The 144179-nt window shown below is 46.1% G+C and overlaps 2 protein-coding genes across 18 annotated transcripts in view; both read right to left on the bottom strand.

The window, feature by feature from the left end:
- The window catches only part of CD151 (CD151 molecule (Raph blood group)), a 53321-nt gene extending 23837 nt beyond the window's left edge, over positions 1–29484 (bottom strand). Inside the window, exons 1-2 of one of the 2 annotated variants that reach the window (XM_014604243.3) lie at positions 29367–29484; positions 6079–6187 (exon numbers count right to left, since the gene is read on the bottom strand). The gene's annotated coding sequence lies outside the window, so the exon portion shown is untranslated. The remainder of the gene's footprint in view (positions 1–6078; positions 6188–29366) is intronic. The other variant, XM_006265155.4, reaches the window with a different exon arrangement.
- Positions 29485–65564: 36080 nt separating this feature from the next.
- On the bottom strand, positions 65565–143749 carry CRACR2B (calcium release activated channel regulator 2B). Of its 16 annotated transcripts, none has more exons than XM_059722542.1 (21): positions 130827–130972; positions 113777–113896; positions 108832–108980; positions 105688–105803; positions 102417–102651; positions 100773–100884; positions 95706–95877; positions 90327–90473; positions 89643–89733; positions 89174–89266; positions 86657–86844; positions 85846–85917; positions 84903–84957; positions 77062–77141; positions 73352–73637; positions 73048–73183; positions 72423–72504; positions 68823–68937; positions 68250–68357; positions 66976–67052; positions 65565–66212 (listed from the first exon to the last, which is right to left on the bottom strand). In XM_059722542.1, the coding sequence occupies exons 5-21, from the start codon at positions 102606–102608 to the stop codon at positions 66128–66130; spliced, it is 2091 nt and encodes a 696-aa protein (XP_059578525.1). In that variant the 5' UTR covers positions 102609–102651; positions 105688–105803; positions 108832–108980; positions 113777–113896; positions 130827–130972; the 3' UTR covers positions 65565–66127. The 16 variants fall into 16 exon arrangements, 15 of the variants coding, with proteins under 15 accessions (XP_059578525.1, XP_059578539.1, XP_059578528.1 ...); XM_059722556.1 differs by having other exon boundaries at positions 73352–73541; XM_059722545.1 differs by lacking the exon at positions 130827–130972 and adding an exon at positions 130399–130536.
- Positions 143750–144179: the final 430 nt, after the last annotated feature.

Here is a 144179-nt window from a genome sequence, read left to right as displayed (position 1 = left end):
ATTTGAAATCTCTGGGTTTGTCTTATGAATCATGTTTGTACACCTAACAGTGCTAGCATTGCATGGCACCCTTGGAAGGATCTCATGGCACCCTGGTTAAGGATCACTGCTTTAGATTACACACTTTCTGGGGGACAAAACACATTTACCCCTATGGGAAAAAATGGACACAGCCTCCAACCACCCACCCCCACCCCAATTTTTTCCTATTTAAACTAAGGAAATTAAATCCTACTCCTGTTCCAAGCTGCATCTTAGATTTATATTAATCTGGACCAACTTCACTGGAATGTCAGGGAATGGAGAGACATTTCATAGACATGAAGAGGCATGTCTGATGTACCCAGGAGGATTAAAATAATCTCATCCTAGCCAGCATCTAGAGGACTTGGCCCTTCCCTAAAATCCACCACCTCCAGCAGAAACTACTGTGCCAACAAAACCAAACCATATCTGCCTGTGTCCTAGTCTTCCTCTGTTTGTGTTAAGCCTTCTCATAGGAATGGATAGATCAGATCAGGTAAATCCTTTATCTTGTCCAGTTGCATTTATGGAATAACTTATCCACAGGGAAAATCCCTCCTGACCGTCATAATTTAACATAGGTTGCTTTAAGCAGATGGGTTCATAAACTTTCCAAAACTCTAGGGTATTTTTTAACCCTTAATATTTTTAACCCTTAATATTACAACTCTGAATAACTGTGTTACTCATTCAAAGACCCAGTTCTTTTCTAAATCCCTGAAAAATGATATCTTAGATCAATGAATCACAATAGCTAATTGTAGGTTCTCTTTCCAACTCTGTGCACCAACCTAGTTCTCTATAGGTCATCTAGGCCCTTTCCCCGAGCCAGCTCTGGTTCTTAGGAGTCGATCATAACCAATGCTAGGAGAGAGAGGTACATGCAAACTGGTTTCACGTTATCTACTAGCTATAAAATGCCATTAAAGACACACGTGAACTTGGAAGCATTTGCAAGTCAATAGTGGTCAAAGCTCCTGCATGGCATTGGAGATTTGGTATGCTCTTCACTGGGGACTCTGGGAGGTGAATCTGCCGCAGATTGTTGTTTAAAACAACTAAAAATGCACACCATTAAGTTAACCAATGATATATGTTCAGGTACTTATTTTTATTTGCATGTTTAAAAGGGTAAAGGCATTTTCAGTGTTATGCTAAGTTAGGAACCAGAGTCTTGTGATGTTTAAGCACTTTCTTTGTGAGCTCAGGTAAATTCTGTACGGCTTTTAAGTTTGCAAAATATTTTAAAACTCATTTAGTAATGGTTTTCTTCTCTGTACCGACTACTGAAGATTGATGTGCACTATTATGTTTCCATTTTTAAGATTGCCAGACAGCTACCAGTTATAATGGTGTGTGTGCCTCATACTGATATTCTGGTACTTAAGTAGATTTGGGTAAGATGAAGTCCATAGAGCTCTATGTTGAAAAAAAGGGGCTAGAAATAAAAGAGATTGTAAAACAGTTGAGCTGAGCTGGCTCCATTTTAACTGCTGCAGTGTTGCTACAGATCCAGGATTGGTAACACATACTCTATATCACCGATTGGTTATGGTCTTTTATAGTTCTAATCAATAAACCAATTGGGCTGTATCAGATTGGTTTTCCAGGCTTTTATTCACATAAGAAACAACTCACGGCCAACAAGGTGCGAGTCAGCCTAACTCCCCTGGGATCAACTGATGCCAACGGAGGTTCTTGCTCCATCACAAGATTCTGATCACTATCAGTTGCCCCAAATATCACCTGGAGCATTGGTATCAGCATCCCTCCTTACTTTCCCTACCAGCTTAAGGGTCCTTCCTTCATCCCCTCACAGCAAGCAAAAAGAGGTGCTGGCAGCTCACTTTCTCTCTGTCTGGTGCAGAACATATTGCACTCTGCTCAGACCAGCAAGATTTCTCCCGAACAAAGGAACAGGGAGATGGGCAACTGAAAAGTTTCCTATGGAACCCAAGTTTGGGCTTCCCCACACCCTGGAAATTTAAACCGGTGTAACCACAAGCAAGTTGAAGTCTCTTTTGAAGACACACCATGCAAGGCTTGCCACAGACTTGGACTGAGAGTGGTTGGACCAAAAAAAAAAATCCCTCAGTAGAAACAGGGCCTTAAATTAGGTCCTAGCAGTTACATATAAGAAGTATGTGCCTGCACTGGGATCTTACTGTGTCAGACAGTAGCAGTCAACTAATGCCCGGCGTAAAGGCAGCATAGCTGCATTTGCACAGAGTTAAACGTAGGCTCATTAGCACTGTAGCTATAGAACTATTTTACTTACAGTCACCTAAGAGGCAATGTAAAAGCTAGAGGTGCACCGGTATATCAGTTGCCTATCGGATTAGCACCAAAAAAAGGGAAATTATATTACTGGCTATCAGCTTTTTTTTGGCCGTTGTAGTTGATAATGCTTATTGATAATTATGCCTTCTGGCCAGAGCCCTGGACACCTGGGTTCCCTCCCCCTGTGGCGCTGGGGCCCCCAGATGCCTGGGCTCCCTCGGGAAATGGCAGGTTTTCCCTTGCAGGCAGGCAACATTCTAGCCTGCAAGAGGTCCTGCTTGGGGTTGCCAGGAGCAGGACACGGGGCCCACGTGTATGTGTGCAGCTGCATGTATGCGCATGGCCAGGTATACAGCTGGGCAGCATGAAGAGCAACTCCGTGCAGGTAAGTCTGTGGAACGGGAAAGGGCATGGGGGAAGGAAGCGGGGGGGGGGGCAGATGGAGGCCCCAATGGTGAGGGAGGGAGTGGGGCAGGGTCTGGGGCGCTTCCCAGCCAGGGTGGTGCATGGGACCCAGGGCCATGGCAAGGAGTAGTACAGAGCCATGGGCGCCTTGTCCGGGGGGGGGGGGCAGCTCCCCAACAGCTGCATGCACCCTCAAAAGGAGGCATTGCAGGGGGCATATGCCCCCACAGATTTGTGTGCAGGGTAGATGCAGACTGCTTGTTGTGGACTCAGGGCTTTCTGCTCTGCTGTCTTTCCCTCGGGAGCCCTGCACCAGCCGTGCGCCCCCTGCCCACCTATCAGCAGTGGGGGTGGGGAGTTGCGCTCCCCCACTACCAGGTGGGCAGGGGGCGCATGGCCAGCACAGAGCTTCTAGGGAAAAGACAACAGGATGGAGATTCACAAGCCCACAGTGGACAACCCACATCTGCTCCCACTCAGCACTGCTCCACTTAAAAGCATCCCTGGGCTTAAAAAATGGTGGTAGCAGCACTTGAACTAAAGCTCATTCAACAAGCTTTAGTTTAAGTACCCCCACTTCCAATTTTAAGCACTGGGATGCTGATACATGTGACGCCAGAGGCTGCTAGAGTCCACCAGGAAAAAAAGATTTATTTAGGTCACTAGTTTAAAATACCTTGCATTATTACTAAATATTGGCTAATCACATTGGCATTGGCTGATATGGTTGGTTAATAATTGGCTACTGGTATCAGCCAAGAAATCTTTATCAGTGCACCCCTAGTAAAAGCCTTCCCGCTCCACACCTTCACGCTCAGGCTGGTACGCTATGCTATACTTAGGGCTACTACTAAAATCACCATGAAACTGGTCACCCCCTAACCCAGGTGGACCCAGCAGGGCTACCTGACCCCTGCACTGGCTGCCATTCAAGGTATTGGCTGCAGTCACCATATCTGTCAGTTAGTACATGGGACACTCAATCAATGTCCTGACTGTCTCTGCATCCCTCGACTGCCCCTGCAGTCTGGCTCTCTACTGGAGGCGGGTGAGGAATGGCAGTCACCCCCTCAGATATGTAACTGCATTTTATTTACAGGGAGACAATCCCCTTTGGTTCTCTCCAGCCTACCCACACCCAAATTGAGCCAGTGCTTTAAGAAACCAGTACATCAAACCCACAGGAATGCAGGGGTGGGAATGTGCTCTATCCTAGAGCTGATCCATCCAAGCCTGTGTTTCTGCCCGGTTTCACAGGAAGACGTTTTCCTTCAGATTAGGATCCGACAGCACCACACAGAATCATTTCACTTGGGAAAGGAATAGCTCCAAGATGACAATATCTATCAAGGCAACTAACCGGGAGGCTCCTGGCTTTCATACAACTCTGCTGATGCTCCGAATAAGATTAATTACTACACTGTTGAGCAAAAGCACGGGGGAGTGGATGCTGGTGGCGCCATATGTTCTGAACAGGTTTATAATGTGCAGAGAGGTTCCCTGTTAATTTAATGCTCAGAGAAAGGAAGTCACAGCCCCTGCATCTTTGTTCTTGCATAAAAGCATAGCAACAGGACAAACTCCTATGCACTGCCCTACCCACATGCCCCAGCCCAGACCTGCAAGGGTAACACCTAGGGAATGGAAACTAATACCAATAGCGCTGATCTGCTCTGTAGACAAGGCACAGGGCAAGTGCCCTTTCCCCACTCTGAGCTTTGGGAGTAAAAGATTCCCAACAGATAGAGCAAGATGCTCCCAACCAATGCACGCAATGTAAGGCTACACACGGGAATATATATCAATGCTAAAACAATCAGGGAAAGTGAAGCAGGCCTTTCCCCTCCCATCCCAAGAGTCACTTGGCTATCTCAGGACTTGACATTACTGGGAGAGATCAGCCCAAGTAGGAAAGCGGGGAAAACACAGGGTAGCGCATAAGGTGCTGAAAGGGAATTAGAAGAGGGTATTCTCTCCTCGCCTCTGACATGACCATTCCTTTCCATAAGACCTTGGAAAAGATATGCTTAATTATTCCATTTCCTCTTCCATTCTTTGTCTTATCTGTTTAGACTATAACCCCCTTGGGACAAGGTAGGTCTCTCAGCATGTGTTTGTACAGGCCTGCAAACAATGGAGCACCATTCTTGGTGGGAGCCTCCCAATGTTATTCTAATACTAGTGATGAGAAACAAGCAAAAGCCTCCCGTTCTCTATTCATAGGATACTGCCATGGGCCAGATCTTCAGCTGATATAAAGCATTATATTTCCACTGGCCAATTCATGCCCATACATTTTGAACAATGCATCCGTTCCTCATACGGTCAGTAGGATCAGATATATATTTAACCCAGTATAGCTGGATGATGGTGCTTTCCCTTCCCCCACCCCCAGGGTTTTAATGACATCTTCACTGAAGACCAGGGAAAGTTACAGCATTAGAAAAAGCCACCCAGCAACAGCATTTCAATAGCTCCACCCTGGTGCAGAACTCCAGTTGGTATAAAGCAGCTTAGCTCCATATTGATTTACACCTCTTAACCGAGACCTGGGAGATGCCAGACTCGGCAGAATCTCACTGAGGAAGGGATGGGGGATGGAATAGACATCCTAACGTCCAAATGACCCTTGGGGAAAGGTGATATCTGGCACATCCTCTGCACCAAAACCCTCTGCCACTGCGTGAGGCCTAAAATAAGTTTTCCTCTGTTCTTACACAGAAGCCCCTGTAGAAGCCCACCTACGAGCTTTCTACACAACCCTGCAGAAGGAAGCTTTGCTTCTTGGAGGAGGGGAGCTATAACAGCACACAAAAGGCTTCTGCTCTGTTTCCAGAGAGCTGGCAGGGAACAGCTGCAGGTTTATGAAGTCCAATGATTCATGGGCTACCGCCTTTGCATGAATTACAGAGCAATCACTGCTGTTTCCTGTTTGATCTATCCCTCCTAGCTGGGAACAACGTTTATGGGACAGGCTGCCCCTGTGTGCTTAATGACTAACAGAGAAAACTATTCAGGGAAGTACATCCTTCTCTCTAGATCCATGTAGCGAATGTTTTCCCCTTACATCAGACAGGGTGGGTTTACCCCCTGCAAGAGGCCATTCAGACTGCCCTGTAGGAAGCAATGCAGGTCTTCAGATGGGAGAGAATGACAAAGGAATGATGCATTTTAATGAATATCAAGCTCATGCAGGATGTAAAGTGAAGATCCTGAGTGGTGCTAGGCACCCATATCTTTCTTCTATATCTTTGGGGTGTAGGCAGCATACTTCTTCAAACGGGACTGCTACAGATGACTCCAGATGTTCAGGCCCATACACTCCAAAGGATCCAGGCACCTCACTCCCACTGCTTGGCACCTGATTACCTTGAAAAATGAGCCTCAGGGGGGGTGCTCCTCCAATCTTCCTTGAAGGAAAAAGGAGTCCTTCTACTGACTGTTGCTCTTTGAATCGGAACTGTTTTTTAAACCCTTCCTGAAATTGGAGAAGAAGATTTAAGAACAGCAGCACTAAACTCACACAATTATATTTGATTTCAGGCACCAAGGGGGGAAAACAGAACTATAACAACTGCCTATTAAAAGAAATGTTTACAGCAGGTTCCCCTATCACACAGAGAATTATGAATGAACTAGCAAATGGCCGGAAAATAGCTAGCTATGCTGTGTGGGTGCATTTACAGGGACATAAATATATTAACTAGAGATGAGCTTCCTAATAGAAAACGTTTTGCTTCATTGATTGAAAAAATGGCTGGTGGCAGAGGCCCCTCTGGCTAAAAGCACTGCTACACTACAGATTACTTAGTCCAACAGTTTTCCCAATGAACAGCAATAAAAATCCATTCTACATCTAAAGGGGAAGAGGGGGTGATGGCGCTTATTCACACAACAAAGGCAGGTCTTGAGATAAGGAATTATTGCATTACAATAGGTGTACTAGTGGCTCTCTACCTTTTAGACTTCAAGTCACTCCTTGTTAGACTCAAGGCACCCCTCAGAAAATGCCAGCTCTTAGCCTTCACTTGTTTCTTGACTACCGAAAAATAAAGCAATTCTTTTGTCACAGATAACTCAGCAAGACCACAACAGGTCAGAGTGTTTTGGATAACATGGATCCTTGTTTGAAATCTCTGGGTTTATCTTGTGAATCATGTGCAAGGGGCCTGCACACCTAACAATACTAATATTGAGCAGCACTACTAAAAAGATCTTGTGACAGACACCTCTGGGTGCCAGAGTGCCCTGGTTAAGAGGCAGTTCTTTTAGGTGATGTACCTGCACATAGTCAGAGGCAGCCCTTGCCATAAAGAGCTTGCAGGCTTAAGTAGACATGGCTGAAAAAAGCAGCAGCAGCATCTTTGTTTCACAGACAGGAATTGAGGCACGGACAGGTTAAATGACCATTCAAGGTCCCAGAGCTGCATGCTGCTTGTGTAAAGATGGTTTGAGGGTTGAACCACAAAACAGGAATTGAAAAGACCCTTGTCCAATTCCCTGCCACTGATTCCCTTGAAAACCTAGAGCAAGTCACTTGATCTACTCAGTTTCCTATGTGTACAACACATGCACCACCCTACCTCCCTCAAGGTCTTGTACATATTAGGCTAGATCTACACTAGAAACTTTTTCCAGTACATAGTAAGGTCAGTTAAAGATTATCAGGCTTTTTTTGTGACATTTCTTTACTGGCCAAAGCCTTAGCAAAGGCACAATTAAACCAGGATAAAGGTGCCTCTGAAAGTAACAGCTTATTTTGGTCAAACTGTTGTAAGTTATATCAGCAAAAACACTTTTTGGCCTGGTATAAGTTGCATCCACATTAGGAAGGGTTGCTGGTAGACCTATCTAGGTTAGATCTGTCCCCATTACATTACACACTGGGAAGGCAGGAACCAACACATATTTGGAGTGTTTCAAATCCCAGAGTCCTTCAAAATCCTCATTCCCAACAAGCACTTCAAACTGGCTGTGAAGCCATGCAATGCCTGTGCTGTCTAGCCAAGGGGCTGGAAAGTGGGAATCGCTGCATGTCTCTTGGTCAGCCAAGGACACAGGCGAGGAGGGGATTGGGGAGCGGAGCACTGTGGAACGCTGGAGGATTGCTGGAAAGTACAGATGTTTCAGGAAATGCTTTAAAATGAAACACCTCAAAGATGTTCCCCCTTTCTTGAGGCTGCCCTCAGCAACAATCAAGATGACCACTGAAGAAATGTCTAAAATATATAGGGAAAGAAAGCCCCGTGTTGAGGTCCTCCTATAGTTATGTGACTATCTCAACCAACAGAGAGCTCCAGCGAGAAGAGCAACTTTGGATCCTGGCTTAACTCTGCTTCACAGAGGAGAATACACGTTTAAGTTGTATCACTGTTGGACAGTCCCTGGAGCAACCTGTGGGATTAAAATGATCATTCAGGGACAGATGACATGGCAATGAGTGGGAGAGCAGGAGCTGAGCTCTGCTGAGAACTCCCCTCACCACACAAATGCAGGTTGCTTCAGAATCCCTTACCCTGGGTGGCAGCACCTACAGTTTAGTTCTCAAGCCCTTGTTGAGGGATCTTACCTTACCCAGTCGGATTTTGTCTGCCAATCCAAATACAAGCACAAACATGCATACCCAGGCTACAAAAACATATGCACGTGCATTCAGAGGGCTTGTACATGCTCATCAAGTCATACTCTTTGTCAGGCACTTGCCTCTACTTGCCCAGTCACAGACTTAATTAAACAGCAGAGAAAGCCAGTCCTAGAGATACTTGTGCAGAACCTGCCCTGAAGCTACATGGAATGGATAATGACATTTTCTCAGGAACAGCATCACAGTAATTAAATAGCTCCCAGACCATAAAAGGCAACATCAGGCAAAGCTTAAACATAGCAAATTGCAGTGAGGAGATTCATGTCCAGAGTATCAGTGATGATTCTCCATCTTCTCCCCAGCTCATAAAAGTTAGAAAATAGATTCTGTAGATCTTAAGAGTCCGTAGATCCTCCCCATCAGCCAAATGTTTGGCAGAGACATTAAATTGCAGGCCCATTGCAGACTTCACATCCCGTGTTTGCTACATACAAACTAAACAATTTGAAGATTAGACACTCTTGGGGTTTAATTTACCAGTAACTTGTTGCTTAGCCTTTGACAAATCACTTATGCCTCCAGGAATCTAAAACAATGAGGGGCAATAGCAGGTGCTTGGTACTGCTGAAAACCCAACTATAACCTCTTTGCATCTGCTCCCTATTTGTAAAATGGAAATATCACTAGCAGGCCCAGATCTGGGATATGTTTAGAAAAATGCATCATGCCACTTATCACCTCAGCACAGAGAGTATTAAAACTCTGGAAAGAAGCTTTAAACCACAAAAGCACTAGAACAGCTACAAAGATAGTTTATGACTATATAGCATTTAATATACTGCAAGCCCAGTGCTATTATCTGAAGTTGGTGACCAATGAAAAAATTAAATATGCCAGGCACTAACTTAACACTAATTAAATGTGGACCCCAAAATGAGACCTTTCAGATCTCTATGAGGATTTCTCTCTTCCTCACCTTGCTCTTGTCCTCCACTGGATCTGGAAAAGGAGACAACTGAAACAGGGCAAAGAGGGAGTCAAAGCACTCTGTCCAGAAATTACTTTTATCCCCTCTGTGAAAAACCCAATGCTACACATCTCCATTAAACCTTCCCTCTTTAACTAAGCACCTGGTTTCAAACCATACCCCGCTGTATGTAGTGTGTGTGAGGAGAGAAAGGTGGGGTGGGTGAGCCCCACACAGCAGCACTGGGAGATATGATGGCACAACTACCTTCTAATGCTGGCTCCTGCAGAAAGGGATAACAAGTTTATATTTGTAGGCCAGCAGCATCCTGTAAACCCAGTTCTGTTAGAAACAGTAGCATGCCACAGCTTCACAGTGCAGTTTAACGGCTGTAAAAGAGCCCAGTGAAGTGGAAGTGGTTTGCTGAGAAAGCCCATGCAAAATGCCCCCTTATCAGTGTGGGACCCCAGCTGGCATAATGGCTCCAGGGAGGCAGGGTACATAAGCATCTTTAAAGACTAACTACGAGGAGAGAGAGGGAGAAAGAGAGAAAGAGAGAAAGAGAGAGAGAGAGAGAGAGAGAGAGAGAGAAAGCGTGCACATGAGTGAACACACAAGCTTTCATGAACCCAAGTTTGTTTCATCAGATGCTGTGAAAGGACATGCAGAAAGCTCCAAGTCACCATGGCTTCCAGTCTCAGGGATGCAGTACAAGCCTGTGTTGGACCAGGGGTGCAAGGAAATAGACCAGATGGGATAGGAAAGGGTCGTGGCTGGAGGTCACCACAATGCAACTATTCTCTGCTTCCCAGAGCTCTGAAGGATCCCTGGGAAACGGAGGATCATCTAGAGCAGTTTAGAGGGTGCTCTGACATGAGGGCCTGGCCTAGGATCCCTGTTGCTCCAGAACATGCAATGCACAAAAGTGGCTTAAAGTCATCTTTTCCCAGGTCTCCAACTCTGTTTCAAATGGAGAGGCAAGGTAACCAAGAATCAGGGCCTATGTGCCCATGCCATGCTCTGGTCCATCCCCAACTACCAGTGAGCTCCTCAGCAGAGTAATAGGGGCACTGCTGATTCAGGCCAGGATCCACCCCAACTTCCTCTGCTTAAATTTTCATACCATACTCATCACCATGATATCTTCCCACAATGGCATCCTCCTGAGCTGCAAAATCCCTCACTCACCATCAGACTAAGCTGCCCAGCCTGGAAAGGTCTCATGAGCTAGGATTTGCTTGCTATGGGCTACCCACCCTAGGTGAGGGCCCTCCTTCCCACAGAGAGAGCTTGTAGTCCCTCCTTGGGAATGGATAACACACTACAGGTCAGATTCCATTCTCTGTTGGATACTACATGGTTTGGGGCTGTCATGACCCAAAGGGTATGATTTTGTGTGTGCTTTGGCACTGCAGAATTATTTCCCGCCACATGGAGCTTTCTTTGCACAGTGCAATTCTCAGTTGCATAGAGAAAACCCCAGTGCAAAGGAGTTCCCGCCACCCGTATGTAAATTTGTTTCCCACTATTGGCTGTTTCTTAATTATTCCCACGTGGTGGCTAGCGATTGGCTTGCTAGCCGTATAAGAGGCTTGAGCAGTTTCCACCCAAGTTGGAGGAGGAGGACTTCACATCCATCTCGTGAAGAACTCTAAGCGTGCTGTGGAGCCTAACAAACTCCGCGTGTGCCTTAAAGGAGGATACAGGGGCCTGATCAACCTCTAGCCTCTCCCCGTCGCCGCAGGATCCCTCGACGTACCCTACCCTGCGCGGTCATGGAGAGTCACCTTTCGGACTCTCATTTCGGACGGTCCACAGAGCCTAGCAAACTCCGTGAGTGGTATCCAGAGCTCTGTTCGTGTTCATTTAGCGGAGTTTAGCAAACTCCGCTTTGTGTGGGGTTTTTTGTAACTGCAACTCAAAAAAGTTTTCCTGCCTGCACCACGACCACCTACATAGCAAGTAAAATAATTTTTAATCAACCTCTACACGTCCGTGCCTAATTCTAGTTCGCCGTGCCGACCCTTTCCCCGGCCCACGTGCCAGGGCTGCTGGCCATAGCCCCTCGGCCCCGATAGGGGCATCATTTCTCTACAACCCTATTTCATTTCTGTAACATTTCTCCAGATTGAATCGTACAGGGTTTTCTATAAGGACTGCATCACAAGGAGAAGGAAACCATGAAGCATTCAAGAAATTTGCCTGGTCTCTTACGGCATAAGTTCCAGACCAGAGGCTGGCAGTCCCACAGCCCCAGAACCAAAAAGTGGCCTACATGCTTCCACCTTCCTCTTTGTTATGGGAGCATCACCTGAAGAGCCTTGCAGACAGCACTAAATACTGGAATGTGAAACCTCCATGGGCTCCACCTTTGCACTGGATGATGGCCAGCTACAATTCACTGGAGACAAAAGCAGGCACAGCCTGGAGACTTTCGGCAACTTGGCACCATGATCCAGATTCTGGTGAAGTTTGGGCACTCCTCATTGTGAATCACATATGAGAAAAGGTAGGAACTGTCTTACAGCCAACTCTTATGGCTGCTGTGGCAGTGCCTCAAAGCCCACCCCCTGTGAGCAGGCCGCAAGGCTACAGACAGCCCTCTCCTCATAATCAGTCTCCCTCTCTCCACAGCAATATCAGTATATCATCTCCATGGTGAGCATGCTGCTCTTTCCTTCAGGCCCCATCTTGTTCTCTTGGGAACTGGAATTCATTGTAAGCAGTTTCCACTGATCTCTAATAAAAAATACTGGTCTATCGCCTGCTGCTGAAGGGAGTGATGGACACAATGGCAGGCTGAGCTGACCAGTCCCCATGACCTTCACCTCCTCACCCTTTCCCTGACTTTCAAATCTCACTTCCAGCTGCAAAAGAGCAGGAGACAAGTCAGGCCAATTCTCAAAACATAAGGTGGGGAAGAAACACTGAGGATTCCTGCCTGCTGGAGAGGTTTCCTCCCTCCTGAAATCTCTGCTTCTGCCGTGGGAGCACAGGCAGTAGATAAAGACATGGCCAGGAGCACTGCTTTCTCCACTGAGAGGGACGTGTGGCCCGGTGGACTGAGCACAGGACTAGGAGTCCCTGCCTTCTATGCCCTGACCTGGATTTGCCGTGCGGCCTAGAGAACATTGCTTAACATGTATAGCTTCCTTTCCCCATCTGGGGGAATGCTTCCTAACCTGCCTTGCTGGGATTATTGTGTGCAAAGCATGCAGGGAAAATAGGGGTTAACATTATGAAAAGACCAAATCTCAAGTTTCTTACCCAGTTTTTACTCGGGCAGAATCCGAGCAGTTGCCTGAACAAGGCCCTTAGTATCCAGTCAACAGATTCTCATGCAACTCTAACATTTCTTATGGACATTGGCATTTCTTACCCTTTCCCCCACACATCACAAAGAAATGAATACCTTGGAATGAGCAGAGATCTTGTTAACGTCCTGGAAGCAGAGCAGCTACTGAACAGTTTCCCAAGAAGAGCAAGTGGAATCCCCAACATCTGAGATGCTTGCTGCTAGTCTGGATAAAGCACTAGAAAATAAACTCCCTTGGTGAACAATCCTGCACCGTCAGGGAGACTGGAACCTATCCATCATTCATGTCTGTGCTTCTAAGAGAACCGTCTTAAGAGTACACTGGGCAAAAATCACAAGGCAGCCAGACTGTATCCCCTAGCCTAGACAGATGCTCTCCAGAGCTGCTAAGTGATGCTGCGTGACTGACAGCTCTGCTGCCCTCCTCCCTGATGTAAATCTGCCAACCACAAAGAGCAGCCCTGGCAGAGCTAACTCAGCTAGATTCAGGGTAATTATGTAGAGACACATGCCCCCCCCCCCCCCCCCTTCTGTCTTGCTGCCTGCACTTCTGGGAAAGCTCACTGACGTTTAAGGAGAGCACCAGGCAGCGCAAAAACTTGTGAGATAAATGTTACCCAAGCCTTTGCGCTGCCCTCATTATGTGCTGGGCCTGAAACCTCTGTAAGTTTTCCCCATGTCCCACCTTATAAGGAAGCTCTGCACTGTGCCATCTCCCAGGCTCCTTCCCCATAGACAGAGGATCATCAGCCCAGGATGCAAAACGCTGATCATTGTTTTTCATTTCAACTAGATAGAATGTGTTCAATAGTCCAACTATCAGTGCCTCCAGGGCTGGGAAAAAGCATGGGTGTAATCAAGCCCTGAAACCAGTCAAGGCAGTTACTATAGAAATTCTTTGTTTTTATCTCGTGGGACAACTGTGAAGCAGCTTTTGAGCCAAATCTCTCCCCCGCTTTCCCCTCACACTTTAAAAAGCAGCACAGTTTAATAGACAGTACACTAGACATGGGCTCTGCACACCCGCATTCCTGTCTCTGGCTCCAAAGTGTTGTATGATATCAAACAAGTCAGTTCACTACTCTGTTTCTTTCTCCCTGCTTTTTGGCTCATCTATTTGGACTATCTGCTTTTCAGGCACAGACTACCTTCCTGTATTTGTACAGAGCCTGGCACAATGATGCAAGATGCCCTCTTCCCTGATCTCAAGTGATACACCTCACCTTGGCTCTTTGCATCAAACATGCACACAGCAGTTCTGGGAAAGCTGAAAGCAAGTGAGGAAGCCTATTAAAACAAATGATAAAAATCCCTCTTTGCAACGTGCTTGCCAGTTCCTCTGGAAAGCAATGGGACCTTCAAACCAGGCTGCCCCAAGGCCAAGAATGGACGACAGGGCTGCGGTTAGAACAGGGAGGCAATGAAGAGAGGAGCACTCAATGCTTAATTAATGGAAACTCTTCTGTGTGGAACAACATCCTCTTGTATGAAAGAAAGCTCCTTTCATCCAGAGGGATCTCAAAGCACTCTACATTATTTATACACAGGAACCACTTCACTAGCCACTGGGCTAAGGATAGAAACAATACATGCCTTTCATAGGAAGTGCTAGAATTCAATGCCCGGCATGTGTTTGAAAGAGGGCGTAGCAAGCCGGGGGTGTCATGGCTAGGATCAGCAGTTGCTTTAGGTCAGGCTTAACTAACAGATAAGACAAACCCTTTGGAGGGATGCTTTCTGTCTCTAAGGCTAGGGACAGAAGTTACACATAAGCCAGTTTAAGTGATCAGAAACTGGTTTAAACCTGTAACGGAACAGAAGCTCAGTGCACATAAACCAGTTTCAAAATGGCTGAAATTGGTTTAAGAGAAACCTGGCTGAATGTAGTATTGGATTTAACTGATTTGGGTCAAACTGGTTTATGAAACTTCTGCCCCAGCCCCCTTCCTGCTTCAAGTTAAATCACAATCCCCCAGCATCCCAGCATGCTTTCCAGCCCTGGGCTGGGCTGTTTGTTCTGTCTGGAGCAGTGAAGGCAGGCTGACAAGGGAGGGGTGGGGGGGACAAACGTGGCTGGGGATGCAGCCCAGTCTGTGGGGGAGGGGGGGACTGCCCCCCCCCCCGGAAAACCCCAGCTGGGATCTGGGATGGGGGAGGGCGTTAAACACACCTTCCCCTGCTCAAACTTATTGCTGGCTGCAATTGTGGACTACAAATCCCGGAGGCACCCGGAAGCAGGAAGAGGAGGTGGTGAGCAACCCTGCAGAGTCCTGCTGCTGTAAGTCTGGACTGCACATCCCAGAGACCTTGGGGGCAGCAGGAACAGGAAGTGAACACACAGCCAGAAAGCCATGCTCTAGCACTCCCCCAGCTTCTGGGCTGAGCCACTACAGGCATGGGGCTGCATTTCCTGAATCAAAGGTAAATGTCTATTCACTTCTGTTTCAATTTAATCTGTGTAGTTTAGACTAACCTGCAAAGATTGAATCGATTCAGCCGTAGGCTTTTGACTGTCTGCACTTAGCCTAAAGCTCCCAGCTGTTGTTACTGCCAGTACTATTCCAGAAATGGTAGCAACAGTGCTTGCACTAGCTTAGATAGGGCATCCATCACGGCTGGCTTTTAAAGTGTGGCACCCAATCCACAGGTAGTTTGCAGGTGAGAACTGGGCAGCCCCGTTCCCAGTCCCCAGGACTGTTATGGCCAAATTGCTACCAGTATATGGCAAATATAAGAATTATGTATGGTCTCAGCACAGACACAGCTGAGCTGGCATTTCATGCAGCTTAGTTAATTTAGCTAGAGGAAGTGGCCAACCATTATTATAGCTCGGTTTAAAACATGTGAACTTGGCTGCATTGTCATAGAGTTTTTGTTAAAATACCTTCCCATTACACCCTCAATGGTGCTGCTACATCAGTGCTAGGAATGGTGGCAGCAATCACACAGACTGGCATTTGTAATCCAGGCTGCCTACTGCAGTGGCCAGCAACCTTTTCTAGCAGTGGGATGAAACAACCTGCTCAGGTCCAGGCTGGTACTAAAAACTGGCCGGTCACCACCGTTGTCACAAGCAAAGCTCCCCATGGCTGGAGTGTTATGAAAGCCCCACCCCCACCCTGGTCTGTGGGCCAGCTCCAATGGCTCTGTGGGCTGAATCTGGCCTGATGGCATTAGGTTGCCAACCCTAGGTTTACAGGAATGACACACAGACTCCCAGACCAAGTGTTGGCATGGTTTGAACCACTGATTTCCTAACTTCTCAGAATAACAGCATGGGCAGAAGCTGGATGTCTTACTAAGGCCCCTTCCCCCACACCCTCTTCTCTATGTCCTGGTTCCCATCTCTCTTGAGGACTTGTTTCCAAGCCCTCTGAGCACTTCTGACCATCAGGCAGGTTTGGAGAGCTCCCTCTTTCCCCACAGCTGAGATCATTTACTCTTAGCAGATCAAATAGTAAGCGTGTTCAAGGGCAAATTAAATGATAGTTCATTTCCTGCAGCAAGTCCAGTCAGTAGGAGCTCACAGTCCCTCTCTGCCCTGTTGTTACAACAGCAACACTGAACACTGCCCAGTAAAACTCCACATGAAGCCACCTCCAAAACAATCCTCCTCAGAGCCAAAATGATTTTAGCCTCTGGTTAAAAAATAAAGAGTCCACCCCCTCCCCCAACGTGCTCTTGCTTTTGAAGCAAACTCTAAAGACTCCACCAAAACCATTTACTCAGCTGTTTGCAGAGCAGCTGGCAAACATCAGAGGGAAGGATCAGCATGTGAATAAGCTGCTGGGAGGCCCTCGCCATTTCAAGGGAATTACTGGCTGGCTGAGTGCCAAGGGTAGTAAAAAAAACCAGGGGCAAGGAAACAGGGCACCTGATCCCGCAGCCCAGTCAAGCAAGCTCTGAGATTCATTCCTCTCATATGTCATGTTACCACTGCCCCATTCATTTAGTGCTGACCCTGGAGGAGCCAGGCAGCAGAAACAGGCTGTGCTGCCCTGCTTTAAAACAGAGGCATAGCTAATGTGACATGTCAAGAAAATGGGGCTTTTTTGGTATAGGCAGACTTGGGATTTCTGGTGTGGCAGCAACCTCAGTATCACTACCCTGATCTAGAATTAACAGACAGATCTGGCATGAGACAGAAGGACTCCTCTAGTAGATACCGGTCCAGATCCTACTAATCAGACCGGATTATGGCTGTAAAACCTTGGATCCAACCTCTGCATTTACCCAGCTTGGGATGACCCCAAAGGTGTATGAGCCAGCCTCCTCACAGGCCAAGTGTATAAGTTTCAAGGTCACACCTGGGCACACAGGAGACCTGAAGGCTAGAAGTTGTGATCATATCATCTAGTCTGACCTCCAGTTGTAATATAGGCTGTAAGATTTAATTTAGTTACTCCTTGCACTAAGCCTAATCTTTTGAGTTTGATGAAAACAGATCTTCCAGAAGGGTTTCCCCATTTGATGTGAGTACATCATGAGGTAGAAGATCCACCATTGGAGGCTGGTCCTACTTGCTTCTAGGACTCTTTGAAGAATAGCTTTAGCCAATGTCTTATATTTTTAAGTCCAACTACTTCCTCTGTTATTGCAGTGGCAATGAGGCTATGTGCTATGGCAGTGGGGGGCAAACTTTTTGGCAGATGTGCCAAAATGTAAGCTCCACACACACCCTTTGACTACCACTCTGATTCACTTCCCAATCTATTGCTCTGCTTTATGCTTTCCAGCCCTCTGCTGTTGTGTTCCCTGGCCCTTCCATGATCTGCTATGCATCACGCACAGAGGCTGCCCATGACACTTGTGGCATGCATGCTACTAGCAGCCACCCCTGACGTGTGGCATCTTATAGGGTGTTCTTGGTGTTTTAGGTATTGTGCCTGCTAGGTGTGTGAGAGGGCTTAAGTAGTGATTTGGGGGGGTTCCTGGGTTAACAATTGCCTGTAAATGCAGGGGACTGGACTTGAAGGACTAGAAGAGGCCTCTTGGGCCAGTGTTCCTAAAAAGCATCAGTGTTAAATGCAAGACTGCCAATGGGGCAACCATCCAAGGTCATACGGACTCACCATCTGCTCCCCACTCATTCCCCAAGGCTTTTAAGGGCTTGCAGAAACAATTGGTGATGTAGTCTATCCGCCTGGCCTTAAAGATCTCAGCATGAAGATACTCCCTGGCAAGTCCATTCATAGCATCTCACAAAGTAAGCTGCTGCTTATGAAAGCTCATGCCTCTTTGAATTAGTTTATGAAATGCCACTCTGCCCTGTCTTCTGCCTGCTTCAGTCTAACATAGCTGGCTACCTCTCTCAGCTCAAGGCTATTGCTGGCTAGTGGCCATGCACTGACTCCCCTTGGCCATGGATAGAGCATACTCTCAGACCTTTTCTACATGTGGAGGAAGTATTTCCAGTTATACCAGTACAATTATACCAATTAATTAAACTTTCACTGTAACTGCCTAAGCAGACTCTTTAATTCCAGGGATTCTTTTTAACTATTGATCTAAGGTACTGCCAAAGCAACATAAAAAAATAGGAACCTCCATATTAGAATAAGGTAATATCTACTGGTATAGGCTTAGAAGTATGCAGTGGCCCCGATACAGATACCTTTTCACTGGTACCGCAAAACCAGTCTCCAAGCAAATGAAGCCAGCCCAGGTTTGCTGGCACATACCTAATAAGTACTTAATTTGCTTAACTGCAAAACAAACTGCAGGTCCCAATCTGTTACCTACTTACATTACAACACAAAGCAGTTAGCTGCATATCAAGTGTACAGTGTCCAGCACCTTTTGGCCCCATTGTCTACTCTGCAATGTAACTACTCCTCTGAAAGGCACAGTAATTGGAACCAGACCTGGTGAAGAGGAAGCTGCTATCAAAGTGCTCCTCTCAGAGATTTGAAAATAACTCAACCTGGTCTGTTTCAGGACTGCCGATAGCAAAGCATTGCAGGGATTGAGAGGATTTATTCCAGTGGTTCTCAACCTTTTTAAACTCAAGGAATCCCTTGGAAAATGCCAGCTCTTAATTTTTATTCATTGTTTGTCTGTGGAAAAATAATAGCACGTTTCTTCTGTTGCAAAGAATTCAGAAAGACCATAGTGGGTCAGAGTGCTGGTAACACTATGGATCCCTATTTGAAATCTCTGGGCTTATCTTGCGAGTCATGTTTGCATACCTCATAGTGCTAACATTGCATGGCGCCTTATAACACCCTCGAAAGGATCTCAAGGCACCCCAAGGTGCTGTGGCACTCAGTGATTCTGTATTAAAAGAGCACTGCTTGCATTGTTTGGGAAAGTGCATACGCCAGATGACTGCATGGTCCCAAGAATATGCAGTTGTGGCATGGACTATATAACAGCTGTCCTTATGGCAGCGTCACCAGGGACCATGACTCTTCAACCGTGGCCTGGCACAGAAGAGCTAGCAGAAGCACCTCCAGGGTAGAACTGACCTAATGGCATCCTCATAGGCAAATTTACCAGAATAGCTGTACTGAGTAAAATTAACACCTGAGCATATACCACTGGAACTCTCCCGTGCAGAGGGTTATACAACCCAGGGCCTGTGTTTCAGTACAGGCACGGGGAACACAGTGGGGTTCCTGCAACAGGTCAGCTCCATAGCTCACCCTCAGGGTTTCTCCTTGGCAGGATGTTCTGAAAAACAGAACTGGTGTCCAGGTTTCAGAAAGTGGTTTTGTGATTCCTCCTTCCAAAATACAGTAAAAGGGCTGGTCTACAAGGGAGAGCTTGTGGGAGGGGGAGGGAATGCATAGGATTTGCCCTGGTTTCTGCCACTGGAGTAGATGTACCCTCACAGACCCTTGGAGTTCATAAGATCCGCTCTGGGATAGCATCACTGGGTGGCAAATCCTCAGTGTACACAAGGCCACAGGTGGGTGAGCACATTAACAGCTGTGGTCTCTGTTGGAGGAGCAGAGCTGACTTGGCATTACTTTGCATTCCTAGGACCAGCAGGAGCTGGGAGTGGAGCCCTGCAGCCCTAGGGGAGGGGGGAACACAGGCTCTTCCCCACCATATATTTCCATGACCACAAAGGTGGCAGGGGGAAGTACCCTGACCAAGCAGGTGGCTTTAAAATGGCTTTGTGTAGTGGAGGGTGTACCCTTGCCTGCTTACAGACAGGACTCTATACGAGAGCCTCGTAGTTAGCTTCCCACTGGCCAACTTCTAGCCGGAGGATCTCCGCTACATGCCGACTTCAAGGCTGAGGGCAAGCAAAACTTAGGGGCATCCGAACCCAAACCTCCAGGGTTGGGCCTGCACATAGGATACCTACCTGCCAAAGGATTTGGAAATATCTGAAGCCCCAGGTTGAAAAGTCTGGGCTGGAGGATACTTTCCAGTAGTAGGGCCACATAAGGTTTTTGAATGATTCAAAGGATTCAGAATGGATCTGGCTAATTTGACCTGGGACACAAAAACTTTTCCTTAAAAATTAAAAAATACAAAAAATATTTCAATATCCCTCTGACTTTCTCTTTTCCTGCTCCAGAACCTAACCTATCACCACCACAGCAGAATCCAAAGCCAAACAAACAAGTCCCTGTGCTTCCACAGAGTTTATTTTTCATTCATAAATAAATCCACAGCCCCAGAGAGAACCAGCAGGGAGGGGGGTGAGAATCTAAAGGCTGGATGTTTTGTTTCATTTTGTTCCCCCAAAAGGCAAAGAACAAGTGAGATGGATCAGATTCCTGCCAAGACAGCAGTTCCAGCTCCAAAACCTGCTGCTCCAAAGTGTGCACTTGCATCATAATACCACCATAGCAAGTGGAGGGGGATAGACATTAAATGCTTCACTTATGGATTCCACGGAGGCTAAGAAGAGCTACAGACATTCACAGCCCATGACTCACTCACTCTCATGGCTCCTGGCACCTAATGTACACTGCTCCCTGGGCTGCTACACGGCATGTCAGAAATGCTGGCAGCACTGGTTTCTATAGCCTGGCTCCAAACAGCATGTGCATTCTGCCAAACACTCTCTCCCACTGTTGCTGTGTTTCCTTCACTGAGACAAGAGTACCTTTTGAAAACACAACTCTGCATGAGCTATTTAGAAGGGGAAAGGGGTGGGGGTGTCACTAATTAGCCATGCATAAAAATATGACCCACACCACATATAAAGCTGAAACCAAAAGCCATGCGAATGTTCCTGCCTCCAGCTACTTTTATTCTACCTTTCAAAGGATATAGTGTGGGTGAAAGCTGCCAGACTAACATCCTTAGATTCTAGTTTTTTTTACAGCAGTGCCTAGAGGCCCCATCAGAGACCAGAGCACCAAGGTGCCAGGCACTACATATACCAGAGAAAGAGACCATCTCTGCCCCAAGGAGCTGCCAATCTAACTAGACAAGACAATAGTCAGAGTGAAAGAAAGCAAGCATTGTTATCCTTAATTTCCAAAAAAACAGAAATGAGGCACAGAGGTTGTATGACTCTACCAAGGTGACCAAGGAAATGAGGCACAGAGGATGTATGACTCTACAAAACCTCCCTGGAACCACAGCAAGAGGTACAAGATAAGTAGCGTCATATTTCTTACATATTTTTTACACTTCTCCACTGGCTTGTCTCAACAATAAGCAATAGGTACCAGCTCAAAATCTGGGAAGCACCCCTTCAGAAGGTATATATGTTGCACATTTAAAGGGGTTTTGTGTAACAAGATAATGGATAAATGGCAGATCCCAGCCAAGTCAGCTGCTGAATGTTCATTTTTTTGCAAATATCTAGTTGGTCTAATAAAAGATATCACCTCTGCCATGAGTTTTGATTCCCATTGCTAGCAATGGATCCCAAAAGTTTCTGAAAGCCCTGCTATGATGTTACTTGGTGCTACATATCAGTGGAGAGATACTTAACTGCTTTACATACAGCAACAATAATGCTCTAGGAACTGAGGAGCCAAGAGGACCAGGAAATTGTTCCGATTGCATCTTGGATCATTCCGAGCCCTGGCATGTACAATGGTCTCTGCAGCATATGGATCCCCCTTCCCATTAACACCCCTCACAGGAGCTAATTATTTTCAAATGAGGCACCACCAAGCCTATAAGTGACTGCTGGTCTGAACTCCCCTTATCATCAGGGAGACTCCTCCCCACCCTCCACAAAATGACACATGCATTCTCTACAAAACAAGCCAGGCTTCCCATACAAAGAAGGAATGCAGCACTGGGGTGTAGCAGGACCTTGTAACACAACCTGACTGATTCATATTCCCTAGGGCCAGTCGCACTCAGATTTTAAATGCCTCACAGACTAGAAAGGTTTCTGAAATTCTTCTTTTTGTCCCAGCCCAGCCCATCCTACTCCTGCAAACACATGCCTGCCAGAGGGGCTATAAAATGAAATTCAACAGCAGCACCTTCCTTGACTGTGTGCGCCTTTCACCCAGAAATGCTCATGGCTATGGAAATGGGAGACTCATCCCTAGCTTGCTCCTGCGGCCTTATGGCTGAGGGAAAGTGAAACTTGGGGGCATCCGAATCCCAAGACTCTGGGTTTGGGCCTGCACGTAGGATGCCCGCCAAAGGATTTGGGAACGTCTAAAGCCTCAGGTGGGGTGGAGGATGTTTGCCGGCAGCAGGGCCACTTATGGCTCTGGAATTGATTTGCCTGATTTGGATCGGAACATGAAAAATTCTCTTAAAAATGCTCAAGGCTATTGAACCAAGTCTATAGCTGGGGGAGATTTTAGACAAGTTTTGGGGCACAAGGTACCCATCCTCAGTTTTGAGGACTAGCTTAGGCAGCTAAAATGTGGAGGAATGGAGGGAATGGAAAGTATGGACTTTGCTACTTGGCTTCAGCGCCAGCAACAGATAAAAAAAAAAAGCAGCTAATACCAGTCTCTGTTTGCTCCTAGTTAGCATGGATACTGTTGCCAAGGTCAACCCATAGGTCTGACTAACACCCCCACCTCAGCTTGCACCTATTGCACTTCTCATTTCCTCCATAACAGACTGGAATACTGTCTCGGTGATTAGCACGCTCCTTAATTTTCTTGCTCCTCCCTGTACCGTACCTTCCTCCCACCCCATATCACATCCCCCCACAGGGACCCAGCTGGAGTGGAAAAGTGCCTCCCCTCACAACTGCCACGTGCTTTTTGCATTCACAGTGCCTTGCACCCTACAGCTTACTGCATAATAATCACAGGCTGTGTTTAATGAGGTGGATTGTGTTGCCAAGGGTGTGGTGCAGAACACCTGGTTTTTAGGTGTAAGAGGTGACAGCAGGCCCCAATTCCCACAGGGCTCCTGTCACCAACCTCCACTGCGCATGTTACCTTATAGACAAAAATGCCCGATCAGATCAGAACGCTGCTCCGTTTAGTCCTCTATCTTGTCTTTCACAGCTGCCAAAACCAGGTGCAAGACATAAGCTGATGTGCATGCTGCATTATCTAAAAATCACTGAAAAATGGGGCTGGAAAGGGCTGCAGGAGGTCATCTACCCCAGCTTTCTGGTCAAGGCAGGATCATCCATTTCTAAACCACCCCCCATACAAGTGTCTATCTATGCCTCCAAGCAGCATCACATTTATGTATCAGGGTATTCTCATCAAATAGCTAAAATGCAGCCACTTCTGGGGTAGGGCATAGCTGCAGTGTTGCATGACTTTTTACAACAGGCAAGCAAGAATCTTAGTCATTGAGCTGACAAGAGGGGGATTTAGGGTGAAAAGGAATGGTGCTTAGCCATCTGGAACATGACTGGGGCACCAATATGTAGATCCTTACACCTGCATGAATCACTACAGGGCTTTTCATGATCACAGACCAGCTGCCTTTCCTTAGCTGTAATTTGTTGCGTAGCAGTCAGGACATGCGGTTATTATGACTGATCAAAATAGCTTCCTCTGCATGTCAGGCTGCTGAGATCATGAGCAGAACAGTCCAACGGGCTGGCTGGTCAGAGCAGGTTCCTGGCAGAGATGTAGACACCAGAAAGGCACAGGAAGAGGACACTGTCAATGATGTTCCTAATATAGTGCTGACACTTGTAAACAGGGCTGGATAGGATCACAGTTAGTGTCAGAGGGGATGCAGCAATAAGGGCCTCACTGCAGTCCTTTACATCCCTAGCTCCTGTGGGTCTTTCCCCAACAACTGTGTTAATATGACCTATCACTGTAGCATATTTCTGCAGAAAGGGGAAAGGACCCCCCCTGGGTGGGGGCTTTGTAACTGGCCTGCAGATTTCCATCCCTAGAGAAGGCAGGGAAAGCCTAGACAAAATAGATGTTGCTGGGCTTCTTCTGGCTTTGTCACATCATCAAGTTGGGCCAGGGAAACGTAATGGGCCATGAGAGAAAATGATAGTGAGTCCCACAGCTGACAGAGCTTTGGGGGCGAGTGGAGATCCACTCTCAGCCCACAGGACATCAAGATTTTCAAATGCATCAGGACTGACCGGCTAGCTTAGTGGGAGCCTAGGGGGATGGCTGAGGTTAGACAGGAGGGAAGGGTATGACTTCTGGATGCAGCCAGCCACCTTATCTCAGTTGCTTCCCTAACCTGACTTGCTAGAGTCTGTATTCCAGATGCAAGAGCAACTGGAAGTAGCTGGGCAGAGAGATTTGAAGCAGACTTAGAGAGCAGAAGGCCACTTGCCCATAACACAGTTGCGGAGGGAGGGAAGAGATTGGGAGGAGTCCTTTTCAGTGCAACGGCTGCAGACAGCATTGTAGGGGACACGTAAGCACAGTTTGATTCCAACAACTGGCACAATTACCCTTCCGCTTCTGGGTGCCAACTATGGGAAGAGCCACATCACAAGTCCAATGGCCTCTACCACCTACTACCATGCATCTTGTATAAACTCACATACCAGTGGGCCTTGGGGCACTGTATGGAGATGTGACCACAGCTGGGTGACAAATGAGGAAGCGCCAACGAGTCACACACACACACCTGGCAAGGCAGCCTGCTATCCATTAATGAAATCATGCATGGGAGCCAGAAGTGTCAATAGCAAATCTGCTGGAGTTTCAAAGTAACACAAAACATCCACTCGCTGCACTAAGTAGAGGACATTTCAGGAAAACTACACCCAAAGCTTGTGGAAGCAATCATTGACTTGTTTTAGGTGCCTCAATTTCAGGACACCCACAAGGGGACCGACTTTGAGGGCAAGAGCATGCATGGTTACTGAGTGTGTCATGTACACACAGAGCAAACAGCTACCTCAGTCAAGCTGCAATTATTATTATTAGCAGTGAATAATCCAACACGACTCTTGGAAGGCCCCCAAAGGGATCATATTAGCGCTACAACAGCCACCCACGACTAACACTCTCACGCTGCAAAGAAAGATGGCAGTCTCTCCACCCACATACCAAAGAATCCTTCACACCCTTCAGGGCAAACCAAAGGCAGCACTGCCAAAAACTTCCCTTGCAGAGCCAAGGTTTTAGACTGCATGTGCCTTAGTTTCAAGAGGCAAAGCTGAGTATCGACATAGCATGAGATGGGAGTAGGGCCACTCAGCTCAGGCTCTGAAAATCATTTCTAGTAGGGGAAAGTGGGCATGCATACACACACACACACACACAACCGGTTGTGCCAGCAAAGGTCACCACCACTACTCTGATCAAGAAAACAGGGCTGGTTGGCAATCATGACTGAGGCAAGACAGCTGTACTTTAAATCATGCTGCACTTTAAAATCAATGAAACATCACCTCATTGGATGCCACGTTGCAAGTGGTGCGTGTAGCGTGGTTGCCATTCATGAACATAACAGTGGTGCTGCCTGAGAACCACTGTGGAGGCCAGGACAAGATTTCTATCGCTTTAATCCTTCCTCTCGCACTGCAGCAGTTATAGGCGAGCTATTCTACCTGCCTCACATTCCCCATCTATGAAGCTGGGACAATACCTCTCTCTCACTGCAGGGGTTCTGGGAAGTTGAAATATTTGTGGATTGCTTAGATATCATAAGGGACAAATGCTGCGCATAAGATGCCCATACAGTGTGGGTTCTTTACCCCTGGGAAGACAGACTGGACCTATGCTAATTTTGTTTTGTCCCATCAGTGCACTGCAGGCTGTGCAGATGTGAAGGAGCCCATTAAAACAAGCATTTCGGAACTGAAACAGACTTGCCTTCTGATGAGGTTCTTAACACCGAGGGAAAAGGGAGACCTTAGTGCCTACAGCAGGTGGCAAAATGAGCACGGGAGGGGAAGGATTGGGATCTAACTGAACTAAGCAGAGCAAGAGTGAGTGAATGCCTTCCACAAAAGGCTTGAGAACACAATGGAGAGCTCTGGATAAAAGCTATTGTAGGTGACCAGTTATCTCAAACAAACTAAAAGGCATAGTACAACCCATTTACTTCTTGAGATCAGTCTTCAGCAAAGGCTCAGCTGACTTTGTACCAGGCCTTGAGGGTAGAAATTCTCACCGCCACTCTGAGTCAAACAAACTCTTCTGGTCTTACCCCTTCTTGCCTTTCAAACCTGTGGGGCAGGGACCAATACACATGGCACTAAAACACATTGGTGTCTGGAGCAGACTACACTGTCAGTCAAGATATAGCAAAGGATGCAAAGGCTTCATGTCAGGAAGCAAAGGACACTGGACTGGAACCAAAGGAAAGCATGGTGGTGTCAGAGAGTCCTTGTGGCTGCTTAGCTTTCCCAGTCACAGCAGCATCTTTCATCACAAACCAATGGGTTCAGCAGGGTCCACTGATATAACTTCCCTCTTCAGCCAAAACCACTGGGTGAAATCAAATCTAAAACCTGTCCTTTACAAGATGGGCTGTAAATTCTTACCCCACAAAAAATCTGTGAAGTTCTATTAATTTTGACAAACCCAAGTAAATTTTAAGATCCGTCTTGGTCCACAAAAGTAACACCCAGTCTGTCCTGAATTACCCTTAATGGCCCATGGCGACAGACATATCACTAGTGTTGCACTGCCACTCAGTAGTCCTACCTAGGATCATGGGCATGTGGTCCAGACCTTCTCTTCACCACAAACCAGACATCCCAACAGCAAGTTGTTATGCCCCCTTCATCATAAGCAGGTGTTTTGGGGGACTGAAGATGTCCAATCTCACTGTTGATGGGAACAAGTAAAAGCACCATTTTGTTTTACTATTATCAAGATGATGTCTTGTCACAGTGACAGCCTCTTAGAACTTAAATTCATACAAGTATCATAGATCTTAGAAGCCAGTTTCTGATAGTAGGGTCGCAGAAGGGTGCCTTATAGGATTTTTTGATAAAACGGCTGCCATCTCTAACAGCATCACCTCTGAAACACTGCTTTCATGAACCCCTTTTGCCCAAAAAGGGGTTCATGAAATCTTGTGAAATCCCAGAACCAAAAAAAACTTAGAATAGGGTAAGGTAAAGAGTTTCATAAGATACCCTGAGCGCTCATCATCAAAAATATACAACCCTTAAGTGCCAAACTCTATATTAAGCTGGATTTCTTATCAAGAGCTTCTGTGATCAAGACATTCTGACGATCGATAATCCTCTTCATTAGACACCATGGAACAAAGGCTGCTGGATAAAAACTATGCATGGCGAGCAACACTGTGACGCTACAGTAATCTTCAGCCATGGCTGCTCTTACCCAGTTTCGAAGTGGGAAGCAGGGAGTAGTGCAAAGATAAAAAGAATAACAGGACATAACAGGGTGGATTTGCTGGTAAATTCATTCTCCACTCAGCCCAGAGCTCTCTACAAAGATTTCACCAATTAGCCTACCAACCAAATCTTTTTTCTATAGAAGGGAACCTTTAACAAACAAGAGAAAGAGATGTAAGTGCCCTTCAGCAAAATCTAAGAATACTCACAGTCCCTCTATTGAAGCGGAGTTTAGACAAACCTTGAAATTCCAAGTGAAGTGGGAAGCCACCTCGACATGTGCAAAAATAGAGTGTAGGCCAGTTTTAGAAAGCCAACTCATGCTGATCTTGTGATTATGCTCCTAGAGCCCTCAAGAGATTGCATGTATGTGAGACCTTGAGCTAGTTCCTTAATTTCTTTCTGCCTCCAATCATCACCTCTAAGAATGGCACAGCATAGGCCAACATTTCTCCACCTGTGGGTTGCAACCCAAAAGTGGGTTGCAAGAATATTTGAAAGGGTTGCGAACAAACTTTAAAAGTGAATTAACAGACTTTAAAAATGGAGAAAAACATGGGAAACTGTGGCTTTTCCCTTGCAAGCTGGCACAGTTCCAGCCTGCGAGGGGCTGACTGGGGCCCCCCTGCCCCCCATGTTGGGGGGCTGGAGTGAGGGGCACTGGGCTATTGGTGTTTACAAATGGATTCTGTTACCAAAAAAAAAGATTGAGAATCACTGGCCTAGGCCATGTAACAGCCTAGAGAGAAATCGGGCTTTTCTACTCTGTTGGTGTAAGACATACAGCCACCCAGCTGACACTTGGCCAAAGGGCTCTGCAAAGCACTGCCTCTCCCTGCATCTCTTCTCCCCTTCACCACCCTCACACATGCCATTCTTCCTTCCACCTCTCTGCCTTGCTGGACTGTCTCCTTATCAATCATGAAGCTGAAGTTGGTTCCTTATCCTCAGTTATTCCTGGTCTCCATATCACACCCCACACCTCCCTTCATCTGGTTCCTACAACACCCACCCCACTGCCACTGAGCCAAGACACCTTGCTCTTTCCCTTTAGGTCTCTTCTCGGACCTCCCCTTCCCTTCCACTAACAACCACCCTCTCAGGCTCCTGTGCCTCAAAGGCTCCTAATGATACAGGTATGCAGTGCAATGTGCTCCCAGCCCTTACTGCTATGAAGCCTTGGTCTGGGGCTAGAAAGAAAAGGTCCTGCTTCTCAACAAATACAAGGTGATGCCATGTTCCCATAGATCCCCATTAGTAACAGAGAGGACCCCCCACAAAAAAAAATTGATGCAATTAGAGGTGAGGGCCTTTGACTACAAGCTCTTCCAGGCAGGAGCCTTTTCTGATGCGCTCAGACAGAGCCAAAGACATTGTTTTTAAGTTCTGGTTTCTCAAGAACATCACAGATGCTGCCTGGCAAGGATCCACAGCCTTCTCAAAGGCACCACCTCAGCGCTGCTCTGGGGCTTCAGGATATGACCTGTACTAAGCTGAGAAGTATTCTTTCTGGAAAATATTTTTTTTTGTTGCCATTTCTCAGTTGGTCTAATAAAAGGTATCATTTTGGAACCAAGAGTGCTAGATGTTTGCATTTCTTCTAAGCAGGGAAGCAAACTTTTGAGGGGGGAATCGATTTGCAGGGGGGGGGGGCTTATGTCTCAACTTTTGCAACTCAAAGGCTCGAGATTAATGCAGCGTCAGCCCAAACCCATGTGGTTTTGCATTTCTTTGCATCCCTTCCCAAAAACCAAAGGAAAAACCTGGGGCCAAGCCAGCAAGTTTGGAGGGGGGGCTGCTGGGGGAAGAAGGGAAGAGTTTTACCCCCCCATCCTCCCTCCGCCCACACGCGCACACACTCACTCCACATCTAAACAAGAGGCGAGGTGGGTGGCAGGGTCATGTCTACAGCACAGCAACCAGCTTCTCTCTACAGATGCCCCCATCCCTAACACGGAGCAACCCCCTACTGTTTGGCCTCACCAACCTCAGGCCCATCCAACCTCCCCTGCAAAGTCCAGGGCTGGGGGGAGGAGAGGAGGGCTTACTTTGTTGCTGTTGCTGCTCCAGGTGGGCTTCCTCCCTCCCCCCCCCCCCCCCACAAGAGGATCAGGGGGTTCCTGGCACCGCTCTTTACCTTTTCCAAGCGATCCGGGTGCCAAGGAAGGGCTGGGGCAGGGCAGAGCAGTACCAAGCCTCTCACCCTGCGAGCTGCAGCGAAAGTGAAAACAGCCCTAGAGCCCTGCTCTGCAGCCGCCTCCCCAAACCCCTCCCCGTCCCCAGTCCTTCGTGATTAACTGTTTGAATCAACTCAGATCCAGAGACGCCTAGTGGGAGATGGTGACTATTACCCCCAGCCTCAGCCAGGCACACGCAGGCGTAGGGGGCTGCTCAGAGCAGAGCAGTAGCTCTCCTCCTTCTAGCTTCAGCTCCCTCTGTGCAAAAATGAAGTTGATTTCCTACTTATGGGGAATTTTTACCATCTTGAACTTTGCCTGAGCCTGACAAAGGGCGTGTGAGTCCGAAAGCTTGCAGAAAAATATATGCAAACAAGGTTCTTTGGGTGAATCCAGTATCTTTTATTAGACCAACTTAAATAGTTTCTGGATGGAACAGAAGCCAATATGCACTCTCCCTATGCGTGAAGAAGGGTGCTTGTGCCCAAAAGCTTGTAAAGAACAATTTCTACAACTATTAAGTTGGTCTAATAAAAGATATCACATTTACCCAGAGAGTCTTGTCTGCCTATGTCCTTAGACCAACACAGCAATAACAAACAACCCAGAAAAACGATAGAGCATTCATCTGCTGCAAAGAACTCCGACAGACCACAACCGGGCAAAATGGTTTTGATCTTCTGGATTCCTATTTGAAATAGCTGGGTTTATCGTGAGAATCAAGTTCAAGTGTTTGCACACCTAACAGTGATCATACTGAAAATTACCCTTAAAAGGATCTCCCAGTTGAGAATCACTGAAGTAGAGTGAAGAATAACGTCAGTCCCCAACCCTTCACTCCTTACAGTACCTTCCCCCTTTACAGAATATAACATGCTGATGCATTGCTAAATTCTCTCTATATATAATATATAGAGAGCCACCTCTATATTAAATAAGACAGAGGTGGCCAACCTGCAGCACACATGCCACAAGTGACTTGGGTAGCCTCTGTGCGGCATGCAGCAGGGAGAGGGTAAGCATCACAGTAGCAGATAGAGCACAAAGCAGAGCCGCAGAAGGTACAGAGGAAGGGAATCAGAGTGTCACAGGGCTAATTTGAGGCACAGCTGCCAAAAAAAATTGGCTCCCAACTAAAATAAGATAATATAGCATAAGCATTTTTTAAGGCCTAGGGAAACTGTTGTCCTTGGAAAGTTACTGGATACTAAAAATAAACCCCACAGGAAAGGCCACAAAACACACATTTTTCCTTCCCCCTCCTCATTTCTCTGAATCCCCAAGTTGCCAGGACTTTATTTCCTTAAAATAAACAAAAAAAATTTAATGTTTAACCCTCACATTCCACGAAAACTTCACCAAAAATGCAACCTGATGCAGACATCCTGGAATGCAAAATGGACCTTGCCCTCCTCATATCTTTAACAGCTCTGCCATTTGAGTTATCTCATTCCTTTAAGAGGAAGGGTCTCCTGCTGTGTCTGTTTTGCTAGGAGTGAAAGGCTAATTTTTTTTCCTTTGATGCCATAGATGCCACTTGTTCATTAACCAAGCCCAGGGAGATTTTCACACCCTGTGGAAGAGAAGCCAAGCTCAAGGACATTAAGGGAGACTGGCAGCAATGCAGTCACATGCATCTGGGCAGCCTCTCCCTTTACTGACTCTTGAGGGCAAAGCTTGGAAGAGTCCCACCACAAGCTGTAGCAAAACCCCCAGTTTTGGTTGTTTGAGGTTTTTTTAATTTAAAAATACATTCCCTCCCTTCTCCAACCATTTCTGACTTTCTCTTTGCCCTCTCTATTCCTTATAAGTAGTTGTGATAAGTCATAGTTACGAACATAGGATAAGCTCTCCATTACTGTAACAAGCCCCTTTTATATTGTCCATGTATCATTGTAAATAGTGCCATTATTTTGGTATTGATTTTTATTGGTTTATATTGTATTCCTATTATATTTGTATTCATTTTTACTGTTTTATATTGATATTGTATCTTTTAGGCCTGTTTATGCAAGTTAGCCAAAGTAATGTTAAGTCTCCATCTCGTCTTGTCAAGTCTCCATTTTGTGTCCCCCGCCCGGGTATACCCTATTGTAATTGTGTTTTAACTGTGACTCGTACCTATACCTCCCATGTAAATTGGTTCCTGGGTGAATGAGAGTGCTTGAGACATAATGGTAGCAGGCCTAAAAATAGCTCCTACTGAATAACCGGACCATCAACTTAACGACCCTACCACTGCCTTGCATTGACTCTCCCTGAAACCACAGGGCAAAGGGGGCACCTGTCAGGGCAAAGGGGGCAACTGCCCCAGGTGCCAACTTGGGGGAGGGAGGCAGGGGGCAAAACAAAAAGCAGCTACCACTGGCAGCTGCATAAGTGCAATCATGACAGCTGGACATTGCCTCTGCTTCTGGGCAGTGACTCTTTCTGAAACCACAGACCTACTCCCAGAACCAGAGACAAAACCCAATATTTGAAAGACCCTCCAAGAAACCAGCAACATAGAAACAAAGAACAGAAAAGAAACCAGCAACTCCACTATTGTATCTCACCAAACAATGAGGACATGGAACTGCATGTCCTCATCTGAGCAGGACTGGCCCTTGCCTGGGCATGTCCTCCCCATTAGAGTCACAGGTAGCCCACCCCTATAAAAAGGGTGGTAGAGTGCGACCTCCTTGGGATGCCCTCTCCATCTGAACCAGCACTACACCATACCACCTATCCACCCAGAGGCCCTGCCGGCAAACCCCCTCTGGACAACACCTTGCTGGAGAAGACCACGACTGGCCATCAACAATCGACTCAGCCTGGATAGGTATCTATCACCTGCATCTTCCCTCCACACAAGGGACCTGAGCTCTGTTTCTATACCCCTTGATTTCAATCTCTCTACTAAACAGTTTCTCCCCTGCTACCATTGTGTGAGCGCATGACTGTAACTGTGTGTGCAGGAACCAATAATTTGTAATCCAAATATTGTGTTACCCCTTTTCTAATAAAACTGTTACCAAACTCTGCTCCCCGCCCCTCTGATCTTCATCTCCTCTCTCTTTCACCTCCATCCCTGCTCTCTCTCTCTGCCGCCTCCAACACTCCCGTTTCTCTGCTTCCTCTGATCCTCATCCCAGCCTCTCTGCTGCTTTAGCCCTTGGCCTCTCTGCCGCCTTGACCCCTGGCTTCCCTCCTGTCCCAGCTCTTCACCCTGCTCCCGGCTCCATTCCCTGCTCTGCCCCTGGAATTTCTCCTAGTCGTCAAGCACCGCAAGCACCAACATGCAGCTGCCCGAGTGTGTGTCTATGTATGGATATGTGTGCAGAACAATAATTTTCATATGAATATTTTGTGTATATAATTTTGTGTCATGCCCTCCTGCCTGACAGCATGATATTGAGATCCCGAGCGTGTCAAGTCAACAAAGCCATTACTCTACCGTGTCTCACAGACCCTATCCTGATATAATATAAGCAAGTAACTCAATACGCAAGAGGACTGTAGATGCCAGAGAGACAAGCAGCTTCACAGCTTCTGCCAAAAGCTGCTCCCATGTGAAGGCATAGTGAAGTCAGCTGGATTCACCCCAGGCCTGGCATCTTTGGGGAACAAAATATTCCCTCCCAAAAAAAAATCCACACAAGATACTGCCTCTGGAGAACTCCCACCACACCTGCATTAGCTTGGCATTAAGGCAGAAGCTTCCACTGGCATCAGACAGCCAGTTCACCTTTCTTACCCCCAGGCACTGACTGCCAAACAACTGTTAGTGGAGACATAAGCAAATCCGTCAATTGCTCAATCCCAATAAAACGGAGCAAGTGAATACAACTCATGCAGGGACAGAGTAGATTTTGCAAGCAGGTCCCATGCATTCTAACAGCTGTCTTCAAAACAAAGGCCTTGATCTTGCAAGCTATTTTGTGAAGGATGCATGAACTTGCCCACATAACCTGACTTTACAAATTGCCTTTCCTTACATACAACCAGTGCTGCCTGCTCTGGTGATTTTAGCATGAGCTGCACAACAACTGGGTGCTTCTCTTAAAGCCCCAGCTCCAGGAGTCATGGGATTTAAGTAAGATCCTTCTTGGCTACAGATAAAAACTTTGAGAGATTAGTCCAACGTACTAGGCAAGCCAAAAACGCAGGAGGTAAATACTCCCAGCCTTGAAGTACTGTATATTAATAGTCTCATACAGTTAGGGTGGGGGTCTGATGCAGAGTATCTGGAAGTCTAGAGTTGCCTGTATTTGGACAAGCACTGTCACATCAGACGTCATTTAGCCAATAACAAGCATTGTTACATTAGATGTCATTTAGCCAGTAATTTATGGCAGGGCTGTCCAAATGGGTGCCCACAGGCCACGTGCAGCCCCTGGGCTCTTGGCCCACATATCACCCTGCTCTTGTTCTTGCTGCTGCCACCAGAGTTCCCATGCTCCCCTCCCTTCTTCAGCTTCTGCTGTCTGCCCCCACCCCTAGGGGCAGGGCAGACTAGCACAGCCCAAAGGGCTGAGAGAGCCCATGGCCAGAGGGCTCAGAGGAACCTAGAAACCCTGTGCAGACACATGGTAGGGCTACGTAGCAGTATAGGGAGCCTGCACAGCACACTGGGGACCCCTGTGCTGTGGTGAATCAGGGTTTCCTGTGGTATGGTGAGGGAGGGCTCGTGCATTGTATCATGTCTAGGGCCCCTGGGTGGGGGAGGTCCTGCAATGGGTCAAGGGCCCCTGCAGTGCAATGGGGAAGGCTCACATGGTGCAGTAATAGGTCGGAGGGAGGTACACACGTGGTGCTGTGCATAGCTTGGGTATCTGCAGCCCCACGTCACTCAGAAGTTGGACTGCCCTGACTTATGGCATTCAGCACCTCCACATCCCACCTGCCTACTAATATTGCATGGCCATAAGGCATGTACTTCTTCAGCCTTCAGATTTCAGCGCACTTTTTTTTTTAAGACACCCTTGTTAAAGGGCTTTCTGAAGAGCAACCTATTAATCATGTCATGACTGGCATATTACCTCATCCCTCTATTATCCCCTTTAAACTTTAGTCTAAATATTTCTGTGTTATAAAATGCCTCCAGACAAGAATTTTAAACAAAAAGAAACCCTTGTCTAATCCTCTCTGCCTCAGGGGTAGGTTTAGGGGACTGGATCTACCACCATTTTTGAGATGGAAACTCTTTGGTTTGCAGGTTTGAGTGAGGAGGGAGAAAATTAATTTCCAGCTATGCTCATTAGGTAGTAATCTTCTTTCTGCATGGAAACTCCCTCTCCATCAAAGGATAGGCTTCCCCTCCTCTCAGCGAGGGACAGGTTAATTAATGGTTGCCACATTTCATCTTAGGGCAGGCCATAGACGAAGCCAGCCCCAACAAGCCATGCCTAGATTCCTAAAACAGACTAAATCTAAAAAGGCTTTTATTTCCCTTGCAATTTGTTCCTTAGGACATAGATTCTATGTAGAATTTGAGATATCACTGAAGGACGGGAGACCACCTGCTGACCTGACCCTGAGCAACTACGAGGAGGAAGCAAGGATTTTTGTGGGTGATATTTTATTGGACCAACTGCATGGCTAGGATAAAGTTAGATAATCTTCAAATGCAGGGCATTCTTCATCAGAGGTTGCCCATTAATCCTTGCATTCAAAAGCTTGTCTAACTTTATCTCAACCATGCAACTGGTCCAAAAGATATCACCTACAGAAAAATCCCTGCTTTTTGCATGAGCCTGAACCATTTGAGCTACAGCATCACTCCAACACTACCAAAGGATGAGGGTGGGAAGATAACCTCAGAAGCAAGTGCTTTTATTGGCAGTAGCATAGGGACATGACTGGGCACTTGGGCAATGGGAGCAGCAATGACTTCTGGTTGCCACCATGATTACAATTAAGGTCACATAATTGTAATTGTTTCAGTTTCTTACCTCCTCATAATCACACACAGCAGCCATCCTTTTTCCACTTCCACCCCCAAAATTGGCTTCTGGGGCAGTTGCCCTGTCATAGCTACACCACTGCTTATTGATCCATAGGCAGCAACTGTCTAGAGAGAAAAAATGGGAGCAAGACCCTCACAGTTAGGAGGGGAGAGAAGAAACATTTAGAGAAGCAGTGCCAACCAGGAAGGGAAAGAGGCAGATTCAAGCATGGACTCAAGTCTCAAGGTAAGGTGTTGCCAGGGGAAACACTGACCCCCTTCTCCAACCCCTTCTAGGTTTGGGTAAACAGGGCTCCCCAACACATCCCCTGCCTTGATGGAGCAAAGTCACCCACTCCTTTTCGACCCTGCTTGAATCTCTGTATGTGCAGGGGACAGGTAGGATTGAATCCCTCAAGACCTTTTCAGATCAGAACAAAGTTGAAGAAGGAGGTTGAGGGACACTGGAGTCCCAGTGAATTTAGGGGCATGCCTTGGCTAGGGACAGAAGTTACATACAAATTGGTATAAGTGATCAGAAACTGGTTCAAGTATGTAACACAACATTAGTTCAGTACACATAAACTACTTTCAAAATGGCTGAAACTGGTTTAAGATACACCTGGATGGAGGTAGTATCAGACTTAACTGATTTAGGTTAAATCTGTTTATTGAACTTCTGTCCCAGATCCATAGAATTTTCTCCCAGGCTGAAGCTCAAGACACATGGGAAGACACCCCTTCACCATAAAAGCTGGCTTTTTCTGCTGAAAGACTGGAACGCACCCACTTCCTTGAAAAAGCCTCTCTTCCTTGACACTGCATTATTGCTTTTGGGAACACCTGCAGGCCCCAGTCAAAAGAGTATAAGAAAAGCCGGGCCTGTTGTGCAAGGCACTGTTCATACTTGTGATAAAAGACGGTCCCTGCTGTGGACAGCTTCTCTAAATAGACAAAGGAAGCTTTATCCTTGTTTACAGAAGGAGAATGGAGCCAGAGGGGGTGGGAGGGGAAGAGAGAGAATGAGAAAGTCAGGTTTACATATTGAGCTGACTATATCCCAGATAGAGTCCTCTAGTGTGCTTTATGCTGGTCTGGGCAGACTACTCCATAGATTTCATAGACATTAGGGCTGGAAGGGACCTCGGAAGATCATAGAGTCCAGCCCCACGCCCAAAGGGCAGGAAGTCAGCTGGGGTCATAGGATCCCAGCAAGATAAGCATCCAGTTTCATCTTGAAGGTGTTCAATGAAGGCGCTTGAACCACCTCCGGTGGCAGGCTGTTCCAGACCTTGGGGGCTCGGACACTAAAGAAATTCTTCCTTATGTCCAGCCTGAAATGATCCTGTAGTAGTTTGTGACCATTCGACCTCGTCATCCCTTGGGGCGCTCTGGTGAACAAACATTCCCCCAGATACTGGTGGTCACCCCTGATAAACTTGTAGGTGGCCATCAGATCACCCCTGAGCCTGTGCTTTTCCAGGCTAAAGAGCCCCAGGGCTCTCAGCCTGTCATCGTAGGGTCTGCTTCCCTGACCTCTGATCATGCGCATGGCTCTTCCCTGGACTCTCTCAAGCTTCTCCACATCCTTTTTGAATTGTGGAGCCCAAAACTGGACTCAGTACTCCAGCTGCGGCCTCACTAAGGCCGAGTACAGGGGGAGAATGACGTCCCGGGATTTGCTTGAGAAGCATCTATGGATGCAAGCCAGCGTTTTGGTCGCTTTATTAGCCGCAGCATCGCATTGCAGGCTCATGTTCATCTTGTGGTCAAGGATGACCCCCAAGTCTCTTTCTTCCATAGTGCTAACCAACATAGCACTGCCGAGCCTATAAGGATGCTGTGGGTTTTTTTTCCCCAAGGTGAAGAACCTTGCATTTATCGGCGTTGAACACCATCAGATTCTCGTCCGCCCACTTGCTGAGCCTGTCCAGGTCAGCCTGGATCATCCGCCTGTCTTCTGGTGTGGATGCTTTGCCCCAAAGTTTGGTGTCATCTGCGAACTTGGCCAGTCCGCTTCTGACTCCAGTGTCCACATCATTAATGAAGATATTGAACAGTATGGGTCCAAGGACAGAGCCCTGGGGGACCCCACTGGTCACAGGGCACCACGATGAGTGACTTCCATCAATTACTACCCTCTGGGTCCGACCCCGGAGCCAATTTTCCAGCCAGTGGATCGTGGAGGACCCAAGGCGACAATTGGCCAGTTTCTCCAGTACTTACTGATCTGCAAGCCTGGGTCCCTGCAGTGATGCTTAGGTGGTGTGTGGGAGGGGTGCAGGCTATTTAGCCAGGTGCATCCTGCTAGTTTAGAAAGACTCCTACCCCACAGCAGCACATCATGCTTGATACTGCTGCCCTGGAACATGGCAAGTTTACTGTGGACATTGGACCTCAGTGACCTCCACAAGAGCACACAAAGTCCACAGCAGAGCACTGCACTGTCAGGTCTACCAATGGCCTGCCCCGTGCCCTCACTGCAAGACCTGCATCTTCCAAGTCAGTGATTCTCAAACTAGTCAGGGCACCCCCTCCACAGCTATATTTAATTTGGTGGCAACCCCAGTTGCATGGGTGCCTGGTGCCTCAAGTTGGGGGGGGGCCACAGGCCCCCTGATACTAGTCAGTGCCTGAGAGAGGGGTCCCCCAGAGGCTGATCCCACTGCCAGGGGGGCAGGGGGGCATGCCCAGCTCCCCAGCCAGCACTCACAGGGAGGGCATTGGTGCTCCTGCCTGCCCCCCTGCCTGCCAGCTACACAGGGAGCATGGCTTGACAGGGGGTGCACCAGCGCTCTCAGGGGGTGCACATGTGCCCCATGCACCCCCTACGTGTCGACCCTGCCTAGTTGAGAACAACTGCTGTGCTGCCGCTGCTTGCCTCAGTGCCAGTGCTTCTCAGCCAGGGTACTGCTATGTGCTCCTGCCTGTATTAGAGTTTTCTGATAAACTTAAAGCAGGTAGGAGCAGAGGGATAACTGGCAAGTATTGTGCTCTGGACAAAGCTTCCCTGTGCCCCTGGGAAGGGGTGTGAGGGGCAGGGAAAGGAGCGGTCGTGTCCTGAGTGTCCCTGCACCAGACTTGTCCAGACAAGCAGTACAAATGGCTGCTGCAACCCAGCAGGAGCCCTCTGGATGGGCAGTGGCCAGAGAATATCCTTTTGCCACAGCTTTTTCCAGTCAGATCCCACATGCTTTTCCCAGGAACAGAGGTGTGTGGGACAGTCCTACCTGCCCAGTGTGCCTCTGTTTCCAGGTGGAGCATGTGGGCTTGGACCAGGAAACGCTGTAGGAAGAACATGGGCTCCAGACACAGCTCCTTCCCGATCTGCCTCCACAGGAGATGCATGGAGCATTTTATCCTGGCTGTGGCAACACCCACATCCCAGTACACCTGGAATGGACCTGCTGCACCCCAGTTGAGAACCGCTGTTCTAAGCTCTCAGTAGTGTTGTCTACACTATGTCAGTTCTTGGTCAGGGGGGAACATGGGCCTGAGCACACCTCATCCAGCTGACGCACTGAAAATTTCTCCCATGAGGCTGCTCCAGACTTCTCTTCAGTACCGGTTCTCAGACCTTCCAAGGACTAAGGCTTTAGACCCCGCACCAGGGATGAGCCTGGGGCAGCCTCACAGGCAAGCTGCCAGCTCCAGAAGCAGGTGGAAAAGCTCAGGTGGCTGGGACATGCTCAGCTTTATGACCCCTCCCCAACTCTGGATAGACTATCCCACCAGAGGCCTAAACTGGAATATTCATTACAAGCTGCTTCATAGATAGACACCCTCACCAACTCTGCATAAACAATCCCAATAGAGGCTCAAGCTAGAATATTCATTACAAGCTGCTTCATAGATCAGACTCAGGAAAGGTAAAAAAAATAGATGTTCTAAATATGCTTCTATTTCATTTGTACAAAGTATACAGAAGTCAGCCTTAATAGATACTTTTGTAGCAGGAACAGTGAACCCTGTTGCATAGAAATCCAGTCTCAGTAGGCAAGGCCCCAACCTTCATCACAGACCAGAAGGAGGACTAGCATGGGGCCATATTCTCCTTGCTTGTGGCACTCTTGCTAGTTTTCCTGGCTAGAAATGGTCTCAGTTTGAAGCCAAACCCCACCTCAGGGGCAGGGGGTCAGACACAATGATCCATTGTGGTCTCTTCCGACTCTACAATCTATGAATCTTCACATGGCTGAACAGTTTGTTCAGCTTGTCATTATACCAGACACCCAGCAGGGCAGGCCTTTGCTTGATTCAGCCATAGGCGGATACCCTACTACCTCCAACGCTTCTGCAAGTCGAGTATTACAGCACTGAGACCAAGCAGACTGCAGTGCTACCCCTTATTCTCACTGTGTATCACCCCTTCAAGTACTGCAGACCTGGCCCTCAGGGCAATATAAATCAGCCCTCTGTGACTGGGATCTTAAAAACCTGAGTTTTGTCACCGTTTTGCCATATCCTGAAAGGTTACAAGAGAGAACGAGTCAGGGTAAAACTGACACTGCAAGCAGAAGACTTGTGAGTGTTTTGTAGGCCTCAGGAGAGAAAACCCATTATTCCAGCATCTCTAAATTGCTGGAGGAGGAGCATGAGGGGTTTCCTCAGTTACTACTACTCTTCACCTTCCACAGCAAAGATGTAGTGCCATCATGAAACCTACTTGTCACAACTCATTGTAGTAGCCTGTACAAGAAAAAAAAAATTTTTTTTAAAAATCAAACCCCAGGTGAACTCATATGGGAGCTTCTCATGCAAGTATCCCAGGCAGCCACTTCCAAGAGAGAAGGGTTCTAGACCTCAAAGCTGCAGACCTACCATTGTTGAGCAAAGAACCACATTCATATTTTAGCATGTTAAATAGCTCAACTGGCAGGACTTCCTAAGAGAAGCTTGTTTTTTTCCAGCTGGGGGGGAGGGGAAAGAAAGAGAGACCTTTCCTGTTATAGAAGAGGAGGTCTTTCTACTTCTTCAGTGATTGCCGTGGTCTCATCTCATTTTAAGCTGCTGCTCCATACATTGTTTGGCAAAGAAGACACTCAAGTCACAAGGCTTGTTTATTACACCTTTGCAGTGCCCTTGTGGCAAAAGTCTAGACCTGCATTCAAGGCTCTCTTTGCTGAGGACAGAGTGAAAGAAGCAGAGGCATAAAGATAAGAAGCCACTAATCAGTGCAAAATCTGTTTGACAAGATATGCTAAGACTAAGTATTCAAATCCATGGCCCTACATTGCACCTTGGAAGGTACTAAGGCCTTATTTATTAGGAACTTACAGATGGCCTTTGGTACAGAGACTCTTAATACACTAAGGAGTGATTATAGCATCAAGGAGGGTAGTATTTTTTCTACAGGAGTGACCCTAACAAGGGCTATGTAAACCCACTGAACCAAGACTGAAGTTCCAACATCTCACTCTTGAATACCCAGGGGAGACTCGGCTATCAGGTGCTGAGTATACCTTGCTCTCTCCAAGTCCAAAGAACGGAAGTGCCTCCTAATTCTTGGTCAGGGGAACAGAGACTTCAGCCTATAAAAGATAAACCTTGAAGGAAAAGTTCAGCCCAAGCTGACTGCTTATGCTTGTAGCAAGAGAACAATCCTTTTTGTCTAGATTGACTACAGTCACTTACATATGCCAACCTTACCTAATACTCTCAGGACCAACACTGAGGCATAGGTCTTAGTGGTGTCCTTGTCTGCTGTCCCACATTAACAGCACATGCACACAAGCAGCAGGCAACCCAGCCACATGAGACTCTGGGAAAATACTATTCCTCCTTCCTTCAAAATAAGAAAGTATTGTAGTAGCCTTTCCCCTTAAAGCCCTCAATTTACAGATTTCTTTTCCCTCATGCATACCCCCTAACCTCACACAATCCCAATACAGACCATCATTCCCAAGACAGCACTTCTCCTTGGAAGGAGAAAGTTAAGCCAGAGACAAGAACAAACTACCACATCAGCTACAGAGACTTTACTCTAATTCTCCCTCAACAGGCTATAGACTTAATTTATCAAGTCCTCACCCTGCTGGCTGCCAGCTGATCCTTTTTTAACTTAGCAGTAAGGGGCTCATTAGCACCTCTGCCATAATGCTTACCCCCAGGGCCAGCACTTGGGCTACTAACTGCCCAGTTATTCCTCCCAGCTGAGAAGTATTGAAGGGAGGAGGGAAACAGGAACACACTTGAAATCCCAGGCTTAACTGGTGCCCTCACTGGCATTTGATTCTTTCAGTGGTCTTCATTCTGCTTCCATGTCATATTCAAGACTGCCTCTCCAATACTTATGCATATCTTCTCCAACACTGCCCTGTGAACTAGGAACATCCTCTTTTCCCCTTCAGGGGAAGCTACTTGGGTTTCTGCTGTTGTGGCAAAAGAGCAGACTAGGACTCCCTAAACTGACCTGCCATTTCACTAATCCCTAGAAACAGCCATGTAGAGGGATGACAGAAGGCAATGGACTAAGTTAGTGTACTGTAAACTATGCCGTATAAGAGTGGTAGAGCGAAGGGACCACACCTCAGCTTCTGCCAGGGCCCCCAGGATCATAACATTAACTCTACAAAAAACTACTAAGGTACAGACCTAACCTGGGTACACTTCCTCTGGCCCAAGTCCCACACTGCCTCAGAAGGCACCTTTGCAGTCATCTTCAGAGGAGAGGCCTTTCTGTGGGCATGGAGGAGACTGCCACGGTCCCTTGTCAACCGCAGAGCATTTCAGGAACCTACTAAAATCCATGATAGGTCTGAATAGGATATAATAACCTCCAACTGTAGCTCTCCTTTCCTGATGTGGAAGGAAAAGAAGAAGCCATCAAGCATCTTCTCCCTACCTCCCACTGGAGGAAAAAGAACTACAGCTGACTGTACAGCCTCAGATAGCCCCGCTCAAGTCATCCAGGGTCCCCCTACCAGTGAAGAACTGACAGTAAAGATATTTCTTTACTGGATATTTCAAATGTAAAAACCAGGTGGAGTTTTATTATGAACGGTACAAACTCAAGCACAAAGAGGTTCACAAGCCCATCTGATTCCAGTTGGCTAAAAGAGTGGAAAAGGGTAATGGCATGGAGTAGAAAACATGCTCAGCCAAGTCAAGTCCTCCTGCCCCCCACTTAACCTCTCTGAATGCTGAGCTTGCTGAAAAGGCCTAACCAGCTCCAGCCCCTCTCTTCTCAGACAGTTCCTCCAAACCAACTTTTGTCTGAGCTGTGCTACCACCTTAGGTTGAGACAGATCCATATGCTGCAGACACTTAAGTAAGTGTGTACCTTTACTGCCATCATCAGTCCTACTGACTTCAATGGAGTTAATCACATGAGTAATTAGTAAAATTGTGCAAATACTTATATTTGATGGCCTGGGTTTGCAAATTTTTAAGCTGCCTGGGACAAGGAGATTTCCTTCAAAAGCCATGTCCACCTACATCACTTCCTGCATAATGATAGTGGTTCTACAGCAAGTGCTCTGAATTCACTTCAGTGCCCACGGGCCTGATTTCCACTTCCTGGGAGTATTGTTCCTCTCTGGGAAGAGCAAGTGTCACATGTAAAACATTGCCATGTCAGAGTGGCAACATATGGCCTTCACTTTGCACAAGTAAAGATGACTCTACTAGGCACACGGAGGAAGGAAGCAGGGCCCTGATGAACAGCATTGGCCTCATTTAACATTTTTGTGGTAAACACCACCCCCCTCCCTCCTACCATTTGGCATTCCTTACACATCACGTTTACAAGCAGAAGAAAACACACATCCCCAAACCATGAGATCCTCCAGCTCTTTGCCCAATGGGAAATTCAGGATGTTTTTTCCTTAAATCCTGGGTTTGTCAAAGAGAGCCTGTCCAAGCTAACACTACTTCCAAGCATCCCATCTCCTTATATTTTCAGCCCAAAAGAGTCTGAATGCTGTACACTGACTTAGGGATCCAGGTTTTCCATTTCCCTGTGGGAAAACGGAGAAAACCACACATCCCCTGCTTTTCTCTGAGAAAATTCTGCGTTTGCAAAGAGCTCTTGCTGGGTGGTTGAGTGGTTGAGCTCCAGCCTGCAGTAGCTGATTGCAGAAAGGGCAGGAAACCTCCAGCCCTGCTCTGAGTCAGCCAAGGCTCAGGCACAGCCTCAGCCTCAGCCTCAGCCTCGCTCTTCGTCCCTGGGAGTAAGAGGAGCCTGCGCCTGGGTGGGTCACATGTGGTGGCCGCCTCCCTGCAGGCCCCGCTTGGGTAGGCAAGCAGCAGCGGTGGCAGCACCACATGCGAGCCCCCCTGCTGACTGGCCCGCAGCTGCCACCCCACACTGCCCAGAGGCAGTGGCCGGCCATGGGGCACAAGCGGCTGCTGCACGCGAGCCCCCCACTCCATCCCCAGCCGTCCAGTGCCATGTGTGCTGCAGCCACAGCCCCACCCCCGCCACACACCTGCAAAGCCATGCAGCCACCATGGGAGGACAGCGCGGGGCGCAGGGCAGAGTCACGGTGGCAGCCGCTGTGTGCAACTCCTGTGGGTGTGGGCTGCAGGCGGGCCCCGCCTCACCCCAGCTATGCCCCTGGGAGCAGCACAGGGGCATTGTGTCCCTCTCTTGATCTGGCCCCAGCACCTTTCCTCCCCCCATACACCCACCCCCTCCCTGGGGTGGGTAACACTGTCTATGCCGGGGGGGGGGAGGGGGGTCAATGAGGGGCATCAAGGGAGCTGCATGGGCTGGCGGTGTATGGAGTACCTGGCAGGGCCCAGGTCCCTGTAGCCCCCAAGGGAGTTTTGTGGCCCCATAGGCCCATGGAGGGACAGCACAAGCCTGCAGCATGAGCCCAGCCCCTGTTGAGCTGCATGTCATATTGAATGAAATAGTTTGAATGTTTGTAATGGTTGCCCATTAGCCAGTTTCAGGAAGAAGATAAGATTTATCTCCTTATCTAGGTCATTGTTTTGGAAGATCCAGACTTTGCTTAAAGTTTTAACTCTCGAATTTTATCTTTAGAAGTCTTTAACAAAGAGAACCTGAAAATTGACCCTTAAGCAAATATCCTGAGTTCCGAGAGATCAAACCCTAGGGCCTTTTGGAAAGATTGGTAAGAAAAGGACACTTGCAGTGGTATGGAAGTTCCCCAAAGTAATTAAAATGATCAACAAAAGAAACTAATTACTAAGCAAAAGAATCTGTTGATTAAGATCCGAGCCCAAATTTGAGGGTAATGACAGGTTTGAGTAGGAGGAGCCCTAGACGGTGACTCACTCAATAAAAACTGTAACTTACTCTCCCAAATTGGAGGTGACTATACTTGCAGAACAACGAAGGAAGAATCACAAGTGTAGGCCGGATCAGACTGATCACCTGAACCACCCTCTCCGTGAACACAAATCTCTTAGTTCACGCTGAAGCCGTGGAGCACCTGAAAGGGACTGAAGGAAGGGGATTTAGTCCTAGCACTGCTGAGACCAGCCCATTGAATCGTATTGCTGAGGCGAGCCCATTGAACTGTACTACTGAGGCCAACCCATTAAATTGTTCTACTGAGGAATGAAGCCATATTTAGGTGTTTGGCTTCTCAGAATTCTAGGATTGTAAGTATATTATGAAAAATAATAGCATTGATTCAAATTTAACTTTTAGTTGTAAGTGTAGTTGTTTTTGTAATACTAATTCTTATAGCATTGTTTGGGAAGGAAGTGCATTTGGAGCATTGTTTCTGATATATGTTATTATTGTGTTCTTAATGTTTGTGGTGTTTCTTAAAGCTAAGCAGTGTTATATGCGTAGCAAAGAATTTTAAAATAAAATTGTGTTGTATGAATTAAGTGTGTAATCATTGTGAAATCGTGCAATCAATACTCCCCCAGCCAGTGCATCAAAACGAATCAGTAAATTGTGTGGGATTTTCTCTATTCCATAACCCACTAGAGACACTGCAGAGTGATTTTTGGGGCCAGGCATGGTGGCCATGGGTGAAGGGAATGCCTCCGTGGCTCCCAGCTTTACAGGAAGGCCAGGGACTGGGGCTAGGAAGTCCTGGGGGGAGGGGAGGGGGGCGTGAAATAGTGCCTGTTGTCCCTACTGGCAGCAGCATGGCCTCTGCTTTCGGGCATAGTGGCAGCTGTTTTGTCAGAAAGCAAACCTTGCCCAAGAATGCAGGCAGAGTGCTCCCAGTGCCGCTTGGGGTTTTTTGAGTGGTTCTAAAGTGGAAAAGTTTGGGAACCACTGTATTAAACCATGCTGTGTCCAAAGGAAATAAGATGTTGCTTTCTGGTTGATTTGAGAGAGGGAAATGAACAGATATACAGAAAGCCAAAGCTTTCAGTAGCTAGGTGAGCGGCAAAAGTACTGCATGTGGTAGGCTTGAGTTCAGTTTTTATTGCATAGGAACTTGGGACTCATAGAAATATTGGTCTTTCAATTCCAGTGGTTTTTGACATTTCTGATTTGCTGATTCTTCTGGAGGGAGTATTAAGACAAAAAGGAAATCACTGAGCATTCAGCTTGTAAGTAGGGAGCTCACAGAACACGGAGAACAGAAAAAGCAATTTGAGCACTCGCTGGGAATGTTCACTTTTACACTGTCTGGATTTTAAACTCCAGTTCTCCTATGCTTTGTGCTTGATTGAAAAGGGAGAAGTCTGTATCTCACTTAACCATTTGAAGCAACTAAAACTAAAGGCTGCTTGCAACTGTGCATTTTTTTGCCTCTTGTGCTTGTCCGCCAAGAGAATATAAAATCTGAGGGTAGCTCAGGTCCCTTCATATACACCCTAAGTCGATGTTTCACAATTGTCAGGTACTAATAACGTACCTTTTCTTTAGCTTTGCAAAATGGTAGAGAGAGTTGAATTTGGACTTTTTCTACTCAAAGGAGGCCAAGACTCTGGCACCCACTGAGACTCAAGCCCCCAACACAAGCACTACAGTTCTGAATTATGGTACCAGAAGCAGCAACAGAGAGAGAGACACTCCAGATTGGGATGCTAAATCATGCACAAGCACTTATATAGACAATTAGTACAGCTTCCAGTAGCAGAAACCCTTGCTTTGGGCCAGATGCAGCTCTACAATATATTGAGGAAGGGCCCCTATCAGCCCATAATTGTGTTTCCAACGCTCCATGTTACATTACAACTTGACAGTCAGAGGAAAAAAAAAGCAGTAGATGAAAACCGAATATACTTATAAACTATAATCCAGACTGTGATGTTTTGTGTTCTCCAAGGCATACCTTTGATCAGACATGAGGGTGCAACTTGCGGGAATTGATGAAACTGCGTAATGAAGACAACAACGTGATTCAGCGGTTTAAGATTAACCGAGAGAAGTTCTTCACCTACCTACGCAGCTCCTGTCAAAATGAAATACTTGAGATTATGGCTTCACAAGTCCAGAATTCAATAGTAAAGGAAGTAAAGGAAGCTGGAGTGTTTACCATCATTGCAGATGAAACAATGGATCTCTCCAGGCACGAACATGTCGCTCTCAGACTGCGATATGTAAACCAGTCCTTTGAAATATAAGAATGATTTATTGGCTTCTATAGGATGCTGCAGACAGGTGGTGCTTCACTTGCCACACTGATCAAGACTGCTTTGTCAGATTTGGGACTTGATATTTTGGCTCTAAGAGGGCAGCGCTATGATGGAGCTGCAAGCATGAGAGGACTCTATAAAGGTGTGGTCACACAGATACTTAGTGAGAATCCTTTAGCTTATTACATTCACTGCTATGCTCATATATTAAATCTCTGCATAGTGGATGTGGTTTCTTACATTCCCTCTGTCCAGAATGCCTTTGCACTTCTCATGAACGATGAACTTTCATTGAAGGAAGCACAAGGAGACAAGCTATCTTTGGAAAAATAGTATCAGAAAGAAGATAATCAGAAACTGCTTCTTTTTCTGATGGACCAGGAACTCTTAAACCGCTCAGTGATGCTAAATTGAACCATCAAGTCAAAGCTATTGAAGCTCTCTTAGAAAATGTTGATGAAGTAGTTGAAGCTCTGGATGAACTCGAACATGGTTCAAAAGGTAGAGTTGAAGCTTGTGTACTTCTCCAACGCCTGCAAGACTTCAACTTCCTGTACTGCATGCTGCTTATGAGGAGAGTGTTTATGCAAACCAGCCACCTATCCAAATTCAGAAGAATCAGAAGACTTTACATTTCATAGAGCAACCGTAATGGATAAATCCACAGTGTCTGTACTGCAAGGACTGAGAAGTGAGGCATTTGCATCCTGAGTATTCAACAACACTAATCAACTGTGCCAGGAAAATGGGTATCCTGGACCTTGTGTCCCTTGTAAGAGTTGTTCCCCTAAAACTGTGAGGAGGGGAAATGTCCTCCTTTGAGAAACCAGAGGACTATTACAGGACAGAAATACTATACAGAACTTTGGACACCCTCATTAGTGACATCAAGGACTGTTTCGCTGAGAATGACTTAAACATTTTCAAGTCCCTGGAAGATGTTCTCTCTTCTGAGACCCCATCAGAGGAAAGCATAGGCACAATTTCCAAAGCTTACAGGATTGCTCAAGAAGATCTGAGGTCTGAAATCAATGCGTTTTCCAGACAGTTTAAAATTCATGGCAGTGCTAGCACAAGTAATGAAGCGGAGCGCCCCCAGCTTGAAAGAAGAGTAAAGTTATTTCATGAAATGCCACCGCATGGCATCCTTCCAAATCTGGGAAACCTCTTCATACTTTACCTAACTATCCCAGGTACTACAGCTTTGGCAGAGAGAAGCTTTTCTTCAGTGCAGCAGCTAAAAACTGACCGAGGACTACGATGACAGATGCTCGTGTTTCTAATCTGGGAATACTACAGATGGAAAAACAAACTATCAACATACCTGACATCATTGCAGAGTTTGCTAGCAGAAAGGACCAATGCCCACAATTCTTCTAACAAGGTAAGTAACAGGGGGTTGAGTATGGGAAGTGTAAAGGGTTGGGGGGGCAGGGTCTGTGGCAGGAGTGCTAGGTGTCCTGCCAATTTAAGACATAGCAGGCAGTTGCATGGCAGCCTGTACCTGCTTTGGCTGCTCATCAGGCCAGTGGAACCAGCCAATCAAAGCAGCTGCTGGGTGGCAAGGACCATGCTGCTGCCTCAGATTCTCTCTCTGTTTTCCTTATGATTCCTAAGTATTTTGTGTCTCGCCCCCCCAACGATGCAGATGAAGAGCACGAAGAGAAGAAAGAAGGTCTCAACAGAGCTTCCCAGGACACGAAGCTAAGTACACGTTCTCTATATGGTTTGGCTCGTGGGATGTTCCTGAACATACCTGTGATTTTATTGTTTGTTTGTTTTGTTTTCCTTGTGATTCCTAGGTAATTTGCCCACCACCAGTGATGAAAATGAAGGTCTTGGCAGAGCTTCCCAGGGCATGAAGCTAAGTACAGGCTCTTTATTTGGTTTGGTTTGAATTTGATTTATGAGTGTGACTCTATAAGCGTAGCCAGGACCCTGCGATCCAGCTGCCAGGAGGGCCGGGGTTCCTGTTAGTGGACCCATGGCCCACCCCTATCAGCAACAGCAAAGTGGTCAGGGAGAGCCAGGGGAACGCCTGCATTCACCTGACCTGCCCAACACAAATCTTTGCCCCATGCAGATGGGATGACTTATGTGAATGCTTTGATGTGTCGCTGTTACTCAATTTATTGTCACAGAAGTATAGGAGTGGATATAGGGCTTTTGGCCTGCCCCTGGGCCTGCCCACAAATTGCATCCCCCCAGACTCAGGAGGCACCAGTCGCCCATGATTAGGGGGATTTGTTTTCTGGTGTTATGTGCCTTAAAGTTTGTGTGCATAGCTCATCTACTGGCAGGAAAATGCAATCACTTTAATAGTAGAACATAACCTTAAGCATAGATTAATTGCTATTTGTTAGTAAGAAAATTAGGATCACCCCCAATTTCATTCATGTGTGTTGTCATTTCTAAGAATAGATAGGAAATAGGGATCAGAGAAAAATCTTCCACTGAAAGCTGAGAAGAGGGGCAGGGTGAGACAAATACTGGGTTCTGGTAAAATTAGAAGTTTTGAAAAAAGTGCCCGCTTCCCCTAAATACTTACAATTTCTGGGTAGAAAAACCTGAAAAATCTGAAAACCCAAAATATTCCATTTATAATAGGTTTGGCTGATTTCCCCCCTCCCCCACATAGAGTATGGAAAGTCTGCAGAAAAAGAGCCCATTTAAAACACTTGCTAGCACTTCATACTGCCTCTGGACAGGTTGTTCAAACCCTGAGGCCACCCTACAACCTCTGATCTAAGTTCATGATGCCCAGCCTTGCTGAATACTAGGATATGATAAAATCACATCAAGGCATCTCCTGTACCAGCAATATATAGACAAAAAAATGAATAATAGCTTCTTTTTTTTTAAACTGCAGAGAGGATTCTGTTTAGTGCACACAGTAAAAAGGCAAGCTAGAATTCTGCCAGTGCAAAAGCACAAAAACCCTTAACTCTTGTTAAAAGAATGGACAGTATATTTTAAAATACTTTGAAGACTAGACACACAAAGTAGATGCAGGCATAGGCAGATCTAGGATTTTGGAAAGGGGGTGCAGATGGTGTGACACCACAAATAACACAACTCATTTTTCTCATATTAAAGAGAACTAGATGCTTTACTAATATTCTAAGGGGCTAGCACTAAATGTAAAGCTTAAGAAACAAGCAAAGACAAATAACTATACATATGTGCACTAAGTCGCTATTTTATATAAAAGAATTTTTAAAAAGTCACAACAAACTGGGGGAAAAAATAGTCAAAATAGTTCAAAGATATCGTGTCATTCATCCTGCAGCTATCATTCTAATATAGAAAAGCCTTAATCTGTCTGTCCCTAATGCTTTTGCCCAACTGCATGTGCCTATTGGCTGTGCAGGCGGGAAGGGGCAGGGTTAGCCGAGTTAAAATGGGATCCCCTCTGCTAGTACTACTGCCTCCTGCAGCCTCAGCCTCTGCTGCAGCAGCTCCCTCCGCCTCACCTCCACAGAAGCAAAAAAATAAATTTAAAAATTGCTACAAGTGCTAGGGCCAGCTGGGGAAAAGTGGGAGCCCCCTTGTCAGCCCAGCCTCCGGTGTGGCTGCTCCCTCCGACCCACCTCCACAGAGGCTCATTTTAACAGTGTCTTCACTCTTTTTAAGCCCTCTTGATCACTGTCTGGGTGGGTTTTTTAAAATCTGCCCAAATGTCCAGGATTTCCCTTTGCTCCAGTGGTGGGAGCAGGGGGAGGGCAATGGGAGGCAGCAGGGAGCACACACAAACCTGCTCGCAGCCAAGCTGTCCCCCATTGCCTTCCCCTGCTCCCACTCCCAGAGCACAGCAAAATCCTGGACATTTGTTATGGGCAAGAGGAGTGGGGGCTACAGCTGTGACAGGACAGGGGGGAGAGGAGGGTTGCCTGCCCCTCCAGTTGAGAAAAGGGTAAGAGGGCAGTGCAGTCACTCGAAGGGGCTGAGCAGCCACTGCCTGGAAAGAGGGGGAGAAGGAACAGGAGGGGGAGAGGGGCCCTGGCCAGGCTGCCTACAGGGCACTGCAGCCCTATCCTAGGGCTGGGGGTGCCACAAGCCTCTCCTCCTCTTCCCTCCAGCCCATGCTGGGACTGGACACGCTCCACCACCACCTGCATTAATCGGAGCCACCGCACTCCGGCCCAGTCAGGATGGGGACAGCTGGGGCTGGGGTGGCAGGGGGCTGTGGGTTGGCAGCGCCAGGGTGCTGCCAGTCAGGAGTGAGGGGCACCATCAGGGACAGGGGGTGGGAGCTTGCGGGTTGGGAGTGAGGGGCACCATTGGAGCCCAGCGGGGCAGGGTACTGAAGTTTGGTGAGTGAGGGGCACTGGCAGGGCTGGGGTGCAGGGGCTGTGGACTGTGGGTTGGGAATGCGGGTCACTGGCAGCAACAGGGTGCTGCAAGTCAGGAGTGATGGGCACCAGCAGGGATGGGGGGCTGCAGGTTGGGAATGCGGGGCACCATTGCAGGGCAGGGTACTGCATTTTGGTGTGTGAGGGGCACTGGCAGGGCTGGGGGGCTGTGGCTTGCAAGTGAGGGGCAACAGAATGGGCAGGGGCAGGGCCACCCTTCAGGGCAGGCCATGTAAACACTTGTTTGAAAATGACTGGCAATTGGCTAGTAGTTAAATTAGTAGTCTCTTATTCATATTCATAAAACAACACTTGGCCTTTTGAGCATCTTGACAGAGCTTCCAAACTTCACTGTCAGTCATTTCTACACCTGAGTTAATATCACCACACCTGAGCTAAGGGGTTTAGCTATGAAGTAAAGAGAGACATCCCCAGGAGTGGCTAACAGACAGGAAAATAGTAGAAGAGAGGATCATTTGAATAACGGAACATCAAGACCATTAAAAAGGAGAGGGTCATTAACACCTGTGGAGGAATGAGAGAGATGATAATGAGCCATGAAGTCAATTGACTCTCTCAGCTCTGCCTGAATAGAAATGCTGCGTCCTTCCCAGGCAATTGGTTTTAAAGTTTGGGTGGAGCAGGACTGACACGGGGGTACGGCTATACCTCACTGATCTGGGAGCCTCACTCTGTTAGCTGTCCCCTATAATATGCCTTTCCTGACGATCCAAAACATGGCTCCAAACCTATAATATAACAGCGGGGGATCTGTTATTGATGCATTGCTCCAGAAACTTCTGTGCATCCTGACCCAACCCAACAAGTCAGAGCCCACCGAGTTGCACAGCCCCTCTTCCAGAGGGGAAAGTGCTTTGCCCCCTGCAGAACCAGCTCTATTATACTGATGGAACAGACAATTACCTAGAGCAGTCACAATTTTTAAAGGGAGTGAATGATTATGGGCTGATCAGGTAGAGCAGCAGACTTGCCTGCAGGCTATGTAGCTTACAGAAAACTGCCTGAGGGCTTTGTGCAGCTTCCCATTGAAATAGAGGGAAGTTTATGCAGGGCTCTACAAAACCAAAAGCAGGAAGTTCTAAGTCAGTGCCCTCTGAGCCTACTAGCCTGGCAGGACTCTTCAAAAACATTGTGCTAAAGACTTCAGGTTTACATTTCATCCAACAGAGTCAAATCCTTCTCTGGTGTAAGTTAGTGCAACTCTAGTAAAGTCAGTAGAGGTCAAAGTGGCCAAGTTCATGGTCAGAAAATTGCCAAATGGCTGCTGAGATGGGGTTTCCAAAGCTACCTTGTCAGCAACTGCTGTGATGCTTCAGAGAGGCCTGTGTCACTCCCTCACTGACTACTGTTAAAAGCAGTAGTTTGCGTGTTGCTTGCTTACCACCTTATCCAAGAGGTTCTCACAGTCCAGCCACATCAGATAGGCCTCCTTTGCAGCAACCCTCCTTCACAGGATCCTCAATGGGAGAGCAAGACAGAGCTGCTGAATGATGAAGAAACATCACTGCCAGGATGTTTTGTCCTCCCTCTTCCATGCTTTAGATGCGCATGATTTTGGCTGAAATGCAGCAAGCCACATAAGACACAGAGTGATGAACTATATGCCAGGGTGTAGTAGAGATTGCTTTAACATTGGTTGGCTTTAGCTTCATCCTCCATTTCAGAGCTGTACAAGACGGGTAAGCCCATACTGCTGCCTAAAAAAGCATCAGATTCAGGGCTGCTTGGGAACTAGGAATTTTTGCCTGGAGGGAAGGAGTGTGTGGGTAGGTGAGAAGGGACTCAGCTGGTGGAGGAGACAGCACACAAATGCAGAAGGAAGCTTCCTCCTAGCCTGAACAGTGCTAGTTTGGAGTCCTTGGAAAAACCTCAAGGGTTCTTGGGACGGGGTGCTGGCTAGAAGAGGTCTGGAGCTGCAAGAAAACTGTGGTCATTTGATTTTTCCAGTATTGAAGAAAGCAGGGCTTTGAGTGTTCTTGCACATATAGAGAATTGTACCTGACTCCATCAACATTTTCTTCTAATTGGAAAGATGAGCCCAGGATCAAAGCCAGGTGTCAGTGACAGAGTCATTGCTTACAGGTACTGCCCCAAGTTGGGCCTGGGGCACTTGTGTCTCTTTTTCCCCAGGATTGGAACCCCGAGGCCAAAGGAGTTTCTGCCTAGGGTGGTGGGAGCATGTGGGCTGCCACTAGCAGTCCACAGTCTCCTGCCCTAAGTGAGCAGGTGGCACAATTTGTTATTGTCTTTGTTGGTGCCACAAAATACCCTTGTGGCTATGAGATCTGCTTGTTTCACTTTTGTGCTGCTATAAAAAAAATGTATGGTGGCACAAAGTCAACATCTGTTTGAAGCCTTTGTGACTACATAAAGCTATAGCCTATTTTCCTAGAGATAAGTTTCCTTTTCCCTTCCAGAGGCAAACAGAAGATGGAGATTCTCTAGAAATTCTCCATCATACTGCTGTCTTGTAGGTCAGGGATTAACCATCCATGGCCCATGAGCCAGATCTGGCCTGTGAAGAAGTTGGATCTAGACTGTGAAGTTCTGGCCTGGCCCAGCACAACACAAGAGATGAGGCTGAACATAGCTGTGCCAAGCTGCCTGTTCCTTCTACTGTGTCCCCCTCCACAATTCTCCCTCTTGATCTCTCATGCCTGCGCTTACCAAGGGTAAGCACAGACAGCTTGGGTGTGAGAAACTCCCACACAAAAGGTTGCTGATCCCTGCTGTGAGCGAGTCAGAAGGTTCCTCCTGAGCAGGATATTTCTGGTGAATCCTGAACAAGGAGATGCAGCCTGGAAGCCACAAGTCTGAGACAGAAAAAATGCTGATGTGAGCAGGGTTTCCCTAGGTTACAAACCCACATGTTCCAGCTTCCCACTTCAGAATCGTAGAAAGTGAGGGTTGGAAGGGACCTCAGGAGTCATCTAGTCCAACCCCCTGCTCAAGGCAGGACCATCCCAACTAGATCATCCCAGCCAAGGCTTTGCCTAGCTGGGTCTTAAACCTCCATGGATGGAGATTCCACCACCTCTCTGGGCAGACTGTTCCAGTGCCTGACTACTCTCCTAATGAGAGTTTTTCCTAATATCTAACCCAATTTTCCTAATATTTAACCTAAGATCTTTCCTGGAAAGTTGTTAATATAAACCCTGGCAGACCCAAGAAAACAACAAGGTGGGTCAATTAGTACCAAAGGAGCAGAAAAAGGTGGGGTGGAGCAGCTGCACAGGGAGCTGAGAGGAGACTTTTTACAATGCGACTCTCTGACAACCCTAGAAGAGTCCTGGGCTGGTAGGCCATGTGTTGGCTTGAAGCATGAAAAAGTCTGTAGTGATGTGAAAGCAGAGCAATACAGTGATCAGTGCTGTCACATCTGGGAGATTTTATTAAGTGCAGAAAATTGTGTTAATGCAGAATGGGGGTCTCTTAGACCCCAAGTTATGGCCACTGGCTGATCTTCTGTGAAAAGCTGGCTGGTCACAGTGTTCTCTCTTATCCTTGTTTACAGTTGCTACATTACAATAAAGCAAGCTTAAAATAGAAAAAGTCCTTTCCTTTCACTACTTTTCCACATCAGCAACTGCTATGGTCACCTCAGAGATGCCACATGACTGACTGGGCTAGGAGAGGAAACTGTGCAGTAAGCACAGGAAAGGGAAGTTACCACAGCCAAATTTCTCTGCAGAAGAAGTATGAGACATTCAGATCCTACATGAATTATATCCAAGCAGAACATTTTTCTCCCCATCCCCAAAATGATTTATTCTAGAATACATATCTAGGTAATGTCCAAACCCAAAAGCGGGCTTAATAATAGGTTTCAGGAGCAAATTTACCTAAATAACTGAAAATAATCATTACATGCACATACAAATAAAATGTCACAATTAAGCTCTGAGACCAGGATCTGCTGCTGCTGGGTGAAAGTTTTCAGTGCCAATAATAATTCAGGAAAGGCTGCTGCCTTTGATCCAAGTAACTACAGGAAAGGGAACAGATAAGTCAGGAAATGGGAAGGACTTGCAGAAGTCCCCCTATAGTGAATCAGTCTGTTACACAAGAGCAGAGATGGATGATTCTCAATCGGAATCACCCATACAAGGGTAATACACAGTTTCACGAGCAATAGGCCTACAGGCTGTAAACAGCACAGAAGACAAAGACTTTAGGATCTCCCACCCTCCCCCTGAGAAAAGTCCCTGGGACTAACAGTTAAGAAAAGCCAAATCCATTGCAGGTTTTCCTCTGCGAATATGAGGGCCAATTTATGGTTCACTGCAGCCAATGACAGTCCTTCCACAGATTTCAGTGGGTTTTAAATCAAACCCCACATCACAGGGAGAAAAAGAGGGTAGCTCTCCATCAAGGCTATAATTCCCAGTAGATCTCCACCCTGTGATTTCTCACCAACGCCATCCTGATGGCAGCCAGCCCACTTCTTATTGTGTGACGGAAGCCTGGCAGGATGTCCCTTTGTGACACAAGGAAAAAAAATGTTTCATTGTTTAGTAGGGTGGCTCTTGGTCCTATTTATACCGCAATATCCTGTTTTTAAATTCTTTGTCCTATGTCCATTCTTGAATGAGAACTGGACTGCAAATAGTCCTGGTTTTTCAATTCATTGGTGGAAATGCATGTCAATCATTTGTCCTTGCGATTCTATTGGCTGTGCTTAGAGGTAGGGCAGTGCACAGACAGGAGGAGCAAGGTTCAGAGCCTGTTGGGAGAAAGGTAGAGGATCCCAGAGGCTGGTCCCCCTGCGCCTGCACGAGGAGCCCTGGCTGCAGTGCACATGCAGGCATAGCAAGACCCGAGACACTGTTGCATGCCTGAGCATCCTAACTCTGGGCTGGGTGTGTGTAGGTGGGCCTGGGCCCTGGGGGCAGCTGAGTTGCCAGAGCCAGGCAGGTGGGCTGCGCAGACTCCTCCATTGCTCACACTGCCTCTGCACAAGGTAATGGTTTGTAGAGCATGCAGGTGGTGCGCTGCATTTGTATCTGTTGGAATGATGATGGGATTGGGAAGAGGCTCTTGTCACTGTCTTCAAACCCACAGAGTAGCCTGGGATGTCCTGCTGCACGGGACATGGGGGAGCTTTGGGCAGAGGGGCTTCTGGGCTTGTTAAGACATTATTTCTCATCTAGGACAGGCAAATCTTTCTGCCTCCTGGGGAAGGAAGGGCAGGTCCCACCGGGCAGGCAGCTGCACTGCCACAGGTATCCAATGCCCACTAACCCCACTTAGCCCAACTCTGACCACAATGTGGCCAAGGCAGATTCCTGGGTACTCAGTGTCTGCTGAATGCTGATGTAGAGGGAGGTGAGGTCCCTGTGCAGTGTGTGCCCCTGCCTCCCAAGCATGTAGTTGGGTTGGAGTGAGACGGGATCCCAGTGGGGGAAGGGGATGCTCAAGCCTCACCCATGCTCTGCCACGTTCTCTCAAGACTGGGGTGCCTGGCGAGAATAGCAAAGCTGTGGGATGTGCGAAACCACACTGCAGGGGAAGTGAGGCAAGTCTCCCTGCTTGCTGCACTGCAGAGGCTCACAAATTTGCTGCTGATCCTAGCACTTTCTCTCCCTCATTTTATAGAGAATTATGCACTTGATAGCAAGGGGCTGGTGGACCAAATAGCAGTCTTTTATCATGCCCTGTGCCCCTTGCTGCTGATTGGCTGAGGGGGCTGATGGCCCCACCCCTCACTGCTGATTGCCATGTCCTCAGCCAGCCTCACCCCTCACTGCTGATTGGCCAAGGGGGGGGAGTGGTCCTGCCCCTCATCAAGAAGATGTTCTGTATTCTGGGGATGCATCAGTGGCCACACTATTGTTTAGGAATATCACATAGACCGCAGTCTGCCAGCCGAGAGAGAGCCTGCTAAATCAATAGGTGACTGGTTTGGGAGAAAGGAAGTAGAAATGTAAAGAGCGGTAGAGATAAAATACCACCAGGCAGAATGCTAAGGGCCCTTGAGAACATGGTATTAGTTGGGCAATACCCATCCTGCCTAGTTCCAACTAGCCTAGCAAGGTTTCTTCTCTCCAGGCCTGAAGATAGGATCAGAATGAGATCCCACTGATAAAGTCTTTGGCCTATGGAAGAAATCATGAGAGAAGGTGAGTCAAGGACCAGCAACTGGAGATGAGCTTTGGATGAGAGAGGCAGGGACTGGCACAGGCCTGTCAAAGGCTCCTAGAGTGAATTTACCAAAGACTTAAGGAAAGAATAGTCTAAGACAGCACTTGTGCAAAGCCTTCCTGTGTTTTATCCCTTTCATCTATTTGCTATGTAGCTCTAAGTAAAGAAAGCATGCTTTGTCATGAAGTAGCTCTTTTGGAGTAACAGGATTCAGCTGATGCTCAACAGGTGGCTGAAGAAAAAATGCTCAAGCAGAGTTGGGCCAGGTGTATTTACATGTTTGGTAAAACAAGGGGCCTCAGGTCCAGAAAGCCAGCTCAAGAGGGGTTCTGCCATTTGTAAGAGGTGAAGGAAACCAGGTCTGTCACCCAAAGAGTGCTCACAAGAGGGGTGAAAAGGGTCTAAAAGCACAGCTTGCCCTAAAGCCAGGACAGTGCTTGAGAATTGTCTGGTCCCTTGTACCAAACCTACCCGATAGAGCCTGTGACCTACTCACCACTCTTCACTGAACTGTGGCAAGTTAAGCTAACTTTAACAGAGACTAAAGCCACTTTCCAGAGTGTCTGTCTTATGCAGCTGAGAGAGGTGGAGACTGCTTGCAAATGCAGGAAGAAGGTAGGACAGAGGAGCACCTTAGGGACAAGCTGTTTCAGAGGCACGGGCTTTCTTTGGAAACAATGGATTTCCTCAGATGCTAGCAATGGACTGGCAGAAAGAAAACAATTATAATAGAAACGTGCAAGGGGGAAGCCACTAAGAGGGACTGATTTGGAAAAATTAAGATGAACAGGGCATTAAGTGCCCGAAGGGATAGTTCACCAGAATAAACAGATAATCCAGGTAATGGGATAAGAATCCATGTCCTTGTTGAAACCAGACAGATTCAACATCAGTTTCAGACACATACACGAGCCTGTGGCAGAACACTTTGACCTCTCGAGATATTTCACTGATGACTTCAGCATATCTGTTTTTAAACAATAACACTTTAAAAGCAAACTTCCAACATGAAATTGTAGGAAAGAAAATCAACAGATTGGGTTGTATTAATCTTGGTCTCAACTGGGACAATGGATTCTTAATTTATTACCTAGACTAGCTGCTTACTCTCGTGTGCCTTCCATTGTTAACTGCCCTGTTCATTTTAATTGATCCCATCAATTCCCCTACCTCTTTGCAGCCTTCCCTCCCCTCACACCTTTCTCTTTGTTATCATTTTTTTTCTTCCTGCCAGTCCATTCCTAGCATCTGATGAAGTAGGCTATCACTTGCATAAGTGCATGCCTCTCTGAACTAGTTAGTTTCCAAGGTGCCACCCTTCACTACCTTCTGCTTGACTTCAGACTAACACAGCAAACAGCACCTGTACTCATAAGTGCAAGGAAACAGACAAGTGTGCCAGGCTTTATGCCTAGTCACAATGGTTCAAAGACAGAAAAAGGAAGGGAGAGAATGGGAATGGGATGACTGGAGAGTTTGGAAAAAATATACGAAGAACCTTCAAAACATGCCATCTTTGACTCAAACTAAAAGCAGCACAGCAGCACACCATAGCACTTAGTAAAGGATACAGCATGATGCTTAGCTGCCTTTCCATGTGTGGGCCTTCCACCCTCATAGGCTGGCAAGTCCATTCTGTGGTAGCAATAGTGACTCTGAAGGCAAAGTCAGCCCAGCATAGCAGGATCAAGGAAGGTGGAAACATAACAGAAAAACTAGCTTTGGTCAAACAGCATGGAAAAAAGTCAGTCAAGGAATATTAATAATACAGCCATGGCACATAGCTTACAGAGACCAAGAAATTGCCCCAAGAATCACTTTTCCCTCCCAAGAAAAGCATATGGACAGATATCTAGGGCATGTCAGCTATTGGTAGGAGAGGAATAAATGACCCAGGATATTGCTGAGATGGCACGCAAGAGTCTAAAGTTGCTGGTGTTTGCAATATGAGGAAAGGCTTCTGGCTCAAGAAACCATTCTGCATAGTCAGATTTGTGTGAGAGCTCTGCTCCTAGTTCAGCATCCAAATAAAAGCCAGATTCTGGAGAGACCTCAATGTGGTGGATCTGGAGCCTTTTGAAAATCTGGCTAGGAGCAACAACTTGAGGAGCACTGGGTGCCAAACACATTTGAAAACCTGACTGACAGCTGGCAGGCATTCAGCCCCCCCTACCCCCCCCCCCCCAATCTCACCCCACATGAGCACACCCGGGTGTTAAGTGAATAGTGAAGATGGCAGCCATATGACAAACTGGGGAAAGGTGCTTATTGTTCCCTATACATATTAGTGCCCATTAAATTATGAAATGTTCAAACAGTAAATCCACAGGAATTCTGTTTGCTGTCAGTGTGACAGATCACCTAAAATGTTAAGGAAGAGGAACACCATGTGTACTACTCCACAAAATGTTCACTCAAACACTGAACTGCACCTTTGTAACTTCTGTTTTCTTTTAACATTCATTCTATTTTCTTCTATCCTGGGGTTAGAAAGATGGATGTAAAATGTTAGTTATATAGGTTTTTCCCTATATAGAATGTGTGGTAGGCATCTATAATTGCAGATTGTAAATATACTGGGTTATAATAAATCTACAAACCATTTGGCCTAAAAGCAAACACTCACCAAAATTGTTTTATCAAAAACCACAGACCTCTGTCTGGCATAAGATACCAGCTTGGTTAAAGTTAAAGTGAAGAAGTGGGTTTTTTCATCCCTTCAGTTTTAAATCACCAGAAAAAATACAGTGAAATTATTTTCAATTTCTTGTATAGGCACCTCCTAAAGTCTTCATTCATTTAAGTTTAAGGCATACATGTCTACCTGAAAAATATTTTAGTTAGTTTAACTATGTTCCCATTTAAGGAGGAAAACTTTTGTTCATTCCTTTACTGTTTAAGATGATATAAAAACTTCTTTAGAAATGTACATTTGCAATATTTTGTACCTAACCATAACTCTTCTGTAAACCTCTTGATGCCAATGCTATATAAATGAGATGTTTTACATATAAGCATAACAAGATGTCATGTTATGACAGGTTACCAACATAAAAAAATTAAGTATAACTTGATTTCTATGAATTGGGGAACTAATTATCCAGCAGTGCTTATGCAAATCCCTATCAAAGATAAGCACTACTGTTTTTTAAGACTTAGTGAACTTTAAAACAGACGGTCTTCAGAGCTGACATACTAAGTGTAGGAAAGATGATGATTTGCTGTAAGAACAAGGCAACTAAAACCCTGATGCATATACATTTGTAGTATAGTGAGGAATCATCCTTACTATATGAATATGCAATAACCAACCATGAAGATGTGAAGCCAAAGGAATGTCATAAACATAGTATTAAACAGGAAAGTGGTTTCTACTTTGTTTTTTGATAACATCACTAATAATTCAGTAGTTACTGGTAGGATGCAGTTCACAGTGCAGTCTGAAGGAATTGCATTTAATTTTTTTTCTTGCAATAAATTAATGCAATGTTTAAATGCTATTTTAATTGTAAAATAGCAACCTTCTCTATTAAACGCCAGAAAGAAACAGTCAATTTTAATGTAGGATTTTACATTCTTAATGCTGTAGTTCTCTCATTGAACACACCCTGAAACAATATTTGCACCTTGTTTTTGGAAAGGGAGAATGAAGAAGAAAAAAATAAAAAGGATATTTTCAGAGTTATGGCTGCACAAAGCAAGGACAGAGCTAAAAAGTCTGCAAGCCTGTGGACTAGGAGGAGAGACAGGAGTAGCAGCAAGCAGACAGCAAAATTGTCAGAGGAAAGGTTAGTGTCATTAGTGGAACATCAAGACCATTAAAAAGGAGAGATTATAATTAACACCTGTGGAGTGAGGAACAATGAGCCATTAAGTCAACTGACTCCCTCAGCTGGGCAGGTGGTTTTGGAGAAGGAATCAAAGCAGGGGGTAGGGGAGGGCTTCTATTCTGGGCAGAAAAAACAACTTCCCTGCTTAAGACATGTGACCCAATTTTGAGGGGCTATTTTGAGGGGGGAAGTGTGTTCTGTATGTGAGAAGATACAGTATTCGGTGATTGCTTTACTCAAGGCTACTCCTTGAATGACTTCGATTAAGTAAGTGAATTTAAAGACTGTCTTGAGTTTCATAGCATTTTGATAAGATCAGTCACTCAGGCATTCATCAACTCTTTAGGTTATCTATAAGAAACCGGATATCTGAATGAGTCTCCAAGGTTAGTCTTTAACCCTCCTAAGAAACTAGATGGGCTTCAACTACCCCGAGGCAAAAATCCCTTGGCCCATCTATAAACCGTTCCAATTATCTCAGGTACACTAAAAGCAGGCCTCACTATTCATTTGGGGACTGGTACGCTTTGACCCTAACTTACCTGGAAAAATGCTCCACCAAAAGAGCACTTTCACAAAAGCCAAAAGCACTCCCCAGAGGAGGAGCCACTGGAGTGACTGGAACTGAAGTATCTGCTAGTGCTCGACTAAGCTCTGCTTGGCTTAATTCTTTCCTCCATAGCAACAGCCAGAGTTAATAACAGCAATTATTTTGCTTGCTGCTCACTGCAGTGACCTCCATGAGCTTAAAGGGCACTTCCCGAGCTTGGAGGGATCTGATCCCTTTCTCTCCAGAGCTCAGGCAGCGCCTACCCCCCATGCCACTGCTGGCAGGAGCAGAGCCAATCTGGGTGGTGGTGGGAGCACTGGCAGTCACTCTGCCTGACGTCCCCATGAGGGTGAAGCACCATGCCCAGCCCTGCTGTGCCCTGACATCGCCGCTCGCTCTGAGTCAGGAGGGGCCACTGCATTCTGGGCTACTGGAGGACTTTGGCTTGGGTGGAATAGCTGTGGGAAGTAACCACAGGGTAATGGAAAAGAAACAAAATCAGGTAGATTGGAGATAGTCCTGCCCTGCAGTGGCATAACTAAGCTGAATAATGAGTGCTTTAAACCACTTAAAAATGTGCAGCCAGTCCAGGGATTAAGAGCTCCAGAAGCTGCCTGAATTTACTATGTAGCAAGGCCCTTAGATATTTAGGTGCCTAAATCTCACTGAAAGGCAAGAGGCTGGTGCTCCAAAGTCACACTGGGGGTGGGTGGGCAGAAAGATGGACTTAAGCACTTTTGCCAATGGTCACTGTTGTTTCATTGCCCTGTCCCATGTGGCACCACCCTATTGAAATCCTCCCCCTCCTCCTCTCCCCCAGTCCTTCTCCCTTTTACACTGAAGCTGTTCTGGAAGGATTGGAATACACATATGCATGAGCAATTCATTTCTTTTCTTATTGTGCCCACCTCAGAGCTGTTCTGTTACTGAAGGGACATCTACAGCTCAGAAACTTTACTCCACAGTAGCCAGTGTAACAGCACCGCCCAGTGGCAATTTGGAAAAACCATGTGTGAACTCCATGAAGGAAAGTGATACAGGTTTTAACTGTGTTGGTGTATAGGCAAAAATATTCAGAACTCTTGGTAGAGGTGATATATTTTATTAAACCAACTAAATAGTTGCAAAAAAATTCTTTATGCAAGCTTTCGGGCTCATGCACCCTTCCTCAGGCAAAAGAGAATGCACAGGTTGTAACATTTCTCCCAGGTAGAAATGAAACTTCGCATTGCACAGGAGAATAGAAAGATGTCATAGGTTCCCCCTTTTGCAACTATTTAGTTGGTCTAATAAAAAATAATCACCTCTACCCAAGAGTTCTGAATATTTTTGCCTGTAGATCAACACGGCTAAAACCTGTATCCCTAAAACATGCAAGATATTGCAATTAGCCACTTTGAAATAAAAACTTCATACTTTTTACAAAAAAAGAAGCAAAAATCCAACACCCAGAGACCTGGAGAATCCCACTCTTGCTCCAGCCTTTTGTTTGAGCTGAATTTGCATACCTGGAAAATAAGCTCCACTCAATAGAACTGCTTCAGCCAGGATATACATCCATCACCCTCTCCCCTGTGCAGTAGAAAACATCTCACCAAGAAGGAAGAAAAAAAAAAAAAAAAAAAATCAACACCCTACTTGCCATCAGATACTTTGGAGGTAAACAGACTACTCTGCCTTTTATTTGAACCTATTTGCATAAAATAAACTGTTCTACTCAGGGGAACCTATAACATCTATTTAATATGATGCAATATGAAGTTTCTTTCTACCTGGGAAAAATGTTACAAACTGTATTCTCCTTTGCTTGAGGAAGGGCGAGAGCACCCGAAAACTTGCAAATAAAGATTTTTTTTTTTTTTGTGCAACTATTTAGTTGGTCTAATAAAAGATACCACCTCTACTAAGAGTTCTGAATATGAAGGAAAGGAGCATCCCTAAAACTGAGCTCAAGATCATAGACAAGGAAAATGTCATCAGGTCCAAGAGGGCAGTTGCCAGAGACTTCTTTTCACTAGGGATAGGACAGCATGCCAGTCTTCTGTCTGCTCCACTTTCCATGCCAATTTAGCAGAGGAACAAGGTGTTTTGTGCAGAAGGAGTCTGTAGCAGTAACTTGAACCCCTGAGAAATCAAAATGCTTTCCTCTGAGACAGCCATGGACAGCCCCCCCTGGACAGAAGTGGTTCTGTAGGTTCTCTCAATCCTCCTGACATAGGGAAAATCCATTCCTTAGTTCTATGCCTTTCCCCCACAGGGATACCTGCAAGGCCCAGACTCTCCTCCAGGTTGCCGGGGTCTGGAAGCCCAGAGAAGGATAGGGTTCTCTACTGGACACCTTTATCCTCCAGCAAAACTAGGAAAACTTTATTGCTGAGCCATCCAGGTACTGTATGTGACAAGGGACAGAAAGGCTTTTTCAAAAGCTAAAGATTGGATATCCTCAGGCATTAACGGGTTTCAGAGTGGTCTGTGTTTGCAGCAGCTCCTGTCCCACTAGAACTGGAATTTCTGCCATCCAGTGTGGCACCTCAATCCCATTCTACCTACAAATTGGGATTTTCCCAGGATTTGGAGGCTTAGTTATCCAGAGGCTTGTTTTGGGCCATGTATACTATCCTCCAGACTGGACTACCAGGAAGAATCCCTGGGCCCTGAGCAAAGGAGAAAGCCAGTACCAACATCCTTCTAGTGTAGTCTCTCTGTTGCCTGTAGTTTAGAGTGACACAAGGGCACAGAAAAGTTGATCTCAATTACTACAAATGTCAATTTAAATGGGATTCATTAAACTGCACTAAACCATTTTGCAGGCACTCATTCAACATTAAAGTGGCCTTTGTTTAATACATGCTGGAAATGAACTAAGCTAAAGCAAATTAAAGCCATTTTAATTCTGAACAGGAATGTCTACACTGAGTTTGAAGCCAATTAAACTAAACCATTTTAGAAGTTAATTCAGATTTATTTTGAGTGGCCCAGTGTGGAAAAACCCTGAGGTTTAACAACAGGCTATAAGGCTATATCCTTTCCCACCTTGACCTCAGCTCCTACCAGAAAGGTAACAAATAAGGTTCATTATATACCATCAACCAGTGGTTTTCAGTTTGTGGTCTGCAAACCCCTGGGGTCCCCAGGCTATGTCTAAGAGGTCCATGAAAGATGACTGATCAATCAAAAGTATGTGAATACCCACACTATAATTCAAATGGTTCTACACCTCCATTCAAAATTTCCAAAGAGGTCTGTGCCTCCATTTGAAATTTTAGGGATTTGCAAATGAAGTTTGAGAATCACTGCTATAGACCAACATACCATACAAGTCTTCCCCGTCATCAACAGGAAGTGGGATGGGTGAGGGCTGGGAACAGTATGAGTAACTCTGGCCGTATTCCTTTCTATTTAGTATTCCCTGGTCTTTGCAAAATTCATTCGTAGCACCTGATGAAGCAGGCTGTAGCCTGCAAAAGCTCATGCCTCTCTGAATTAGTTTATAATGTGCCACCCTGCCCTGCTCTGCCTTCTGTCTGACTTCAGATCAACACAACTAACTATCTTTTTCTCTATATCAGTTTTTCTGCAGACAAAATCCAAGTGTAAAGTCAGAAATAACCAGGCCAATATGAGGGTTTGAACCTGGGCTCTCGAGCTCAGGACAAAAGCATCTATTTCATGGAGTCAACAAGTGGGTACACAGGCTGGCAATAGTAGGAAACTTTGAGGAATCAAGGGACGCTTCCCCCTTTCAGCGAGGAGTAACTTCGGTCATTACCCCAAAGGCTAAGCAAACATCACTTTAGGACAGATCAATGGTGGCAACATTTTCCTCTCAAATTTTAAAACAAATCCTTTATTTATTTATTATTACACAGTTAGACTTGCCTTTAGTTTATTTAAAACAGAATATTTACCAGTGCCCTTCACTTGTCTACGTGCATTTCCTCCTCACCCCTGGTAGCTGGGACTCATAGGGACAGTGGCATAACTAGAGTGGGGCAATGAGGCCAGCCACCCCAGGTGCTGTCCCTGTATGTGGCAGCTGCCCCAGGTACCTAGCCACATGGTTCTGTCTATGCTCAGGAAGCCTGACCCTCAGTCTTACAGGAGAGCTGCCAGAGCATAGAGAACCAGCTTCTATGCTGCCAGTGCTGCAATCCCAAGCCACTGCTGGCCATGCACCCTTGGTGGGCAGGGGGGAGGAGTGACAGGGCTGGAGGAGAGCACATGGATGGTAATGTTCCTCTATTGCACACACACACACTGTTGTTCTGTTTTAATGCCTTGGTGCTCTCTGCTGGAAAGAACCTGGAACTTCCTCCCATCCGCATGTTGCTGTCAGGAATGCCCCCATGATAACTGTTGCCAGAGAATGGTCTTTATGCGGTCACATGCAGCAGCCTTTCCTCTTGCTGTAAACATTCAGGTGCAGGGCACTCTCTCGCTGCTTGTCCTCTTGTGCCGTCAGCAATCTGAAAAGAGGTCACACAGCTCAGGAACCCAATGCTGTTGCCACCACCTTCCCAGGCAGTGATGACCTTTGTGCCCCGTCAGCTGGAGAGCAGAGGGAAACAATGAGAGTTGGCCTTGCTTTGGATTTGAGATGAATAAAAGCAGACCAGTTGTGAGAAATTCCCAGAATAACCTGAAAAACGGGGAAGAGTTCATATATATTAGAAGAGACAGTGTTGTCTCATGAAACGGGCACTGGACTAAGAAGCAGGAGATCTGTCCTTACTCTGCCACTGATCAGCTCTGTGGCCTTGGCCAAATCACCTCACCTGTTCCTTTTCTGCAAAATGGTGATGGTGCATCTTTTGGAATGCACTTTGAGATCTTCCTGTTGAAAACTGCTATGCAAAACCTAGGTGGTATCATTGCATTGGATACACAGCAGGATTTCTCAGTCAGTAATTTACTAGCTGTGCTTATGGGGCACAAAATAAAGAAAACTAGAATTTTTTCAAGTAAATTAAAATTGTATTTTTTCTATTTTCCTCCATTTCTCTCTCAAAAAAAGAAAGTATAAAGAAGGGAAATGGAAAAGGGGGTGGGGACTGAGAAAATATTAATAAAGTTATGGGTGCAGCATGCCTATAGTATAGACAATTGTGGCAGAAGGTCAGTCTTAGGTTAATGCCCCTTCTTACCATGGCCTGCCTCAAGAAAGATTTTTTTTGCAACTTGGCCACAGCTGGAAGAGATACAAGGCTAATTCCACACCTTTTCACTGACCTTGCCATATGCAGCATGGGCTCTGCAATGTTGTAGCCAGTCATGGCACTGCACTCATAGAAGACAGCCTTGTATTCCTACCGGAAACAGAGCCAGGAGATAACTTTGCACATGGTCTCTCCCCACTATCCCCACCTCTGCCCAGCAACCAATGCCCCAAGGAAGGATCCTCACCCCTCTCCAGTGCTTGTAAAAGACCATCCTCCATTTCGTATACATAGTGGAACCCCCTCCCCACCAAAGGTCTTGTGGGATGCTAATGTATTATAGAATTCATGCAGACTGCCTATATGAAGGATATGCCAGTGTCTCATCCCACAAGTAGAATGAGCAAGAGGATGTTATCCCCCTGCTAATATCCATGAATGGGGCTTTCTCTTTGAGGAACTGAGGGCCTGCTCCTCACAAAGGGCCTGGAGGGAGCATTGGGTCTTTAGTAGTTGGGAGGAAGGAGGGAGTTTAACATATTTGTGAAACACTAATATGTGCTTTGGGCATCTTCTCTCTCAAAGTGCCTTCATTACCAGCTGGGCTATGGAGCATGCAACATTCCAGGTCATGGACTGGTTCATTTAAGAGCACCTCATACTCCACTAGGCACTTCCACTAAACAGCTCCATGCATCAAGGCCCAGTGCAGAAGCTTCTAAGCCAGAGGTGGGCAATTATTTCAGGTGGAAGGCCGCTTACTGAGTTTTGGCAAGCCATTGAGGGTCACATGACAGGTGGCTGGGGGCAGATAAATATTAATTTTTGAAATTTTTTAGGGGCCCCGCAGGCCAGATAGAATGGCCTGGCAAGTCACATCCGACCCACGGGCCACATTTTGCCCACCCCGGTTCTAAGCTAAGGGGACATGGGTACTACAGGGCATTGAAACCAAGGGGGAAAGAACAAACAAAAAAACATCCATATTCATAAGCTGGATGTGTCCAGAGCTTCAGTGTCTGAGCTTGCAGATGGGGTCATGTAACTAGTTAAATCTCCATCATCTTCCTGAAAAAAACTCAGAACTGCTGCACACAGTCCAAAGAGGAAAAGGCTAGTGGTCCCTTGTAAGCTGACATCCAACACTTATGGGCAATTTGGCACCAGTGAAATCAGTGGTAATTCAGTCATGGATCTCCATGGGGGCAAAAATCACACCCTGCAACCATGGTGAATACAGAAACACCTCCCTCCCGTTTCCTAAATAGGACAATGAGCATGAAAGCCAGAATGGAGCAAGCTTTACAGAGCCCTTAGAGCAGAGGACAGCATTCAGAGCCACATCACCTTTGCCAGCCTCTCGCCCTCCAGCTTAGGCACATCATGGGTCTCTTGTTCTACTGCATCCACTTTGTTTCCTAGCAGAAAGATCACAGCTCCATCCTCAATCCCTTCCTGCAGAACAGAACAAGGCTCCTTTGAGAACCATCAAAAGGAAACAAGCCTCATGGAGCTGATCCCATTTGGGCAGACACGGAGAGGAGCTTTGCTATGGATATCAGTGGAAATGGGAGCAGCCCCTGAAATTATTACCAAAATTCCACCAAACTCAGTTTATTTAGAGGAATGAGTCTGGAAGCTCCAACTGGGACAACGTGGAAAGAAATTTAACTTCTAGAATTCCAAGTGGTTCCCAAGTCCGAGCATTTGATTCAACCAGATTTAACACTAATTTTTTTTTAGTGGCAAGGGATAGGTTGTTTTGCACCCATTTTCTTGACTTAAGAACAAGAAGGAAAAAAGTTGGCCCTACTGGACCTGTGGGAATTAAAAAGTCTTACCGCATTTTCCTTTAGCGCCTGTATTTTCTTGATGTGAAGCTATTCATTTTGAGGTCTCTGGAATGGGTTTTGCTCTTACCTGGATATTACTCATCCAGTTCCGCACTGCTGTGAAGCTGCACTCAGCAGTGACATCATACATCACCAAGATGCCATCCGCCTTTCGGAAATACTGCTTTGTAATGCTCCGAAATCTAAAGGCAAACAAAAGGAGACTTACAGAACCTGCACTGTTATTAACCAGGAAACACAAAATACCCCACTCTTAAATAGGCCTTGCAGCAGTTTCAGGAGGCTCAGTGCTCCAGTCTGTTGTTCACAGGCAGGCATGGGAAAGGCTAAATTCTCTCTTTGTGGAGTGGCCTGAGGCAGCCAGAAAGGGAAAGTGTGTCTGGGCTAGTGGAAGGAAAACAGGATACAAGTCTTCATTTGGGTGAGATGAAAGAAAAGGTATGAAGACCCAGTAGGTGTTTGGGACAAGGAAGCATCCATTGAGTGATTACATCCCAAGGCTTTGGTGGACCCCTAACTTAAAACTTCACACAGTGACTTCAGCTCCTGGTTTAGATGCACCAACATACAATCTTTCCACGCTATGGAATACCACACGACATCAGTTCAGCCTCCAAAATCCCAGGAGAGAGTTTCAACCTAATTTAAATGTCTCATATAAAGCAAAAGACAGGGTAGCGTTATACTTTATAGACTAGCTAAATCAGAAATGCATAAGCTTTCGTGAGCCTGAGCTCACAACTGATTAAGTGACTTTAAGGTCGTGAAAGCTTATGCATCTCTAATATAATCAGCCTATAAAGTACAGCTCTACCTTGCCTTCTGCGTGACTTAATACTAACATGGCTAACTAATGACCTCTCTCTGCTCATAGGAGACAGCCACTTTGTGGATGATACAGCAGAGAGAACTGAGCTCTGGTAGAAGCTCCCAGCACATGGGGAAGTGAGTGGACACACATTTCTAGCTGTGTACGCAGACAGACCCATTGCTTACTGGGCTAAATGGCCTCCCTACAGAACTGTAAGTCAGTGCTTTCAACAGGGACACTTTTGAAAATTAGCTGACAAACCACCCAGGAAGGCCAGAAAACAATGACCTCTTGACTAGATAACCGTGTTACTTCCAAAACTGGCCCTTACCATAGCCTCCAGGGGATGCTGTTTCCTTAAAGGCTGGTATTCTGAAAACTTCATTCTGAAAACTCCCCTGTTTGAGTTTCTCTGGAGTTCAAGGTAAACTCTGAAATTACTAAGCCCATTATACAATGAAATACTTGCTACATGTACTGGGCATTTGAATCAGCAGTTGTGATCTAGGATCCTCATTTATGCCATATATTTGGCTATATAGCTCTGATTAAGTGTAACCATGTAAATGCAAAGCTAAAAAAAAAAAATGGTTTTATGACCCAAATCAGGAAAACAGACAAGCCAAGTGCTTTCTGAAGGCATGGGCAGATGTAACAGCTGTATCAATATTAAATGATACTGATATAAACTATTACCAGGTAAGTGTGATATATGCATGTTTCTGTGGTGATTCAAGTGTATCCAAAACAGAAACCACTACGACCTCAACCCTGAATTAAACGGGGTTAAAGTTCCAAGATTTAGCTAAATTACAATCATTACAGGATCCTGGCAATGTAGCAGTTAAGTGTAATAGTTGATGCCCAGTCTTGAGAGGCAGCTACTCCTTTTTTAAAGCGGTTAAGAAGCTACACTTGTACACTTATAAAAACACATGTTAATGATCCATGGGGCTTAGTAACCTTTTTACGTGCTTTTCCAAGAAGGGGTTATTTCAGGTCCTGTGCTACTCAGCCACAGGTAGCTGAGCTTACAAACAACTCCTTTCCAACAACTCCATCTTGACATGGAGACATACGCAAAAAATTGCCTGAATGGAAATGTCATTTCTCAACATGCATCTGATTTGAAGAGTTCCCCATTTATAGCAATTTTTGAGCTCTACTGAGGACCTTTGTCTTCTGGATTGCAAAATCTAATTTGCCTGAGAGTGCGGTTGCACCTTTGCCCTAAAACAACCGGAAGACCCACATGCTATTGGTCAACATAAGGTCACATAAGCCCTGTAAACACAATTCCATCCCGAGGGAAGTTTGATGCTGTGGTACATTAAAAGCAAAAATGCATCTTGTTTTAACATTATATGCCACAACTGTATGGCCTGTCTGAGCTCATTTTAAGCTCAGGATTCAAAATGTGATACATAAATGTGAGTGGCATGTACTATTGTAATAAATGTAAGTCACATTAATATTATGTGGATTTTTTCCTTCTCAGATGGCTAGGACACAGGATGGGTTTTTTTGCTTTTGTTACTGGACTCCTAACAAGACCAACACTGTGGCATGTTTAGCAGTGGAACTAGAGGCCCTTGCTTCAATCACACCCAGAGGTACTGTTATATACAACTATTTCTCAACACTCCTGGCATCAGATGTTACTTGGCCTGTCCCCCCCCCCCAAACACAAAGAAATGGACTGATTTAGGAGAACTGAGGACCACATCCCATTACTTTGGGATGCAAGGTTGCTGTGATCCTCAAAGGTCTCCTAAGACTGGCCCTAACCTTAAAGATATGAACAGGTGCCCCAGGTATATGGAAATTCAGAATCTGCTTTGGTACTTGGAGACATCTTTTCTGTGATAGATCCTATGGATCTGCATCATAGGTTCATGACAGAGGCATGAACACAGAACTGAAATGTATGTCTCAGGACATGGAGTCCAGTGGGGTCCCTGCCTTTGCCAGAAGCCATTTATCCAGAGAGTCCTAAAAATGGTCCACCCCAATGCCTTACAAACAGACACCACACAGCCACAAAACACTGTATGGAAGCAAAACAAAGAACACCCTGAGATGTGCCACGGAGGAGACAGGGCACTGCCAGTGCCTCACCACAGCAATGGAATGATGTTTGGGTTTACTAAGCTCAGATGATCCTAGGAAAGGAGCCATGCTCTACTTTGCAGAGGAAAGCAAGCCCCACCTTCTCACATGCCTGCCTGTGCCAATCTGACCACATATGGTGATCAGTTCAACTCTGAACGGAAGATAAAAACCTTTGAGCCAGATACCTTAAGAGATTTTCAAGTACTAGCAGGAACCACTAGTGCATCCTAGTCAATACTCCTGCCTCTAGCTTTGGTCAATGCCCAATATTTCAGAGGAAGGTGGGAGGAAAAAAGAAAGAAAAGAAAAACAGAAGCTGATTGAGAATTCATGGGGGGGCGGGGGCGGGTGGCAGTAATTCCTTCTTTGCCTCTATAGTAATCCTATTCATCAGAGGTCACTGTTGTCCTAGACACCGTTTGCATGGAAAGAAATACCTTTTTAACCTTGCATGGGGATAGCAAACACCTACACCAACATATCACTTATTAACCCAATAATACCCCTGTCCTATCCTGCTACCCCATCCTGAAACAGACAGTGAAATCGTTTCTGTGCTAGCTATTGTCTCTCTCTCTAAAGGTTAAAATGAATGTTGTGCTCCAAGGGATGTAATCCAGGTCTGGTCTCTCCTTTTTCAACCCTGCCCTATAAAGATCAATAGCCACTCTCCACATTGGCTGTTACATGCTGTGAACTTGGCAGCATGAAATCCAAATCTGGAACAAAAAATGTTTAATTTACCTCTCCTGCCCTGCTGTGTCCCACAGCTGCAAGGCAACTCGTGCATTATCTACCATTAAACTCTTCACTTGGTAGTCGATACCTGTTGGGGGGCAAAGAACATATCGTCTGTGCTCCAGGGCAGGGAGCAAGTATCTTTCTGTATGTGAAAAATATGCTCAGGACATTTGGGGTGCTCCTGACATCTAAAGAAACATGGCAGCAGTAAAGGCACCAGTCCTCCCCACCTCCAGCTATTTTTCTATCCTGAATTTTCAGGACTGATAGGAAATGAGAGACCCTTCCCTCTACCCCCACCCAGGGTAATTCAAAGATCACTAAACCACTCTCTGAAGACCACAGCTCTTTCAAGGACTCAGAAAGAACACCCAAAAACTACAATCTCCTTTTGGAAAAATCTTAGCCATTACTAGACAATGCAGTCAGGGCTGCACAGAGCATACAGGGGAGGCGACCAGATTAGCAGCACTGATAGTACTGGCATGGAAGGAGTCTGTGCGACTGCCCCGTATGAATACGAGACAAACACTGGGAACACTTCATGCTTCCTCCTTTTCCTTTTGTTACATCCCTCCTTTCCCAGGCCTGCACCACATTCTGCCAGGGCAGAAGCCCTCTCACTTACCAATGGTTGCACTGATTTCTGCCAAGGACCTGTCATAGCAAAAACGATGGATAAAGGAGCTCTTGCCAACACCCGAGTTCCCCACGAACACCACCTTGAAGGTACGATCTGGGGAGAAGTCAGCTGGATCCTGTGCCTTGAGGTTGGAGGAACAGGACAGGAGCAAGGCGCAAGAAAGAAGAAGACAAACTAGTGAAGTTGGAGATGGTTTGTGAGAGTCACAGAACCTCCATCCTCAATAGAAATAGTAGAAAAGGGGCAGGAGGGAGGATAGCAAGGAAGAATCCTAATGTACGAGGCTTACCATGGTTTCTGTGCCAGCGGGTTGCCCTCTGGGAGGTAGTGGAGTACTGTCTAATTCATCTGTCATTTTCCTACAGCTGCTTTTCAGAACCATCCTTGGCTTCCCCATGTCCCCCGCCATTTGCTGCCTCTCTCTGTCGGAGATGCTGCTCTCCACGTAGCTTGCGGTACCTCCTTTCACCTTCTTCAATCTGGTGCCCAGGAAGTATTTACAGTTCTTCCTGTTAGGCTCTTCCATGGTCATTTCCTCAGGGAAGGCAGAAGAAACATCCCCAGAAACAAGCAGCCTGTGTCAAGGCCCATATGTACCATGTGCAGGGTGAGGAAAGAGTTCCCCAAGCAATCAACGTGATCAAGTTAGCACTCATGGCACACTGATGGGGATTCACATTCACACACATGTAGACTAAACAAGACAGAACACTGCCCCAAAAGGAGAAAGGTGAGGAGTGGAAACAGCATTCCCTGGCCATGTTCCTACAAAACAGAAGGCCCATGAGTGAATCTGTGGGTGAAAGCCATGATCTTGCAAACATCACAGGAGGTTTCAGGAATCTCAGCAACTCGGATAGTGGCACTAGCATCTTGGCCCCAAGTAGGGAACAGATCTAGTACTAAGAAGCTGAATAAGAATCTATTTGAAACAATATTTCAGGACAAATTTCTGCATTGCAATTGAAGCAGCTCAAAAAAAAAGACAGGGAAAGGAGAATTTGCATTTAATCCACAATCGCTCTTGTTTGGAAGGTTTCTGAGAAGTGGTGTTTTTATTTGATTTTCTGCGATTTTATTCTTTTATTAAAATATTTCCCTTTTCCCATTTCTTCCCTTCCATCCATCCCCATGCATGTGAGTGGGGTGCGCGCATGTGTACAACTGCCTCCATCTGTATGCAAATAGATACGCTCAAAGATACAATCACATTAACCATTAGGGCTGACTTACTCTTTTCTAGCTTAAATGGCAGATGCCCATGTGCTTAGAGAAGAAGCTCCAGAGCCCTGCTCCCCACAAGCATGGAGAACAAATGTGCAGAGTGGCCCTATTCCTTCTCCCCAGCTCCTACATAAATTACCACTGTTTTAGCTCTGCAATGAGTCTCTGTTTAAGTGCCTCAGAGGAAGAAATAAATCAAAGGCTTGACAGACTTTTACTCCAGGGAAGCTTCAGGCCCTGGGAAGAGACATCACACACTCCACTGTAGCATCTGGTAGAGAGCAGTTCTGCCCCAGGAGAAGGGTTGTAGACCTGTGGAATAGAACCTAGGCTAAACTTACATACATCAGACTGTGCGTATGTTAATAGTGACAATGAGAGAGAGAGGCTTTAGAAAAAAAGGAAAAAGAAAAAAAAAAATCACTCAGCCCATAGGAATCCTGAGCATGTGGAGTGTCTGGGCGGGGAGCTGACCTATGACGTAACTCGTGATATGATTTCCGTCTGGTCCAGCTTTCCATAGTTAACGAACTAGGAGAATAGAGAGGTGATGTAGCCCTGCTTGACAGGCATGATCTAATGTCTACTGAACTCAAACATTCCTGTTGGCTTCACCAGATACTATGCCATGGCCAAAGTGGGGGGGTAAAAAAGCATGTACTGTCCTTAGTGCAGTCTACTCTCAGGGAAACATTGTATTATGCCTATACTCAGCATAAAGAGTGCCTTTCACACAAGGCATCAAGAGATGGACTCAGGAACACAAAGTCTGTCTTATGAAAATGCATGTACCCAATACCCCTTGAACTGTGAAAATTAAATCAGCTGCCCTCATGCATGCATTTCCTTTGAAAGGCCATTAGACTCCCTGGCGCCTTTTTCTGTACAGTACTTACACAGTACTCACACAGTACTCGGACCAGAAAAAAAGAAATTAAACCAAATTAAATTATTTGACCATGGAAAGCATACTCCCAAATTTCCTGGGCTTTAGAGATGGGAGAAGGGTAATGGGCATGACCCTATCTCCATAGCCTGATGACATGCCAGCATGAGAAAATGGAATAAGCAGCTGGGAGGCAAAAGCCTCTTTGGAGAAGGGATTTCAGAAAAGCCCCTGAAGACAAAAGCACCTGAATGAGGGGCCAGAACTGCAAGTTCTGCTGCCATTTCTTAGGGAACATGTCACAACCTCTAGAGACCAATGGAGGCAAAAAGGAGAAGTGGGCACCTCTCTTCTTCCCCACGCGACACTGACCCTCCGAACATCTCCCCTAGCTCAGCCCTCCAAATGATTGCTGCATGTTGCTGGCAGCTCCAAAAGAACAGCTGCTGAGAAGATCAGGATGCAAGTTTAAACAGCAAGCTCATTTGGTCCCATGGAGCAAGGGCATTTGCTGTTCACAAGCTATCCAGCGGTGGGACTGTTAAAAAGACAGGGCCACATAAAAAAGTCCTGTCTCTGATATGACTAAGCAGAATCTCAGCAGGATGGCTCCCCAGTTGCTTGAATGTTTCCATCAGTTTATTTGTCCAGATACCAGGAGCAAGACTTCCACAAGGGCTTAAATATGTGGCCATTAACTGCTCGCTGAAAAAGGTTGTGGCAAGAACTGTGCAGTCAACAGGCTTGTGACTGAAGATCACCTAGATCAGCAATTAAAGGACAAGCTCATTTAAGCTAGAGGTGCAGAATTTGGCCCACACAATTCCAGGTTATTTATTAAAGTGACTAGATCTTACAATTTCTGTAGCATCCAGCCCTAAACTTCAGTGAATCTTAGCTTTGAAGGGCCAGCTTGCCATGGGAGGACAGCTTCACAACCTTACCTAGGTTGGGAACGTACCCAGATTTCATCAGCCGTGAGCCCAGGAGCAGTGCTAGAAACCACACGTGCAGACAGGGAGCTCCCTGATGTGTACCACTGGAACTTTGTCCTGCTTGAAACTGGAGTGGCCTCCACTGTTACAGATGTCCCGTCCACACTAAAAGCATGCACCAGTACAGCAGCACTTACATACCAGCTAAGTGTCCTTTGCATCCTTGGCAGTATGCTCCAGCAGGGTTAGAAATGGGAATGAATATAAAGGAACAGGAATGAAAATCCAGGGTAGCAGTTTTCTTTAAACTAGTGCTTCCACCCGGTTACTTTCCTGCTACTGTGGGAATGCAAGTCTTTTGGACAAATTCCTCCTTTTCCTATTCTCCAAGGAACAAAGTGCTACAGCACAGCACATTTGTGGTCAGAGAGAGAATGGGGATGAAGGAGAGATCACCCTTGTGATGAAAGGAAAGTGGGATGCAGAAGAAAACCCCAAATCCATTTGAGGGCAATGCAGCACAGACCATGAGGAACAGACAGTCAATTCAGGTACTTTGAGAGGAGTTATGGGCTCCATCCTAGAGGACACCCTCATCATTCTCCCCTCACCCAGTTTCTAAAACACTTGCTCCACAAGCTTCTTCTTGCCACTTTGATCTTTTCCCCCCTTCATTCTGCTCAGGGTCCCCAGGCTGTCCAGAGAGGAAGCAGCACTGTGCTAAGATGGGACTCAGCACCCTCTCCTGACTGCCCAAGATTTCACTACCCGCACACCGACGTGTAGCTGAGAACTCCCATTAGTCCAGCCATAACCCACCAAGCTCTAACAGTTAACCAAACCCAAAGCCCAGCCTTAGCCCACACTGAAGGGGAGTGTACACAGGACACAAGTGACTGAAAGGAGTCCACATAATGCATCACACGTGACAAACAACACAGATTGCAGGCTAACCGTTTGACTGGCTTGTCCTCCGGGAGGTATTTTCCTACCACTGACCCTTTCTTCAACAGGAGCTTTTTGCTCTGAGGTGCCTGGAAGTTAAAGAAAGGGGATGAAAAGAGTCATTAGGATTGATTAGCCAAATAGCCCAGTGCTAGACAGCAACGGGTCAGACCCCCACCTTAGCAGTGGCAGCTCTGACATTACTAGGACATGTCAGCGAGATGCAGTTATAACCCCTTGGAGAAGGACACACTATAATTAGGTCCAACTCATATGTTTGGATAAATGCCCAACAAGGGGTTAAAAAATCATTTGCAAATAAAGTCATAATGGAGACTTTCATGAGGGGTGGGGGTCTTTCATTTAAAAATGAGGAAATTAGGTCCCTAAGCCCCAATTCTAGGAGATACTGAAATGTGCCTTGGTCCTAGCAAGAATAGTGCCACTGCATTCACAAGACACTAGAGGCAGTTATCCCAGTTAACTGGGACCCAAACCTGTTTGTAAAATCCAATTGTTCAGTTAATGAGTGGTTCTCAACCTTTTTACACTCCAGGCAAAAATGCTTGCTCTGAGCTTTCACTTATTTTTTGACTACAGAAAAATAATAGAGTGATTCTCCTGTTGCAAAATGCTCAGAAAGACCACAGCAGGTCACAATGTTTTTAACACTATGGATGCCTACTTGAAATCTCTGGGTTTCTCTTGTGAATCATATTTGTACAACCAACAGCGCAACATTGGGTGGCACACCATGGCACCCTTGAAAGGACATCAAGACACCCTAGGGTGCTGCGGCATCCTGGTTGAGAATCAGTGTTAATTAAACAGACATGGAATTAAGGTTTACGCATGCAACTCACAAACATGAATACAAATACTGTTTTCAGTCGATTACTCCAAATCTTTTCCCTCCGTCACTAAGGCAGTTCTCTTTCTGTCAGCAGCCACCACTCTGATTTGGACAGGCACACCAGGCAGGCTGACAAGCACATCCTGAGTTAAGATAATAGTTCAGGTCATTGACTCTCTCTGTATGGCTATCACAAACAGAGGTACCAAGATGTACTGAGGCCCTGGCTGAGATTTCCATGCTTTGGAAGACTAAAAGTATTATAAGCTTTTCAGTGATGACAGCAAACTACACTTTTGCCTATGAAAGAGAGTGGTGCTGCTCCCTCCACATGAGCTGGTGACTCCTAGTACAGATATATCTGGTGGCTGTTGCTCATATTCAGTTCTGAATCACAAAGGCTGTCCCTCTCCCTATCCATTCCCAGCCTGCTGTGGAGCAGTGGGAGGAATTAGCATCCTGTTCTGGGCCTTCTCGTCACGGGGTGTCCGCGCCAGAAACACGTCTGCCATCGCAGATCAAAGCAACGTACACACAGTCTAGAGGAAGAACAGACAAGAAAACTCCTGCTCAAGCAAAGGCAGAGATGGGAGAGAGGGGGGAAAAAACTCTAAAGAGATTATTTCACTTGGGCACCATTACTGCTTTCTACTGTCAGTTCTCATACACATCCTTGTCTAACTGGCCTTCCCACTGTGGTCAGCACTTCCCACATTTCCAGAGAGAACATGAAAAAGCCATTAAGCAGAACAAACAAATATTCACAATCCTCTATCCTCACAACACTTCCATACGGTAGAAAACAAGGGTCCCCCTGCCCCCTTCCCCCAGGCAAGGCAGAGACTACATGACCCACCCAAGGTTACACAGGAAACCAGTGGCAGAGAAAGGAGTTGAATGCAGATCTTCCAGATTCCAAGTGCATGCTTGAACCATCGTATTACCCTTCTTTCCCCTCTGCATCTGGCCACAGGGAGTTTCTACCCACAGAGAGACGATGTAAGGGGGGAGTGCACAGGACAGGAAGACTAGGAGGAGAGGACTCTGCTGTTCACACACGCTAACACTCTTTTGGAGGCTATAGGCATGAGATATTTTAGTGGAGGGTGAGGAAGGGGGAAGGAGGGGAAAGGATTTAAGAAGGCTATAACCGGTTTGAATTTAGGAGGGGTTTTAGTCCCAGAAAACCCCTGTAGGTGGCTCATGGCAGGCCCTCCCATGAGCCATGCTTCAAATGCAGAATCCAGGTTGGGATATTTACTGCTGAGGATAAACTCCCATCTTCAAAAAGAGACTCCTAAAAATCTCACTCCAAGGTAATTTAAAAAATATATATACAGCTAGATGCAGATAGCAGCCTGCAGAGAACAAGCATTCTAATTACAAATCTTTTCAAAATAACATGCTGAAATCTCTGTGTTTCCTTCCTAGTGAGCTAAACCAAACAGGGAATCCAGAATTTGATTGCATAAAACCAGGGTTCAAATTATGGCAGAGCTTGGGGGGGCTCAGCCCCCCCCACACCCAGTCTGTCAGCCCCCAGCACACCTCATGCCTTTCTAAGCAGCCCAGATGGTGACGGCTCCTTCTGGCTGCCACTAGTGCAAACCCCGCTCCCAAGAGTCAAAGTGTCATTCAAACCCTGCATAAAACAAACATCTTGCCAGATCCTTGCCATGGATGCAAACCAGCAGAGTTAGTTGCTGAGAAGTGATTTCCAAGAGGATGAAGATTTGACTCTTCATTTTCAGAGCTTCTTAAAAGGGAAGCTTGTTAAATAGAATTCAGGTCTATGCCATAGGGCCAAGCAGCATGGAGTCATGCTGGTTATCTATCTGATTACAAAAAGCTGTCCTGTTTAAGGCTGGTTTATAGAAAGGTGAATGCCTCATTTTCAGGCAGCCACCAAGCACACACCTTCCAGCCAGAGGCCACCAGAGCACACCTGGGGAAATCTCATCTCAGGAGGCTCAGATTAGACCCTGGTTCCATCCTACCTTCAAGGATGAAGCAGAAGACACAGCGATCAGGGTGAAAACATTCAGGGTTTAAACTAAGGAGACCTGTTACATTCAAGTGCATTCTTTAGACCCTTGGAAGCATGTACCTACTCACAGCTCGCCTGGCATTCATATGATGCACCAAGTCCAGTAGTCACCCTTCGGAGCAAATTGACTCATGAGCAATCTATCAGCACAGGGCCCTACCTAGAGAGTAAACACAACCTACTCAGGGCATACTACTTAGGAAAAAGAATGACACACAATTGCCTGGTTTTTTCCCTACTATTAGTTTTTGCCATGCTTTTATTGGCTTGTCAAGTTTGCATAGCTTTGGCTTGTCACACAGATGGCAACACCACAAGCATGACATCACAACTGTACAACAGAGCTGGAGAGACAGTGTTCATGGAGACACATGGAGGCAAAGCGTTCATGGAGTTTGCTATGGAAGAAAGAAGTGTGCCCTCTGGTTCACATTCCAAGGCTGGCACACTCTGTGCAGTCTGGGTCTCGCTACTGGTGAGAAACAGAAGAATCACGTACATTTGGCACCTTTGATAACCCATGCTACACAAACAGAATACGCAAACCTGTCACCTCCAGATCTAAACACCACAAGTCTGAGCTGCTTGAACCAAAATATCAAATTACTTGTGGGTAATGATGCTCAAACCTCTACACATGATCTAGATCAAGGTTGAGTAACCTATGGCCTGTGGGTGGGATCCAACCTGCAGTCATTGGATCCAGCCCACAAAGCTGGGGCTTCAGCAGCATTCAGCAGCAGGTGACCTTACTGGTGGGGAGATTTCCCTGTGCTGTACCTCAACCAGGTGGCAAGGAGAAGCAATGGCAATGGCCAGGGTCTAGTGCTGGCTTGCCTTGGACCCAAGCTGGGCCATTCCATCCCACTGCTAGAAAATGTTGCTGACCACTGGCCTAGATACTAGATGACCATAAAGATCCACCGGAAACATGTCTATAGTGATATTAAAAACTCTTATAAAGAGCAAGGGATAAAACCCATCACTAAGAAGTGCAGGCAGCCAATGACTCTTACTCTAGCCACACTAACATGCTTGCTACAGACATCCTATATGCTACATTGTCCCCCAGAAACAATATTAACCTGTTTACAGAGATGCAGACTTGCACCATTTTTCTGTTTTGTAAATTAAAAAAAAATAAAATGCATCTGTTTGCTCTCCCCACAGGTGTCTTCTGCATTCATACAAAAGCCACAGAAAGAGCAGGTGGAAAACATCCCACTGGTGCTGCAAATATAACATCAATCTTCATAGAGTCTGTAGGTTTCCCCAAAGAGCACTACACTAGATCTGTATCCCTCTGGCCCCAGGAGCCATGTTTTACTTCATAGTGAAATGAAAATTTAGATTAGCTGACAGCCAATGACCCCTGGTAGAAAATGGAAATTGGTTTTTAAAGCAGCAAGCTGTTTAAACAAGTTCCATAGCAAACAGAATAGGCAGACCAGGAAGTCCCAAGTGACCCCTAGCAAAGGGCTCACTGCGGGAAAATAAGTCCTTGGTCAGGACAAGCACTCATGGTCCAAGTCTAAGCCTTGTGTTTTCCATTATAATCTACAGTTTACCCACAATTTCCCTAGATACAGAATATTTCTCTGCACCATACCATCTTAGGGCAGGCTTCACCTACCATGGGACTGTCACCACAGCAAGGCATGTCATTTGGGGAGGCTGGATGGGTGGGGGTGGAAAGCCATATCAATGTTGGGATTGTCACATGGTAACTCTCCTCCCCACTAGCACTGTAGGGGGAAAAAGGGTAGTGCAAGGGGATCAGCCCCAGGGAGATCTATGGCAGGTAAAGAGGAATGCAGGGCAAGCCTTATGATGTCCTCTTACCTGTTCTCTATGTACCTCAGCTGCAGTACAGCATCTGGCTTATAAATTTTAAATATAACCTAGGCCATCTCTCTCTCACACACCCACCCACCCCCTACAGCTAAATGTTTGAGCTGCTTCTTGTTTGGAACACCTGGGTATTATTTTAATGTCTTGGAAGCTGGTTTCCCCTGAACTTGCTTTTCTATGAAGCATGATATTTTAACTCCTAGCTAGGGTAATTTAAAACCTGTGCAAAAATGGGGTTTTAATTACAACCTCTGTAGAGCAGCATTCTTCATCTGAAGCTAGAAACCCAAGACAATGCAAATCAGCACAGCCCTGCTGACTTCAATGGAACTACATTGATTTAGAGCAGTTTAGGGTCTCCCCCACACTTATAGCATTTTCCTGACCTGTAAGTTTGCATGAGGTAGGAGTTTTCATTGCCAATATTGGCCTGGGGCTTAGATTTTTTTCAGGAATATTCCATTTCCAGGTATGTTCTGAACCTCAAGTGCCCCAAGTCCAGAGCAAAAGTGTTTTCCAGGTTCCATATTAGTGTGTATGGATGTTACCCAGATAGGATGGTAACTTTTCATCACTATTACCTCCTTAAGAATAGTTTAAAAAACAAAACACAAACAAAAACCAAAAAAACTGAGACAAGAGACAATCCTGAGGCAGAAATATCTAGAAGGACAGAATACAGCATTACTCTTCTTTTTGCTTTGGAAGAATCTTAAAAAGGAAGAAAGAAACAAATTGTGTTTACTAGTGCTATTGGTACTCTAAGAGCACCTCGTAGTTGTCATGGAACCAAGTCTTGCAAGGCAATGAACAAACAGGATATATCTACAATGCAATCACAGCGTCTCATCAGGATGTATTAGCCTGTGTTGAGCCATTCTGGGGCAGCCAGACTGCTAGCACAAGCTCACTTGGGGATCTGTATACCGCTCCATCATCACTTCTGCAATGGCAATGTAGACAGTTCTTCAGAAGACAGACATAGACACTTCATGCCACAAATGACCATGCTTTTTCCTACTTTACTTAATATTAAAAAACAAACCCCCTTTCCATTCCCATTTTTGTGACAGACCATGATGGTGATGTCAGCATAGGCCAAACCTATATGCAGAGAAAGGGATATCCCAAACACTATTACAAACCCATCTGTAGATTCACTGCACTGCGGCAAGAAGCACCTTGCACAGATATGGCCACCTTAGTTTGAAAGAAAAGAGGGGGATGGGAAGGAAGGGTTTCTTCTAGTCAAACAGGTCAGTAAGAAGTCAAAAAACAGTCACTGTCCCAGCAACCTGCTACAGTACTTGATGACCATCCCACCCTGTGGAACCCAGAAACCTTTGCAGTTCATATGGGAAGCCAGGGTATTGAAGCAGTCAACACTGAAAAAGCACCTTTTTTCTCACCTGCATTGGACTCAGCACTAATGTACGCATGTTTATTTAGTTATTTTTCCAGCAGGGGGCAATAAAACATTGAACACGCTGAGGACATGCCATCTGTGCAATACACAACTACTGAGTCAGACTGAGCATCCTGGATCATTCCATACCATCTCCGTAGTGCAGCAGGGACTCCAGCCATTCCAGGGGAGATGAGTGGGTTCTTCCTCCTGAGTTTTAAGCTAAATGTTTTTCATCCCAGAGAGAGTCTAAGCTGGAAGCCTGGAGCCATGCATTCATGTGGGATGGATTCTGGCTGTGACCTTACATAAACTGCTAGAAGCCCAGAAACCCAGTACCACTGGTACCACTCACACACACACACACACACACACACACTTAGCAGCTTTAATAATTCTTCATTCAGGTGACAGACACCAGCCTCCCTCCCTACACAGAGTAGTTACTAGGATGAAAGATGTTCTCAAACACGCCCTTCCTCTTTGTATTTGACTCTTGCCTTTCTTCCAAGAGCAGCAGCTGCAACTATAGGGACTAAAGTGCAGAAAAGCCACTCCCTGGGGATGACCCCACAACTCTCCACTCCATCTTCCATTGCACTGTAGGCCAAGAAGGGTTGCTGTTGAGTCTCAGTTTTACTGGAACCTGCCCCATTGCCACTTTGGCTTTGACATGCTGAATGCTACTCCAAGCCTCACCTCAGCTGCAGCCCCCCTCAGCCTACACACTGCTGAAAGCCAGTTCATCTCCAGGGCTTTCACTAACAGCCTAGCAGCAGGGCTGGGAGAAAACTGGCTTTGTTGCTGGGATGGACCAAAGGGAATGGAGAAGCTCTGATAGAGGATGAATCAAGAGCTGAGGGGGAAGGGAACAAGAACATCCTCATAAACCATGTGCTCCTGTGTACGTCTTGGAGACCACGTGAGAAGATAGAAAAGAACCCTCCTGCCTCAGACAACACAAGCAGATGAGAGCTCTGCTCAGTGCATCTCCAGGCTGCTGGTGAACAGGATTAAAGATATGGCCCATAGTGACCCATAGTGCTGTTCCCCTACAAACCCAGACCCTTCTACTTCCATCTTCATTTACAGCATTAGACCCTCCCCCATTTCATTATTGGCTTGCTGCCAGGACCCTGGGCACGCACACTGTGTAGGACTGGGGCTGGGGGCAGGCTTTCAGCACTGGTAACGGGAGGCAGGCACAGTGGAAGGAAGAGCCAGGCAGTACCACTTGCTGTAAAGTCAAAAAGGTTGCCCAGGTGGCACCAGACTCCTGCTGAAAGCGGACCTCTCTGAGATTCTGCCACCACATCACTGAGTTTAGCCTAGTCCAGCCTCAGGCAGGGGGGTCCTTCCACACTGGCCTCCTTCCTTTGAAGGCCCTGGGCTTGGCATGTACATAAAAGGTGTTCACTTCCCTGCAGTTTCACGGAGAGCCCCTACTCTGGGGCTCCCCTCTCAGGACTGTCACATTGCTCTTTGGCAATCCCTTTCACATGCCTAATTAAACCAGCATAGCTCTCCCCTAAAGTGAAGAGGTGCATTGAAGTCCACAGTGAGGTGCCTCACAAAGGCCGCAGATGTTTTGGTCAGTGTCCCCCGTGGAACTGCCAGAGCCCTGAGTGGCAACAGCAACCGCAGCAGACGAAAGGAGGGTGGTTAGGTATTAGGATTTTCTTTTTTAGACTAACCAGCTTCTTGGCTTCAAAGGCATCTCTCTCATCTCGAAGCTTCTTGTTCATCTCTCTGTTCCACAGGAAGATAAGAGACACAAGCAGAGATCAATGTATGAATGAAGAGGCAAAAAAAATACCCTTATTGCCTGGCAAATGGGATTTGGGGTCTCAGTCTGGATAGTATCTGAGCACCATAGTGGCCCCTTTACACAGCAAGGAAAAAATCAATTCCCTCCACCAGGAATCACTGGGTAAATAATATGCCTTGACTTATACAGAGACAGTTAGGCCAAAAGGATCACAATGGTCCTTGAGAGGATTCATATATAGCTGTATGTCTGTGTACACACACAGAGCAAGGAAGCACCCTGTCAGGGACCATTGTGATCCTTTTGGCTTATCTATATCGTGTGCGTGTAGATAGATATAGCCTGGGGGGGGGGTAGATACACACATACACAGGGCTATACATGTATTACACACACACACACACACACGGCTCTATATATCTATACCTATCGAGAGAGATAGCTGTGTGTGTACACACACACACACACACACACACACACACACACACACACTATTTATATTACACATATACATACGCAAAATATATACGCGTGCACGTACACACACACCCCATCACATATTACAACAGCTTTCTGAAGAGAAAGAATCAGACCACAACACTGTTGGCACATGCAGAAAGGACACTCAGACCTAATGTACTAGCTCAAAACATCTTCAGGTACTGGCTGAATAACTCCCTATCCCTATCCTGAACAACACTCAGCTCTGGAAGTCAGATAGATGCCTCAGACTCAGAGCAAAGAAGCTGCCTTGTTAGCTGCCAGGTTGTTTTTACCAGTTTCTGCCTGCACTCTGGAGAATGTCCTTTCTCTACCCAGCTTCTCCTCCCCTCTATTCTGAAGCTGGAATTTGTCCAGGCTCCCCGTACCTGAGGAGCTCCAGCTGTCGCAGGAGGCTTTGTTTTTCTTTCTGCATGTTCTTAGACACTCTAAATACATCCCTGAGTCAAGGAGAGAAAATAAGATTAAAAAAAGACTGAGGGGAAAAAAATTCCTTACATGCAAACATGTACTGTACATTTCTGCCAGAGCTACCAGCCTGGCAGCTGCAACAATAGCTTTGCTGACTGGATGCAGCATTGGTTTGAGGGTCAGAAGACCTTGTTTTAAACTAGCTTCACTCTGTTCCACATGGGAGACTCACCTTCCCTCCTTGCATTTCAATTCCCCAATGGTAAAACCTCTGTTCATAAGGTGCTTGGAGCTCTATAGGTGAGCAGCTGCTATGGACAGGCTAAATATTAGCTAAAGCTTGAAGACACACCTGACAATGGTCCCAATAGACAGCAATACACAAATAGATAGAATATACCCTGCTGAGGATGCAATTAACTGGTTGAAGCACATGGAAGAGGAGACCTATTGTACTGCATACAGAAAAAAAAAGTTCTTTACATTTCTCCAGTGCTTTCCAGTCAGCATCTAGTGACATTAATTAATTTAGCCTCATAATACCTATATTTAGAGAGGTTGTACATAACCAATAAGAAAACCCAAGATTGTTTTTTTCCCCCCCAAATGAGGTAACAAGCTTGTGACAATATGAGAGAATGAAAGCTAAGTTTTCTTCTATTCTTTAACCACCATACTTCTCCTTTTACCAAGTTCCAGGTAAGGCAAATCATGCAGAACCAGCTCACAAGTCGAACCAAATGCTCTGCAACCCCCAGCCAGGCACACCTGTCCTTCTGCTCCTGTTCCATCTGTGACTCTTTCTGAAGCCTCTGCAAATGGCCCCTGGCTACCTCCAGCTCCCACTTATGTTTCTCCAGTTGCTCCAGAAGGCTTTCATTCAGGTGTCTGAGCCGCTCATTCTGCACTCGGGTCTCCAGCTGCTCCGAGTTCAGTGACTGCAGCTGGTGTTCTAGCTGTGAAAGCAGAACGAGAGAAACAGAGAGAGACAGCGAGAGGACAAAAAGTTTTTAAATAATGAGTCACGTACCAGACTTGAGCTGCCATAATTGTAAAACAGGCCGGAAGAGCACCACACATACACACATGCAATGCCATTGAGGAGATGGTCCAGAGGCCACACAAAAAGGTTAGCATTATATTCCAGCGGACTTATGGCAAGAAGCTGGGAAACTCAAAACCCGTGACTTGTACTCACCTATTGACTCCTTGCATCACAACACTGGATTTACAATCTCACTCTAGCACACAAATGGCTAAGTTACACCCTGATGTGGAACAGAAGTAGCAAAAACAGTATGGAGGAGAATCAAGAATGGAGGAACAGCAGTAACTCTGATGATCTTTGATCCAGAAGAGGTCTTTACTATTAGCAACTAACACTCCCAGTCATTGTAATGAAACCCAACATGCCAGGTGTTATGGAAAAGAAAGTATATACTAAGTTTTAGATACCGGATGGATATACACAGATACATGGAGGAATACATGGAGAAAACACTGTTCAGCAGCACCACTTTCATTTAGATTAGCGGGTTTGGGGTTTTTCTTGCTTAGGAGTGGTCACATGATCATAGCAAGGGCCTGGAAGATTTCCTGCATTTCACTCAAAATCTTACCCTATCGCTGTCAGCTCACAAAATAATAATGCAAAGGGCACAAGAGAATTGGGCACCCTGTTCCCTTAAGTCACCTGGACTGAAAGGGTGGTATGCATCAGAAGTTCAAACACAAACCATTGTCAGGCCTGGACTGATTTTCTTTTAAGCTACCTGGTATTCATTTTATATTAATTATATTAATTTTACTGTTGTATTGTTTAACTTAGCTTTTATATGACTTAAATTTAATTTACCACCTGGTCATGACCCCATCCCCTCCCTTAGAGTTCCCCATCTCAAAACAGGAACTCTTGCCATCACATGCAGCCAGCACTGAATCAGGGTGAGCACCCCAGGCCCTGCATTTTAGGGGTCCCCAAGGAGCTGGGCGGAGTAGCACAGCAACTCTGCACTGCCGCTGGCTTCACATCCGGCCCCTCGGCACCCTCTTCTCCCTTGGGCTGTTACCCACCAGCATGTCTGGCCACTCACCACCCACCCCCCCCATCACCACCAAATCTGCCGCCGGCTTCCTCGTGTCCAGGGCTGGGGCTCCATACAGGCCGATTTGCCCTGGGCCCCACACCCTGCTCGGGTTGTCTCTGCCAGCAACAAAAGACCATTTGGATATTTAGTAGCATCTCTGAGAGCATTCCCAAGTCATAGAATCATAGGAAGTGAGGGTTGGAAGGGGCCTCAGGAGGTCATCTAGTCCAACCTCCTGCTCAAAGTAAGACCATCCCCAACTAGATCATCCCAGCAGGGGCTTTGTCTACCCAGGTCTTAAAAACCTCCAAGGATGGAGATTCCACCACCTCTCTGGGTAACCTGTTCCAGTGTTTTACTCCCCTCCTAGTGAGAAAATTCTTCCTAATATCTAACCTAAACTTCCCTTGCTGCAACTTGAGACCGTTACTCCTTGTTCTGTCATCTGTCACCACTGAAAACTGTCTAGCTCAATCCTCTTTCAAACCACTCTTCAGGTAGTTGAAGGCTGCTGTTAAGTCTCCTCTCAGTCTCCTCTTCTCTAGACTAATAAGCCCAGTTCCCTCAGCCTCTCCTCGTAAGTCATGTCCCCCAGCCCCCTTACCATTTTTGTCACCCTCTGCTGGACCCTCTCCAATTTGCTCACATCCTTTCTGTAGTGGGGGGCCCAACACTGAACACAGCACTCCAGATGTGACCTCACCAGTGCTGAATAGAGGGAAATAATCACTTCCCCTGGCGTACTGGGCTGCATTGGTAAATCTGTTGCCAGTAGGCTGTTAGCCTTCTTTGCAACAAGGGCACACTGCTGGCTCATATTCAGCTTACCGTGCCCTGTAACCCCCAGGTCCTTTTCTGCAGAGCTGCTGCCCAGCCAGGCATGCACTTTTAACCTTCCAATTTTTTTACTTCCTACCACTGCCAGATGAACTGTCAGTGAGGAACATAAGAACGGATTCCAAAAACATATGTAAAATTAAACAGATATACTGAAGCAGCTTTTTAAAAAAAGGCATGCAGGACAAGCCAGCCCCCAATGGTGACAGCTGGAGCTGGAATTGGCCCCGTCACCATCCACTTCCATGAGAGCTGGAGCTGGTGAGGCTTGCACATTGCCAAGGGCAATCCAGAGAAGGAGCATATCCAAGGAAGGAGTGGGGGGATGCATAGTTGTTCCTCCTCAGGAAGGCCACATTACCTTTTTCTGCCGGTAGAGGATTTTCTCCAGTTCCTGCTCCTTGCTGCGCAGCTCTTTCTGCAGCAGGCTGCTCTTCTCATGCCTCAGTGACTCCTGTGTGGGGGGTAAAGGGCCACAGCTCTTCATTCTGTACAGTGGTCGGGGGCTAATACTTCCAAACATCAGGGCATGGAAGAGATAACACCATCCTCTGCCCTAAAGTCAGCAGCTAAATCAAGGTTTCCCAACTTTTTCCAGCCCAAGGCACACTTATAACAATTTTCCGTAGCACGCCTGTTAAAGCATTCCCCATCCTCATACCTATTGTAGATCATTGCCATGGCTGAATTCCACGGCGCACCTGTTCATTTCTGATGGCACACTTTTGTGCCGCGGCACACTGGTTGGGAAACACTGTGCTAAATGACACAACCCCTGGCTTCAGAGTTGGGAAGGGTTTAGGCCTTTCCACTTGGAAAGAAGGATTTACCTGACAGAGCAGTCTCTCCCTTTCTACTTTGATCTGCTGCTCCATTTCTTCATAAAGGCACCTGACTTCTCTGTCATGATCTGTCTCCTTCCTACAAAGGGGTAGTGAAAAGAGAGAGAGTGAGAGAGAATGTAAATGTGGAAGAGGAAGAAATGGAAAGGACAAGGAATGGGAAAACTTTACTGAATAAGAAAGGTGTGTGTGTTAGGGAAGACGGGGGTGTTGAAATGAATTCAGGATTCACAATAAGAGCTGCCCAGGTTCCCTGAGCTCCAGGCTCATAGACAGCTAAAGGGATTCTAATACTACTAGAAGTCTTTATGGGTGCATTTTAACTTGCACCCAATTTTATTTTTAGAGCAAACCTATCCCTAGGAGCTAGCAAGCTGGTATGCATTAATGTAATATCATTCTGAGGAGAATTCATAGATTCATTCATTCATAGATTCATAGATGTTAGGGTCGGAAGGGACCTCAATAGATCATAGAGTCCGACCCCCAAGAATGGGATAGGATAGACAAGCCACCATTATACCTAGCACAGAAGTCCCTGTTTGCTCATCCAGCCTAGCTAGCACCAGGTTTTCCTGGTATTTCAGGAAAAATGGTGAGCTAGGTTGTATAGAATGAGCCCCAGTTGGTTCCCTGGAGGCCACAGACGAGCGACCACACAAGTCTTCTTACCTTTTCAGTGCCTGCTCCATCGATTCCCTCTCCTGATTCACCTCCCTGATGTACGAAGAGACACGGAACAGAAACTCCTCAAAATTGGCCAAGAGCTCTGGTCGTTCCTTCCGGAGCCGAGCCCACAGCTCCCGAACCTCACTCTGACTGGAGCAAACATCCAAGAGGGAAAGGAAACAACAGGGGCATTTCCAAGTTATCACAGGATTATGCTTGCTTTTCCTCTCTCATATGTCCAAGAGGAGAGGGGTGCTTCCCCTCAACTTCCCGGGCAGCATTGGAGGGGCTGTGATACTGAGATCAGGACCTGGACAGGAACCCAACGTGTCTATGACAAAAGAACTATTTGGATTGGTGGATGGTGTGAAAACTCCCTCCCAGCCTCCTCACCTGTTCCCCTCTCACTCTCATGTGTCTATCAATCCAGTTACTAGGCAGCCAACTCGCTGCCACTGCCCATGCGACGGGCCTCAGGTAAGAGGGTGCGAGTGTAACCTCTCTATTGTTTTGAGCTCTGACCTCACGACCTAAAGGCAGGGACTTAAGGCCATGTCACGCCATTAGGTAACTGTGATGTTTTTCAAATCAATTGGCTGGCGTCAAATGACACCTGACCTTGACTGGGGCCAGGTGCTGAGGTCAGGAGGGTTATGTAAGAGGGTCCCTGAAGGAAGAAGAGAGGCGGACGTTTTAAAACACACACACACACACGGACCTCTGCAGCTCCCCCTCATTTGCTGGATGCAGAAGTAACTTACCAGAAACTTAACTAGGAACTTAGTTTAATGTTCTCTAGTTGTGTATCAAAAGGCTACCAAGCTACTTCTGTTTGCTCAGGGTTATTCTTTTGGTACTTCTCTGACTTGTACCCCTCCCCACGCCTAGCCTCTCTACCCAATAAAGCTATTCATTATAGCCAGCCTTGTTGTACATGCTTGAGAGGGATTGGGCAAGCCTTCTTGCTCCCTGTACTCAGCTGACTAAGGGAGGCCACTTTCTATGCTTCAGGCTATGAGAAGCACCCAGATATATTCTGCTGGGGTTAAGCAACCCTTAGGTCTACAGGGTCTATGTACCCTGGGCAGCACAGGGCACAGACAAAGACCTGAGTCCGGATGGTGGCAGTGGTACCCTAGGCTTGCAGGTGTGCTCCAAGAAGGGGGTTGGCCATAAGTTGGCGCCCCTGGAGAGGCATCCAAAGTTTGGTTTTTGGCAGGGTGCAGTGAGGCAGGTGGCTCAGCACAGGAGTGCCCCCTACTGGCCCACCACAGATGGTATCAGTGAATTAAGAGAGGTGCTTAGCCATGTTAGTTTGAAGTCAGAGTAGATATGCATCTTTATAGGCTAACTAAATAATGAGCAAGAGAGTGAGAAAGCAAGTTCTCATACTCTGCTTTCTGCACGTACTTGTACAGCATCTTCTGAAGTGAACTTGGGTTCACAAAAACTTGTACACTTTCTCTCTCCATGTTATTTTGTTAGCCTATAAAACGTGCATATCTACCCTGCTTTCTATCAGTGAATGAAGTCATCATCCAAAAAAATTCATCCTCGCAAACAAACTGTGCATTGCTAACACCAAACTCTCAAATCTGGAGTGGGACCCTCAAGATCATGAGTTTGGCTTAAAACCTGGGAGACTTAAATAGTAACAAATTAGGTGCAACCCAGCAAAAAAGCAATAATTCAAATATCTTCAGGCCCTTTACAAGTGTCAGTTTTCCACCACTCTTGAAAGGTAGAGCAGTCTGGCCCACATTATATTATAGAGGGGTGAACTGAGGTACCAAAAGCCCCACATCAAGCTCATGATGAAGCTAAAAATAGTAGCTGGGAGTTTTGTCTTCTACTCCACCACTCCAAGCACTAAACTGTCTTAACTTTTTTCTTTAAAAGGAAATTAAACTCCCTTCTCAAGAAAGGTTTAACCATTCATTTAAAAAAAAAAAAAAAATCACACATCCAGAAGCCACCCTTTAAATTATTTTTTCTTAGTGTGCGAAGGAAAGAACCTGAGATGTCTTTGAACCGCTGTATAAACAGTAATAACCCTGCCCCGCCCCCCCCCCTCAAACCTGCTACTCTTCCCAATACCAAATGCAAGGTTTAAATGCTGTTCACACATATTCTTTTGGGATAAGTGCCATATTTTCATTCTACATTTGAACAGCACTTGGGGCAGTGGGAAGTAGTTCAAACTGGAAATCTTAGGTGCTACCACCATACAAGTTATAAACCAAGGTAAAAAAAAAAGACAGCTTAATTCTTAGCAGTCTCAATTTAAAATAGCAATACTTAAGATGATGTAATTAAAGAGGGAATTTCAAAAGCATCTACAAGGGATATGAGCACAGAGCTCATTGAGAATCCAACAGGACATGTGCTTTTAATCTTATTACGCATTTGTGAGAGAATCTCCCCTTCCATGCTTACAAAGTACAAAACCCATTTGAGCCACAGAAGCAATGATAGTCAAGCTGGTCAACATTTTTCCATCCAGTTTTTATACAAGAGGCGGAAAAATAGATATTATTCAAATAAATGACCACCATTTTTTTCCAGTTACCAAAAACTCCAGATCTTAGTTTAAAAATAAAATCCTCATTGCCATTTAATGAAAAATAAGTTAATTTGATCCTTATGACACAAAAACATGACAAGTATAGGTGAGAGTAGAAGTAACACAAGGTTGAATTAATTCCATTTTATAAAAAGCAAGATGGCCAGATACAAAATCAAAACTGTAACCTTATTTCACAATGTTTCTGTTGAACTCAGAGAATGGAAGACTATCTAGTGGTTAAGGCAATGCAAAAATATTCCCATTAATTGTGCCAGCTCCTTTGCTCAATATTTCTTAGCAGAGAGACCTGGGAGCAGCAATGGCTGGGATGGGAATATTCTTGTGGCAGGAGTCACTATGTGGTGCTTTTGTACAATCAGGCACCTAGCCCTTCTTCTTTGTATGTGAGTGTTTTTAGTCCAAAAAGAAATGTTTGCAGTGGTGGTGGTGGTGGTTCTTTTATGCTAGGTTCTGAAAAAGGAAGTGAAGAAACAGCAGGAAATTCTGCTTCCTGACTATAAGCAGGTCTTGAAGTAGATTTACTGCCTGGGTACAGGACACTGGCATTAGCCTGAAACTACTCATAGAATGGATTTCCCTGCGTGCTATTGGACTGCCACCGTTCAAATATAATTTGGATTGGAAGTCAAACATTAGCTCAGTATATAATAAACTCAGTGTCAAAATTATCTTACAGTGAAAAAAAAAACCACAACTTTGGAATTCTCCCCAACCAGCATATAGGTAATGGCAGGGTCAAAAAGAAGCACAGGTATCAGGAAAAGAAGAAGAATATAAGTTCTATTTACGGTACATCATAGGAAACCAGGCCTGGAGGGACCTCATATGGTCAGTGTCCAGCCTCCTGCTCAAGGCATGATTATCCCCAACTAGTCTGTCCCAGCCAAGTGTCTGCAGAACCCAGATGAGCTCAGTCTACAACCCAGGGGCTGGATCTGATCCATGGAGCCATGTCATCTGGGCCACATGGGTCTGAAAATGAGCCAGTGGGGGAGCAGTGACAGCAATCTGCTGCAGCTCTTGGAGTTCTGGACCCATAGGGAGCCCCACATGCCAGATGACACTGGTGTGCAGGGCCACTCTGTAGACAGATCCAGCATGCAGGGATAGATTGGAATACGTAGTTGCTCTACAACTGAATCTAGCACACAAACCCTTGACTAGATCAAGCTTGGAGACTGACTCTGCACCACTTATTTCCACCTGAATGGCCAGATAGGTTGAGCACCGCTGGTCTAACCTGCTCTTGAAAATTTCCCAGGATAGAGATCCCACAACTTCACTAGGTAGCCTGTTCCAATGCTTAAATACCCTCATAATCAAAGTTCATCTTAATTTCCAAACTACGTTTCCTCTACTGAAACTTGAGGCCATTGCTTCTAATTCTGCCCCCTTCAGCCCACTTCCAAGTCATTAAGTGGTTCTTAAGCAGGCATATAATTCTAGCCCTGACACAAAGCTTTCAATTAAAGATTAAAAGGAATAATAATAATTAAAAAAGAGAGAATATAAAGGGTATAGTTTTTATCCAGTGCAGCATTTTATGCCATTTAATCTATTTTTTTAAATATTATTTCTTTAAGGACTCTTCTCAAATCAGAAAAAAGGTTGTCCACAGGGACAGCCTTTATGAGGAGTCTTTCTAATTTCTTTGGACATTAGCAGAAGACCATGTCACCTTAGCATAATGGAAAAGTTACAGTTCTTTACACAGGGTAGTTAGCTCTGTTCAGCTTCATTGGGTTTAATTTAAAAGGTATTTCACAGTAAATGTTGTTGTGAGATCCAGTGACCATTTCAAGATGCATCCTCTCCTGAGCCAACAGGGGTAGGAAAAGCAGTGCTGGATACTGGTAAGAAGTTGGGCACTACAGCTTCTGACTGAGACACAGCAGCTTTTTAAGTGTCACAGTTCATGAGGTATCAGCTCATAGAAGTTGACATGGTGGCTGCATGTGTGACTACTAAATCCTGCTCCTGTGCAACAGGATCCTAGGATCTCAGTGCAACCCTCCCCTGTTCATATTCAAGGGACAATCATGGAATAAGTCACCAACTAAAGAATCTGCAGCCACGTAGTTCAGAGAATTTTCTGTGCACAGATAAATACCTCTATTTGAAGAGCAGCTACAAAGGTATCATTTGGATCTGAATTATCTAGCATCCCTGATGCAGAGATCCAAATCCCAGTAAGGTCTGTTTATCCCTTCATCCTTTAAGATAAAAATCAGTCCCAGGAAATGCAGCACGCACAGATCATTTTGAAAAAAACCCCTTGAAATGTAAGGTCTCCTGAATAAACAACGATGCTTTTTGACAAAGCAAGAGCTTACCCACAGCGTTATCAATGTAAATCCCCATTGGCTGGTCACTATCTCTTGGGCACTTTGACATCAGCTGTATGTCAAAATGGATAAATAAAAGTCTATAGCTTAGGAAACTCCCTGGGCAAGGTATTCTGTTAAGAACAGATGATGACCAGTCAGCTAAACTACTGTGACTGAAACCGGAAGAAGAGTGCATTGCATGAAAAAGCTTGTCTAACTGTCCCAATAATCATGCAGTTGGTCCAATAAAAGATATCACCCACTTTCTGCATCACATTTCCATAGTAGCTCATGAATTCAGCACAAAAGACGGGATGAGGAAATGCCTATCCAACACTCCTAAAGCCACATCCCTGAAGATAACCAGCAGTACTTGATCAATCCCTTTGTGTTTCTGCTGACATGATATACTGCTATTATAAGAATACAACCAAATACAAAGCAAAATAAGGGATGGTTCTCACTTACTCCTCCAAGACCTGGGCTGATCCAAGTTGCTCCAACATTGAACAAAATCGTTTCTCTTCTTCATCCTCTGTCTGATCCAGGTCATCTGACCATCCCGACTCAAAGGTCTCCTCATGTCTTGAGTGATCTGTACTCCCAGATCCTTGGAACAGATCGATCCCTATTAACTTCCCTGTTGGAGGGAGGGATGGGGGAAAGAAGGCATAAAAATCAGCTTTCCCAGTTCTGCTTGGGTAGCAACCTGAACCAGCTGTTCCTTGAGAACAAATCTAATGGTGCCTGTGCACTGTTAAATGAGCTTGCTGACTGAAAGCAACAATCCTTGTACAGTACCATTAAAAGGAAGCAGGAAACTGGCTTCTAATCTGTAACACTGGGCTCTTGTACTGCTCACATCACCAAACAATGTTGTTATCCAACAAGATGGTGGATATGAGCAGCAGGCACAGTACCTTGGGATTTTCAGAGGATGCTCAGCACTAAGCATTCACATTACCACTCCACTTCTGTATAACTAGAAGGGAAAGACACACCTGTGTGTGGCTGAGGCAGTGGATGGGAATTGTGGGTTCAGTTCCCAGCTCTGCCACAAACTCCTGTGAACCTACAAAAGCAACCAACATATATTTCCAGGCCCCATAGGAAAAATTAGGTCATAATCTTTTTTCTTTCCAACCCATTGTCTACATGTACAAAGAAACTGGAAAGGACCCAGAGGCAAAAATGATAAAAGGGGTTGAAAAGCAAGGAGAAAAGGCTGAAGAAACTAAGTATGCTTAGTTTAGGCAAAAGGCAACAAAAGGAGGGACCATAACAGTTTTCAAATCTTGCAAAGACTACCATAAAAGATAACAATGCTTCTCCATCTTTGTTGCCACAGAGGGCAGGGCATGTAGCAAAAGGCTTAAACTGCAAAGCAGGTTCAGATCAAATCTTGAGAAACACTTTCTAACTCTAAACTCAGTTTGACAATGAAACAAGTTGTCCAGAAGAGCTGTGGCATCTCCTTCATTGGAAGGTTTCAAGCAGAGGCTGGGTGGGTCCTTGTCTGTGATGGCTTAGAAATAGTGCATCCTGCCTCTTGGGTAAGGGGTTGGACTGAAAGGTCCATGAGGTCCCTTCCAGCCACATGATTCTATTTTGATGGTAGGTGCTGCAGGACAAGGACTGAGTCTTAAATGAGCCGGTACAATGCCTTCCAAAGAAAGTCTCTGAACAGAGTCACTCCATCCTTGCAAAAATGGCTTTAAGCCTGAGCTATGACCTAAGGGGTGTGGTTTTATGCTAGACAGGTAGCAGCTATTGCAAGCTAGGAAAAAGAGAGAGGGGGGGATGGATTTCTTTTTGAGGGAATAAACCAACTGATTTTCTCCATCACAAAAGACAAAGGCTTCAAGTGAGAAGGCATCTTTATGAGCATCTAGTGATTCTGACTTTCTGCAGAACCCAGAGGCAATAGAATTGTGCTGTGTAACCTCAGCAGCAAGCCAATAACTTCTACTACTGCTGGAGCATCTCTTAAACAGGTGCCTGGTCTTGACTTCAAGATGGTAAGTATGAGGAGGGCACATCATTCTTCCAAAGCATGGAGCAAGGAACCAGGAACTTTTAAGGTCTAATCCCAGCCCTGCAACTGGTTTCTGACAGTAGGGAAGTCATTTAAGCTATCAATGCCTCAAGTCAATACCAGGGCTGGAATCTCAAAGCCACCAGTCCTAGTTCTAAACTGCATGTTCAGGCCAGGGGTCTCTGCTACATCTTTAGAAAGACAGCATTATGGGCTACTATTTGCATGAGGCCCTATTAACAGGACATCGAGTTTTGTTTTATTGTGAATGAGGTCCCATCATTTCCTTGTCCCATATCCTCCTTGAACAGCCTTGATCAGTGGTTTCCAGGCATGTTCACAGAGATTAAGAGTACATCTGTCTCCATTTTTTGGACTGGTGAAAGTCCATAAATACAGAGCTGGCTGCCATTCTTTGACATACAGGAAATGTTTAAATAGGCTAGTCACACTACAACGCACACTCATGGTAGCAAGAGCTTACATTCCTGTAATATGAGTGCCTGCTATGAACCTACAGGCTCAGCCCCAGCCTGTGGGTTGAAGCCCAATATGAATAGGCCTGCTGGGATCCCCACATGACTTGGCTAACTCATAAGCAGGGATCCTGATTTTCTCTGATTAAAAAAAAAAATCCAAAATTTTCTGATTTAAAAACCCTCAAAATCCACATTTTTCTGTGATTATACACACACATACAATATATAGTGGTGTTTTGTTTTAATTATGGAAAATGTGGTATTTGGGGTTTGTTTTTTTAAAAACAGAAAAATTTTTATTTTTTTTTAAATCAGAGAAAACCAGGATCCCTGCTCATAAACCAGGTATAACATGGCAGAGCAGAGCACCTGGCACAGCTCATCCTCCAGCATTTGCTGGGCCTCAGCTACATGGCTCTGAGTACTATTACTAATGACAGTCACTACTTCAAAGAGCTAAAATCTTAAGCACTAATAAAGGAAACAATGGAACATCCAAGTGATACCTTTATCTTGTATACCTTTAAGCATGTGTATTTCTGTGGATTTTTATAAGGCCAGGCCCAGTTCAGCAAGGACTGCCAGAACCTCTGATACAAGAGGCTCTTCTGATGGTCCAAAGCATGCTCTAATCTCTATTAAAGTCCTTAGAAAGGGAATTCCTATGACAGACATAGGGAGCCTGACAGACTATTGGGTAACTCATTTTACACTGGTCCAAAACTATTGGTATCAACAGGCACCCTCCCCACCTCCATATAAGCCTGGAGTAAGAGAACCCTAACTCAGTACTGTTGTCTTTGCACAAAAGGTGGGTTTAAATGAAGTAAGATCAAGGGAAAAGCAGACACAAGGACTAAAGGCCTTGTCTAACCCACAGACTTACCCCAGTTACAGCACAGCATGGTTGGGAAGCTCATAGAGAGGCCAGTACTTGAGATTTGTCTGTAATCTGGAGAAGAGAAGACTGAGGGGGGATTTAAAAGCAGCCTTCAAATACCCCCAAAGGTGATTCCAAAGAGGATGGAGCTGGACTGTTCTCAGTGGTGGCAGATGAGAGAACAAGGAGCAATGGTCTCAAGTTGCAGCAAGGGAAGTTTAGGTTGGATATTAGGATCTCAGTAAGGGAGTGGTGAAACACTGGAATGGGTTTCCTAGAGAAGTGGTGGAATCTCCAACTTTGAAGATTTTTAAGACCCAGCTAGACAAAGCCTTGGCTGGGATGATCTAGTTGGGGATGGTCCTGTTTTGAGCAGGGCGTTGGACTAGATGACTCCTGAGGTCCCTTTCAACCCTCATTTTCTATGATTTGCACATGGGGGCTCATACTTAGGTTCAAGTGTAGGTCAGCTCCACTGGTAAGGAAAGCCGCTGTGCTTGCTTGCACCAGAACTGTGATTCATGGAGCTGGCTCAGGGCTTCCCATGCATGGCAATCACTCTGGGGATTTGCCCCTGTTACAAGGAGGCAACAAAGTTCTAGCCTTTTCCCTTCAAAAAGTCAGTACTGCACATGGGAGCACCATGACAAACACTTGAAGTAATGGTGGCACCTAAGAGGCTCCTGTCCCAGGACCTCATGAACAAAACACAGAACAGGCATTCCTGAGGTACTAGATGTCCCACCTGCAACAAAGAGCCCAACATAGCTTTAATGGGCAGGCTCCATGTTCTTGGGAAGGGAAATATGGAGGAGTACAGCTGGCCTCTGGCATGTCCTTGCTCTTACAGAGCATTTGTCCTTGCCCAGAGCTCAGGGACCTGGCACCATCCCACGTGTGCCACTCGTGCTCATGCTCAGGGAATGCACAAAGCAGTGCTCTAAAAGATGAGCTGCAGGAGTAGGAACCACTAACAGGACAAACTACCTGCTCCCATCCCACTGAATACCCAACATAGGCATTCACTGAGCCAATACCCTGGGTTCTGAACAATGAAGCCAGCTGTGTTGCTTTTCAAAGACCCTCTGAGAAAAAACTTCAGAGCTTCTCTCCTATTCATGAAGGAGGGGAGGGGCTCCATTTTGGGGTAACCACCTAGAAACACCAAAAAACCCAGGGGGCCTAATTCTAATTTCCACGCTCTGGGGGGGAAAAATCAAAGTCCCTTTAGAAGCTCTTAGATCAATGGCTGTCTGTTTGTGTAGAGGGTAATATACTAAATCTGGACCAAAGTTTTTTTTTTCTTCCAGAAGTGACTTTGAGGCACCTGAAATCAAACTCTCCACCTATTCAAGCAATGCAAGCTCATGGGTAACAAGATGCCTTTTAAAAAAGCAACAAAGCTGACTGGGGGTGTATTTACAGAGGCTTTATGAACAGCTAAGAGAAAGAAGTGCCCAGTGTAGAGGTAGGTCATTGTTTTTCTTTACTGGTTGCAGCTTGTTCTGCCAGGGCTGCTGCTGATGAGGTCTTCTTTACAGCACCAGCATTCTCCTAGCAGCTAATAAAGGCGTACAGCAGCCTGTAGGAAAACAGATCTGCAACTGTAGTTCTGTGTTATCAAGTGAGCTACACTTCTATCAGCATATTTGGACAGCTGGAATGCCGAATCACATCAATCAACTGGATGGAGCTCATTTCTGAGATAGATTTTTATTCCCTCATAAAACAAGGGTCCTGCTGCATCTGGCTGACCTCAAATTTCCTGCTGTTGGAAACATGGAAGGGAAATCCATGTATGGCACATCACCAGATACACACTCCTTACATCTGTGATAAGCAAAGTTCAGAGATATGGCTGTTAGGTACAGGGAAGTACTGAAGGAACTGATAAAATAAATGTTCTACAGGACGTGAATAACAAGAATGCTTGGGAGGGATGGGAGCCATTTAAGAACTGTGTTACACATACCACCAAGAACAATATTCAATTCAGATGAAGAAGGAGAGAGGTGAAGGATTGGTCTAAGCAGAAGGTAACAGTGTAACAGCACCAACAAGCTGTCTTTCACCTCTCCATATACGGTACCAAGTTGCATTTGCACAGATGCGCATTACCCATGTCTATGCACTGCTCTTACCTAATCCCATGCTGAATTCAACAGGTGTCAGATACCCGTTATTGTTTTGCTCTAGGCTTTCAAAAACTGCTTCCAGCTGTTCATGGGTCAAAGGGAGTTCACTCTGGAGCCGCTGTGGAGACAGAAGGGACAAGCCAAAGACCCAGATCAATCTAATCCAAATCTTTTCCCATAACTCCTAATGAACTCAGTTGTGTTGGGTCAGGCCTAGAGTGATCATCCCAGTTTAAGGTGATGTTACAATAAACTGTCTGGACGGTATGGCAGAAAAACCTATTTTAGGTGCTGCCTCTGGGTGACAGTGTTACAGGTGCCTGAGAACTGCAAGTTGGATGAACAGCCAGGAGAGTACAGAGGGCATTCTCCTTTTTCCAGGTTAGTTTGTTCTGAGGAGGACTCCTTCAGGATCAGCTATTCTTCTGCCTCCTCCCCATCATAAAACTTGTCTCCTTAATCCCCCCCAAGTCAGTCTCCCCACTTATCCTTCCTGACTGAGAAAGTTTGGACTTGGTTTCCAAGACCATCAGCAACTCTTTGTGGACATTCGTACATGCTTCTTGGGATAGAACAATGCGGTACTATGGGGCCAGCCCCCTTACCCTGTTACTCCCATCAGTGAGGAAACATGGCCTAGTGTGATGACACCTAGAAAAATTTGGGTTGGGTTCCCAGCTCTGCCACAGACCTCCTGTATCAGTACAAGCAAGGCACGGTATCTCAGTGCCTCAGTTCTCCATCCATAAGATGGGAACAATGATAAAAATATAAAATAAGATAAAGGGTGAAAGAAAAAAAAAAAACAACACTTCCCAGCAGGGACATTTGCATACACTGCAGAGCACAAAGGTGCCTCAAATGAGATCAGGGCTCCAAGGAGCTACATACAGCAACTGAGATCCTGATCACACCTGTTAGCTCTTAGTAATGCTTAACAAAGCCTGTTAACAAAAGCCCAGAAAATTATGCACAACCCATGACCAAACAGGTGAGCCAATTCCTGTTTACTGAGCACGACCTACACCTGTAATTAATGGTAAGCAGAAAGAGCTGGGACATAATTAGACTGTCAAATGTGAACTACAGATACAGCCATAAGAGATGCATCTTAAGTAATAAAGCTGTAAAAAACAAACTACCTTCCTCCCCCCACCAAAAAACCCTCCAAAAACTCCAACTTTCCCCCAAAACAACCCCAACCCCTCCCAAAAATTCCAAAAGGTGATTAAAAAGAATCCCTTAGAAAGCAGCACCTTTTCAGACCAAAAATCACCAGGTGAGTCCTTGAGTTAGATTTTAAGGAAACCCTTACAGACCGTCTACAGAAGAAGTTGCTGGCACAATCAAAAGGACAAAAAAAAAATCAAGTCATATTTCTTGTTTTGGAGGAAATGCAGTGGAGTAAGGGAGAAACATATTTTCAGAAAAACTGACAAAGGCAAAGCTTCAATTCTCTCCTTTTCAAGGGGTGAGTGGCTGGCTGGAATAATCTCTGATGGACCTGTAGGTGACAGGGAGCTATTCAGGGCAACACAGAGGGCATCCTGCAGTGTGAAATGGAGACATGCCCCTCCTACCCCAGCCCCAGATCCCACCTTTTTTACAGCTTCCTCCATGGGAAGAGAGCAGGATGGCTGTTCCTCTTACCTGCATGTCCAGCTTGGTGATGAAGCCTTTCCCCTCCTTATCACACAGCTGGAAAAGCTCCCTAGCCTTCTCCAGCATCTCCACCTGAACATCTTCTGCTTCACTCAAGGGATGGGAAGGGAAGGCATCAACAGCCATCCCATCCTCTTCTTCCTCTCCCTCCCAGTGGGCATATCCCCTCTGGCTCGCCATCTTCCCTAAACTCTCCCAGCTGGGGCTGGGACAGGTTGAATAGCTGGAATGGAAGAAACAGAAACAAATACATTAAAAAAAAAAAACCTGTGTGCTCCTCCATTTCCACACACACATTTAAAAAATAAGGAGATTCATGCTCCACCCTGCACCTCCTCCTCCAAGTGGCCATAGATGTCACTGGGGGCAAACAGAAGGGGAAGAGAAGCAGCCTTAGGGAGACTGCCTTACAGAAGGCTGTGCACTACATACAAGGCACAGGTGTCCCTGAGCCTATGGTGCCATTTACTCTGATGGGGCTTTCACAGTCAAAGCCTAAAAAAGGACATGCCCCATTTTTTTCTCTTTCTGCCCAGTCCTACACTAATTTGCATTGGAAAGAGTTGATTGCCAATGAAAAGATTTAGCAATGTGCAGTCACTATAGGATTGAGGAATGGCCAGGAAGGGGTAAAGCCTTTATGGCTAGGGACAGACATTCAAAAAGCCTGAGCCTAAATTGATCCAATCTTTGCAGGTTAGTCTAACCTGGCTAGGCTAAGCCACTTTGTAACCATACAGACATCCCCTCTGGACTGAAGAAAAAAAAAAAAATGCAGGCATATGCCTGCAGTGGCTTGGGCAAGAAGCTGGGGGTGAAGGCCTCCTTCTCTTCCACAGTGCTGAGCTGAGGGGGGCATGGCCAGGCCCTGGCAGGATGCTCTGATTAGGGAGAGGTTCCCGACTCCTGACCAGCCCAGCAGGGAATTGATAACACAGTGTTTATATCACCCCTAACTCAGTGTTTATCACCCCATTAAGAAAACAGAGGCTACCAGCTACCTGTTGATTCTGCCTTTGTCCTGTCTGAGACCATAGTCAGCATGTGGCCTGCTAGCTAATGCTGTGCATCTGTGTAAGGCAGAGGGGATGGCAGAATCCCTGCTTGTGGTGGGGAGCAGAAGCCAAGTAGATGCCTGCAGTCTTTGCCAAGCTGCAGCCGGGGAGCAGAGGGGAGGGGCCAGCCCTGCTGTGGAGCAGAGAGCCCTGCTCAGCCCAGAGAGCATACCCCCAGCATCCTGGCATCTGGTTTATCTTAAACCAGCAAGGGGTCTGGGACAGACACTGCATAAACCTGGTTGAGTGTAGTATCAGACTTAAAACTGGTTTGACCTAAATCAGTATCTGAAATCAGTTTCAGCCATTTTCAAACTGGTTTATGTGCACCGAACATCTGTTACAGGTTTAAACCAGTCTCTGATCACTTAAACCGGTTTGTGTGTAATGTCTGTCCCTACCCTATTAGAGCCAGAGTCCTCCAAGAGTCATCTGTGTTATGAAGTCTTTGGTTAGATCACGGGGACCTCAGTTCAGTTCCTGGCTCTGCAACAGGTTTTCTGGAGCTAGCCACCTTAGTCTTCCCTTGCTTTAGTTTCCTAGGTGCATAACAGAGTTGATAAACCCTTCTCCCTCCTATAGCCAGGGCAGCGCCAGGGTTCAAATGGTCACCCCTCCCCAGGAGTGGATTAAAGGGGGTGCACTGGAGCACTTGCCCCCCCTTGATTCCTACTCCACCCAAAGTTCAAAACCAACTGCCTGGCAGTGGCAGGAGTATTTCTAATCAAGCAGCGCTGAGGGAGTCACTGGACTTCATGGCTCATTATCATCTATCTTATCCATTCTCAACTATTTATTCCACAAGTGTTAATGACCCTCTCTCCTTTTTAATGATCTTGATGTTCCACCAGTCAAGCTAGCCTTTGTTCTACAATGCTGCTATCTGTTAGCTGCTCCTGGTAATGAAGCTCTAATTTCACAGTCCTGTAAACTGCAACTCACTCCAATGATGTTATATTTGTTTTTACTTCAATCTTAAATGGAATAAATACAGCCCCTAGTGTATTAGTAAAGCTTCTAGTTTATTTTTAACGAGAAAAATATGTATTGTGTTGTATGCGACAATGCACCGCCCATGTGCACCCTCCTTTTCAAAATTCTAGATTTTGTCCATGCCTCTCCCTCCTTACTCCTCTCACTGCTCCAGTGGCCCACTCTGCAGGCTGGAAGAACTACACAGGTAGAGCACATAGGACAGAGGGACAAATGGGAAATACTGTTAATAAGAGCTTCTACTGCTCAGTCACAAAACCATTCCTCCTATATCACAAGTTTTCCAACTTTTCTCTGCACTTTTGTAAAATGGGTGGAGTGGATTCACACCCCCCCCCCCCCAACTTCTCATGGTCAAAAATCAAAGTTGAAAGGCAGGGGAGTTGGCTGAGGAGATGGGAGGCACTCTTGCTTCTCCTTATCCTGCAAGTGTGAAAACTCTTCTTGAACCCTGGCAAAAAAACTCTGCCTCGGCTCCCTGCTCTGGGTTCTCAGATTTGCTCACCCTAAGGACTCTGATCTGATTCTAGTGGAAGCCCCATTCTCAAGCACTGGCAAGGAAGAACAGTAGCTGGAGAAGTTACAAGTAGGACGTTATAAGATAATATAGTTTGTGGAGTAAAAAGTACTTTGCACACGACCTTGAGTTGTTTTCTCTTCTGTGCCCCTCATAAGAACTTTTGTGTCATTTCCACAGACCTCAATGAAACAATCCCAGTGTTTCACACACCAGCATTTCACATACCATTCTCCATACCCAATATATAAAGGGGAGGGATGGATGTTGCTGCCTTCAGAGCTGTCTCTCACTCTGTGGTGGTCTCACTACTGAGGCAGCAGTGAATTATTACTTCCCACTTGTCCTTCTAGGTCCTCTGTGCTCTATTCAGCTAGTTCTTCCAGCTTACAAGGTGGGTAACTGGGGAAGGGAGGACATTCAGACCCTGGTGCTGAGCTGGCTATGGAAGGGAGTTAGAATCTCTCTCTCAACTACACCATTCCATCTCCAGACCTTTGTGCTTCAGGAGTTCAAAAGCTGCCAAATAAAGAAGTTTCACCTAAAATGTTGACCTCTGCAGGAAGGAAATGCCCACAACAGAGAGGAATTTCAGCCAAAAGAGACAATTTCAGCAAGTTACAAATACTTCAAAACTATGGACTTGCCAGACACACACACACACACACACTCCCACCCACCTACACCCTCCTACCTTCCAATTCACTGTTCCAGTAGAGCTTCCTATAAACAGTTGTCCCTTGATACCAGTAACAATTTAAGTCCTGCTGCACTGATTGCTTTGGATTTCTCCTTATGGACAGTTAAGCTCTGCAACCAAGAACAGGACTTAACCATGCAGACAGGTCGAGAGCAGATTTAACAGCACTTGCCAAAGAACTTTTTTTCTTTTAATCTCCAAGAAATTAAAAACCACGTATAGGGGCAGTAATTGCAGCCAAGAGAATTTTTGTTTGCGCTCTTATTACACAAGAAGGACAAAGAATGTCATGTGCATAGGCAAGAGGCATTTGACACAAATAATAGAAGGACAAGGCAGCTATGTACAGCACTGTTGACTCTCCATTCTGTTGCTCTTTGGCAAGTTAAAGGGTGGTTCTGCTCTGAAAAAAACAACGATATAAAAATTCCATTATCTTATTACTCAAGAGCATTCAGTGTTAGAGCTGCTGACTTCTATGACAGCTGTAACAATATTTATTTGAAGTGCGTCATTCAGCCCAAATTGGTTCTCATATGCTGTACAGACCTCTTGATTTGGGTGGGGGCTCTTGGCAAACAACGGAAACAAAGTTGGAACTCAAATTGTGTAGACCCAACTTATTTGTGTCCACAGTTTTATTAACAAACTGTTCCTACTTAACAATTTGGATGCAGGATTAGAGAGTCTGCTGGTTAAATCTGCAGGCGAGACACAGCTGGGAGGAGTTACGAACACAATAGGATTAAAATTCATATGGGATTTTAAGGAACTGGAGAACTGGGCTATGGACAACAAAGTCAAATTCAACTAGGATAAGTGTAAGGTGCTATGAACAGAGAAGGAAAAAAAACCACAAACGAACAAATCTAAAATGTGGGAATAAGTAGCTAGGAAGTAGCACCGTTGAAAAGAATCTGGGGGGTTTTGAAAGATCACCAGTCAGCCTGAGTCAGCTACGTGATGTAGTCAGAAGGAAAGCAAGTATAATTTGGGTTTTCAGTAACAGAAAAACTGTATGTAAGACATGAAAGATGATTGCATTCCTCTACTTGGTGCCAGACAGGCCCCAACAGGAATATGGTGTTTACTTCTGAGCAGTACATTTTAAGAAAGATGTAGAAAAACTGGAGAAGATCCAGGGATGAACAAAGACAATAGATGCTGGAATGAAAACTGTATTAAGAGAGGTTGACAGAATTAAGTACACTTAATCTCCATTTTTTTCCCCAGACTAAGGAGGGAAACAAAGGTAGAGAAAAACAATGTTCTCCCTTGCTACAGAAGGCAGGACACCAGGTAATGAGTTTAAAGCCTCAAAGGAGATCTCAGGAAAACTTTCTTAACTGGGAGAGCCCTAAGACAATGGAACAAGCTGCAGGAAAAGCCATGGCATCTCTTTCACCAGAGATTTTCAAGAGGCTAGACAAGCGTTATTCTGGGATGGTTTACAAAAAAAAGCACATCCTGCATCTCTGCAAGGGATGGACTAGATGTCTGCCAACCCTTTGATCCCATCATTGTACTTAAGATGATAAACTTTTTACTACATAATTGTTTACTGCTACCAGGCAGTGGCAGAGGGTGCAGAGACTGGAGTGGATTCTGTTTTGGCTTTGTGCATTTTAATTAGTTAACCCATATCTGACTGCAGAACCATTGTACGTGGCAATGGATGAGCCAGAAAGAACCCAGCTTGGCTTTCATGGTCCAAGTTGAAGTTGCAGAGCTGTACTCAGAAAACACTATCTTTTTTGTGTGTATGCTTTGACTGTGTCCACAAAGAGAAGTGATGGATGTTGATAGACAATAATTAGCAATTACAAGCCCAAGAAAGGAGTATTTAGTCATTACACCATGAATGCTCTGGTCCAATGCCCCAGAGAAAGTGGGGAATAGAGGCAACAGACAATCTTTAACATTGGTAGATAATTAAGTTAGCTTCTTGCTGGAGTCTGAAACCATCCTCTTCAGAGTTTTCTTGTGGGGTCAACCAGAAAGCTTCCTCTGACTGTGATGGAAGAAGATGAACATGGGATAGGGGGAAACTTGGAAACTGTTGGAGAGAGATAATTCTGCCATCTCACTGACAGGGGTAAAGCCAGTAGGAGCAAGAGATTCCCATGGACAGAGACTCCCTGTTCTTTGGAAAGCAAGGTCAGAATGGTATGAGCTGGAGGCAAGAAGAACAAAACAAGGAATACTGTAAAAGCCTGCTCTGAAATACATCTACGTAACCTGTGAGGTCTTTGAGGTTATCAACAGCATACATGAGGCCTCATCTTCCTTATTAGTTGCTTAATCATTTCCCTTTCAAGAGCTGAATAAGCTCACATGGGTAATAAGATCAAAGCACTCTCCTGTAATACGCAAAATGTTAGAGTGGGCAGATACGCTGTTCCCATTAAGAGACCTATTCATGGGCTACAATCAACTATCTCTAGGACATACTCATATCCTGACCTCTTGCATGTTATTTTAATCAAAAGGCCCTGCTGCATTGTAGCTCTCAATTATTAGCCCAGCTAAAAGCCTTCCAATTAGAAGAACAGAGCCATGCTGCTGCTGAGATGATCCTGAAAAGGTTTGAATCATACTGTTTGAGAGAAAGATCATTAATTCTGTATTTTGAGAGTGAACAAATGAGCTGTCTCACTCAGACTGTTCTGCATCTCCAGTCCAAATGCAACCCTCTTTCTGGAGGGAAGGCAGCCTGATTTCTACAGAATTAAAAACACATCCAGTGAAAACAGCAGATACACCTCAGAGCAGTCACTGAAAAGTTGTTTACCTATGTCCCCTGTACAGGTAGCCCATCTGGAGCACATCAGGGCAAAGAGTCTCAAGAGATGACTAGGTACTAGCCCAGTAGCTTATAACCTAGGGTCAGTCAAGGGACAGAACTACCAGCTTGCTGGTAACCCAAGAGCCACACACCAAACTGAATAAACAGAGCCTATTTCCTCATGTATAATGCCCTGGCACCACCCACGGAGACAGCAGGTCCCAGCATTGAACACTTCCACCTCAAGCATTCAGCCCACTCCAGTTAGATCTTTGTGTCCACATCAATACATAATCAACACTATATGTTAAAAACAATTTGGAAGGATAAGAGTTATCTTAGGATAACCTTACCAGAAGAGGATGCAACAAGTATCTCCTGATACACAGGTGAAAAATGAAATCTAAATCCAAAGTGATGCTGAAACAGTCAGAATGAGAAGATAACAATTCCAGCTGATGCTTGGATAGGACTCAGGTCCTGCCAGCAAGGTAGTTGGTGCCTAGGTGGGACAGAAAAAACTTTGAGTCAAACAACTGCACAGCATTAAAGCAAACACTGCACACGGAGACTAAGAGAAGTATGCTGCATGCAGCAAGACACCTAGGAGCTCAAACTTGTGGGTCACAGTAACTATTTCTGGCCATAGGCTCTGTTGAGAAAGAGGAATCACCTAATCTTGTTGGACAGCTTCTCTAGCAGGAAGGCCTCTTACAAAAGAAACACAGGTCTTGCCCTCCTGCCTCCTCTCTCCCACCTGCATGGGACCCCAGCCTCGGTTTGCCCAGCTTTCCCCCCTGCTCACCACTCTAGCAGTAGGGGGTCATGGCCAGAGCCAGCTCAGGCAATGCCTCAGGTAAAGGGGAGAAAGGGAAGAGAATTAAACTCTGTTTCCCCTCTCTCACCAGCACGGGGACCCCAACCAGGATTGTCCAGCTTTCCCCGTCACTGGCTGCTCGCATGGCAGGGGGCACAGCTGAAGCCAGCCCAGGCAGCAGCCTCAGGTGCTGCCTGGGCCAGTTCTGGCCATGCCCCCCACCATGCAAGCAGCTACTGAAGGGGGGGGGGGGGGGGGGGGGGGGGGGCAGCAGGGGGAAAGCCAGGCAGACCCTGGCTCAGGTCCCTGTGCCAATAGGAGAGAGGGGAGACAGGGGTTAAATCCTCTTCTCCCCGACTTCGCCTGAAGGCCCTGTGCCTGGCCTGCCACCCTGGCTGGGGTCCCTGCAGGTCAGGGTGGGGGTTTAAACCTCTCCCCAATGATACTCAGCAACCTGCCAGGGTCTGGTCATGCAGCCTCCCCCTCCGCCCTGTTCAGCTTCCCTCCAGCCTTGTGGCTGCTGAAGAAGGGAAGAGAGGGCTCGCTCTAGCATCCCTTGCTCCAGCCTGAGCCACTGCAAGCATGTGGCTGCATTTCTACCATCAAAAGTGAATGTTTGTTCACTTGCAAATCAGTTTAATCTACACAGGTTAGACTAACCTTCAAAGATTGAATCAATTCAGGCTCAGGCTTTTTGAATGACTGTACTTAGAGAGAGAAATAAGGAAAAACAGTTCCCAGGGAAATTTGCTGCCAATGTACCTTGCCTTACAAAGATAGCATGCAGAGGGTAGCTGGGATTTTGATCCAATATAAACCTGCCTTGGACTATTGAACTAGTTAGTCTTACAAGGGAGGTCTAAACATCATGAAATTCATTTCCAGAGGTGGAGGGGAGTAAAGAGGGTATAGCAGTGTATGGGGAAATCAGGGGTCTGAGGGGGGTCTCTCTAACTCTGCCACTGACCTGCTGTGTGACCTTGGGAGAGTCACATTACCTCTCTCTGCCTAGAATATTGTCAACTCTCATGATTTAATTGACCCTTAGAGTAGTTCATACTTTAGAGACCAACTCCTTGGAGGCAAGTGATTCAGAGAAAGTTTGAATTTTTTTTTTTTTTTTTGCTCTTGTGGAGAAAAGCTTGAAGAGGTGACCTGCATCTATCCTGAGGGCTTTGCAAGCAAGAGATGAAGAAAAAGAACCTATAAAAATATTGCTTTTGGGGAAAAAAAAAAGATTAAATCCGATGCCTGCTTAAGACACTCTCATTATTTCTCTAGGATCCGTCTCGTGATTTCTGAATGCTGGGGGGCTGGTTTTGCTGCTCTGCCATTGTTTAGGCCATCTCACTGCATTTCTCGGTGTTTAATCACATTACCTTCTGCTTTCTCCTTTACCCTCTGAAGTTACATTAGTTACTATAGAAATAGGGCCCTTCACACAGCACAGTGACGTTTATCAGACTGCATCCTGCACCTGTTAGAGAGCAGTTCAAGATTTAGTCTGCAGTACGATCAATGCAGGCATGTGTGACAATTACTCTGGTCACATTCACAATTACCAACCCTGAATTACTATGATTTTAGTTTCACCAGCAAGTCTATTGGAATCATAAAAGAATAAGCATGGAAAGGACCTCCGGCAGTCATCTACTCCAACCCCTTTCTCAAGGCAGAATCATCCCTTTTTAAACTCTCAGTCAAGTGTTTACCTAGAGAAGCTGTAAATTCGCTATCCTTGGATGTTTTTATATGCAGTTAGGCCATCTGTTCCAGTGCTTAAAAATCACTCTCCTAGGGAGAGAGTTCTTCCTAATACCCACCCCTCAATATCTTTTGCTGCAATTTAAGCCCATTACTTCTTGCTCCCTCCCTGTGAACACACAGAACAGTTGATCAATGTCCTCTGTATAATAATCCCTTGTGTCTTTGACTTATACCAAATTCTCCTCCCACCTGTTTTTCCCTCTCCAGACTAAATAATTCATTTTTTCAAGCCTTTTCTTGTAAATCATGCTTTCCAGACCTCTGATCATTCTCAAAGATTAAGAGAAGTCCAGCCAAACAACCATGTCAAACAATATGCTAACCGAGTCCCCCACTACACACACCCTGCTTTAGATATTTTAAGGCTGCCTATGGGATTTGGGAACCTATTCATTTGATGCTGCTTTGACAGTCTTGGCTTCAGTGTTACAAAAGGCTAAGATAAGAGAGAAGAAGGTATTTTTCTAATTTACTTTGTGCCAAGTCAGTTTCCCCATGTACAGCACTTTCTTTTTTCTCTTTGTTTTTTCCTCCTGGACAAGTACAAGGAGAAAATCCATTGAAGAAGCAGGAAAGCAGACTCAAAACAGATGGAGAAATGACAAAAGAGGGCCAAGAAACTTAAGATCTGTGGCAGTATCTGGAGCCATCTCTCTCTCTTTCCACCCCTAGTCCACAAATATACACTCCAGTTGGCTAAATTTGATCTCTTTAAGGAAATAGGAAAGACTCCAAGAACCTTTGTGTTGTTTACTCAGTAAGAGATTAGCCCTAGCAGAAGGCAGAACTAACCCTCCTGCAAAGTTTATTGGTAAATGAACCAGAGATAAACAGGTATAGTCCAGAAAAGGGACAGCTGGGAAAGGACTTGCCATCAAGATATAATATACCCAATTAAAAAATAATCACTAATCTGCCCTCTACAGTCTCTATTCCCATCTTAATTAACACCCAGGAAATTTGAAGAAAGGCACCCTATTTACTAGACGCTCACAACTGTGTTGCTCTAAGCTTACTCACATGGTTGTTTGAATAGTGACACTGTATCTTAATTTGAAAACAAGCACAGAGGTCCCTTTGCCCCATTTTAACATGAACTTTGCCAATAAAACACTCCCACAGGGAGCTCTTTAAATTTAGATATATTCTTCTACTATTTCTGCATCTAAATATAGAGATGCTATAACATTTGTTACCCATCTTTGCTATTTCAGGAAGTCAAGACAAACAATATTAAGATTTTAACAACCATTGATGCCGACCCAAGAGTTGTGAAAGTTAGAATTTTTTTCTCTCAATAATGATTTTAAAAGCAGATACAAGCAGCTCCTTATGCTCTCCACTTTATACATCATGTACCTACTTTTCTGTTCATGGTCAGAGCTGAGAAACATAAAGACCAATTTCACTTTTGTTTCTAATCAGTTTACACCTTTGGGTTCTTACACGCCAACCCAATGTCTGGGCTGCAAGCACTGAGTGGAAATGCTCGTTTCAGAACTGCTTCTACTTGGTTTGGGGGGGTGGAAAAAGCATAAGTAGAAACTTTCATATTTAAGAGAAGAAAAAAAAAGCCTAAATTTGAGGCCGAAAGTTTTCCTCCATTGCTCCAATATGGAACTAAGAAGGATCCCCCCCAACCCAGTACAACTAACAATTTACAGGCTGTTACTCTCAATAAGGAGGTAGAAAGATGCATGTGTAAACATTATTTCAATGGTAAGTGTTGTATATCAAATGGTTTAGGCAGCAAAAAAGCCCCATCTTCTACTCTTTGCTGCACAGCAGTTATTTTATTCAATTGACTCAGTTCTTTGGAAAGAAAGAAGCAACATCACATACAGCATGATGCAAACAGCAATCTTGTGTCCTTTGTTTCATTGGAAAGAATTCTGCCCATGACAATGGCTTTGAGACGGGGCTGGATCTTGATAAAAGGCACTACAATTAAGGAGGAGCAAAATGAAGCCCAGTCATTCAGCTTGTTATCAGAGGGGCTGAACAGCATCACGTTTCTTTACTGGCAGTGACATTGTCAAGTTCTATTACAATGAAATGGTCAGAGTGGAGACCACATGAGGCATTAAGCAGATCAGATTCCCAACGTTATTTGGGATCTATGGGAATTAGGCATTGCTAGCAGCATACATTATGACCTTTAACTCCAATGTCAACGTAGGAGTTTGCCTAAGATTCTTCATTCAGTTTTAAACAAAGTTAAGGTTGGGCTTCCCTTTGAATTCAGCGGTGAGCCAGCCTAATGAACACATTTACACTCTAAGATACCCACTATGTTGCAAAGTGTTAATAACTTGCTTTATTGGTGACACCTGCTGGCCAAAGCAGAGCAGTCCAGTTGACTGCTACATGCTAGAGAAGTCTGATAGCAGGAGGTAGAAAATTCCATTAGGAAAAATAATAACCCGGGAACGTATGTTTCAGGATCACCTCAAACAACTTGGGAATTTTACAATTGAATCAGATAGCTCACAAGCACCTGGGGAGCCAGGGGGCTAGAGAGACCTCTAATCTCAGAGCTCTCTGTTAGTAGGATCTGTTACAGCAAGTTCAAGCACCCCTTAAAGAGAAGTCTCGATAACACCAGGGAATCCTCCAAACCATCAGTAAAGATTTTTTGAAATTCCTAGTTCCAGGAAGATGAGACTATAACTCCACCCAGCTCTGATCTCAGTGGAATGGCTCTGCTAACTTACCCCAGCTGTGGATCTGGCCCCAGGGGCAAAGAGAGTCAGTCTGCATCCACAGCATTTCGTGAGCTTTTCAGAAACTGAAAGTCAGTGCAAGGCCTTGGGCTCCTGCCACTTATTGTTCAACTGTTGCAGTGCAGTCCAGGAAAAAAAAAAAAAAAAAATTAACACATGATTAATACCACACTAGCCACCAGATCTCAACAATGACACGTCAGCAGTGCTGCTGTCAGTGAAAGCTTCTCTCATGGCCTGACCGACTGTGCACCAGATTATTTCATTGCTTTCAGGTGAACACCAACGTAATGGGGGTAATGTTCCACCTGTGGAAAGTTTCATGTTGGACAGGAAGCACTCCTTGTAATGATAAGAAAGAAAAGCTGGACACTCCACTACAGCCTTTATGCATGTCAAGCGTATTAAACAGGAGGTTGCCTTTTCATTAGTGCAGCAGATGTAAAGTTCTCTCTCTCTCTCTCTCTCTCTCACACACACACACACACAAACCTGCCTCTGCTTTATATTTTGCATATAAACAAAACTATGCCCACATGCTAAATACTGGCCTTTTGATTAATCAGCACTGGAAAGAGCCATTTAAAAGAAGGAAGGGGTGAGAGACCCACAATTAATATCCAAGGACAAAGAGGGATCATATTCATGCCAGTGGGCACAGCTTGTATGGTATACTGCGTATTTCTCCAAAAGGACCTTAGCATTTGCTATACCACATCCGAGCAGTCACACATTGAGGATGGATCATCTTATGGAATGAAGCACACTGAACTAGAACCCAAGAGACTTCACCCAGAACTTTTAACCATCCCCTCAAGATCTCTGTGGACACCACATCCTGATCGCTAGCCCATAAACTGGACATCATTTGTGACTTAGATCTCCCTCCAATCCTCAGATCCAGGTCAGGTCTAAATCCAACCACTTTTTTCTGCATCACATCTCTAAGATATGGCCTTTTCCATCCATCTACACAGGTCAATCCCCCATCGTCTCACATAATTATTGTGATGTCCTTTTCTCTGGCCTGGAAAAATGCTGTCTTGTCCTGTATATATTGTTCCAGAATGCTGCTGCAAAGATCATTTCCCTCAGCACATCACCCCTGTCTGTGCATCCCTCCAATCACTCCATTTTTTTCTATTGCACAAGGCATAAGCTGCTTGTCTTCACCTTCAAGAGCTCTCATAGCCTATCCCAATTCTGCCAATCAGCTCCTATTTCTTCTTCAGATGTCAGCTCCAGTAACCAGTTGGTGCACAGTGCCAACCTCCATCACCCACCTGTTACACTTGCAATCAAGTGCCTTCTTGCTTTTTTCCAGGTTTAAGAGGCTCTCCCCACAGTAATCTACAGTTTCTATGCGGTATTTTGTGTTGACCCAACCAGAACACTGGTCCAGTAAATTCCTCTCTGTGGAGGAAATACAGCCTTAATAAAGGAAACCTGTGAGTGTGCTTCAGCTCATGATGGTTATTGAATGCATTTGCCATATACAGATTTCTTCTCCAGCAGAGCTCATAAGCATTGTACAGCACCTGCCATGAGTCACTTCTCTACATAAGATATTGAACAGCAGGGGATGCAGAGCACTCAGAAGCCTTGTAACCCTGTTTCCTCACCCCAACAAATTCAATACAAGCCTCTTGAGAAAAGGGCAGAATGTTCTCTTAAGCATAATCTTTTCCCAGTTACCAGTTACAGGGAAAGGAGAGGGGTGCCCTCTTTCTTCCCCCAGTGCACATAATGGACAGAGAGAATAGCAAGTTGAGGGTGCTATTCATAACCTTCACGATGGGTTTAAAGGCTTGCAATGGCTTTCAGACATGACAAAATGGCAGAGAGGAAGAGGAAGGGTTGTTAGGCAACATTATTCTACTTTTCCCCTACCCACTCAGTGCCTGCTTCTCACCAACCTCACCAATCAGCAGTTTTCACAGCTCCCGACAGGCTTAGCCCTTGAAATGCCTGACAAAGAAAGGTTAACACAACAAGGGTAGCTGCAAGCCCAGCCCATCCCACACCTCCCTTCACCTGAGGGGTTTATTAATGTTCTTCCTGCCTCACAGACACCTGATGATACATGCGAACAGCCCCATGTTTGGACACCAGGACAATCAGATGCCTCTGGCTGAAAATCTACAAAGGTGCAATGCAAAATTTTAAAACTTGCTTTGGCTTCATGACTCAAAGGGTCAACTTGGAATGGTAAAGAGAGCTCTCCACTGGCTTTGAAGAAATGAATTTCCCTAAGCAGGACTCATCTGGCACTTTAAATGCCTACAATGAATGAGTACACCACCTCCTGGCTTACCTGACCCATCATTATTAAAGAGATCACGATAACATTTCTGCTTCATTAGTACAAACAAAGCAATCCAGGGAGCCAGAATTGCTATTCATAGGCCAGTTTGGATGTCAAAAGTATCCTGGAAAGCTTGAAATGTTCATGGTTTTCATTTTTTAAAAATTATCACAAAAATGTTCAAATAGTACGTTTTAACAAACAATTTGCTATGAATACACTTTACAATGTGCTGAACTGCACATATTGTGGGATTAGAAACGACCCAGTGGAGCAAGCAAGCCACATAAGGACCAGTGTCCAAAGTGAACCAAGTAACAGGAGAGCTGACTATCAGATGGGTCATTTTGTTCCACTACATTGGTTTCAGCAGTTGTGACCACGTTCTGAAGGAGCGTACATTAGTGGAAAAGTTTCCTTCTCTCTGACAGGAGTCACTGCTGAGTCAGAAGCCAGCACAGGATTAAGGGGGAGAAAAAAAGAAAGAATTTGCTTAGGATATAGAACCGCAGTGCCTTATGGCAGCTACAGTACAGATACTTCTTGTATCCATTCCCTTCTGTGGCCTGGACTTACTGGTTGACCTAACTCTCCTTGTTAGAAGGGGGATAGAAGTGCTTTGTAGGAGTCTTTTGGCATGGTGCATCTTAGGAGATAAGGACTTCCCAGCTGGATTCTATTTTAAAGACCCTGGGCATGAGGCTCTGCTAGTCACCCAGGTCCAAGTGCCCCAGTCACTCCACCCCAGTTACACATATACATATTGACTGAAATATTCCAATTCCAAATTCCCCCCCCCCCCCCCCCCAAGTAATCAAACACTTGCAATTTTAAATCCTTATTTCCAACCAGCTCCAGCACTTAGTTGTATAGGAGTATTTTGTTGCCAGCTATTTACCTTGAGCGATGAAGTCACTTTAAAGGGTTTCTCACAACTTTCCAAACAAAATTGGCCTCGGTGCACTTCCCCTGATGTATAGCCATGGCCACCATTATTATTCTTTATTTGCAGTACCATGCAATGTTCCTCCATTTTACCAAACCTCCCATCCCATGTTTCTTTGAAGCTAAAGCAGAAAACTAGGTGGGAAGTTTCAAGGTAGATTAGCTCTTGGGGAACTGGGAGACAAAACAGCTGCTGGGGTAATATTATTTTCCTCGTTCTAGTTTCTGCTGTTCTTTCCCACTGTCACACAACACCATCTGCCCCCCCTCTCCCCTGCCAGGTTTCAGATATCCCTGAATACCTGCGGAGAGAGAGACAGAAGTTGTACCGTGCTCCTCCCCAGGGGCCTGCCCACATTCCTAACCTAAAAGCAGTTGGCAGGGGGCAAGAAGGGAGAGAACAGAAAAAGAGCCTGTCATCTTAGACTGTCTCAGCCCAGTTGCCTCTTAGGAGAGCTCAGACAGGTGCATTTTGCTATGGAGTAAGTTCTTTCCAGATCCTGGTACAACCAGCCTCTCTGCAGCATACTGGCTGCTTCATAAACACACAAGACACCCCATAGTTATGGGATAAGCTGCCCACGGAACGCTAGCTCTGGTAGCCCTCAATGGTCAGCTGGTTTAGGGTCCTTAAGGCAGAAAGTTTATAACCCTCACTGTTGCATGAGGCCTTCCTCAGGCAACATGGGTAATAGAAGAAGATAAGAATGAGACAATGGACATCATCCCCACCCTGGTCAACAGCTAGCCCCTAAACTGGGATTTCCAAAGGAGGGCAGAAGAGTCAAGCACCCATCCCAAGTGGAATGTAATGGGGAAGAGTGGGGCACCTCATTCCCTTTGGAAATCCTGCCCCACCTTTGTCCCTCTTCTATATGACTTGCTCCCAGCTTACAAAAAGAGAAGCACGGGGATCCCCAGGGAGAGCCAGCAAGAAGATAGTGAGCACTGGGCTAGACAGCAGGGACTGCCTGTATCCTGACCTCCACTAATACTAAAAAACTCCCCAAATCCCCCCCCACTGGCACCAGTTAGAGAAGAGAAACCAGGCCCTGATTTATTATTAAAGGCAGCAGCTACAGGGCATCAGGCCAACACAAAGCTACCCTTGGCCTTTCAGCTCATATCAGCCAAACATAGGGACTTTTGCTGGGCCAGGATGAGGCTACAACAGGGCAAACCCTTCTAACTGGGGAGGTTTATAGTCCCCTTCACTTCACGTATGAGGTCTGATGCATCTCTGCAGCAGCCCTGAAAGATAATATTTGCCCAGCAAACAGAAGCCTTGGCATACAAACAATGGTCAGGAGGGTGGGAAGGACTCTGCGTTTTTCAGAGGGAGAGAACACATTCCTCTAGACGTGAGTATCTTGGAGACTCCAGCTGCTATGCGAACGGAATAAAAAGACTTATCAAGTAAGCAATTTACAACCTGCAGAGGGAGGATCCACAAACCACAAATAACCCCCATCCTTGCGTAAATCACGATAACAAGAGCAAAGGTAAAGGTGAAGGCAGCTCCTTCTAAAGGAATTTTTAAAGGGATGTCTAAAAGCCCAGTCCAGTCCCAGAGGATGTCACCAGCTGGCATATCTATCTCCAAGTGGCTTTGAGGAAAGAGATTAAACTACTAGCTCTTGGGTCAGGAGACAGACTTAAGGTTGCCAAAGTAGAGAACATGGCAGGCTTTGCTCAGACTTTCACAAAGTGTCACAACTTGCACACACTGGGAGAACCCAGGCGGACCAACCTTCTCATCAAGGGGAAGTGTTTGGGTGCAGGGTTCTTCAGTTCAGAGACAAGCCAGCATACCTGATGGATACATGTCAAGGGGTCTGGCTTTTTTGCCTCCTAGCACTCCAGTTGGTGCTGTTTCCATGCTTCCCCCATGCATGAAGTGCCCTTGCAAAGCCTACGTCCCAAGTCATCATTCTACTAGCCCAATAGCTCTCAGCCAGGAAGCTACAGTACCCTGAGGTGCCTTATGATCTTTTCAAGGGTACAGCAGGTTACCATACAACGTTAGCACAGTTAGGTTTGCAAACACAACTCACAAGATAAACCCAGAGATTTCACACAAATCCATACTTGTGGTCTCTCTGCATTCTTTGCAATAAAAAAAACCTGCTCTGATTTGTCTGTTGTCAAAAAGAAATGAAAAACAAAAGCTGGCATTTTCTCAGGTTGCTATGAGACTTATCCAGGGGGGTCAGGTCTAAGAAGTTTGAGAACCACTATTCTAGACGAACTCAGAATCCAAAGCAAAACAGACCAACCACCCTTTTTGTCATGAGACCAGAGGCGTGCCTGGGTACTTCTCCACCCTAGGCAGCAGCAGGGCATAGGGCTGGCATTCACAGCTGTGCTGCTGGCAGTGGTGGAGGCAGCCAGGCTGACTGTACAGCAGCTGCAGTTTTGTACCCCCATCCGCTCCAAAACTCAGTGTCTGGAGCTGGCATCCCAGTCATGCCAGCCCTCTCCTCCTCCCCTCAGCTGTACACCTGCCTCTGACCTTTGGGAAACGACAGAAGAGGAAGAAACGATCCTAAATAAGTGAACCAAACACATGCCTTACACCCTAACTCTGCAATCTGGACAGTGTGAATAAACTCCTTTCCCCATGCATGGCCCTGCTGCCTTTGATGAGATGCTACGTGGTCCCAAGAGTCTTCCTGTCAGATTGGTCCTTACTGATGATGAGATCCATCACCTTATTACTCCACCCCTCACCACTGTATTTCTTTATGGTCTTTTCCCCTTCTCATTCCAAACCTAGGACTGCATGTTCTCTGAGGGAGGTTCACATGCAATACCTAGCACCTGGAACTCTTGATTGTATTCAGGGTCTCTAAGCATTATCCTCGTGCAAATAAAGGGATCTAACTGTTAGCTTATGTATGAGCTTTGCAAAAGGTTTTTCATGTCCTCAACATAATCCCCTTCTAGACTCTTTTACAAAGCTTTTCCCTGAAGCCAGTCTTAGCTTTGCAGACCAAAACACTGAGGTTGTTAAAAACAAAAAACAAAATCAAAGCTGTGCTAATGCAGCATTAACACTACACGGATAAAGGCCAGCAAATGCAAAAATGAAGGTTCCCATAGCAATGCTCATTCAACCAGATCTCGCCATCCTGTATTTTTTTATGGTGCACACTCAAAAAGGGAAAAGGCTGAATCCAGTGGTTCCAAAAAGGGGGTTGATTTATTCAAAGAATTGTGTGTAGATTTCCCCACAGAGTTCACAGACCTATGTGAGCTTCACCACAGCTATCCCAAATTCAGACAACAGCAAGTATTTTCAATGGTGACTACAGCTTGAATGCTTCAATTTTGGGTTGTCCAACGGAAATTAAAAAGAATCCAATTTTCAGGAAGGCCTGAGCAAAACCCTCTGAAAAAATCAGGGCCCTTTAAGGCCGCTCCAGTTAAATGCCAGAAAGTTGCTAGAACCAAGAATTTCTTAGGGTCATATATTCTACTGGGCCAACTATGTAGCTGGGATAAAGTTAGAGAATGTCTTGCATTGGAAAGCTTGTCTTTCTCCAGCATATGATCTTTGATTCAACAGAACTGCTCTTTCCCTCCAAGCCAGCTCAAAAGCTGAATAGAGCCAGTACCAGAAAAAACTAAAGAGGACTGAAAACATGCAGAAATGTCTTGAACAACAGTTACTATATTAAGCTACATCTTTGAAAAAAACAAAACAAAACACACACATGCAATGGGAGTGTCTACGTGAGATTTACTACAGAGTAGATTAATTAGCTCTGCAGTAAATGTTGCACGTTTACACACGGGTGTCTGGTGCCTCTCAAGATGGGGGGGAGGGGGGGGCATGTGCCCCCCCCCACCAGTTAGCAACCGGGGGGAGTCCCCCCGGTGGCCATTCCCACTAGCCGGGGCGGTGCTGGGGTCCCCTGGCAGCCGATCCCGCTGGCCAGGAGGGGCGTCAATCTCACTCACCATAATCTCAATCTCACTCACCATGGCCTCTTCCAGAAGCAGCGCAGCCACTTTTGCTGGTGGCCCCGCTCCCCAGCTGGCGCTTGCAGTGGGGGGCACTGGTGCTCCCATCTGCCCCTCTGCCCACTGGCTACACAGGGAACACAGCCTGACAGGGGGTCCACTGGCATTCTCAGGGGATGCACGTGCACCCCCTGTGTCACACCTGCATCTACATGTGTGCCCCTATTAGGCTGGAGTTAATTAATTTACTCCACAGCAGGAAAGTACTTGTAAATACTAGTACTATCCTGCTGCAGAGTTTTTTTACTTCGCAGCACTGAACGTGTAGATGGCTGGCTGAGGCATGAAGGTGTTTCAGTGTGAGGGCTGCCTCCTGGCTAGCCCTGCACTGGAGCACCCTCGTGCCACAGCTAGGCCCTCTGCAGCATGCTGAGCCAGAGGGGAGCAGCCCTGGGCTGGCAGGCTGACCCCCAGGACTCCCTGCCAACTGGGGACACTCTGACCCGGCTCAACATACTGTGGTCCTGGGTGCACCTTCAAATGGTGTGCCCAGGAACAATAAACTTTAGAGAAATAAGTTCCAGAGTTTATTGCTTCACATTAATTGCATGTGTAGATACACCCAATGTGTAGAATGTACAGAGCATCCACACTAAGTTTCCCTTGGCAATATCAGTTTGCAGAAGCTGACCTCCAGCAGTTCTAACACCATTACCTCCACAGTCCACTGGCAGAGCCTTGTTGAATATAATCTCTCACCACGCTCTTTCCTTGTATCATTCCCAAACATGGAGAAAGAACACGTGGTCTTGCTGGCCTTGTGGTCAAGACACAAGCCTGGGAGTTTATCCGAGTCAAGGCTGAGCTTTCTGTGACCTGCAACAAACTTACTAGTAATTTCTCCCTGTGTCTCAGCACCCACTATGTAAAACAGAGACAATGCCTCCCTCAAGATAATGAGCCACACAGCAGTACAGCAAGAATAAAATACATTAGTCATCACAATACACTTGGAAAAAGTCAAAGACCCTAAGAACCAACACCGAAACAATGGTTTACATAGGACCTAATTGATCAGCTCCTTTGTCATAAACTAATACTTTAAAGCAGTGGTTCTCGATCTTTTTTGTACCAGGACCCATTTGTAAACATCAATGGCCAGTCCTGACCCACTGCCCCTCGCTCCTGACCTGCTACCCCCAGGCTCAGGTCCTAGTCCCCCAGTGCGTGGGGCAGAGGGGGCCCCCAAGCAGCCCCTGGCAGGCTGCAGCTGTGCCAGCCTGCAAGCAAAAAGCCATGGTTTCCCATGTTTTTCTCCTTTAAAGGAGAATCCATTTTTATAGCATGCCGATCAGCTTTCAAAGTTTGCTCGTGGCCCTTTCATATATTCTTGCAACCCACTTTTGGGCCGTGACCCATGGGTTAAGAAACGCTGCTTTAGAGCTCCCTCATTCTGGTCTCATACAGAATCCAGAATGATTCTGGATTATTCTGGATTGTGCTGGTTTGCACAAAGAACCATGAAGGTTTCCTCTTCAGCACAAGTCTACACATCATCATGCTCAGGCAGCTGCTGCAGTCTTATCTTTTACATAACTCCAGTCCACATCTCACTGGGAAGATGAAATGCAAATAGATCACTTGACATGGCAATTTAAAACTAGCACCCAGATTTGCATGGAAAGCAACTGGCTGATCAAAATTCTTTTCCATAAACCTAGCAAAACGCTTAAGCCTTTTAACACATCTGTACTAGAACTGAAGACTCATACCCATATGCTGAATGGGAGAAAGTAAGATGAATATTACTGTGACTATCACCTTAGAGACACTGCTGGACTTTTAGGTACAGGTTTGGAGGAAGGAGGGCAACGGAAGACTGGAAATATCAGAGTTGGCTTTGGAAAGGAAGGGAAAACTAGAGTGAAAAATAAGCTGTTACTGAACACAGGCACCAGGGAACCTGTATGTCAAGGAAATGAAAGACTAGAGCAGTTTTTTGTGGAAGGATTTTCTTACAATCCCTGCAAGCGAGGAGTCATTGGCTAATGCAAGTGCAAGGCAAGAAGGCACCCCCACCTCAGGTAAGTTCAGTCAGGATACGGGTTTGACACCACTGAGTTTGCCTTGTCATGTACTGTATAACCAACATACCCTGTCTTCACTGTGCCTTTCCCTTCTGGTATCTGATGTTTAGTGGTTAAGCTGAGGTTAAAAAAAAAAAAAAAGGACCTTCCTATTAGAAACAAAGACAAGCTTCTGAAGCCTTCACCAGGCAAAGAGCATTATAATCTCAGGTACTGAGTTTTAATCCCCGTTTCCTGATGCAGATACTGGCAACACCTGCTTATCTTCTCTCTGCTGAACAGAGAACTCTAACCCTCTTCATCATAGGAAACAGAGATAAAATGAAGTTAGGCAATAACAGCCCTAGCAGGATAGCCTGTGTGAGACTCCCCCATCTGTCTTGCAAGGCTCTCAGTATGGGAACACCATGTTCAAACCTGCCTTTCATTCAAGATTTGCTGTAGGGGGAGGGACAAGAACAGGGAAAATTAGAGATCTCTAAGACTCGTAGAATAGAGAGGCTTTATGGAAGTTGAACTCCAAAGCAGCAAGCCCAGCTATTCCAAGGTGGTCCATAAAGCCACCCTAGAATTGCCACGTATCCCAGAAGCTGAGATTCTGTCCCATCCAGATTAGGACAACCTCAGCCTGGCCATTCACTTGGATGATGTTTATGATTACTGTGTCCAATTAGAGATGGAGCTTGGGTCAGTCTAGTTGCCAGAGAAACAGATTGCTGCCAGAAAACATTAGCATGTGCATCTACTCCACGGGTGGGCAAAATGCGGCCCGGGGGCCAGATGCGGTCTGCCAGGCCATTCTATCCGGCTTGTGGGGCCCCTAAAAAAAAAAATGTAGAAAATTAATATTTATCTGCCCCTGACTGCCTATCACACAGCCCTCAATGGCTTGCCAAAACTCAGTAGGCGGCCTTCGGCCCAAAATAACTGCCCATCCTGATTTACTCTGACAGGAAAGGAAAAACTTCATCTTCCATCCTACCCCAATGCTTTGGTATGAGCCATCACCACCTCACCAGCCACCTCTTTTGTCAAAGGTTATAGTAGCTTGAAGCAGAATGGGGTGCACTTACCACATATGCCAAGGAAGGGGAGCTACGGAAAGAACCTTGCTTAGAAATATTCATACATATCCACTTACCTTTACCACTGCCTCAGTTGCACCTACCTTAGTCACACAGCTGCACTTCCTGCCATTAAAGGCCAGGCAAGAGCAGACACATACACTTAGGGCAATGAATACCATGTTGAGTTCAAATTCTTTCCCTCTCTCCGCTCCCCATGGTGCCATCAAGCAGCCTGGGGACTTTTATAGATACACAAATGCAGAGTTCACTAACAAGACAGAACTGCAGGATACAGAGCCATGCAAAAAAGCTGTTTAGAGATGTATGCAAATAAACAAACTCCCATGAGCGAGAATAAAACTTAACAAGTCACTGAATAAAAACTAATGAGTCACTAACAAGCCCAATTTCAATGCAACTCCTTGGGAGAAGAATGCAGATATGTTTTCCTACTATTCCCCAGCAAGAAGCAGAGCTACTTTTGTTTCATTTATTAAAAGACAGCTATTTCTTTGATGCTGGCATATTAGATTAATTAATTAGTCCTTCTATGCCTATACTGAGATTGAGAGCCACACTGAAAGTCCCCCCCCACACCTACACATACAGAGATCAAATAGACAAATAATTAAGCAACTTGCTCTTTGATCCAAGATCTCTTACTGTATGTTTAGATCAGACAGCTATAGAGATGATTGTAAGGAAGCATGGGTGTAAGGGACAGCATCCACTAGTCAAAACATCATTCCATACACAAAGAAAAGGTAATCCACTGGTTAGATTGCTAGAGGGACCTGGAAGACTAGAGTTCAATTCCAGACTCTGCCACTGACTTCCTGCATGACCCTGGGCAAGTCACTTACTCTCATTATACAGGGAGGGATCCAAAGCATAGAAATACTATTAGTCTCACAGGAACTCCACAAACAGGTGGTGAGACACTTAAATACTCTGGTAATAGGGACTTTAAGTACATGCTCCTGTACATGGCACTTCACAGGAGGAAATTCCCCACTTGAAATTACCTATACATGCTGAAGGACAATCATTGAAAAGAGAGAGAAACAACAGGTCACAAAAGCTTTCATCATAGCCACACTTCACTGCTACTCTCAAGTGCTCTCTTAGTGTAGGCAGATGCCCATCCCTCTTTGCTGAATTATGTAGTTTAAACAGTGACATCTCCATGCCTACAGCAAACTTAGCGACACTACAGTCTGAGGCTAGCCACATTCCTGGAGAGGGAAAGTCAATGCTTTCTCAGCTATTTCTCATAGAGGTGGGGGTCTCTCTTCCTACCATATATAACTCTTTTTCCAGCCATGTCACCTGGTGAGGGGGGTGGGGAGTAGGGATGTGAAAGTAATAGCACATATTTCTATCAGGCTTTCAGTTTCAAGCAATCCTCATAAATACCCCCGAGAACTAGACAGTAATTGAACCCCTCCATATGAAGTCTGTGGAAGTCCTGGGACTACAATTCAGCAGGTTCTGCTTTCAGACCAGCTCCTCTTGCTAAATGAAGCAGAGTCACACATTATAGCTTGGCTAATGAAGACTCAAGGAAAGGGCATGAATGCTACCAGCAACCTCCCCAACACACATCATCCATTACTTAACACTTCCTCCAGCTTTGCCTATCAGCTCAGGGGAAAAAAACAGTGCCTTTTACTGTGCCCGCAAAAAGACATCTCCACTTCTTCCAAGAACAAAACTAGCATTCAAAACACATACCCTTGGAGACTAAGGCAAGCTCAACTACTAGCATTTGGTGAAGGTAAAACACATGGTGGTCAAACAGAGGTCTGGGTTCTGAGTACATAAATGCACAGAACCACAATGCATGCATGACCCATCATGAAGACCAGCCAGAGTTTGCAGGGTTGCCATGCCTCATGGTTTTGTCTCAAGTCTCTTGCTGGTTGATATTCTACATAAAGACCAAGCTATATGCACATGCAGTATTGCCAGGAGCCCAAAAACAGTCCCTAGTTTCTTGTACCCTAGGACACAAGACTAGCATAGAGGGCATGTTCAGTGAAGATACCCCAAGACACCTTGGTGAGAAGCAAAATAAACCACACCTACTGTGGCCTGATCATTTTTTCAAACCACCTATATGGAAATAGCTCTTGGTAACCAAACAGGAAATGAGAACTTTGAGGCACAGAATGAAGAAGACATTACTTTGATTCCTAAACATATACAAACACACACATATCATAGGGTGATATCTTTTATTGGATCAACTACATAGCGGGGCTATAATTAGAACAAACTGTTGAGTACAAGACATTCTTCATCAGGACCTGCATTTGGAAGGTTGTTTAACTCTACCCCAACTGTGTAGTCGGTCAAGTGAAAGAGATCACCCTAAGAAATCCTTGCCTCTTCAATAATTCCTGGACCATTGTGGCTACAACATCATCACTCTACCACTACCACTTCCTAGACAAAGGCACAAGTTCTGAGAACATCTCTAATTAGTAACATCTTCACTCCAGTAGACGTGGCCAGATCTCACAATATGCACAGCCAACATTCAAGACACTGACTTGCAACTGTACAGCTAAACTGCCTGCTGAGGATGCAAACATTAACAGTAAAACAAAATTTGCACCTCGTTTCTCCACATAGACTGAGAAAATATCCTCAGTTGACCTGAACTTATCAAACTCCATTGTCTTTAGGGGAGCTGTGCTGGGGTGTACCAGCTGGGGATCATGCCTACTTTCCCTAAACCCAAGATAAGCACTTTCAAGTAGATTAGGGAGGATTCAGGCCCACCCTCACACCTCAACAGGTTTAGTGAGTGAATCACATGAGTGTGATTTCTACAATTTACTGTGGAAAACTAACCCTAAACTACTGCAAGGATTAATATCTGCAAAGCTACTTGCATGTGAAAAACAACTAGTGAACAATAAATTTGGTTCTAGTCCTGTTTACACTATTGCCAAGTGACCCTCTTGCATTAGTTTATCCTTTGATGCTGCTTCGCAAAGCTACCAGGTGCAGCAATGAAACCAGAGCGGTCTTCCATCTGTAGGCTAAAGACAGCAGCAAGTGTGGTTCTCATTTGGAAGATTATCTTTGTAGCAGTAAATAGCAGACACTTAATTTAAAAAAAAAAAAATGCTTGTTGCCTTTTTCCTATACAAAGCAGCCAACTATTCAATTGAAATAATGAGCTAAATGAACTTTTAGAACCTTGACAAATTATACTTATGACTTAATTTGGCCTCTGTTGCAAATTCAAAAAATGACCTATGCCTCTAAATGCTGGAAGCTATAGCAAAAAGAGGGCCAAGGAATAGATCACTCTGGATGGGTCCTGCATAAATACTCTTCCTCTTACTTCTGTCCTCTGCCACTGTGAGAGACAGGACATTGGACCAGACAGGTTTATGGCCTGATCAACCCAGCATCTCTTATATTCTTTAGGATGACAACCAAGTCAAAGAGGAGAGGCTATAAGGAGCAAATAAGCCCTCTGCTCATCAGGATGGCTTCTACAGATCATGGCTGGGGCAGACAAATCTGGTTGGGTTATAAATCAATACATGACTTCACCAGCTCAAATTTTGGAAGAGGTCCAAAACCTCATGCACTTCAGGTCTTAAATATGTCTAATGGGGACAAAGGATGAGACCTCCACAGCAAGGGAGGGTTTCCTATGGTAGGGTTTCTTGCCCCTTGTTCTAAAGGATCTTGTATATAGCCAGGGTACTGGACAGGATAGACCTCTGGTATAGCCTGTCATGGCAGTTACTCAGTTCCAGTCTCCTGGGCTGCCTAGCCTGCAGAATGGGCAGTTTTTGGAGTGAATACTGTGTTGATTTCATTTTACAGGTATTCCCCACCAAAAAACTGTGTCTTAACAATCTCCTTAGCATATGAAAAGGAAGCTTTGAATTATCTTTGGTAGTCAGGAGAAGCCACTGTGGTTTCTAGATACTCTCTTTACACATTATGTGGCCTGTAAGGGGCACATAGAGCAGATCCCAACAGCAACACACTACTCATCTCCTTCAAAAAAAAAAAAAAATCCTGGGTTAGAAGAGACATCATAGATTTGAAAGGATGCTGCTCCCTGGGGTATTCCTAGATGCAGACATTGACTCAGATCTAAGGCCTGCATTCCCTGGCCTCTTTTTCCCTGTGGCTCTCAGGAAGCCCTACAGGAAGGATACAAAGTTATATATATGCACACAGTCACTGAAGACTTCCAAACTTGAGTGCTGTTAAGCGGAAGGCTCCAGGGTTCAAAGACAGGGTCTTTTCCTTAAGAGACACAGAGCTCCTTCTTACTTAGAAAGAGATGGGGGAACTTGTATAGCTCACCTAGAAGAAAACCATTAAAACTGAGCAAGGCATACTGCAGAGGTCATCAACATACCCACTCCCGTATCTCCAATTCTGCACTCAAAAGTCACTTGGTACCAAACACTGGCAGAACAGATACTTCTATGAAGACGGGAGGTTGATTCTTAGCCTTGTGGACATGGAGATCAGAAAAAAAGAAAGAAGGAAGGAAGCCCCATTAGGGTCACAAGATCAAAGACCTACACTACAAACTCTCCAGCTCATAGCTGACATCTCTTTTGTCCAACAAGGACAGTACATCCATGTAGCACTGTTTATAAGGGCTAATGCTATAATATATTCCCCATGGCTCAAACATTTGCCAAGGGAATATTCTCCTTTCTTCGGCACTAGCATCACACCACAGCCACAAAGCAGCATTGTGTGAGGGAAATGGGTTCTAGACAGCAAATTTATTCAAGGTGCCATCTTTTACCAGGAGAAGACTAATCGTAAATGGGCAAACAGGATAAGAAGAGCCATGCCATGAGGAGGAAAAGACAAGTATTATAATTGAGAGAGAATATCCCCAGCACAATGAGGTGACCTCACTGTGGGACTAGCCCACTAATCTGCATGTGCTATATTACACACATTTAAATAAAGCCAGAGTAAATGCTGAACACTTAAAAAAGATATAGGCAGACGTAGTTAATCTAAGCAATATGGCCAAATAAGGCCAATGGAGTCCTCAGATATACTGGGAGTTGTATTGATGGGTCTGGGTGGAAGTGGAACTCTGTAAGTAATCTGTATCAGTGAAGTTTTGCTTTAATCCTTGGATGTCTGTCTTCTGAGTAACCAGGGACTGCATGCTGCACTGGTTATATGCAGGCAGCAAAGGCAGTGCTAGTGCCCCACACTTCCCCACCAGCCAGCCACCACACAAACAGCAGGATTATCTGGTCCCCTACTGTCAGGCTCAAGAGATTCAGGCTTCTACAACAGCAGGAGCAATGCTGGGTGTGGCAGCCCCCACATGGGGCAGATGCAGCCCTTTGCTAATCCAGTTCTTATGCCTTCCTTTCTCTAATCTAAGAACTCCTCAAGGGAGCTGTCTTTAAAATAGTACACTTTAATACAATATAACCAGCCACTGCCTCCAGCTTCAGAATGCCATAATGCATCCCTCCTGCCCCACCAGGAACACATAAGCTGAAAAAACCAAGGAGTTGAGAAAGAGGCAGATGAAACTGCCTCCCTTAACAATGTGTTACTGATCTTTCAGTCAGTAACACGTTAAAAAAAAAAGCTTGGAGAAGCACAAGCACTGAAACCTTATCCCTTACCATCTCAGAGAGGATCTAGCCTTCCTCAACTGCTCTTCAAGGTTATCAGACCTGAACTAAATCCTCTAGCTAAAGCCCCAAGCAAACACTTCAGTACAAGGAAGTCACTGGGGACTGTTCTAATAAGGCAAACCTCCCCCCCACCTCCACAACCTAACCACAGACACCTGCAACCCACCCGACCAGAGCAGCAGCACTTGGAAGTGTGAGAAGGAAAAATCTCCACCAGGACTAATGCAAAAACAACCTGGGAAGCTCAAGCATTTTAAGCCAGTGCTTGAGAGAGACTGAGCTGGCTAACTGAAAGGACAGTCCTCATTAAGGAGCAGAAACTAGTCGAGAAGCCAGGTCTGAAACCTTGCAAGAGCGGAAACCACCACATCAAAGCCACCAGCTGGGGGGAAGAAGTGGAGGGGGAGAAGTTGGGGGCGGGGGGAGCTGCCTGCCTACCTACCTACCTACGTGCCTCCAGACCCTTCTCCAGTCCGGATCACCCTGGCCTGCCACGGAGCAAGCGAAGAGCAAGGAGGCAAAAATGAAATTGGGGGGGGGGGGGGGAAATCAACAGCAATGGGGCATGGATGCTCACCCTCTGGATCACAGGGCTCCCTACTCTCCTCTCCTGATGAATCCGGCAGGGATAAAACCTAGGGGAGGAGAAAGCCCTGCAAGAGGGGGTGGGATCCGGCAAGGCCCCGCGGGGCAGACTCTGCCCCTCTGCCCGCGCTCCAGCTGTTCCAGGCCGGCCCCCAGCGGTTCCAGCTGTTGCAGCCCGGCTCTGCCGCGCCTCCAGCCAGCGCCATCCCGCCTCGAAGGCTTGGCCAACCCCAGCCCGCCCGGGCTTTGGCGACAACTGCCTGCAGCGGGGCTCCGGGTCCCGCCGGCTGCGGGGAGGGCTCTGCTGCCTGGCAGGGGCGCCGAGCCCTTTACAAAGCAGGGATCCCCCCATGCCCCCCTCCTTTCCCTGCCAGAAGCAGCCGGGGCAGCGGGGACGCCCGCCGCCCGCGCTCCGCTTACCTGGGGGCAGCGGAGCCGCTCTCGGGCTGCGGCTGGAGGCGTCCCAACCCGGAAACAAGGAGTCCAGGGCCAGAGGGAGGGAGAGCAAAAAAACAAATCCCTTGCTGAACTTTTGGGTTTTCCCCCCTTCCCAGTGCCCCCTCCTTCTCTCCCACGATACGAGCCTTTTAACCCCCCGGCTGCCGGAGTCTAAGAGGCGAGCTCCCGGCTGCAGGGCTGCCTGGCGATCAGCCTGGGATCCCATCCTAGCCCCTGCGATGCGATCCCACCTCCCCGCACACTCCTCCTCCTCCTCCTCCGCAGCGCATCCCCGGCCTGCCCCGCCCGGGCCTTTGGTCGCCTCTTCAAGGCACGGGGCCGGGGGCAGATCTTGCTTTTCCCAGCCAGGGAAGGGACATCCCTGCCTGACCTTGGCAGTGGTGGAACAGCAGCTCAGCTCAGCGCCTGGGCATGGGGAGAGCTTGCAGTGGACTTGGCTCTTGCTAAGGAATTGTTCAGCGGAGGAGACAAGACAGGCCTGTGTAAGGGGCATTGGGAGGGTGGACTAGTGCCCACCAAGTAAATCTGAAAGCCCCACACACACATGTTTAATACAGGGAGGCACTAAGTGCTCATCAAGTTACTTGGGACAACTAAAGACAGAAAGGGCATGGGAGAGGAGGTTGCAGGTTCAAAGCAAGTGCACCAAGGGGGGCACCTAGCAGAACACACCAGGCAGTGCCCATTGGCCCTTGAATGAGTCCAAGGAGCCAGTGGACACTGCCCAGTGAAATTGCCAGGAGATATGAGTGGACAAAGGACAGGAAAATGGCCCTGCAGTCCCCAGGGGTCTTCCTGAGGAGAGGCAGGCCTTCTGATGTGTCCAGGGGGTCATGGGCTTTGGCCCATCAAGGAGAACTATAAGCCTCCCTTAGTAAGGAAGCTGCTGGGGACCTGTCAACTGATTGTGGGGGACAACTAAAGCAAATACAGGGATGGGAGTGAGGTCACAGGTTTAACATGAGGGTGCCAAGGGGGACACACCAAGCAGAGCACACCAGACAGTGCCCGCTGGCCATTCAACAAGTCTGGGGAGCCAGTGGACACTACCCAGTGCATCTCTGCTCAGAAATGTGAACAGACAAAGGACAGGACAGTGCGGGGCGCGCAGCCAGAGACTCTGGTCGAGAGCTAAAGGGATAAGGAAATGGGAGGAAATCAGTGCTTAGCTTGTCAGCCGTGCTTGTGGCCATTGGAAATTTTGAGTCCCTTCCCATTAGCTTGTCCAGATTATCCAAGTCCTAAAAGATGTGGGCATGGGCAGATCCAGAATTCTGACAAGGGAGTTGCACATAGCGATGTGCATTGTCACATATAACCCAACACAGATTTTTCTCCAGTTAAACATAAACTAGAAGCTTTACTAATAAGCTAGGGGCATACTGCATTACTCAGTTCAAGATTGAAGCAAAAACAAATATAGCTTCACTGGAATTAGTTCAAAACAGTTTGCAGGGCTGTGAAATACGAGCTTCATTACCAGAAGCAGCAAACAGACAGCAGAATTGCAGAACAAAGGCTAGCTTGATTGGTGGACCATCAAGACCATTAAAAAGAAGAGGAAGTTGTTAACACATGTGTAATGAGGACTTGAGAAGGAACTAGGTAAATACCTTCTCACAAGGACAATAAGAAGAAAAAGGAAGGATAATAAGCCATAAAGTCTATGGACTCCCTCAGCACTGACTGACTAGAAATGGCCAGGCACTTGGTTTTAAACTTTGGATGGAACAGGAATCAAACAGGAGTGCACATGCAACAGTGTACCCTCCCCCTGGATGTGGACTTTAATCCTGCCCTTTGTTAGCAGTGGTCCAAGATGAAGACTGACATGAACTTTTAATTCTTTCTTGTTTTTAAGTTTTTTCAGGTGCCAATTATTTAATAGAGTCCTTCTAAGGGAGAGACATTTTAAGGTGATGATTCTCGAACACTGTGGTGCCTTAAGATGCTTTTAAGGGTTGCTCACAATACTAGGTGTGCAAACACTATGCATGATCCATAAAATAAACCCTGAGGCTTCACACACAAATCCATAAGTGCCCAGGGGCAGGTCCATGGGAGCTGCAGTGGTGAGGTCCCACCCCCTTTCAACAGCGTAGCTCAACTGCCAGGGGTCCATTCCCCCCAGCTGCAGATGTCTGGGTCCCTCATGGAGCCTGAGGAGTGACTGGAGCTCCAGGCTAGCAGGGAATGCACAGGCAGCGGCTGAAGAAGGGGGACGTGCCTGCTGCAACCACTCTCCCCAGTTGAGCGCAGCACCTTGTTCAGAAGCTCATCCACAGCCCCAGCTGGAGAGGGCAGGAGCAGCTCTGGGGCTGCCCTCACCCTGGGGCAGCTGGGGACATAGGGCTGCTAACTCTGACTGAAGCTATTCCAGATTTTTTTCCCTAACATGACGTAATGTCATAAATTGTACTGTTCAACTCATTCACAATATCAATTTCCTGGATTGCTTTCAATAGACACTGGAAGATCGATGCCAATACCGGTAGACTCCCGACCAATCCAGGAGGGTTGGCAACCCTATGGAGACAGAAGGCCCTGCTTCCTGTACCCAGACACGACCCCTACTGGACAGGGGGAGGGGGAAGAGGAGGAATAGGAAAGGAGCAGAGGGGAGGTACAACTGAGTGCCTAGGAGGGGAGAGAGGGAAAGCAGAGTGAGGGGTGGGCTGCTTTGGGGGTTCAAAAAAGTCCCTAGCAGATGCAGCCGCAGTGCAGTCTTTCAGTTGGGGGTGGAGGGAGGTGAGGGGTTGCTACAGCTACCAGTTGCATTGCTCCCACCCCACTTTTTGATAACTTAGATCCACCCATAATAGTATGAAAACCATTCTGACGTGGTTTTTCTGAGTTCTTTGCAACAGAAAAAATGCTTTATTATTTTTCTGTAGCCAAGGAATGAGTGAAACCTAAGAGCTGGCATTTTCTAAGTGGTGCCTTGCATCTGAAAAGACACGCATGAAGAATCTATCCAATTGTATGCATCTGTTTGAAGGTGAAGAATCATTATGTAAAATCTCCTAACAGGGACCAGGGTTGACCTGGAGGATGTCCCAAGGGCAGTACAAGAAAGCCTCTAGACTGAGAGAATGTCCTGTTTCAAACTGCTCAAGAACACATTATATGGAGCAGTATCAGCTAAACATATCTGTGCATTTGTCACTGAGCATGGCCCTACATGTCAAGATTTCACGGTCTCTTTGGATAGCAAAAGGATGTGTAATAAAGATAACATCAGGCTTCGTAAAGGCACAAGGGTCAGGTATCTTGCCAGGTCCTGAACTCTGGTGAAATGCAAGTTGTAGATGAAAGGTTGTGCATAGCCTGTCACACTAGATCCAGCTATACCTGCAGATCTGTCATGCCGTTAATGTCCCACATAGAAAGAATTATTCATTGCCTTGCCAAGAGCATGATGAATATTGCCTTATTCCACTAACAAGTTCACTGATTTGAAGCAAAAAGAGATGGTGACTAGAGACGTGGATTGCATCTCAGAAGATCTGGCCTCTAGTCCCTTCTGTGTCACTGTCTCACTCTGGGACCTTAGGCCAAGTCATTTTTCTTCCATTTTCCCACCTGTACAATGGTACTAGCCTCTTTTGTAAGGGGCACTGAGATCTGTGGGTGAAAAGTCTATAAGGGGTAGGAGGAGGTAGGATGTATTCTTGTTCATTGAGTAAGATGCTATTCACAATTTCATTCCTATGTTCCTTGCAAAGGATCAGGCTGTCATACCTGAGGTGACAGATGAGAAAGGGTCTGTACTTAGGTGATTCTACCTATAACAGCTGAGGCTTCATGCTTTGCACAACCTCCTCTAGTGTTTTCATATTGGGGTGATCTCGAGCAAACTTCTTCTTGTGGTTCAGGTGTCTCCTCCCCTGGGAGGGAAAAGGAAGAAACAAATTCATGAGAACTGACAGAAACCTGGGTCAACTGTTTAGTAAACTGTGCTCCCACAATTTCATTGTCTCGTGTGCCCTGTTATTCTCTGTAGCAGCCAAGTACTTTCTGTGCATTAAACAACATGACTTAAGATCTCCTAGGGGCAGTTTGGTCTTCCATTCTCCTCAGGGGAAAATGGTACATGCGGTAGAGTGTTATGTCTTGAAAGATGTGTGGAATTTTTATCAGCATGTTACTTGGATTTTATGCTTGGGAAGGCAGGGCAAAGAAGCACATCCATCACTTGGAGCAGGAATTGATTAAGTCTGTGCTGGGCCCATAATTCCTGATGCCGTCCATTCTGGTGTCTCAACACAGTCCCCTGAGAAAGCTCCATCTTCCACACAAACAAGTTTTAATCTTACTGTAGAAAGCTCCAAGAAGCAGAATCATCCTTCTGTCTTACCTGTCTGACTAATTACATACTGCGATCCCCAAAATATTCTGACAGTCCTGGCAACAGTCCAAACCAAATCAAATTTGTCCTCAGTTTATGGAAGCAGGTTCACAGGAGCTGCAGACAACTCCAGGACTGTTGAAGCCCTGCTCTGGGTTTCTCAAACCATGGCCTCTGGTACACATTATATTTAAGATACGATTAACCTATTCATTTTGTCATTCTCCCGCTGTACTTGGCCTTGGTGAGGCTGCAGCTGCTGTACTGCATCCAGTTTTGAGCTCCACAATTCAAAAAGGATGTGGAGAAGCTCGAGAGGGTGCAGAGGAGAGCCACACACATGATAAGAGGTCAGGAAAACAGACCTTATGAAGAGAGGCTGAGAGCTATGGGACTCTTCAGCCTGGAAAAGCGCAGGCTCAGGGGTGATCTGGTGGCCACCTATAAGTTTATCAGGGGTGCTCACCAGGATCTGGGGGAATGTCTGTTCACCAGAGCGCCCCAAGGGATGACAAGATCGAACGGTCACAAACTCCTCCGTGACCGTTTCAGGCAGGATATAAGGAAGAACTTCTTTACTGTCCAAGCCCCCAAGGTTTAGAATAGACTGCTGCCGGAGGTGGTTCAAGCACCTATCTTGAACGCCTTCAAGAGACATTTGGATGTCTATCTTGCTGGGATCCTATGACCCCTACTGACTTCCTGCCCTTTGGGCAGGGGGCTGGACTCAATGATCTTCCAAGGTCCTTTCCAGCCCTAATGTCTATGAAACCTATTGCTCCTTAAATACATTCAAGTCAATTTATAGTGTGATAATATAGTAAATGAGACACAAAGTTATTCCACATAGGTGTAACATTTTTGTGGTTGGTTTGTATCACGCCTTAATGGAACAGGTAGCAGGTTGGGGCTGGCTCATGACAGATCCCAATGCTCAGCTCAGTGTCAGGATCAGGCAAGGGGCAGCCCCAGGGTCCAGGACACAGCTGTCCCCTACCCAATCAGGTTGGGGGCAGAACTCGTTTCTGGACTCTGTGCCCCTGCCGTATTCCCAGAGGCAGATGAGAGGATGCCATAAGGATGGGGAAATGCTCCCTGATTTCCCTATCTCAGGCTCACTATACCCCAGATCTTTAAAACCTTGGAGGCCCTGGGATCAATGAACCTCTCCCTGATCCCAAGGGCCCTGTGCAATGTAAAAAAATTGTGTGCAGCCCAGCTTCACATGTGGTTTTTAAAGTTTCCAGAGAAATGGAACCCCAGGATTGAGGAAAGGCTCCCTGATCAAGGAAAGGGTACCTGTGTGCCAGGATGCTGTGTGGCCTAGCTAGATTTTTAATCCTTGTGGCATGTGAGGACTCCTTGATCTGGAAGGGGCAGCCCAAGCCTGGGATTCTCGTGCAATCCGATTGCACCTTCCTAGGCAGCAGCTAAGTGGATACAGGTACCTAACTCTGATCCTACTCCTGAAAAATGTTGAACATGCCTCCTTTGGGCCCAGGCTACCATCTTAGCCTTAAGGCTAGGTTACTAAAAGCAGCAGAGGCAGCTGCACCACCACTTGTGTAAACTGCTTTTTGGGGATTCAAGCAGGGTGAAATGGATCACACCTGAGGTGCCTAAGGCCACATAGGGGCCTAATAGGTGGACGAGGAAGGAGTTCTGCTCTTTTTATAACTGTCCTTCCCCTTAACCCTGGCTTAGAGGCTGGTCTGTCAACCCAAAAGCAGGAAGAAATTCAGGAAGAGAGGTTCAAAGAGATCATTCCAGTCATAGGCTCATCAGAAGGCAGGGCTGGAAGGGACCTCAGGAGGTCATCTAGTCCAGCCTCCTGCTCAGAGCAGGATCATCTGTGACTAAATCATCCCAGCCAAGTGTCTGTCTCACCCACTCTTGAAAATGTCAGGGATGTGGATTCCACAACTTCTCTGGGTAGCCTGCTCCAGTGCTTGTCCACCCTTAATTTCTTCCCAATTTCCAACCACAATTTCCTCTGCTGCAGTTTCAGTGGGATTTCATTTAAAGTACAGCCAAGATGGGGACTCTTAAACCAATCTCCCATCATTCACCATATGTAATTAGAGTCCATTTAAGGATGGATCAGGAGGTGAGGGAGAGGAGCAAATGTGAGGCTCAGATAATGATCCCCGCCCCCACACCAGGCTAATTATCCTGTTTTACTAGGTGTCCTCCATCACTCATGTTACTGCTCTTCCTTTTCAATGTTAGAGCAGCCTAAGCTTTAAACAGCCAGAAAGAAGATGAGTCTCTCCAGCATCTCTCCACAACATCCCTTCAGCCAAGCGGTGCTTTCAGCAATACTCTGAGAGCTTAATGAAAGAGCTTAATTAACAGAGCATGAACATGAGTCAGAAAATCCACTAGATGGCACCATAAATATTTCAAGGCCAGGCAATCTCAGCGAAGCACATCAGGTGTAGCTGTGATGACTTGCTGTTAAAAGTTGAGGGGGTTGGTGCAAAATGTTTGTTAGCACTGCAAGTTGAGTACTCTCCTCTTTCTCTCAGCTTAAAAAACCCCCATCCTAGTTTCCAAAGCTAGGTGTTAACTGGTGCATTATCACTCAACCTCTTCATCTCATCCATTTCAGTGACTGCCTGGGAGTGTCGGAGAAAAGAATATATTGAACAACTCTGGAATTCTAAAATATTTGAAGTTGCCCAGACAGTGAAATGATTGGTACAAAAATGCGTGTAATAATAAATAAATATCTCTCTATGGGACTCCTCTGTACAGGAACAAAGCAACCTCCCAGTATTAAAGAAGAGCTCCAACATCTCAGCTCCCCACAGGAGGAGTTTCTTTCTAAATAGGTGACTAATTTATATTACTTGTAAATGTGCATAGACAGACTGAAGACAACTGTTCATAAGCAAGGATTGTCTTGCATTTGCAAGGAAGGAGGATTTGGGATTGGATTCTTTATCAAGCGCTGCTTGCCTGTGAAACTTCAGGCAAATCATTCTCTATTTCTCAGTCCCCACTGAAGTTCCTTTAGGACAGGAGGTGCTGAAGTACTGACACAGTGAGGGACACCATGTAAATGATGACAGAGAGCTTGATTACATTGCACAGGTGGTATAAATACTCAAGAACAGTACAAGCACACAAGTACAAGGCCAGAGCTGGGCAAATGCACTACCAGCTAATTAATGCATGCGTCTTTCTTTAAGCCAGGGCTGTCCACCTTGTAAGTGGCCAGGGGCCATACACCCCTTGGGCCACAGTAGTGGGGGCTGCATTAGCAAATGCCACACCAGCAGGGGCCATGGGTCCTAGGGGCCACATACTCTCCCCTAGGGTTCAAATTATACTTTGATTCTTGGGGAGGATCTGCAAAAAAAATTAAACCAGCTCATTGATTAACAAGTCCACTTAAGTAAAGGAGCAATCTGATTGGAGAACGCGCCCCTCCCCCCCCAGTTATGATTTTCAAATCTTACAGGGGGGCTCTCATCTCTTATGGGGGGGTGGGAGATTAGCCCCCTTCTCCCCCCCCCCCCCCGAGCTCGCCCATAATTTGCACCCTGCTCTCCTTCCTCCCAACCTTGGTAGATACTCTGAGCAGGACCCACCTTCCAGAGTATACCATACCACATGTGGCTCCATGGAACAGGAGACGGAATCTATCAATGCACTACAATACATCCGTATCACCAAAGTGAGTCTCCAGACAACCTAGGAGAGCACAGAATTGCATGAATAGATACAGTCTATGATATGAATTGTACTCCAAGGGTGGCCAGACCGCGAAGAATAAGTGCCCCAGGAAGTCTTTCCCTATTGGCAGGTTAGGAATGAGCTATGTATATAGGATGGGATCTTGTTTAAAGGTGACAGAGCTGTAAACCCTGCCATTCTGAGACAGGATATCAAGAAAAGAATGCATGCTTTGCACCTGGGGATAGAGGCATATCTACAGTGTGCCCAGGAGCATTTCTCCTGGCCAGGCATGAATTCCAAGATGAGGCCATACAGGGAGCAGTGTGAGATATGCAAAGGGCATGGAGATAGGCAACATAAGAAGGTTCTGCAGACTCATGAGATCCCAACATGACCTTGGAAAAAGGGTGGGGCAGATCTTTTTTGTGTTCAGTGATAGACACTATATGGTCACAGCACAATATTACTTCAATTTTTGGGAGGTGGACTATCAATAGAACACTGAGACAAGAGCAGTAAACCAGGAAGCTGAGGGCACATTTTGCCAGGCATAGCATCCTCAATACTTTGTATTCAGACAGTAGGCCACAACAAACAGCAGAGGAATTCAAAAGATTTAGCACAAAATGGGAGCCTGAGCACAAGAGTTCTTCTCCAGGGTACTCACAAAGCAATGGGACAGCCAAATCAGCTGTCAAGACAGCTAAAAGACTCATGGAATGGGCAAGAAGGACTGGATACGATATTTATCTGGTTTTGTTGGACCATTACAATACCCCTTCTCAGGGATTTGGTAGTAGCTCGGCCCAGACACTGATGGGGCGAACAACCAGGACATGTCTTCCCCTGGGGGACAGTCTGCTACACCCATATGAAGAGAAAATGGACAACATACAGAGGCTGTTAAGAGAATAGCAAGACAGACAAGCAGCATATTGCAACAGAAGAGCTAGAACCAAAGGCCTCTCCACATAGGAAGGTCACCTGGGTTCGACCACTCAGCAACCACACAAAAAATAGCAAAAGGCCACTGCCCAAGCAATTGTTGGGCTATGGTCGTGTAAAGTAGCTACCACTGAGGATCAGTGGTTGAAAAGAAACTGTAGACTAGAGGCAGGCAAAGTCGGGCCTGCGGTGGACTCCATTTCCCAGCAGCTGCTGCCTGCATTGCTGTGACCAGCTTCCATGGAGACCCAAGCTGCTGTAGTGCTGTGACAGTGCCAGGGTTTCCATGGAGACCAGCCCCAGCTGTGCTGGCAGGGCATGCAGCTGGGCAAGGACCTGCTCTGGGGCTGGGATTTTGCAGTGGTGACAGCATGATTCAAAACAGGGCAGAGCTGTGACCCGCTGTCTGCACACCCTGGCAGGGGCATGCAGGCAGTGGATCACGGATCTGTCCTGGCTCTGGACCAAGCCGTCACCACTATAAGATCCCAGCCCCAGCCGTGGAGCCCCTCCCTGCCTAGCCCCGCACCCTGCCAGTGCTGCTGGAGCCAGTCTTCATGGAAACCCTGGCCCCGCACTGTCACAGACCTGGTCTCCAGAGAAACTGCCCACAGCAACATAGGCCAGGGCTGCTGGGAAGTGGAGTGCAGGCACCAGCCAGATCTGCCATCTTTCTCACCCCTGCCATAGATAGTAACAGAGCGGTGAAGTCAGCAAGCCAGGGTGCGGTGACAGAAAAGGCCAGTGTCCCAGATGACTCTGATTGGGCCTTGACCATCAGTTGGCCAGAAATCAGTCAGATGCAGGAAGGAATAGTGGTGGCCATTAGGAAGACAGTCACCAACAGGAAGACCACAATAGGAGAAAACTAGATCCTGCTCCTGGAGCAGTATGCTAAACAAGTAGCGGGAGACTGATTCGACAGCCAGCACACTTGAATGACTACAGCACCTAGGAGGCTACACATTGGACTGGCAGTGAATGCCATGTCCTCATGGTGGGCTATGTGCTGGCAGCCCCAGGTCCCAAACAGACACGTGTGTCTCTCTCTCTCTCTCTCCCTCCCTGCCCCCTTTGTTTTATCTTGTTTTTGTGTTTCTGTTTTGTATTGCAAGGAAAGATGCAACAACCTTCAGGTTCTTGCAAACTGGAACAAGTTGTAATGGGGGCGATTTGGAGGACAACGCCAGGAAGCTCCACGTGCTTGGAGAATTTCACAATAGCTCTAAGCAAACAGTGCACTACATGATTACAAACAGCAACTGGGAGCAGAGAGCACCTGTAATAAAGATCCAAGTGCTCACAGTCTAAAAGAAGTTCCTTTCTTACTGCACAGAGCTCTGTGCCTGAAACACTACCTCCCTTCAAAGCTGGGTGGGAAACTTGCTCTTTCAGCTAGCTGAGTTCCTTTCCTTCCTGGAATGTGGATAGATGTTCCTTTGTCTATGCATAGTTCCAAGTTCCTCTGATGGGCCTACTGTTACAAGACCCCTTTTGGTCCCCAATACAAGGAAGGGGAAAAGGGGAAGGGCTTTTTAAGAGGGACATTGCACACTGGGAAGCCCTGCCCTTACAGGAAAGGGTCCCACTAGCAAAGGGCAGAAGTGCGCAAGCGCAAGCAGCAGAGAAGAGCAGAGCTCCAGCAGAAGGAGGATAGAGCCTTGCAGCAGATGCCTTGAGTATGCTTGGAGATGCACTAGAAAAAGGGAAGGCATTGCTACATATATGTGCATAGCCTTCACACACACACACACACACACACACACACAGGCGATGTGTATGCATTCTGAGGTACAGTACAAAGTGGAAGGGCAGTCTGTTGAAAGCCTCTGAATACCAGTCAGAGGGCACAGCAATAGGGGAGTATTACAGGGGATGTCTGCTGTAGGCCACCAAACCGGGAGAAGGACAGTGATGATAACTTTAAACTGTTGAAAACTTCCATATCATAGGACCTGGTTCTCATGGGGGACTTGAATTATCAGGACTTCTTGTACAAGCAGTCCAGCAAGTTCTTGGAGCATGTTGGGGGATAATCTTTTGACACAGATGGTAGAGAAGATAATATATCCAAGGGGGCAGGGAAGCTCTTCACACCTGCTGCTCTGTCTCTTCTTCTAAGTCAGATTCTCAGTAAGGTGACGGACATCTAGACTAAGAAAGTTTTGCTGGTCCAGCCATTCTAGTTTGCCAGCAGATGCTAAGGCTACCCTGGGACAGTAAAACCAAAAGAGTCCTTTGACTTGTCCAGATCATTTTGGGTTCCAGAGACAAATTGGCTAGACTAGCCAAAACACTTCTTTACAGTATAGCTGTGTCTATACTAGGATTTTTGATGGTACACCAATACTAAACATCTGCTTTTAGTATATTTTTCTCCCAGCCACTCCAAGTAGACTTTTAGTGTTACTTATGGTGCCATCTCGTGGATTTTCCAGGTCACAGTCATGCTGCTCTATTAAGCTCTTTCATTAAGCTCCTTGGAGTGTTGCTGACAGCACTGCTTGCCTGATGGCATGCTGTGAAGAGATGGGGGAGAGACTCACTTCCTCCACCCATCTTAAACTTTGGAAGAGAAGAGCAGCAAAATATGAAGTGGCAGACACCTGGCAAGGTAGGATAATTATCCTGATGTGCGTGTGGGGATGGGAATCATTATTCCAGCCTTACCCCCTAGTACTCTTCCTCAGCTCCTGATCCACCCATTAACTACATGTGTTGAGTGTGGAGTGGCCGGTCTGAGGACTTTGTAGACAGAGGCAGACCAGCTCAAGGATCTCAGGAGAGAATGATACAGGAAAGCACCACCCAGCTCTGTTACAGCCAGCTCTGCCTGCGTCCACTCCATATCAAACCCGTGCCCAGCTAAATCACAAGCTCCTGCAGTGCCATAGGGCCAGCTCTGCCAAGCAGTAGCAGCACCCCTAGGGTGGCTATCATAGAGGACAGTTTGGTTATCTTCTGTCCTCTATTAAGATGAAACCGGATGCCTTTTTTGGAGAGAAAAATAGAGGACATAAAGGCATCAGGTTTCATCTCAGTAGAGGACAGAGGAAAAAGTAGCAGAAAACTGGAATGTCCTCTGACCACCCTAGGCACCCCCCAATAGCCAATTAGCCTGCCCCACTCCAACCCCCTCCATAGGACCACCTGCTGTCTCACCTACCATGCCTTGATGGAATAAGTACTTCTACGTTTCCCCCTTTCTTCTTCCAGTACAGCCTTGGTCCAAGCTAACTTGACCATAGCAGCACGTCTCACCAAGCTCAAGCTACAGACAAACTGGTCCTAAATTACCTTCCCTGCAGCCACACTCATGCCTGAGGTCTCAATCTGCTGCAATTATTCCTTTGAGCCACTTTGCTTAGTCCTTTTTTCTCAGTCTGGGCCTCAACCCTCTTGGCCTTGCCCTACTTACTCTAGCTACTACCTTCAGTTCTAGGTCCCTTTATTCTGGCCTCAGCTTCTTGGCAGCAGCCTCTCTGCTGGAGCTTTAAGCCCCATGGCCTAGGTTCTGGACCTCCTGGCCCTCTAGTTTCATGAGTTAAACTCTCTCTCTAGGCTCTCTCAGCTCTCATAGCACATACTCTGTCTCCTCCTCCCCTCCCCCCTCGTTGGCTTTTGGGCCAAAAAGGGGCAAAAAAACAAAAAAACAAAAAACAAAAAAAAAAAAAAAACAAAAAAAAAACCAAAAAACATGTAGTGTGCTTTAAGGTGCCTACCATGGGAACACCAAGCCTCCCCTCACAGCTATTCCTAGTCATCTGGTTCTACTAAGGAAACAACAATGAAAAACACAACTTCTCAGCCAACTTAAAGGGAAGTAAAGCTTCTTTACCCCTTACACACCAGGGCTCTCCTTACTATGTTTCACATGTGCCACAGCAGCCAGCCTTGGAGCTCTTTATCCTTCCCAGCCAGAATTAGAGTCCTTTTTTGGCCTGAGAGCAAGCCTTTTATACTAGCAAGCTCCTCCCCTTCCAGCCAGCCAGACCTATTGCTCCACCTAAGCAAAGGGGCTCTGATTGGTCCCTTCAGCCCAGCCAGCTGCCTTCCCTTTGGCTGAAATCTCTGTTTAAGTTCAGTTCATCTGCAGCAGGGCTACTGGTGCTTATAGGCACCTTCCCTCTTTTCCCATTTACTCCTTGTCACCCATGGCTTTTACCTTGTAGTATTTTTGTTGGTCCTTCCAGCTGTATTTTCCTCTCTCAAGCCTTCATCTCCTTGAGCCACAAAATCCCTGCTCTTAAAGGAGCTCTGCAGGTTCTGTTGGTCCAACAACTTTCTCTTGGTAAGAAGGCAAGGGTTACATGTTACATACAGAGCATCTGACAGAG

Source organism: Alligator mississippiensis, chromosome 2 (genome assembly GCF_030867095.1).
Source record: "Alligator mississippiensis isolate rAllMis1 chromosome 2, rAllMis1, whole genome shotgun sequence".
In the NCBI taxonomy this organism is placed as follows: Eukaryota; Metazoa; Chordata; order Crocodylia; family Alligatoridae; genus Alligator; species Alligator mississippiensis.
Note: the sequence above shows the minus strand (reverse complement) of the source record. Positions and strands in the feature narration are given on the sequence as shown.

Excerpts from the sequence above, each read along its gene's own strand:
- CRACR2B (XM_059722546.1), bottom strand. The coding sequence starts at position 102,608 with ATGGCGAGCCAGAGGGGATATGCCCACTGGGAGGGAGAGGAAGAAGAG. Across the intron at positions 84,958-85,845 it reads CGACAGCTGGAGCTCCTCAG|AGAGATGAACAAGAAGCTTC; the intron begins GTACGGGGAGCC and ends CCTGTGGAACAG. Across the intron at positions 73,638-77,061 it reads GAGGACAAGCCAGTCAAACG|GCTGCTTGTTTCTGGGGATG; the intron begins GTTAGCCTGCAA and ends GCCTTGACACAG.